The following is a 144179-nucleotide window of genomic DNA, read 5'->3' as shown; positions in this document are numbered from 1 at the left end:
GTGCCATATGCTATTCCAAAGGGAAGGAGTACATCTCAGAATACATCACATGGCTGTACAATAGGAACAGACAGTGAAAATGACGATGATAGTGTTGCACATGGGATGGAAAATGTGCATGGTGGTGGTTTTGGTGGTGCCGGCGGTGAGGCACCAGCAGTGGGCCATGCTGCCACTCATGCTGCCACCCACGCTGCTGCCTCAGCTGATCTACAACAAAGGCCACCATCCCCCACCCACCCACCACACCAGCCTCCATAACCACAACCTCTACAACCACAACGTCCACAACCACAACCACCTGTCACTGTCCAGTACCCATCAGCAGAGCGCACCTGGGATTGGCAGGAAGCTGTCAATTTTGTTCCAAATCCCCACCAGTTTGATGAAAGCCAAAGTGGAATACGGCCATGTTGTACATTGGGAAACAATGCCACTGAACTGGAACGTTTCGAGTTATTCTTTGACGAACCCCTGATGGAAATTATTGTCAGGGAAAGCAACAGATACTATGAGTACACCATGGCAAACGCAATACTACTTTCACCAAGCTCACAGCTACACAGGTGGAAGGAGACAACTGTGGCTGAGATGTATCTTTTCCTTGCCACAATAATGCTTATGCCACATGTGTATAAGCACAGTGTGAAATCATACTGGTCAACAGACCACCTGATTGCAACCCCAGGTTTCAGTGATATAATGGGAGTGAATCGATATGCTTCACTTCTCAAGACAAAACCAGGCCTGACAGAAACAACAGGTTATATAAGATTAGGTATGTGTTTTTATCCCTTCAGGAAGCTTGTAATTAAAGAGTCTTTGATTCTGTTCAAAGGAAGACTCTCAAGCAGTACATATCAAGCAAGAGGAAATGTTTTAGTATAAAGTTGTTTGTGCTTTGTGATTGTTACAGTGGTCTGGTATTGGATATTATTGTGTACACTGGAAGTTATACATTGCAAAATACAGTGGACCCCCGGTTCGCGATGCTATCGGTATCCGATAAATCCAATATGCGATGCATTATACAGTGGACCCCCGGTTTACGATATTATTTCATTCCAGAAGTATGTTCAGGTGCCATTACTGAATGAATTTGTTCCCATAAGGAATATTTATTTATTTATTTATTTATTTATTTACAATTTGAGCATACATATAGAGGTACAAAAAAATACAGATAAGAGCAGCATGCCAAAGCCACTTATACTAAGCATAGCATTTCGGGCTGGCTTAAAATTAACTAAGCAATGATGAAATCAGTGATAATACATTATTGTAAACAGATAACTATAAAGCACAAATGAGTATTACAAAGACAGGTCATATGGTTGCATGCATTGTTGTACATTCAGTCGTATGGAGTATTTTGTTAGGTAGTGTATTTAAAAAATAATTAAGTTAGATTGGGTTTTAGGTTTAACATTTATGTGATATAATTGTGAGAAACATTTAAGATATACAATTTATAAGGTTCAGTTATTCAGTATTTATTTGGTTTTGGGTGAGTAAGTGATCTTTGAGAAGAGACTTGAATTTATAAACAGGTAGTGTTTCTTTTATATTTACAGGTAATGAATTCCAGATTTTAGGGCCTTTTATGTGCATTGAGTTTTTGCATAGTGTGAGATGGACATGAGGAACATCAAAGAGTGATCCATATCTTCGATAGTATGCCTCAGTCTGGGAAATTTTCAGAAATTTTTTTATATGTGTATGAAATTTGAGTCTATTATTTTAAGGGGATTCCCCAAAATTTCCTCTTTATTTTTGATAGGTGATCCCCTTATCATTATTTAACCCTTTCAGGTCCGCCCCGGGGTCTATTTTATCAGGGGCCAAACCGTAGATTACCCCAGGTCGCTACCGATAAACTGTGAGTGGTCATTTGGGCCAGAAAGAGAGAATACATCTTTGGATGTGCACCATAAAACAATCCTAGCACACTGTGTATAATGAGAGAAAAAAAAAAACGGGTTTTTCGATTAAAACACAACTTTGCAGTGTTTTTCATTTTTTTTAGTTTATTTGCGATTTTTTGGTCTCATTTGGGTAGAATGGAAGATATTACAGAAATAGAGATGATTTTGAGGTTTTTAATGGAAATGGCAAAATGAGCTAAAAGTAGCAGAAATTTTAAAATTTTTTTGCCGATATTAAAGAGTAAAAAACGACCTCCACGCTAATACACATCAGCTGGTGGGTCTAATAACTTTCAAAAATATGGTGATGATATTTATAAATTTTTAAGTCTAAAAAAATTTTTCTTTTTTTGTAAAATGGATTTGTTAAAGAGTGTTGCAATGATTGGTGATAGCACTTGTGACAGTTTTTTGTATATAAAGAGTGGTAAGGTATTTAAATCTCCTGCCTTGTTTTTTAGTGTGTTGATAATAAGGGAGACTTCGTATGGGTTAGTCGGAGCTAGGAACAGTGTGTTCGGGTAGTTGCCGGTGAGGTAGTCATTTGGTGGGGTATCTGAGCTTGGGATTTTATTGGCAAGGTTTTGTCCTATAGTGGAGAAGAAATCATTGAGTCTGTTTGCTGTTTCTGTTGGTGGGAGTTGGGGTTCATCTGATTTTGCTAATTTTATTTCGCTATTTCGTGATATCTTTTTTGTTCCCAGAATTTCTGATAGGGTTTTCCAGGTCTTTTTTATATCACCTCGTAAGTTGGATAATCTGTTCTCATAATACAATTTTTTTGCCCTTCTTATCAGGCTGGTTAGGATTGACGAGTAACGTTTTGTTTGGTCTCTGGTTATGTGACCCATTCTGTACTGTTTTTCATATTGGTGTTTTGTATTTATGGATTTGAGAATGCTGGGTGTTAGCCAGGGACTGTTCAGTCTCTTAGCTGTCATCTGTTTAGTTTTTTTAGGGCAGTGCTTGTTATAGAGGTATTGGGTCTTTTTTAGAAAATTATTAATACATTTGTCAATATCTGTATAGATTTCTAGCTCAGTGTGCCAATCAATGTTTGCTACTGCTGTTGTGAAGTTATTAATGGCTGCCTCATTGTGAAGTCTGAAGGTGACTTTAGTAGTGTCTTGGGGTAGTTTACCAAGAGTTGTTATGAGGAAAGTAGGGTAGTGGTCTGTGGTATTATCTGTAATTATGCCTGATTTTAAAGGGGATATGGTGTTGGTCCAGATGTGGTCAAGTAGGGAAACACTAGTCTCTGTAACTCTTGTAGGTTTTGTTACTGTTGGTAGTAACATAGTTACTCATTGTGTTTGTGAATTCAGTAACGTGTGGGTCCTGGTCTTGCAGGAGATTTATATTGAAGTCACCTGAGAGTAGTAAGTGATCTTTGTTCATGCGTGCATCAGTTATCATACTTCCTAGGTTTTGACTAAATTGGCTAATGTTTGACTGTGGAACTCTGTAGATGTTTATCAATGTGAGAGGTTTTTGTAGGTATTTGGATTTGAATTTAGCTATTATATATTCCCCATGTTCATCCCTTGTGCAAGTATTAGTGATACATTCTAGTTGGTCTGAGTAGTATATGGCTGTGCCACCCCCTTGTTGGTCTGGCCTACAGTTGTGTATGGCTGTGTAACCAGGAATGGCATAGACATCTGTACTATCAGGCTTTAGCCAGGTTTCAGTTAGTGTAATGATGGACATATTGGCATGTAAGGAATTTAGTAATGCTATGAGGTCATCGTAATGCTTGCTTAAAGATCTGATATTGTAGTTAAATATAGTTTTGTTGGCACTGAGAAGTGCCTTTGATTGTTCTGCAGTGTAGTAATTACAGTAACTGTTTGATTCATTTAAGTCATTAAATAAGAGGTTGGTATCAGGATCAATGCTTGTAATCATAAGATTTGTAGTGAATCTATAGTTAGAATTAAGTATAAAACAAAGTAAATAGTCTTAAGCTAAAAAATAGCACCTGAATTATTTAACAAATGTAAAATAATGAGCTAAGGTAGTTTTTTTTTTTTTAAGCTAAAATAAAGGAGACAATATAAAAGGGACTAATACAAATAAAGTGGTGATCAAATAATGGAGCTTCGGAATATGATAGTAGGTAGTACTATAAAGGTAATTTTTTAAAGTTAGAATTATAGTATAAAATTATAATATAAAAGGGACTAATATAGGTTGTGGTGAACAATAAAGTGGTAATCAAATAAATGAGCTTTGGAATATAATGGCAAAATTGTGAACTTATTCTACTTTAGCACCTGAGAATAGCACCTTGATTATTTTAACAATTGTGAATATATAAACTAGGGTAGTTATATAAAGCTAAAATAAAGGAGAAAATATACAAGGGACTAAAATTAAGTAATGGTAAACAAAGTTAAATGGACAGATGGTAGGAATTATAATATAAACTTATAATATAAAAAAACAATTTGAAATGGTACTTGCAATTGCACTAGAGTCTGGTATAGGTTGTTGACAAGATCAAGAGTATAACTAGATTTAAATTGACAAAATAAAATTCACAATTAAAGTACCAAAAGAATAATAGTAAAAAAATAACAATGGTAATGTCTTGGTTATAATATGATAGTAAGATGGTAGACAGGTACACAGGTACAATGGATAATATAAAGGTTGGGGTTGAATATACAAACTTGAAAATTTGGCAACAAAATGTTATGGAAAGTATAAGATAATGTTTAATGTACAAAAGTAAAATTGACTGGTAGTAAATATGGTGTTTAATAAAATTTTAGTAAGTAATAATGATTACAAAAAAAGTGAAAAAGTAATGTTTATTTCATTCAATATTGCACTGGTAGTTATACTTGAGGTTATATGGCAGTACAAGGTAATTAAGAGTAATCTAAGATAGTAAATGTGGTATTAAAACAGGTAAAGGTAATTAGACAAGTAATGGTTATTAAATGTCAAAAATGTTAAGAGTAAATTGAAATTTTAGTGAAAATGATAATTATTAATTTTAGTAAGTAATATCAATTGATAGTATTTAAAAAAATATGAGGTAGTAATATGGACAGAGAAAGTATCAATTCAGCTAATGTTTAAGTGAACAATAGTAAATAACAAAATCACATAAGGTGACTTATGCTTACTAGTAAAATCACAAAATGAGGTAGTTGATTATTTAATTACTAAGAGATTGCACAATGAAATTTGAACAATAATGGAGCAAAACATACACTACACTACGTAGGCTTTTAAGTTGGACATTGTTTAGTTATTCTCTAAGATTAGTATCCCTGAGAAATGGTGATAGATCATTCTCGTTCGTGATTGTGTACAGTTGACCTACATTTGTTTTCCTAACAAGAATTTTCCCATCCCGTGTGAAGCATTGGTGTATTGTGTCGTTATTTTCCCCGCTTAAGTTTCCTGACTCTATACAGGAGGTTCTGACGTTTTTTGGTAAGACACTCGTTTATGTATACCTCTTTCTTTACTTTAATAGATGCAATAATTAAGTCTTTTTTCCTGTCATGTGAGTGGAATCTAAGCATAACACTTTTTCTACCATGGGATCCTAGTAACCTGGCTTCTTTTATTTCAGACTCTGGTACAATAACACTTGTTTGGTCCTTTATGATCTGCAGAGTAATTTCTTTACTGTTTGTTTGGTTCATATCACTGGGAAAAAGTGGACTGTTAACTATTACTGCGTCCGATAGTTTATCTTCAGTTTTATCTTCTTGGAGAGCAAAGTAATCACTGAATTGGTTATCTAAGTTGTTCTTCCATTCTTTTACTGCTTCTTCAACCTTTGTATTAAGAGATATTATTTGTTGGGTATGGCTATCTATGACTGTTTGGATGGTCTTGTCACAGTTAGTCATTCCTGGTGTTGTTAACTTTTGTTCAAGACTGAGGATTTTGTTAGCGTCTCTCGAAGATTCATATTTTCAATAGCTAAGTTGGAGATGCATGTTTTTAGGGTATCTGGATCGTTGGTCATACCTGAGAGACTACTTGGTAGGTTGAATCCTGGGAAGAGAGGGAAGGATGGGCTGGTGGCAGCCATGTTTGTTGTTATTGTTGTGGTGTCGCCTTGAGCAGTGGTGAGTGGGGTGGTTGCTGAGCCGGCGTCCTCCTGGCTACACTTGTTGAATAGTTGATTTTTCGGTGTTTTCTTGCTGGCCTTGGTGCTGTTTCCTCTTAGATTGCGCCTCATAATACTACAGGAATTGTTGTAGTTAAGAAGAAGTTGTAGTATACAAAGCTTAGGGTTACGTTGTTCGGCTGGCAGCGGGGTGTTGCTTTCGGTTTGTGTGCAGTCTTCCTTTGATCTCTATTATTTTCGATTTGTAGGTTTCACTGTTGGTAATCTTTGGTCATTCTGGGTGCTATGTTGGGTAGTGCAGTTTTGCTTGTAACTAGGTCATCATAGGAGCATTGGTGGCTCTGGTAGTTGGAGAAAAGTACGGAGCTTGGAAGTCACTGCTGCCGCTGCCGCTGCTGTTGTGTATGGTGGTTTGTTTCTGGTCCTCATCTTATACATATTATAAGCATTGAGCATGGAAATGTCCAGAAGATAGAAAAAGAGTTTTATGTACCAATTACAACTCTTGCGAACACAATCAGCAAACCCAATCTGCATGTCACATTTGTCCACTGAGCGCATATTGAGGGTGTAATCAATCACCGCTGCAGGTTTTAGAATGGGTTCATTGCTGTCTCTATGCTGCCTGCCAGTGTTTGTCATTTCGTTAGGGTAAACTGATGACAACAGTGTGACATCTCGTTTGTCATGCCCCCGAAATGCCATGATGTCACTGGCAGCAAACGCCTGCACCTCACCTCTACGAGTGCCAGTGTCAAACCTGGGCATATGTTTACGATTTGCATGCACTGTGCCACACACATCTGTCATGTTCACTCGCAAAAAATCACTGAGTGAGGGGCTTGTGTACCAGTTATCAGTATATATGCTCCTTACCAAGGTATGGTTCTATCATTGTTCTAACTACATCACCAGAGATGCCCAATAACTTTCTAGTATTTTGCAATGTATAACTTCCAGTGTACACAATAATATCCAATACAAGACCACTGTAGCAATCACAAAACACAAAACTTTATACCAAAGTGTTTCCTCTTGCTTGGTATGTACTGCTTGAAAGAAAGTCTTCCTTTGAACAGAATCAGAGACCCGTCAATACAAGCTTCCTGAAGGGATAAAAATAAATATTGAATTTCTCTTTCAGATACACAAACACATTCTTAATCTTGTATAACCTGTCACTTCTGTTAGGCCTGGTTTTGTCTGAGAAGTGAAGCATACGTAATAGCACAAATCGATTCACTCCCATTATATCACTGAAACCTGGGTTTGCAATCGGTTTGTTGACCAGTATAATTTCACACTGTGCTTATACACATGTGGCATAAGCATTATTGTGGCAAAGAAAAGATACATCTCAGCCATAGTTGTCTCCTACTTGTGTAGACGTGATTTTGGTGAAAGTATTGTGTTTGCCATGGTGTACTCGTAGTATCTGTTGCTTTCCCTGACGATAATTTCCATCAGGGGTTCGTCAAAGAATAACTCGAAACCTTCCAGTTCACTGGCATTGTTCCCCAGTGTACAACATGGCTGTATTCCACTTTGGCTTTCATCAAACTGATGGGGATTTGGAACAAAATTGGCAGCTTCCTGCCAATCCCAGGTGCGTCTGCTGGTGGGTACTGGACATTGACAGGTGGTTGTGGAGTTTGTGGTTGTGGAGGCTGGTGTGGTGGGTGGGTGGGGGATGGTGGCCTTTGTTGTAGATCAGCTGAGGCAACGGCGTGGGTGGCAACATGGCCCACTGCCGGTGCCTCACGGCCGGCACCACCACTACCACCACCATGCACATTTTCCATCACAATTGCAACACTATCATCTTCATTTTCACTATCTGTTCCTGTTCTACAGCCACTGGATGTACTCCTTCCCCTTGGAATAGCATATGGCACACTACCAAAGAGCATATATTGTCGTATATGCTGACGCTTCAATGGAGAATTCCACTTCACTATCACTATTGGAACTGTTTTCAAGAGCTTGTAGTTCATATTCACTATCACTATCATCACCAATGCTCACATCTGAGTCCGGGATTTGGGAAAATAGGAGTTTCCTCTTTGATTCTCGTACAAGTGAACATGAACAAGACGGCCCAGCAGCAGAGGAAAACCCAGAGGGTCGTCTGGGTTTTCCTCACTACTACCGGTATTATGGTCATTAGTTTAGGTCACAACCTCTCCAAAACCTTGAAACTCATCTTCACTGGCACTTCCATATGTATTAGAACTGTCACTGAGGAACAAAAGTGTCCCAATTCGCCGAGGACTGAGGAGCTTCTTACCGCGAGGCATGGTGAATAAGGTCTACTAAAATGGCGTTCCCACAATACACCACTGGGTCCCAGCTTCTTTTTCTACTGCGCACACCGACCACACACCCATTCTCTCACATCTAGGCCTACCAGCATTTTCTTGCGAGATTTGAAGGCGCTAGAATTTATGCTAACTAGTACGTCAAAAACCCTGGCGCGTAAGCCGTACAAGTACATAGGAAACCCTGAAAGGGCTAATATGTTTATAGATGGGGTTGTAAAAGAAGTAAATGCTAGGGTGTTGGGGAGAGGGGTAGGATTAAATTATGGGGAATCAAATACAAAATGGGAAGTGACACAGTTTTTGCTGATACTGTGCTTATGGGTGATTCTAAAGAAAAATTGCAGAGGTTAGTGGACGAATTTGGGAGTATGTGTAAAGGTAGAAAGTTGAAAAATGAACACAGAAAAGAGTAAGGTGATGAGGGTATCAAATGATTTAGATAAAGAAAAATTGGATATCAAATTGGGGAGGAGGAGTATAGAAGTGAATGTTTTCAGATATTTGGGAGTTGACATATCAGCGAATGGCTTTATGAAGGATGAGGTTAACCATAGAATTGATGAGGGAAAAAAGGTGAGTGGTGCATTGAGGTATGTGGAGGCAAAGAACGTTATCTATGGAGGCAAAGAAGGGAATGTATGAAAGTATAAGTGGTACTAATACTTATATGGGTGTGAAACCTGGGTTGTAAATGCTGCAGGGAGGAGGCGGTTGGAGGCAGTGGAGATGTCCTGTCTAAGGACAGTGTGTGGTGTAAATATTATGCAGAAAATTCTGAGTGTGGAAATTAGGAGAAGGTGTGGAGTTAATAAAAGTATTAGTCAGAGGGCTGAAGAGGGGTTGTTGAGGTGGTTTGGTCCTTTAGAGAGAATGGATCAAAGTAGAATGACATGGAGAGCATATAAATCTGTAGGGGAAGGAAGGCAGGGTAGGGGTCGTCCTCAAAAGGGTTGGAGGGAGGGGGTAAAGGAGGTTTTGGAGGAGGTGGGGCTTGGACTTCCAGCAAGCATGTGTGAGCGTGTTAGATAGGAGTGAATGGAGACGAATGGTATTTGGGAACTGACGAGCTGTTGGAGTGTGAGCAGGGTAATATTTAGTGAAGGGATTCAGGGAAACTGGTTATTTTATATAGCCGGACTTGAGTCCTGGAAATTGGAGGTACAATGCCTGCACTTTAAAGGATGGGTTTGGGATATTGGCAGTTTGGAGGGATATGTTGTATATCTTTATACGTATATGCTTCTAAACTGTTGTATTCTGAGCACCTTTGCAAAAATAGTGATTATGTGTGAGGTGAAAGTGTTGAATGATGAAAGTATTTTCTTTTCGGGGATTTTTTCTTTTTGGGTCACCCTGCCACGGTGGGAGACGGCCGATTTGTTAAAAAAAAAAAAAAATTCTAGTGAATTTCGGCTCCTGAGCACAGAGAGATTGGATCGTTATCCCTCCCTTTACACTGAGAACCTTGGTGGTAGTGCTGTTTACCATGAAAATTTAATTATCTGGTAATGTGCTGAGTGGCCCTTTGGGCCCTGGTGGGTGGCCATTCATGTTCTTAGGTGATGAAAGTTTTTCTGGAGCTGCCTTTCGGTACTGGGAGGTGACTGCCAAAAGGGTAAGACTTGGCATTTCTGATCGCCTGCTTCTTGTTGGCTGAGCCTGACATGGTTGATTCTAGAGGTACCATCCTGACAAAATTGGGCTTCTGTTATACCAGGTAGGGTAGGCATTGGTTTCCAGGTAACATCAGCACTATTTGCCACACCAAGGGTACTATTGAATCTGGAGGGGGTATAGTTTCTCCTTGTTTCTCCTTGGAGCTGCCCCTCTTCCCGTACCAGTTTTTAATAAAAAAAAAAAAAAAAAAGAACATAGTCGATCAGGAATATTAGTGTCTGTTTTCCTTCCTCCTGGGGCTGTACTTTACCTTGGCATGCCCACAAACTTTCTTTCACACCCAGTATCACATTTAGGCAACATCGCATTGCCTGAGTCAAGTACCAGCGTTCATGCTGGCCCTGTTTACGCACCTGACCTTTGCACTGCTTTGACCTTGATCCCATCTACAACACAGCATTGATTTCTGGGTCATTCACTTCGTTATAGAGCTTATCACTAATACTGAATTGCTCACGTAACTGCTGCAGTGTTGGCTGTTTCTCTGCATATTCTTCATCCTTGTCTGTTATCCACCTACATCTTCCTGCATATCTTCAAAGCCTTCACCTGGCAATAGCCTTGCCAGTTGAACAGGTTTCTGGACCTGGCTCTCAACTGAGGGAAACCTGGGCTGACATTTAAAATCGCCTGACACATTACTGCAAAGTAACAAGCTGAAGCGATCCTTTGTTGCCTTGAATTCCAGTGCTGTTTTCTCTTGCTGGCTGATATAAGTTCTCAGTGGCATCTTCCAGTAAAGATTTATTGTGCCATCATTAAAGGGACCCTACACCTTTAAAAACACAATCATAGTAAATGTGCAAAACAAGCACCTTTTTTCGTACACAAATCCCGGCTAAATTTTACACAGTCTTTTAAAACCATCAGATTATCCCCGTAGCTGAAGATCGTGATGGTTGGTAACTCATCAGCTGGACCTGAAATACTTAATATTTACCCTACTTTCCAGGGCCTGAGGGAGGGAGGGTAGAAAAGGAGAGGAGGTAGGGAAGGAGGGGAGAAAGGGAGAGGAGGTAGGGAAGGAGGGGACAAAGGGAGAGGAGGTAGGGAAGGAGGGTAGAAAGGGAGAGGAGGTAGGGAAGGAGGAGACAAAAGAGAGATAGGGAAGGAGGGGACAAAAAGAGAGGAGGTAGGGGAGGAGGGGACAAAGGGAGAGGAGGTAGGGAAGGAGGGGACAAAGGGAGAGGAGGTAGGGAAGGAGGGGACAAAGGGAGAGGAGGTAGGGAAGGAGGGTAGAAAGGGAGAGGAGATAGGGAAGGAGGGGAAAAAGGGAGAGGAGGTAGGGAAGGAGGAGAATAAGGAAGGGAGGAAGGAGGAACGGGAGGGAGGGAAGGGTAGTGAAGGAAGAGAGGAAGGGAAGAAACGGTGGGAAGAAAGAAGGTGAAGAGAGACAGTGAAGAACAAGAGAAAAGAGTGTGAAAGAGAGGTTGAAAAGTTGGAGAGCCCTTGATCCAAGGCCTCGGAGCTACCCTTCCATTTCCTGGAATCAAATTTGATTGCCTACCTTCCCAAGGACTATCTATAACCCCTAAGTATTTAGCGCTTCTCCCCGAATATATTAATGATCATCCTTCAAACTCATAACAGCTTCAAGAATAGGTATGACAGGAACCAAGAGATCACAGGTCGGGGTCAGGAGCCGAGTCTCAACTCCTGCAAACACAGTTCAGGTGGAGAGACTGAGCACCTCACCTAAACTCACTCTATTAGTCACCTCAGTATTCGACTGAAGAAGCCTGCGGTGCAGACGAAACGTTTCGGCAATAAAGATACCCAAGTATACACAGATAACCCGCACATAGGAGAAACAAACTAAAGACAACGTTTCGGTCCTACTTGGAACATTAACTAGTGGCGCCAACACACCAAGGTGAGGGTTGTGTGTGTATTGTTCCAATCACTGTATTGTTCCAGTCACGGTATTGTTCCAGTCACTGTATTCCAGTCACGGTATTGTTCCAGTCGCTGTATTGTTCCAGTCACGGTATTGTTCCAGTCACGGTATTGTTCCAGTCACTGCATTGTTCCAGTCACGGTATTGTTCCAGTCACTGTATTGTTCCAGTTACGGTATTGTTCCAGTCACTGTATTGTTCCAGTCACGGTATTTTTGCTCCAGTCACTATTGTTCCAGTCACGGTATTCGTCACTGTATTGTTCCAGTCACGGTATTGTTCCAGTCATGGTATTGTTCCAGTCACTGCATTGTTCCAGTCACTATTGTTCCAGTCACGGTATTGTTCCAGTCACGGTATTGTTCCAGTCACTGTATTGTTCCAGTCACGTTGCGTTTCGATATTTATTGTTGAGGCGTGGTTGTTGTTGAATTGTGGTTGTTGAATTGTGGTAGTTGTTGAATTGTGGTTGTTATTGAATTGTGGTGGTTGTTGAATTGTGGTTGTTGTAGAATTGTGGTAGTTGTTGAATTGTGGTTGTTGTAGAATTGTGGGTGTTGTTCAGTTGTGGTTGTTGTTGAATTGTGGTTGTTGCTGAATTGCGGTAGTTGTTGAATTGTGGTTGTTGTTGAATTGTGGTAGTTGTTGAATTGTGGTGGTTGTAGAATTGTGGTTGTTGTAGAATTGTGGTTGTTGTTGAATTGTGGTTGTTGTTGAATTGTAGTTGTTGTTGAATTGTGGTTGTTGTTGAATTGTGGCTGTTTTTGAATTGTGGTAGTTGTTGAATTGTGGTAGTTGTTGAATTGTGGTTGTTGTTGAATTGTGGTTGTTGGTAAATTGTGGTTGTTGTTGAATTGTGATTGTTGGTAAATTGTGGTTGTTGAATTGTGGTTGTTGTTGAATTGTGATTGTTGTTGAATTGTGGTTGTTAAATTGTGGTTGCTGTTGAATTGTGGTTGTTAAATTGTGGTTGTTGAATTGTGGTTGTAGTTGAATGGTTGTTGAACTGTGGCTGTTGTAGAATTGTGATTGTAGTTGAATTGTGGTTATTGTTGAATTGTGGTTGTTGTAGAATTGTGGTTGTTGAATTGTTGTTGTTAAATTGTGGTTGTTAAATTGTGGTTATTGTTAAATTGTGGTTGTTGAATTGTGGTTGCTGTTAAATTGTGGTTGTTGAATTGTGGTTGTTACTGAATTGTGGTTGTTGTTGAATTGTGGTTGTTATGGAAAATTTTCTAGGGTGTTTACCTGTATGTACCTCAACATTATATACATACCAGTAATCTCATTGGGAGACAATCATATTGTTTACCGTAGTCACCCCGTGTAGACATGTGAGAAAACTTAACCACCCCTGGTCGCACCAAGTGGTCCCCTCGACCTCACAATCTTATCCATATCTATCCGAGACCAGTATGGATTGGGTAGCACCCACAAGTACGGTGCTACTAATTAATTGTGGACTGTATAGATTATATTAGTTTAACTGAATGAAGGGGGGGGGTAGGACACACATGGATACATCCGTCAAGGAAAACATTTGTACATAATCCCACTACTTACCAGATGTTCTCTGGTGGTCACTTGATGTAGCTGGATCACTCGTAACCTATCTAATTACAACATACCACTACTGGCCAGTCTAAGGTTGCTATAACTAGAAGGGTTACTTAACTGTGGGTGATTGATATTCCTCATTTCTTGATTCACCATCTCATTTTCGATGTCCTGCTACACCGACACGATTCTCATTCCAGCAGGACGAGGTATCCGCTGGTTTGTCCTGCTTTAGACGTCGTGACTCAAGGAGTTTCCCTTTCCTCGTCTCGTTAACAACGAGGTCTAGCGTGTTCACTCGGAGCAAACGACTTATTTCACTTCACATATTCTCTTAACTTAGCGTTATTATCATTAATTACATTACAATTCACAAGCCGATTTAACGTCTCATAACTATTATACAAACTAGAGGTCACTCCATTAAGATCTGAGACCGATGAGTGATGATTAATCCAAGGGTAATTTTCCCCAGGACACAGTCCATTGTGACGCGTCAGTCACCCGGTCCTTCTCTTATCACACTTTTACCACTCTATTACTGTGGTCCCGTAAATCCCGTTCCCTCACTCTCCACCAGGAACAATTACGACACTTCTTATTATGAAATGAGGCCTATATTAATCCTTAGGCCACCGTGAACGTCAATTTCGTGGTTCCATGTTTTCTCAGCTTCCTCACCACCATTCAAAACCATACGCGCTCTCCCCCCCGCACATCCGCGCATGCGCAAAGGGAACCCTTGGTTCTACTCTTATTTTCAAATACATTTTTGACCCATATAGACACATTAAACACCTATTAGGCACTATAGTTTCGGAAAATCAAAAAATTTTCCACACTGCGGCCGGGCGGAGGTCGTTGCTAGACGACTTACATAATGTGGAGTACAATTTTCCCATCTTCACTGGCCACCCATATTTATTGAACCCTCAAAATGGACTAATTAGTGTTCCATTCTCTCAGGGGCATAAGCCTATGCTCCCTGGATTAATTTATTGGGCATACTGGAATTTTGAGACTTTAACAATAACAAGTCTCTCAGTATCCCAAGTCAGCCCCAGCACATTACTGCAGCAGGCACCACCATACCCATGAGCAACCTCAAAATGACCATTAGTGTTCCATTGCTCAGGCATAAGCTCATGCTCTCGACATTTATTAAGCAAGCTGGAATTTTGAGACTTTAATAACAAGTTCTTCTCAGCATCTCAGTCAGTCTTCAGCATTACTGTATTAATCTCCATGGCTATCTATATTTGCTGATCTCAAAATGGACCACTCAGTGTTCCATTTCAGGCATGGCCTATGCTCTCGGACATTTATTACATACTGAATTTTTTGAGACACAATAAGTCTTCTCAGTATTCAATAGTCTCACACATTTTCATTATTACTAACTTTTCATATACTGTTAGTTCTTTCACACCACTGTTCACATAAGACATTTACTCAATATTTCGGCCAGTGATTAGCTGGGTGCATTTAAGGTGATTTATCGTCGCTCGAAGCAAGAACAATTATTTAATCAGCTTATTAATTATATCATTATAGCAGTCGTCACTCTTGCGCCTTGTCAGCAGAGCTGCCTTTAACTGGCCTGATACGCCATCCTATATTGTGGCATTTAACAATAAAGCCGAAAAATGCACCTGTGTAATGCTCCAGACACCAGCTTAATATTCTTTCGTGTAGTTACCTTGAGTAAAGAATATTGTTTTCTCATTTACATATCTCAGTGCAACGAAGCCTGCTATTAGACTGTTTGTCATTACCTGATAGAAGAATACGTAGCTGCCGACCTTTCACACAAGGAATGCGCTCACATTTCTCTTCAGTTACATATAAGTGGTCTTTCATATATATGGTTGCATGTTGAGACATCGCATGGTTTTGTTTATGCTTCTTTATCTCTGAATTTTTATTCAACAGCCGGTGTTGAGTTATTAGCTGCAATACCAGCACAAATAGTACTATTAATACACATTATTGTCACTATTATTATAAGAATACATACAAACCTCGCATTATACTGGCGGAAGCTTCGTTGAGCTGATATAATCAGCTGGTTTGCCAAAACCTCCATAGTACGGTCTGGAGGAAATCAGACTAGGTCGGCAGGAATTAATTGTTCAATTGCAGACCAGCCAGCCAAACAGTTCTAAGGATATAACACATAATGACGCTGAAGTATCTGTCAAGTCTCAAAAGGGAAAATTAATCCCAGTGGTAATAATCATAGTTAAGAGTTAAATAGGCACATATCAAGTCAGGAATCAGTAATAGTGGTTCCTCACATCAAGGTAAGAGGAATAAGTACCTCAGTAAGTGTAACCCAGTTAATAAGAGGTCAGGCAAGGAAAAGAGAGACTGCCTCTTCTGCCAGGGTACTCATTTCACTAAAAATTGTAATGCCTGTAATTCATGGGACATTAAAGTGGAAAGAATGAAAGAACTTGACAGATTTATCAGATGTCTAGACAATCATAATGTAAAGGATTGTCATACCAAATTGAACAGTTGCTATCAATGCAACAAGGGAAAGCACCATACAGTTATGTGCAGGGTTGTATGTGATTCTTATAATAATGGTGACAATAATGATAATGTTAATAACCCTGACACTACAGTGACTGATGTAAAGGTTGCAGCTAATGGCAATAATGATGGCCTAGCTGAGGTAGCCTTGCCGGTGTTGGATGTAAAAATTCAGGATAAAGGGCATAAACCCAAAACCATACGGTGTCACTCTCCTCAACACTGGTACGGGCCATGTAATATATGGCAGACTACCGCCTAGTAATAATGACTAGAGGAAGTAGTGAATACGGTCACGGTGTCTTACTCATGAAAGGTCAACCCAGTACAAGTATTCTTCTATCGAGAATGATGTTGAACCAGTCTAATTTGTGGGAGCTGGACAGCATAGGGATTAATGTAAATGAGGAAAGTCCAAATGATTCCTTTACTCAGGAACAATACCTGAAGGATGTTAAATGTGAATCTGGACATTACTGGGTGCGACTTCCGTGGAAGCTTGACCGTCCAGAATTACCTACTAATTATAGGATGGCGTATGGACAGTTAAAGGGCCCAGCTCTGCGAACTGAGCAAGACACCAAAATTGTTGACTGCTTATAATGATATAATTAATAAGCAGTTAAATAATAAATTGTTCTTACTTCAGGCGACGATAAATGCACACCTTAAATGCACAGGCGGTCCACTGAGCGAAGTAATTGGGTAAATAATCTTATGTGGACAATTTCCGGGTGTGACGTCAACTGAAGAGGAACTAATGAGGATATGTGAAGGGGTTAATGAAATAATGAAGAAATGTGCTGGGACTGACTTGGGATACTGAGAGACTTGTTATTGTTAAAGTCTCAAAATTCCAGTATGCCCAATAAATTAATCCAGGGAGCATAGGCTTATGCCCCTGAGAGAATGGAACACTAATTAGTCCATTTTGAGGGATCAATAAATATAGATGGCCATGGAGTTGGTGCCTATATGCAGTAATGTGCTGGGGCTGACTTGGGATACTGAGAGACTTGTTATTGTTAAAGTCTCAAAATTCCAGTATGCCCAATAAATTAATCCAGGGAGCATAGGCTTATGCCCCTGAGAGAATGGAACACTAATTAGTCCATTTTGAGGGTTCAATAAATATGGATGGCCATGGAGTTGGTGCCTATATGCAGTAATGTGCTGGGGCTGACTTGGGATACTGAGAGACTTGTTATTGTTAAAGTCTCAAAATTCCAGTATGCCCAATAAATTAATCCAGGGAGCATAGGCTTATGCCCCTGAGAGAATGGAACACTAATTAGTCCATTTTGAGGGTTCAATAAATATGGGTGGCCAGTGAAGATGGGAAAATTGTACTCCACATTATGTAAGTCGTCTAGCAACGACCTCCGCCCGGCCGCAGTGTGGAAAATTTTTTGATTTTCCGAAACTATAGTGCCTAATAGGTGTTTAATGTGTCTATATGGGTCAAAAATGTATTTGAAAATAAGAGTAGAACCAAGGGTTCCCTTTGCGCATGCGCGGATGTGCGGGGGGGAGAGCGCGTATGGTTTTGAATGGTGGTGAGGAAGCTGAGAAAACATGGAACCACGAAATTGACGTTCACGGTGGCCTAAGGATTAATATAGGCCTCATTTCATAATAAGAAGTGTCGTAATTGTTCCTGGTGGAGAGTGAGGGAACGGGATTTACGGGACCACAGTAATAGAGTGGTAAAAGTGTGATAAGAGAAGGACCGGGTGACTGACGCGTCACAATGGACTGTGTCCTGGGGAAAATTACCCTTGGATTAATCATCACTCATCGGTCTCAGATCTTAATGGAGTGACCTCTAGTTTGTATAATAGTTATGAGACGTTAAATCGGCTTGTGAATTGTAATGTAATTAATGATAATAACGCTAAGTTAAGAGAATATGTGAAGTGAAATAAGTCGTTTGCTCCGAGTGAACACGCTAGACCTCGTTGTTAACGAGACGAGGAAAGGGAAACTCCTTGAGTCACGACGTCTAAAGCAGGACAAACCAGCGGATACCTCGTCCTGCTGGAATGAGAATCGTGTCGGTGTAGCAGGACATCGAAAATGAGATGGTGAATCAAGAAATGAGGAATATCAATCACCCACAGTTAAGTAACCCTTCTAGTTATAGCAACCTTAGACTGGCCAGTAGTGGTATGTTGTAATTAGATAGGTTACGAGTGATCCAGCTACATCAAGTGACCACCAGAGAACATCTGGTAAGTAGTGGGATTATGTACAAATGTTTTCCTTGACGGATGTATCCATGTGTGTCCTACCCCCCCCCCCCTTCATTCAGTTAAACTAATATAATCTATACAGTCCACAATTAATTAGTAGCACCGTACTTGTGGGTGCTACCCAATCCATACTGGTCTCGGATAGATATGGATAAGATTGTGAGGTCGAGGGGACCACTTGGTGCGACCAGGGGTGGTTAAGTTTTCTCACATGTCTACACGGGGTGACTACGGTAAACAATATGATTGTCTCCCAATGAGATTACTGGTATGTATATAATGTTGAGGTACATACAGGTAAACACCCTAGAAAATTTTCCATATCTGCCCGTTGACCAGTATGGATTGGGTAGCACCCACAAGTACGGTGCTACTAATTAATTGTGGACTGTATAGATTATATTAGTTTAACTGAATGAAGGGGGGGGGGGGTAGGACACACATGGATACATCCGTCAAGGAAAACATTTGTACATAATCCCACTACTTACCAGATGTTCTCTGGTGGTCACTTGATGTAGCTGGATCACTCGTAACCTATCTAATTACAACATACCACTACTGGCCAGTCTAAGGTTGCTATAACTAGAAGGGTTACTTAACTGTGGGTGATTGATATTCCTCATTTCTTGATTCACCATCTCATTTTCGATGTCCTGCTACACCGACACGATTCTCATTCCAGCAGGACGAGGTATCCGCTGGTTTGTCCTGCTTTAGACGTCGTGACTCAAGGAGTTTCCCTTTCCTCGTCTCGTTAACAACGAGGTCTAGCGTGTTCACTCGGAGCAAACGACTTATTTCACTTCACATATTCTCTTAACTTAGCGTTATTATCATTAATTACATTACAATTCACAAGCCGATTTAACGTCTCATAACTATTATACAAACTAGAGGTCACTCCATTAAGATCTGAGACCGATGAGTGATGATTAATCCAAGGGTAATTTTCCCCAGGACACAGTCCATTGTGACGCGTCAGTCACCCGGTCCTTCTCTTATCACACTTTTACCACTCTATTACTGTGGTCCCGTAAATCCCGTTCCCTCACTCTCCACCAGGAACAATTACGACACTTCTTATTATGAAATGAGGCCTATATTAATCCTTAGGCCACCGTGAACGTCAATTTCGTGGTTCCATGTTTTCTCAGCTTCCTCACCACCATTCAAAACCATACGCGCTCTCCCCCCCGCACATCCGCGCATGCGCAAAGGGAACCCTTGGTTCTACTCTTATTTTCAAATACATTTTTGACCCATATAGACACATTAAACACCTATTAGGCACTATAGTTTCGGAAAATCAAAAAATTTTCCACAGTTGTTGTTGAATTGTGGTTGTTACTGAATTGTGGTTGTTGCTGAACTGTGGTTGTTATTGAATTGTGGTTACTGAATTGTGGTTGTTGAATTGTGGATGTTACTGAATTGTGGTTGTTGCTGAACTGTGGTTGTTGAATTGTGGTTACTGAATTGTGGTTGTTACTGAATTTTGGTTGTTGTTGAACTGTGGTTGTTGTTGAATTGTGTTGTTGAATTTTGGTTGTTGAATTGTGGTTGCTGGTAAATTGTGGTTGTTGTTGAATTGTGGTTGTTGAAATGTGGTTGTTGTTGAATTGTGGTTGTTGTTAAATTGTTGTTGTTGAATTGTGGTTGTTGTAGAATAATGGTTGTTGAATGGTTGTTGTTGAACTGTGGCTGTTGTAGAATTGTGGTTGTAGTTGAATTGTGGTTGTTAAATTGTGATTATTGTTGAATTGTGGTTGTTGTAGAATTGTGGTTGTTGTTGAATTATTGTTGTAAAGTAAAAGGACACAAGTGCAACTAATGTGACATTTATTGTGGCAACGTTTCGCTCTCCAGGAGCTTTATCAAGCCATTACAAACAATACATGGACACAGAGGGTATATAAAGGCTCAGAGTGAGGTGAATACTAGTGAGGTACCATTTCGATGTTCACTAGTGGTAGTAGTAGTAGTAGTAGTAGTGGTAGTGACAAAAGTAATACAATATGGTAGAGCAATTAATTCGTACATGAGTAAAAGGATATAAAAGCTATTACTTGGGTAACATAAAAATAGGTTGGACAAATATAAACTGGAATGAGGCAGCTTGTTTCAGTGTTCACTCTCTGTGCTTTGTGTAGTATAACAGGAGAGACTATGTGATGGCAGGGTTTACTGTTTTCAGGAGGATTCTTGCTAAGACTTCGGAGATGGTGAAGCTGCCGTTGTTTTGTTTAATTGTATTCGAAACAGCGATCAGTGCTGATTCAAGGCACTTGCGTGTGCGGAAATTAGTTTCTTTTATCACTAATTGGGCGTCTCTGAATTTCATAAGATGATTGGTGGAATTTCGGTGTTGTACACAGGCGTTGTTTAAGTTGTCGTTCCTACACGCGTATATGTGTTCATTGAGGCGGGTGTCGAGGTTTCTTGCTGTTTCACCTACGTAGATCTTGTCACAGCCTCCACAGGGTACAGTGTAAACTCCTGCATTGACTGGTTCGTGGTGATTGGGTTTTGTCCTGGTTAGATCCTTTATTGAAGTGGTAGAAGCGATGGCGACTCTGGTGTTAGCTTGTGAAAGTACTTTTGAGACGTTTAGTGCAACCTGGCTGTTGGGAAGAATTATAACTTTGTTGGGAGCGGTGTTGATGCGTGGAGAATTGAAAAAAAGCACAGAGAGTGAACACTGAAACAAGCTGCCTCATTCCAGTTTATATTTGTCCAACCTATTTTTATGTTACCCAAGTAATAGCTTTTATATCCTTTTACTCATGTACGAATTAATTGCTCTACCATATTGTATTACTTTTGTCACTACCACTACTACTACTACTACTACTACCACTAGTGAACATCGAAATGGTACCTCACTAGTATTCACCTCACTCTGAGCCTTTATATACCCTCTGTGTCCATGTATTGTTTGTAATGGCTTGATAAAACTCCTGGAGAGCGAAACGTTGCCACAATAAATGTCACATTAGTTGCACTTGTGTCCTTTTACTTTACATATTGTCGGTAATTCTACCAACTTTATTGAATTATTGTTGTTGTGTCATGTGGGTTTCGATAACGTGGATGGGGTAAAAATACTCACGTAGGCTGGTAGTATGTATAATATATAACGGGAAGTATGGGAAGCGCCAACAGCTGACCTGCCTCTCTCTGCTCCCTATCTTCGACTGACCCACAAGTGCCTACAGGGTGAGGGGTGTTTGAAATCCTGCTATGGTCAGCAGCAATATGAATAAGTCAATATTCACGCAGACGGTTGGTAGTGAGTCATCTACTGGTTACTGGTAACTGGTTACTAGGAACTGGTACTACTACTGAGAGCTTGGGGACGCTAACGTATGTCGTCCCAACATACAGCTACTACAAACTAGAGACGGCAGGTGTACGGCTTGGGCTGATTCTATACAATGTCAAAGTACACAACAATTGAACATTATAACATACATAAGTAGAATATTGGAATGGAAGCTTATGTAATTGAAACTGTAATAAAACTGTAACACATTACAAGGTATGATATAGCACAACTCATCGGAAACTCAACATTGGGATTACACAATAGAAGTGATAAAAAAATTTGATCAATCGATCTGTATTCATGTGATCTACAGATTCTGAGGAAGGAATATATACAAAGAAAGAAGTGTTTAACAGAAAGGCAGAGTCGGTGCACTCAAATCTAGACTGTTAACTCTCAGAATTCGGAGAGAACGTGAACACAAAAAAAAATTCTTGAATACTGATAAGTTGATACTGTAATTATTCATCTATACAGGTTATTTACATTTAACCCCAACTCTGCTAGGGTGAGATTGTTATATGCAGAATGGGTGTCATCTCTGGGAGGATCAAACTCTGTTGCACTGGCTAACTCATGCTGTATTTGAGGCAAATCTGAATTGGTAGTTACAAATGATACTTGAGGATTTCTCAATACCTGTCGTGTCCGTAGGGAATAACGACATTCAGGTTGATCGTCTGACTGAGTATCAGAGGTAGAGTACAGGATCAGGAGGATTGTCAGAGTCTGTCACATTAGTCTGGGTTGGAACATCATTATCATCACATACTAACTTCATATGATCTAAATGCGATTCTTTATACTGACCAGTACTAATTTCTCTAACCTTATACTTATTACCAGTGATATGTTCAACTACTCGATAAGGACCAACAAACTTTTGATCAAGCTTAGGCATTGCAGACGTTTTGTTAAAGTTAGTCAGCATAACTCTCGAACCTACTTTGATTTTGGACAGCTTTGCTCGAGTGTTAGCAACTCTTGTAAATTCTGCTGTTGATTTATGAAGTGTTTCATGGATTCTTCTAAAGACACTTTGAGCTAAGCTGGTACAAGTTGCTATGAAATCATCAAGGTTGTAATTTGGTTTCAGATTAGAATATAGCAACTCATAAGGCAAACGTTTATCTACACCGTACAATGCATAATGTGGAGTGTCACCTATGGAAACACTGTAAGCAAAATTTATAGCACACTGCACATCAGGTATAACTTCATCCCAAGTTTCACTGTTGGGATTGATAGTGGCTCTCAAGACATCAAGTACTTTCTTATTGGTACGTTCCACAGGATGATGAGGAACAATGGTGGATTTAGAGATCTTGTACAAGGTACACAAATTTTCAAGAATCTCATTACAGAATTCACCTCCATTATCTGTTACTAGGGACTTAGGGGTGGTATGCCTGCAGATAATGTGTTCTTTAAACGCTTTAGCTACTGTCTCGGCAGTTTTATCTGCAATAGGAACTAACTCACAATATCTGGTGAAATGGTCTACCATAACACACACATGTTTGTTGCCTTGGAGGGAACATTGGAAATTAGTTAACAAATCTAGCGCAACTCTTTCCCACGGTTCGCTAGTAGTTGGATACACTTGGATTGGATTAGGGCCATTAGCATTACCTTTATGTTGCATTCAGACACTACATTTCTTAACATACTCAGAAATATCAGTTGCCATACGAGGCCAAAAGTATTTCAATCTGGCTTGTTTTACTGAACGATCCATACCAGGGTGCGCAACACCTGGTACATCGTGAACTAGCTGTAAGGCTACATTCACTAGTGACTGTGGAATTACTAACTGGTAAACTCTTCTGCTAGGAGTACCCAACTCGGCTGTTCGATACAGTAATTCTTGGTTCATGACAAAGTCACTGATGGGTGCTGGTGGCTTCACAGTCAGAATAAGATCTTCCTGGAGCAGGAATCGAATCACACCAGACCACATGGGATCTGCTCGTTGAGCATTCTTTACATCTTTGGCAGTAAATGGAAAGTCTGCAGTTACTATACTAACATGTCGTGATAAGGCATCTGCGACCACATTTGACTTGCCAGGTAAGTGTTCAAAGGTGGGATTGAACTCTTGGATAGTCAAGGTCTATCTGGCTAACCTTCCAGTAGGTTGTTTGTTCTGGAATAAAGGTATCAGTGGAGCATGGTCTGTCAAGACATGAACAGAGTACTGATAAATAATGTCTCGGAAGTGCTTTAAAGACCATACTATTGCTAAAGCTTCTTGCTCAGTTACTGTATAATTACGTTCAGCCTTCGTAAGGACTCGGCTAGCAAATGCAACTGCGTTGTACTTGCCATCAGTCTTCTGAGCTAGTATGGCACCTATGCCAATAGAACTAGCATCAGTTGTCAGATAGAAGGGCTTAGAAAATATCTGGAAATTTCAAAATTGGAGCAGATGTTAGCTTTTCTTTTAGAGTTTGGAATGCTCTTTCTTGACGGAAGGTCCAAACGAAAGGAGCATCTTTCTTAAGCAACTCAGTTAGAGGAGCAGCTATGGAAGAAAAATTGACAATGAAAGATCTATAAAAACCTGCTAAGCCCACAAAGGATCTTATGGCATCAGCAGTTTTGGGAGTTGGAAGATTTAGTACTGCAGTTACTTTGGTCAGTCGTAACCCCTCTAGGAGTGACTACGTGACCAAGAAACTTAATTTCTGATCAGAAAAATTGACATTTAGACAGTTTGATCTTTAAATTGGCTTCTTCAAGCTTACCAAGTACTACATCAAGTCTTTTCAAGTGTGTATCCACGTCTTTAGACATGACGATTACGTCATCTAAGTACACCATAAGTGCATTACCTATGAGACCTCTAAAGATATTAGTCATGAGCCTTGAGAACGTGATAGGGGAGGATCGTAATCCAAACGCCATACGGAGGAAGTGATAATGACCTGTAGGAGTGGAGAATGCAGTTAGCTCTTGGCTGTCCTCATGAAGAGGGACTTGCCAAAACCCTTGTAACAAGTCCAGGGTTGAAAAGACTTTGTTATCTCCGATGTTACGTAAAAGATCACCCAGTACAGGGAGTGGGAAGCGATCTGGAATAGTTTTCGCATTTAACTTCCTAAAGTCAATCACTGGGCGCCAAGTACCATCCTTCTTAGGTACTAGGATCAAGGGTGCATTCCATGGTGAATTGCTAGGTGCAATAACTCCATCAAGCATTTGATTGATCAATTCTTCTGCGACAGCAACTTGTGAATGAGGCATTCTGTACGCAGGTATATAGATGGGTCTAGTACCAGGTTCAAGTGGAATACGATGGGACAATAAGTTCGTTATACCCATCTTCTCACCTGGTAAGGCAATGGCTTTACGACGTTTGTTCAACAGAGTCAACAAACACTTGACTTCATCTGGGAAGTCAGTGGAAGCTAAGTCTTTCTCCTCAACTGGTGGAACAGATTGATCCAGTGAAGTGGATGAGGTCTCCCCGGTAGAAATAGCACCGACCCACTGGTCAGGTGACAACTCATCCTCTACCTGAACAGGGTAAGGATAGTGAACAAGGTCAACAAGATTGATATTTGTTCTGAGACGAACACTGTGACCAGAAGTGTTGGCTAGAAAGAAATGGATCTTACTATCTCTTACAACATGTAAGGATGGTTCAACAAATAGACCTTTTACTTTGCAAGAATCACTGTCAACTAGGACGTTATGAAATTTAGCATTTTAACACCGTTATCCAGCTTATGAATAGTTTGAAGCTTTGTGGTACACCGGATTTTCTACTTATTCTGTAGTATGGCAGCCTTCATCGTACTAGTCACGTTTTTAGACCATTTGATTAAAGTGACTGCACATTTTTACCCCTTGGGTGGAACTCGTTTGCTTCCCATTTACAAGCTCTGTATGATTCCCACCCCTTCTGTATAACTTTTTTGGGTTTAGCATTTCACAATTATACTAACTATGAACTCTATGGGTTTAGCGTTTCTCCTAATAATAATAATCCTTGGATCAAAACTATTTGTCTCCCATTTCTAAGGCCCCTGCATGACCTAGAGTTTAGCATTTTTCAATTATAATATGTACCATAATAATGATCCCATGTCGGTGAATACATCTGTGGAAAATTGCATTTATCTGTATGTATCATTATGTACATAACAATAAATGAACATAGATAATTATTATTTATCAGTTAGACAAGTAGGAATTTGGGACACCTAGGTCGCAAAAAATATCCCCCTTCGATACCTACCACTGTCATATCCACAAGTTGCTCTGGACCTATTAATTACAAATGAAAAATACATCACCAGGAATGCTGGTAAATATATAAGTTTGTGGACGGTATATTAAATTAAAAAGCGAGGGTCTTGGCAAGAGGCGTGGAGTTAAAAGATAAAGAATCACACACAAAGTGGGAGTTGTCACAGCTGCTCTTTGCTGATGACACTGTGCTCTTGGGAGATTCTGAAGAGAAGTTGCAGAGATTGGTGGATGAATTTGGTAGGGTGTGCAAAAGAAGAAAATTAAAGGTGAATACAGGAAAGAGTAAGGTTATGAGGATAACAAAAAGATTAGGTGATGAAAGATTGAATATCAGATTGGAGGGAGAGAGTATGGAGGAGGTGAACGTATTCAGATATTTGGGAGTGGACGTGTCAGCGGATGGGTCTATGAAAGATGAGGTGAATCATAGAATTGATGAGGGAAAAAGAGTGAGTGGTGCACTTAGGAGTCTGTGGAGACAAAGAACTTTGTCCTTGGAGGCAAAGAGGGGAATGTATGAGAGTATAGTTTTACCAACGCTCTTATATGGGTGTGAAGCGTGGGTGATGAATGTTGCAGCGAGGAGAAGGCTGGAATGATTATATATAAACACATATACACAACAGAAGAATATCTTAAAATCATAACACTCACCAATTTAACTGGAGATTAAGTTGTATCATACTCAGAAAACCTCACTAACTAAATTTATGAAAATACTGGCCAGAATTATAACATAAATCTAAATAGCTTATCTGAGGTTCCTGGAGCTGTCCTGTCCTGTCGCCTGATATCTTAAGTTATGCAGGAATGCACATCCAACAATTTCACCTCCTATTTGAGAGGTGTCAGCCCAAATTTAACCTCTAGAGCACGAAAAATTCATCCCATTATTAATGTCTGTTACTCAATTCAAAAACAAACAATGGCGACTCTGCCTTCTGCCCAGACGCAGGCTTTCCGTTTTCTATGACATAAATATTATTAAATACAGTATGGCCATCTATTTACATATAACTACTGTATTTCTGGAAAATATATACAGTATTTTCCACAACATCATTTAGTTTAATATGTTTATTATGCACCCCATACCCATCCTGTTGGCGGTAGTCAAAAGATTACAGAGGTACATAATGGGTCCAGGGACTGGGCCCCTAAGTTTTGATAGGTGAGCAAGTTACAAAGGTAATGAACTCCAGGTAGATCTGGTCACAATCATGACAAGTTACAAAGAAAATGCATCGGATGTGACCTTGTGTTTCCCGTTATTCTTGGATGATGTACGTAACGGTGCGTTAAAATTACTCTCACTGCCCTCTTCACCCACTCGCCAACGTGTGGTTATTACTCTCAGCTGTTTGCTGGGAGCAGCGGTGGATGAGTGGAGAATGGGTGGCTCACAGTTCTGCGTGGTCACTCCCAGCCGCCATTAATATACCCCAAAGCAAGTTTATTTAGGCACAGGTACACATAAGTACAATTTTCACAGTGTAAATTACCTAGGATAACCGACAAAGTGACTTATTTCCAGCGGGGTCCTTTTTAAGTAGTATTTTTTAAGATAACGGATAGGAATGTGCAGTGACCGCACAACACCTGCCCAAGGAAAGAAACTAAAAAAAAGTTGATGTAAGAAGTCTGAAAGGCTTGTTTGTGCTTGGGTGCAGTGAAAGCAAATGGATCCATATCTTCAAGAGTTGTAATGAAGAATGCTTCATACGAGAGTGACTACACTCAGTGACGTCAGTCAGTGCTCGCCACAGCTTCGGAGTGAGAGGGTGTACGGCTGAGCTCTGCTGCCCCTCATCAGTGAAACGCCTAAACTAACATTAATTTAGCTCGTTAGCCTTATCTTGGCTTATGATTCTTGAATCAGTTTACCCTATGTGGTTTATATTTGAATAAATACTTTCTAAAAGTTTCCATATATACAAACTCGTGGCGTAGAGAACAGGTGAAGGCACGGAGGCCCTGGCCTTTATATACTGCTTCTACATAGTGTGGCCATAGTCTTAGAGAACTAGGAAGAACATGAACCTGAAACGCTTCAACATGTTCAGCATGGAGAACAAGATGATTGGATGGCTGCGACATGTTCTTACTGCTATCTCAGTCGTCCTCTTCGTGAGTACTCTTAAAGTATTACCTACCCTCTTTCCCCTTAAGTTCCCTGATGCTAATGAGGGGCCTCTTCCTTGGATCAAACCTGATCCCCCCCATTCCCTAGAAACTGCCCCCTTCAGGTTTAGCGCTCAGCCCCATTAATTTAATAATGATAAACTATTCAGTATGTTCAGTGAATATGCTTCTTATGATTATATTTATGGGGAAGCACTCATCCCGTATGGGTCATAGAGCGCCTGGAGAATGAGAGGTAATCAGGGTTGATGCAAGGAAGGGGAAAAAACTCAAGTTACTTGGAGCAGGAGCAGCCCTCGCCACATTAAAGATGTAAAAGATTAGTAGTGTTTGTACGGCATTCACGTCCAACCCATATGGGTTTAACGCACTGCGCAAATGTAGCACATTTCTTGCATTAGTAATTATGAGCACCAAGTATAACAACAGTGCTGTAGTAAACTACCTGTGCAATACAAGTTGTCATCTTAGGCCTTTTAATATTCCTTAAGTGGAGATGTGTATAATCGTGTATATTGTATAATCTGTTTTTAACTAGAAAATCAAAATGAGGATGCACTCGATTATAGCTCAAGATTTAAAAATCAGAGTGATATTCAGGAGGCAGCCTAATAAAAACAATTACGTATATCATCTAAAATATATTATGGATCCTGGCGATCTCAAACGCCGCTGTTACTGTTGTAGGTTTAACTTTTTTTGTGAATATTATAAGTTCTCGAATAAAGTTTGACTGCCGGTGAAGGACTCTTGATCCAGGGAATTTGAACTGCTCTGCTTCCTTGGATGGCACCTAATGTTCCCTAGGTGCTACACAATCCTTACGGATATAGCTCATCTCCATAACTATAATAATCTTAAAGTACATGTTCATGTTCTTCCCATTTATGATTTACGATATTTTTGTTTAAAAAACTTTGAATAAAGTTTAACATTGTTGAATAAAGTTTAACATTGTTAAAACTATTCGGTATTCCCTGTTACTATTACACGAGAAAAATTGAAGGTGTGATCCTCATTTATTAGGTATCTACTGAGAGAGGATACCTGTAGTAGTTGTCGGAATTCTTTCGTCATCCAAGGTTTCCATGTCATAACTTCTTTAATAAGCTGCGTTACCCCTGAAGGAGCGAGGTTAACTTCCCTATATGAACATTTCGTGTGGAAGTCCTAGTGGCTATCAGTGATATTCTCCCCTCTCCCCAAGGAGGTTTTGATGCTGGTGAGGGTTATTGAAACGAGTCTGAATGCTTTCCACATCCCCAGAGACTGTAAAATAAGATTTGTTCGAATTTTTAACCAAGAGGGATAGTCACCCAGGATAACTTAATAAAGTTTATGCGTCATCTGGGATTGTCTGTCGATTAACACTCAGGTACCTACGTATTACTGCTAAGCGAACAGAGACAACAAATGTAGGGAAACATGCCCAGAGTTTCCACTCGTGCCGGAGAGCGAACCATAGACCCTCAGTATGAGCCGAGTGCGCTGTCAACCGAGGCACAGGACACCCTGGTCAAATCTTTGTGCTTGTAACATACTATCTTAATGTGTAGTGTTTAAATAATTTGTGGATAAAATTACACCTATGCAATTATTATATTTATGTTAAGCGCTAAACCCGTGTAGGTCATTCAGAGCAAGACGTGATGGAGGCTTGATCCTCCGTCTGCTGAGGGTGAGACAGACGCGCTTCATAGCTATTCGTACTCGCCTAGTTGTTACACACTCCTACATAGAAACCATTGTTGCAGTTTGATCAGTTCTAGAAGTCTCAGCCATCGATGCCACTGATAGCTACCCGTTGGGACCACCTCAGGGATGCCAGACTGTTGTAGAAGTTCTTGAGGAAACTGAACTGAAAAAGATGTAACAGAGAATGTGATTTTAATTAATGACCATGATGTCTTCTATTGGTCACGGACCGGGCCGCAGGGACGTTGATCCCCAAAACCCTCTCCAGGTATACCGTCTTACAAGGTGCCTGACCTCTCTCCTGAGATGTGCACCTTTGACAGTCCACGAGTGGTCACTATTCAGGAAAGCACTCAGTTTCTCACAGTAAGTGGGAATAGAAGCTCTCATGTGTTGCACCTACCGGACAAGCGGGTGAAATTTTCCCAGAGCGTTTACAATACTTGGCATTCACGATCTCAGGTATAAGTAAGGCATATTCTTTTAAAGTGTTGCAGCAAGGAGGCTGGAGGCAATGGAGATATCTTGAGATCAGTGTGCGGTGTTCCAGTAGCGCACGAAATAGAACGTGAATAAATTAAAAGTCTGTGGTGTAGTATGAAAAGTATATAATTGAGGGAGCTGAACGGATGATTGTTGAGATGTGTTGGTTATTTAGAAAAAAAAATGGAACGATAGTTCTTTAGTGTATAAATCAGGAGCGGATGTACGGTTGTGTAGGGTGAAGGGAAAGCCCAATGGAGGGTGTAACGGGTATTTTGAGAAGTAGGAACAGTGGCGGCGCCAAGGGGTATGGGGGGGAGCTGGGGCTTCAGCTCTCAAAAATTCCCTCAGCCTCCAAACAAGAATAGTAATAATTATGCTGCTGCCTCAAATGAGGTCTCCTATCCCCCCCTAACTCCCTTCAAGGCAGAAAACCATCCCTAAACCTTACCCCCACCCAGTACAGAAATTCTGGCACCACCCCTGAGGAACCTAAGTATCCACTATCCAGCAAGCATTCGTGACCATGTTAGATGAAGTGGAGATATGAAGAGTACGACTTTCTTCGTATTACCAGCCCTGATTTACTCTAGAAAGCCAGACATTGTGGCTTACTTCTATAGGAGTCCTTTGGGATGCGAACCACCCAAGTACCTACGTATTCACTGGTAGGTGAGCCCTCAGGAGGAAGATTTCACCTTAATTCTCGCTTCGCCTGGAAATCGGACCCTTGGCTTTTAATTATGAGTCAGACACTACCACTGATCTACGTCCTTGCATTACTAACTAAACTTAATGCAGCCAACAACTTGGCAAATATTTTTTATAAGCGCACTTCACACAACCAAACTTAACTTATTCTAGCTTATCCGAATAAAATCTAACGTGAACTGGTAAAAACTAGCATAGTTTAATTAGGCTAATATATCCGCATCTAACATTCACGGTTACCAGTTCTGATATGCGGTAGCGAACCTACATTTTTGGGGTCCTGAATCTTTGAACTGTTACGGATGCCCCTTCGCAACCAGCAACGGCTAGCCTACATGATACTTTAATAATCTTTTAATTTTTATTTAAACTTATTTTGTATTGAATTACACTATATTATTTTTTAAAAACCTTTTCTCATACAGTAGACCTAAAAAAAATTTTTAGCAGTGTGGATTAAGTCGCTTCTGGGGCCCCTCCGGGATTGGGGACCCTGAAGATTAAGCTTCAGTAGTTTCATAGTAGATCTGCCCCTGTTGATATGTGATTATTATGCCCCTCCATTTTGCAACGTGAAAGCTCTCAGTCTTCATATATATGGACATGTGGGAGATCATGTTCTCTGAACACGTCCATTGTTTGTTCTTGAGCTGAATATCTGCCAGACACGTTTGCCTCGTATAACGGTAACATTAAAAAACCATTAAAGATTAAAATAAGTGATTTGGTGTTTTTGTGGTCACAAAAGTTAATTTAATATTAAGCTATATTGCGTTCTTAGTCCTAGCTATTCATGAAGAACATACGGCATGCTGTGTAAAAAAGTGAGACCGGTTTCTTGGCTTATCAAAGTTGATCTGGTATACTGTATAATTATGTGCCTTATGTTCTTTTTGTTGATGTCTACTCTGCTTTACCCTTAAAGGGTAAAGAGCTACTGTCTGCTATGGAGGAAACCCGAATACTTAACATTCCCAGGAACTGTATAATCCCCTACGGGTTTAGCCGTTTTCAATGAATATAAAAATATTGTGCTTTAAAGGAAAATCCCCTCAAGGGAGGTTCCTTGATGCTGGTGAGGTGCTCTTGATCTAGGGAATTGGATGTGTGCTCCAGTTCCCTGAATTGAGCCTGAATGCCTCCCATCCCCCACATGCGCTGTATAATCCTACGAGTTTAGCGCTCCCCCATGATTATAATAATAAATTTAAAGGAAAATTAATCTGGCCCGTAACTACATCGTTTACAGGTTATGTTGTTCAGGAAAATTTGGTTTGGAATATTTTACTTTTAAAGCTGGTCTAGCGTGCCGTTTAGCTAGCCTTGTTACACCTTTATTTTAAATTTAGTCTGTTCTGTATTTATGTCAGTTTTATCTATTATATAACGAAAGTAAATCAAAGCCGGAAGTCTTTTGTAAACTGAGTCACCTTTACGGGGGATTCCCTGGATTGTGTCTGGCTGACTGATACGCAAGAATTTGTGAAAAAATCGAAATGGTCCCGGGACCTGTTAAGAGTGATGTGCTTCATGGGTCAGTATCATATAAATGGTATACAATACATGTGCAACACTAGTTATCTTTATTGAAATGTTTTGACGGCGCTGCAGGTTTCATCAGTCAATACAGATATAAATCACTCCTGGAGATATCAGTGTTGGGGAAGGGAAGGGAAGATGAAATAGATGGTAGTGTAAGATGATAGGTTACTGCCTGATTGATGAATCACATTTGCGGTAGGCTTCATTAATCAAATACAGAAGAGAATGATACACATAGGAGAATGTATTGTATTCATACAGGCAGTAGAAATGTAATGATGTAGTAAGTCCATCACCCACGAAGATGTAGTTTTAAGGTGGTCAGTCACTCAGCCTGGAACAAATGTGAAGCTGAAATAACAGAATGGAGACACAGGTGAGGCACAGAATATCTTGGCGACAGATGAGGCGAAACTTAACTGTTGCACATGTGTTTTACTTATCAGAAAGACTAGTGTTTGTAGGAATATGCTGATAAAACTGTAGGAAGTTGATAAATGGACAGTGAAAGCTAATCTTTTATCTAGTTTGTTACTAGACTATTGAAATGTGGTTATGCCTCAGGCTTAGGAGATACAGCCATACGTTTTTTGGTTAGTATATAGAAGCATCCATACACAGTGTATCTGTTGTCATAATCATGGCACATCACAAAAGCTTCCGTCCTGGACGTGGATAAAAACAAGTTGCCCTTCTCTGGGTTGTGCATTGTGGTCATAATATTAAGATTCTGCTGAGTCGCTTTGGAGTTTCTTATAGGTTATAGAATCGACAGTTGTCCTTGGTTACTTGAACAAGGAATTGGAAATCCCTAGTCATGTACTTTTTGCATCCTTTTAGAGCATGTGATCTGGATGAAAATTGGTAAACGATGTTTTGGTTTATGCCTAATCACCACTGATATGCACAGGAAAGGCATTTGAGGTTGAAGGTTTTCTTTTAGTCTGACCTTTGATTCCCCCGACTTTATACAGTTCTATCAGTCATTTGCGTTATGTCTAAATTTTACCGTGGTTAAAACTCGGTACTGTGATAGCATCCGCCAAGTATACATCAGAATTCATTTCCCATATATATAACAGTGATATACCTATTTCTTGGAAAACGCAGGCACAAGATAAAGATGAAGACCATTAAAACAAACATACTTTTACATTTCGCAACACATCCGTTGCATCTTCAGAATCTGTTAGTTAGAAATAGAATATCAATAATAAAGACTAAAATATTTAAGTACAATAGCTCGAGAAATCAAAAACATTAACCAGTATGAACGATTAATCAATGTAGTCTAAATAATCAGCTGTGGATTGACATAAAGGGGGTTATTAGGGAAAACTTCTCGGTTACAACGGGATCTTAAGAGCAATAAAAAGTATAAATAACTAAAATTACTTCAAATGCAATCTAATGAAAATTGACAGATTCTGTAACTACAACAATAAAGAATGCTTGTTTTAACGGTAATAGTTTTCATTACACATACGTCTTTGTGATCTCTCCAATTTTATAACAGGAAATGCATTGCTGCCTCCGTTAACTGTGTTGTTCTTATTGCCTTGGGTCCCCTATGTGTATTCCAGTTATCAGTTTTTTGTAGCAGTAATGGTATATAATGCGGAAAAGATGTTAAATGACACCTAAAGTCGGTACCTGACCAGCTGAGCTGTGGCTCGTACGTTGGATTGCGTGCAGCCAGCAGTAACAGCCTGGTTGATCAGGCTCTGATCCACCATGAGGCCTGGTCACAGACCGGGCCGCGGGGGCGTTGACCCCCGGAACTCACTCCAGGTAAACTCCAGGTATGTGCATCACCTGGGTATCTTTGATGGGAGCGTTTCGACAACCAGTGACTTTATCAGTTCAACAGAGGTTATTTGAAGTTGTTGAAACTGGAGACAGTAGAAATCGAGGTAATCAATCCCTCAGCCTAGATTCATCAAGACTACGGTGGTGAATATCATGGAGCGGGAGGGACTGATGATCTCATCAGTCCTTCAGCTCTCATAGGGGCTGTATGTATCTTATAAGCATTATCAGTTTTTGAAGTCCCTCGGATATAATAAATAGCCATATTCTGGATCTACTCATACAGCTGTATTGTCAGTGATGTTTATTATACTCCGTTGTTGTTGTATTCTTCTCTGGGTCTAATGTTTTTAGTAATATTACCAGCAATATTACCTTGTCCCCCTTCCTCAGTTATGAGCAGTCTTAAAATGTATCTTTAAAATTCTCCACAGTACAGGCTTCTTAACCATTAGTGCCACCGCCCCTCAACCTTCTTGTATTTATTATGTGGTATTCATTTAGGGATATTACATCTGTTTTGCCTTCGTAGTAGTAATTCTGATTTAGCATCAGACGCAGGCCATTTTGTTACCTTGTTTGTGATGCCATCAGAACTCAGGCCCACCTGTCATCCATTTTTTTTCCCCGTTAATGTTCCTGGCTGGGTGGTCTTTTCTGGCCTGAGTGAAGAGGTTGACTTGGGTCTTGTGAGGCATCCCTTCTTCCAGCTTAAACATCTTGAGTAACTAAAATAATTTTTGTTGCGGTTTACATCATGCAAAGAAGCGACTCATTGTAGGACTTGCAGAAATAACATTATGTAGAGGATAAGTGTGAGGAGGGATAATGTTTACTGCTTTACAGGGTACTGGGGTGATTGAGAGAGTGGAGGGTTGATAAGGGATCTGGACTAAAGGCTGGTCTTCGGAGTGTGGGAATCATAAGTGTGCCCACGCTCACTTATGTTACTAGTATGCACGTTTGCACGCAGATGCAACTAGTCTTTCATATTTATATGCATTGATTTGAAATTCTGTAGGTATTATTTTCTTAACACTGGCCATCTACCAAAGTGGGGGATTGAAAAAAAAAATTACCACGCATTCAATAGCTGTCTTGTTAGAAGTGTGAAAACATCATAATTCAAATTATTCTCCGAACTTCGACATCCTTATCCCTCTTCCAGCATGCAGGCACTATACCTCTCACCTGAACTCAAGCCCAACTTAACAGTTTCTCTGAATCCCTTCGCTGTATAGCCCTTGTGGTTTAGTTCTTCTTTTTTTATAATAATAATCTGAATCCCTTCATAAATGTTACCGTGCTTACACTCTAACAGTACTTCAATCATAAAAACCACTTGTTTTCACTCATTCCTATCTAAAACGCTCATACATCTCTACCCCGTTTGATTTCAGTCTAACGTCAGGACCATAAATGTAGGGAAAGGGGCAGATATACTTAAAGTTTGTCCTTAGTCTTTGCAAAATTCATTATTCTTTATCTTGCCTTCGTGGGAGAAGAGGGAAGAGGGCAGTTAGATGAGCATCTCTTGCCATCATCTCGTATACTGACGAGAAGCACAGAAAATAATCCTCGTGCATGGTCTGTCAAAAGAATTTTCCGTAATAAATTTCTCGCTCGATCTCTTCCCCACACTTCGTGAGCCAATTTTTACGTCCGCGGAGTTTCACATACAATTTTCTTTGAATATTCGTAGAAAGGTTTAACCGTTAAGCATTTACCCACATAATGTTCACATGCATTCACTGCAAATATTTCTCATGGACTTGCTGACGGTTTCGCCATGATATGTGGTCTTGTATAATCATGGAATATCTGCCGTTCACACAGCGCTTTGAGTGAGCATCGCTCGGTCAGTTGGTTAAGAGTCACTGGGTCTGGTTATTTTCTCCAAGAGTGATTGCTGGGTTATAACTTTACCCTAGGTTAAATATTTTTGTATTTAATGTTTTAGTATTGAAGGAGTTTCGTGTAGTATTTGTTTTAATCGTTAAGAAGTTATTCGATATATTCTGGCGAATATACTATATAGTGGTAATACTGTTAAGTAACATTAGACATGCTTTGTCAGTAATAATTATGAAGTTAATTTTAAATACATTTATATATTATTAAGAGTGATTGGTGTTTTTAAACTGATTTGATTCAATTCCTTTCCTTCTGATATTGAAGTTGGCTAAAAACTGTCTTGGGCAGAAAAGTTTTCTTCAAGCTTGGTCAGGTGTAAGAGTATGGAGAGTCCACTCAACACTCATTGCTAACTTTATGATGGTAATTCATATAATTATTATATATTCTCGAAATTTCTCCATCAGCTTGTGGAAAGCTGTATATACAAACATTAGCGTCTTTGTGGTCCGTGCAACGACTGGTGTTTGTTGCTGACATATTTGTATATTGTTAAATATATTTAATAGCGGCGTAGTTTAGTGGCAAAAAAAAAAAAGATTTTATGGTGAAGGGCATAGCGATTGGTGGAAAGTTGGAAAGGCGGTGCAGTGACAGGTACAGGGCAGGTATGAGGATTGACACAGTCTAGTGCAACTTTGAGACCAACACCATCTCACTGTTTCAAACCATCTATTTTCTCGTACCTGTTAAAAAAAAAATCTGTACACAGCCGTCTCTATAGCCATAACCAATAGGGTCAGTGGCTACCCCACCCACACATTTATCCTTAGTTAACACCATTTTGATGTGCCATTGCTATAGGTTCGGCACCACTGAGCGGGTACCGATCCTATGGCAGGTGCACCCGTGTCAGGTTGGTTTATTCCCTGACGAATAGATCAACTAACTTGACACAGAATCAAAGTCACGACACGAGTGTACAACAGAAGACTTAGTTTGTTGTGTATGAATCTTGTACACGATAAAAATAAATGAACTAAAAACACAACAAAAGAGAAATCACACACAGATCTCGGAGATAACTCTTAAGTAATGCAGTATTACCAGAGGGGTGCCACATGATGAGAGAAAATGGAGTGGCAGCAATCATGAGGAAGCAATGGAGTTTCAGTGACCTGGAAAACGTGAATTGTATGAGATATCCACGAACATGTGTTAGATACACACGAAAATCACTCTCGCAAAAGACTGGGCAGGAGACGCAACATCCCCCCCCAGTGAAAAGCAGGGGCGCCACGAGTACCCTGAGACAGCACAATAAGTGTCAGGGGCCCAAGACTGTTCAACTGCCTCCCAGCATACGCAAGGGGGGATTACCAATAGACCCCAAGCGGTCTTAAGGAAGGAGCTGGAAAGGCATCTTAATTCAGTACCTGACCAGCAGGACTAGTTCGTACGTCGGTTTACGTGCGGCCAGCAGTAACAGCTTGGTTGATCAGGCCCTGATTCACCGCGGGGCCTGGTCATGGACCGGGCCGCGGGGGCATTGACCCCCGAAACCTTCAGGTATACAGAAACAGTAACACCTGGGGGACCCAATTTAATAAGCATAATCTAAAAGACTTCCCTCCACCTAAATAACAGAAGACAGACAGGATTACTGGGCCAAGGCCACCTGTAATACTTTCTAGAGAAAGTGTCTTAAAAAGCAAGAAGGACCAGCACACAATGTTAATAGGAAATTTATTCAGAAAAACGTCGACTGGGAGAAATAGGATCCGCAGAAGAGCTAGATGAATGGAGATCCATGAAAATTTATTCCTTGGCGTACATAGGTTGTATGTATTGTAAAATGTAAAGTTATACTTGAGTCCCGCCAAGTAGTTGACTGATTTTAGCCAAATTTATTACAGAACATTAAGAACTAGGAACCATACTTGGTACAGTGGAAGTGGAGGAAAGGAAAGGAGGAACAGCCAGAAACCCCGATTACCTGTATAAGAGACTACATAGGGATATGATAAGCCAATGTATCCAATAGTTATAACATAACCATAATTTTTAGAGGTGGACTGGTAAGCCAGCGGAAGGCCTTGGTCAGATGACCAAAAGCTCCAGTGGCTGATCATCATATGACTTATACCCACGTCAGGAAACGCTTGTCCTGTTTCCTGACAAGTCTAACCTAACCTAACCTACATAGGGATGAAAGTTTTCCTAAACGGAGCGTAATGGGATAAAGAAATGAAAGTGCAAACACAAGAGACAATAGACTGATGAGAGCATGCCGGGAGGCCAGAGACACAGCAATCAGGAGGATTGGAATTAATAAAACCCTGGAAGTGCAAAGATGTCAAAGCAAGGAGTAAAATATGATGGGAAAAACAGTGAAACGAGGGAATTAATGGGGAACAGGGATTTTAACAGAAGACCAAAGGATGAAAATGATAGATAAAAAAGGGAGGCGGAATAATTTGAGAACTACTCTGGGTAAAACACAGTAGCACTAAAAGTTTGAAGGTGATTAAAGCACCTTCCTTTAGGAGGCATACTCCCGTTATTTAATGTATAATAATTCTCTACTATTTCGAGATTAAAAGTGGCATAATGGTACCTAACAACCTTCTTCTAAGAAGGTGAGTGTTGAAATTCTGAAGCCAATCGAAAGTTATCACATGGAAACCAATTTCAGTAAGAGTCTAAATATATAAAATTAAGCAGAAGGCACCTGCACTTGTCAATTGCCCCACGAAACGTCACCTAGTAATAGCTCACCGGAGTTGAAAATGTGAAGCTGATCGGATAAGGCATTCTTTAGTCATCAGTGAAAGCCTTGGGGAAAGTTATTGGAAGACAATACTTTTAATTAAGATACACCAGCGTTTAAGTGCTTAAAAGCCGGCCAGTAGAGTTATTCTCTAATTATCACATGGAAACCAATTTACCGGTATATTATTAAATTGGCATTTTAACATTTGAATAGCTCAAAATGCCTGGATTCCGATTCCAAGTTTTATAACTGATTTAGTATATTGACAAATTTGATTGCATACAAACTAAAGTTAGTGCGTACCATCCTGTCCGTAAGATGTATCAACAATTAAATATTGAAGACATTCCAAAGAGGTAGACTCAAAATATTTAACGTGATTTAAAGAGAATAAAAAATTTCACACTTTTACACAAAATTAGCAGATGTGCACCTACACGAATTAGGAGGCACTTTTTTGAACGTTTGAAGCCAAGCAGTAGAGAAGTTTGGAAGTTATCAGTCATTCCAGGAAGCTGGGAATAGGCCATAGGGCACTCGCACATGCAATTACTCCAAGAAGTTAGCTCTAATTAATGTACACCAGTATTGAAAATTTGAGACCGATCGGATGAAACGTCGTGTTATTAGAGAAAAACGAAAAGTTGGAAGGGGAAAATGGAAGAAAAAAAATCAGCTAACTACTTAAAACATTCCTCTTCGGATATACCAAAAAATCTTTACAAATGTAGCGGGTATATATAATGTAAGAAAGATGAAGCAGAAATATACACCAATAGCACGGCTCAGTATTTAACATAATTCTAGCAAAAAACTTGGTGTCCTTGTGGACCAGGAGACGTATGTTAGGGCATGTTAACCAGCGAACACCTGAGAGTCAGATGTTGACCAGATAATATGTTGAATGGCTGCGGCAGTTGAGGGTGAGTGAAGGCGATGGTGTAGCAAGACAAGTCATCGCTTGAGTAACAAGCATAATTATTGCACTATTGGCAGCACGGCTGGAAGAAAGCAATTCATTTTTGGTGCTTGCCAACCGAAAAAAAAAAAGTCTGCGAGAGACTTGCTTTTTCCGGGTCACAAACAATGCACCCCATGCAAAGCAACTTTCATTTTACTCTCGAATTTCCATTTTTCAGAGACAAGTTGACGAGAGCTTTTGTCCACTGTGTCGCAAGGAAGACGAACAAAAGTTGACTTTCACATTATATTGTGTTGTTTTCTCACCCCAGGAAACTGCTTACGCCAAATAGGTTACAATAAGTCTCGAAAGGCAGAATTATCGTGGCGTTACTCGCGGTTTTGAGGTAATAGACATGAAGTTCCCTAGGTGGCTTTGTGCAAAAGTGCTATTATTATTATTATTATTATTATTATTATTATTATTATTATTATTATTATTATTATTATTATTTTATTTATATTCTTGGGGAAGGTCTAAATCCGTAAGTGCTATTCAGCGCCTGAAAAGGAAAGCAAAATGTGGTCCGAATATATATATGTAGAAGTTTATAATATTTGCCCGTTATCTTACGTATTGATGAATCTACCAGCCTACTTTTTTCATAGAGCAGAATGGAGGAAAGCATATCATAGTATGACGCTATAGGCTCACCTACATCCTGGAAGAGCAGGCAGGAGTAACAGGAAAAGTGCTCAAGGGGATAAAGGAATACCTGGTAGAGGATGTTAGTGAAAGAGAAGTTACCAGTGAGGGGAAAAAGGGTGAAGGATGACGAGTGGAAGCCCTTAAATAATCAGCTTGAAATTTTTCTGTTCCTAACCTACATAACGGGAGAGGCACCAAAACGACTTAAATAGGCTGCAAACGTGTTCATACAAGTGGCTACTAGAATTCGGTCCGATTAAGCACAAAATAATGAGAAGGGAGAGATCGAGAGATGACTGGAAACCGAATAACAGCCGCCTAGAAGACGTGCTGTAGGCATAGCACAGATCTGTGGGGGTCACACTGAGCAAATCACCAGAAACGCACATGAATTGTGTAACTTCGGAGGCATATACAAAGTTAACTACTCTAAGAACTGCTTTCGGGTACCTTATAGCTTGAGTCTGCTTCACCAGCACGGACCAGGCATCGATACAACGCGTTTAGAAACGCTAGAACTAAATAGCTAGGGTAGTGATCAAGGAGAATGGAAGTAAGCAGTAGTTATAGTTTTAAGAGTAGGTACGATAGGGTCTTAAAAGCCAGGAATCAGTAAAGCAGACGAGTAAAACTTGGCAAGATATGACATAAAATATCTGGACCACTATATAAACTTCGCTTGTGGTTATCTCTGTAGGACTGAAGTCATTCGTGGCGAAAAGTTTCCCTAATATCCTAATAACGCGCATGTCTTATTTCACATACGTAAAACAGTGAGTGACCATGACACTGGTCCAAGTGAGTGCTGTAGGACTCGGCAGTAGAGCGATAAAAATAAACTTCTTTCTATTTTACTTGAGATTGGAAGTGAGGTGTGGAAGAGTGATGAAAACAGAATAACGAGGTGCTAGAAGATACGGAAAGATGGAGGCAGTGTTTATGAAGTACAATGACGGTGGTAAAATATATTTATAATTGTCAGATGGTGGTTAAATCTATTTATAATTGTCAGATAATTCGCAGGTATGATTTCTCGTGGCGAGATGTGGGTCAGGCTGGCGGGCTGGTGGTGATGCTCACTGCCACCTCACTACGGTACGCATTACAACAACTACACGGCATGTAAAGCGTATATTTGTGTACGCGTTTCTCAACTATGGTATGAGGCGCTTATATCGGGCACAGGAAGTCGGTAGACTATAGGGGTATCCTAGTAGCCAAAGGCGAGTCTGTATTCACGCTGTCATCCATCCAGGGAATGATCAAACATAATAGTGCCGTGCTTATCGTGCGTGCGTGTTAATTACCTATTTCTAGCTACAGAAGCAGAGCTATGCTCGTGGTGTCCCGTCTTCAGTAATCTTTCATCTTTTTTTTTCCAGTTGCACTTACTGTCTCGGAATTCATTCCATTTGAGCTCTCACCCGTCGTAATAGTTTACCTTGTATTCTACCTTTATTTTGCGGTTTCCAGATTAGTCTCATGGGAAACTCTACCATAACTTTCTCAGGTCTTAGTAAATACCATCAGCCCAGCCATTTCTTTCCTGAACAATTAACGTGACTATTGTAAATGTCTTATTAGATTTAATATACACAAATTTGAAGGCGAAAGCGAATTGCTTACTAGTTAGCAGTGTTTTTTTTTTTTTACTCCAAGTATTATGCAGGTGAGAGGCTCTTGATCTAAGGAATTACGTAGACTTGTGATCCCCTTCCTTGGATTGAACTTGAATGCTTCCCATTCCCCCAAGCGCTTCATGACTCATATGGGTTTAACGCTTCCCCATGAATAATGATAGTGCTTCAAATACGTTATACATAATCGGTGTTGCTGGTGCTACTAATCTAATATGTTGCGTACTCAAGAAGAACAGCCTCTTGTCCTTTATAAATCCGTGTTGCTTTAACCTTATATTTTTTTTCTGTCTCACATTGTGATGCTCAGCTCACAGTGGGCCGACACTACATGGTTAACTTCCGGTACTGTAACAACAACGTTGACGTTGTTTCCCTTGCTATCTTTAATCCCATAACACTTGCATCTTCCACTCCTCTGGCATTTCTCGCATCGAATATATCGTCTAATTCTTGGCAGATATTTGTGCTGAATAATCTCTAGCTAGCTTGTTCATATTGTGCTGAATACATTTGTCTGTATTCTTGTTGTATGGTGCTATATAATCTTGCATGATCGATACCATTTCTGTTACTCTTAAATTCTTTCTGAACACTAAAAATACATCTACGAACCCTGTTTTCTGTAACTTTTACTTAGAACTATGACACACACCTCCATACCAAGAGCAGTTTTGTATCATAATTGATCATCTGTGATTACTAAACTCTTTAATCCAGTCTGGTATCATAATATCAGAATCATTTTACAAGATTTTCCAATTGCTGTGGTACTGTGGTTTTCAGATTTTGTAGGAAACTTCAACTTTTTCTTTGGAAAAATGACACATGCTTTTAAGCTCCTGGTAGGTATTAAGTGGTGTAAGTTGCATTTAATGAAATACTCTAGGAAAAATTCCAGGCAGTGAGGAGCACATTTACATGCTTCTACAGAGAACCATCATACCTAGCTGCTATGCTAAGGCTTTTCGGTACAGCCCTAACTTTTGTCATCACACACAAATACAGTCTTGATCCTTATATGAATGCTTTTAGTGTTAACTGGAGGGATTAGTACCAAACCTGCACACGAAAATCACTCCCTATGAAAGCAAAAGACTCGGCAGGAAATGCAACATTCCCTCGATGAAAAGCAGGGGCGCTACGAGTACACTGAGAGACAACACAATAAGTGTCCTGGGCCCAAGACTGTTCAATTGCCTCCCAGCATACATAAGGGGAATTACCAATAGACCCCTGGCTGCCTTCAAGAAGGCACTGGACAGGCACCTAAAGTCATTACCTGACTAACCGGGCTGTGGTTCGTACGTCAGCTTGCGTGCGGCCAGCAGTAACAGCCTGGTTGATCAGACCCTGATCCACCATGAGGCCTGGTCTCAGACCGGGCCGTGGTGGCGTTGACCCCCAAAACCCTCTCCAGGTAAACTCCAGGTAACTCCCACTTCACTTATGCTAATGTTGACCCTCACGACTGCTGTTAATATTCACTTCCATATGACTGCTGTTGATGTTGACCCCAAGGTCAGGTTTCGATTCAGTAACACTGGGAAACATCTGGGCAAGTTTCCATGAACCCCGGCTGCCCCTGTCCACCTAACAGTAAAAATAGTACCCGTGCGTTAACAAACTCTTATGGGTCGTGTCCAGGTTAAAAAAGTGTTAGGAAACTACAGTCCTGCTGGAATGTCATGTATAGGAAAACAGTCTTTTGTGTAAAGGACAACTCCAGTACCACTTGGAAGTATTAGTTGAGTAAAAGGTATCAGAATATACAATGATTAAAATAATGGCGCTGACACTCGCCTGGCAATTGTTTCAGCATCCACAGCCGCACCAGCAACTGTTAAGGGCAGAGGATCTTTTGTTGCTTTCATTGTTTTTCTTCCATATGAATAAAATTCATCACTGGCTATTGTAGGGTCACCGCAAGTAAACGGGTCATTTATATGATTAAGATCCGTGTCAGAAAACACTTGTCCTGTTTCCTGACGAATATTATAACAACTGTAGAGACCAGTGACTTGTCTCAGCTGTTGTCCATACACTTTACAATTAGCAGTTTAGACATTTTAAATCTAGCTGTTATCTGCGGCATGTGTTCTGCCCAGGGTCCAACCCTTAAAACACCATAGTTGTCTTAGTTACAGAGTTTCACGTGCTGTCATTTAGCCATCAACTTTTTCATTACCACCAGTATTATAATCATAGATTAGCGATCACCAACAACCTGACTGGTTAAAGCTAGGTTGAGAATTATCAGAGAATCGAACTTCCATTATTCCTTCAGCTAGTGACCCACACGAGTTTAACGCTTAATAAAATACAGTATTACAGTTATAGAAAGTGCTAAACCCGTATGGGTCATTCAGCACTATTCCAAACAAGAGTAAAGCATTTTTCTTTACCAAATTATTCTTGCTCTGCTTTAACCGTATTGACACCAGTGAGCCCATCTATCATGCAGGAGGAGCCACATGTCTATGGTGCTTTCAACAAAATAAGCAGACTCTTGGATGTCACTGCTGCCCGTCTCCGGCTGGGTTATAAGTATCTTTGGCAGGTTAAATCACCACCACCAGATGTAGACCAAACGAAATGTAAGCTTTGCCAGATGGACTATTGGCACACCCTGCGTCATTATGTACTGGAGTGCGATAAAAATTAATGAATTTAGAGACAACTCACTCAGAAATGTTCAAGATATGTCGAAGTATTTTATCCACAGTGGTATATTACAGACCATTCTGGAAAAATACCCTGACTTTGCTCCCTGTACATGAAGCATTACCACGTGCGTGTATGTGTGTTTGTTTGTTTGCGTGTGTTTGCTTGTCTATTTGTGTACTCATGTGTGAGTGCGTGTGCTCGTGTATGTACGCTCGTGTGTGTGTGTGTGTGTGTGTGTGTGTGTGTGTGTGTGTGTGAGACCCAACAGTTAATATTTGCACCGATAACTCGTTACAATTGTGACCGGGTGTGGACGTGTGAATTGCTCATTACTTTATAATTTGTTCATGATTGTAACCATGTATAAATGTAAGTAAGTAAATTTAATTGCATGATCCATTACCTTTGTAACTTGTGACTTCATTACCTTTGTACCTTGTTCAGCTATCAAAACTTTGGGGCCCAGTCCCTGGACCCATTATGTACCTCTGTACATAAGGGGTCCAGGGACCCATTATGTACCGCCCACAGGATGGGTATGGGGTGCATAATGAACATATTAAACTTAAAACTTGGCGAGTACGTTAGACTTTCGTGATGTATTGAACTTGTACATACATGGCTAGTGTTGCACACGACTGCAGGCTCGGTAGAGCCTTCAATGTGTTAAAATGATACAGCTCTGTCTTCTTCCGATCACTCAACTCCTTCACTTTGCCTTGATGACTGCTATCTAATAATTGTGCACGTGACTCAACGCTTCATGGCACGGCTAGTGGAAAGTTGTCAGAGGAGACACTCGTAAATGATCAGAATTCGTTGATTAAGCAGTCACGGTGACACAAAAGTATGGCCCAATCCTGTTAATGACAGGAGGTCCAAGTTTGTGGATATAGCTGTCCTGAATCCGAGTGTCTGCTCACCTCAGCTTTAGTGAAATTATTACATACGCGCAAGCAAGAGTTCACTCACGGCAAGCAGCTAATTCATGGTGCTCCACTTCTTCCCAACATTAAAATGTATTAATATACTAGTAACATTTTTGTCGTGGTCTGGTGAGAAACACTTTCTTCTGACGTCTGAGGGAACTCTAGGAACATGTCATAACTGATAATAGGGAGAGTCTCCATTGTCTGTCAAGGGAATGTATTACGTTTATTATGCTGGATTTTACGTGCCTAAATCCACATTGTAATGATATACTTTTGATGAGTTCAGAGAGTTTTTCTACTCCCGGAACCCGGCCATGGGCCAGGCTCATCTGGTGTTTGCTTGGTCAGCCAGGCTGTTGCTGCTGGTGGCCCGCTGGTTGATCTGATGAGTCCGAGGGCTCTAAATGATTCAATAGTATACTGTTACGGTCCCCTTAAGGTAGGTTCCTTGAAGCCGGTAAGGGGCTCTTGATCCAAGGAAATGGAGCTGCTCTCCTTTTGGATCGAATTTGAATGGCTCATTCCCTTTGAAGCTGTATGACCCCTACGGGTTTATCGCTCCCCATGACTATAATGATACTACTACTAAAGTCTCTCAATCACTGCATGGTAGCCTTGCTGGGGATAATGGTCAGTGAATTAATCTATCACTTTTTAATATTGGAATTATATTTGTTATTTTCCAAGAATTTGACAGTTCTGTCTCTGTTGTCTTAATGAATATTTATGCCAGTGGTAAGCTTACGGCTTATTAAGGTGATACATGTTTGGTTACATTGCCTTTAACTCTTCTAACCCCCTCCCCCCATCCCGTCTCCATTGCCTATCTTGTTGCTAGGTAGTTCTGTCTAGTTTTTCCTCATGTTGGACATCTCTAGAACCGTTCTCTTGTCTTTCCTGAAATTCGGTGTTGGGTTCCTTTTCAGTTTTTTCTCAAATCTAATTATTTGGTCCCTTAATGTCATAATGTTGCTATATATCAAGATCGGTTCGTTTTTTTCTTAGATATAGTATTATTTTCTGTTTGCCTCTGTTTACTTATTCCTGTATATTCAGTCCGTACTCTTCTGCTTGCTTCTGTTAGTGTGGGGTGTTTTCTGAACTTATTCCTATTCATTTTTTATTCAGTTTTGCTTTCCAGCACTGTTTGTTGAACCATGGGCTCTCCTTTTGTTCTTGCCTTGTTTTATTAATAATAATAATAATAAAGATTCGCAGGTATTCTCCCGGCCCAGGCCTTTTCCAAGTGGTGGCCCGGCCTTGGCTCCCTGTCTAGGGAGTGTCTTGAGACCTAAGTCTCCCATGGTAGGAGGCACAAGTACCCCCTCATCTTTGGGACCAACTGTCCCCAGGCCTAGCCACAATCCTCGCTCTCACAGGGCTCGTAGGGAGAAGCTAGGCCTCTCTGGTCTGCCATCCCCGCCCCAAGGTTTTTTTTTTTGGAATGACAGGCTTGTGAGCTGCAAGCTCTGGCTCAGGCACCTACCCTACCCTACCCTAGAAGGGCTGGGCATGGTGTCGATGTTTTTTTTTTTTTTTCTTGAAAATGACACTTGTTAGCATTCCAAATAGTTTGGTCTCTTTTATAAAGTCTGGATGTTTTTCTTATACTAATGCTTTAAATTCATTACTCTTATTTGTCAAACCATACATCTTTATATACGTAGTCTTTATGACTATTCCTTCCTGACTGCTTGTTTCAGATTTTTTTTGCTTTCAGTTCTTGTTTGTGCCGTGCTTATACTAGTAGTTTCTCTGTTCTTTGTTGGTCTCCTGCCATTGGGATCAGTGTAGAGGGCACCGTCAGGAGAGGTAGGGTGATGCTCTTATCTTGACGTATGGAGGTCTGGCTGGGAAAGTTTTTTTTTTTTTTTACCTTAAATACTGCAATAGTTATTTATGGGAGGTAGTGTAAGGTGGTGGTGCATACATGTTTTGCTGGTGATATGGGGAGGGGGGAGATGTATGGTATGTGTATGCTTTGATGAAAATATGACAAAATCCTTGAAAAACATAGTGAACACATTTATATTTGTCACAAGTTCGTTTTGATTATTTCATATCCAGAACAAAGGGGTGGTTTACAGTGGAAGCTGACTAGTGGTGTTGACAGTGAACTCGTTGTTAGTGAAAGTTACGTTTCAAGTGACGACAAGTTTTGTGAATGACAAGGCACGTATTCTCCGGCAAAATGCGCAATAATTATACAGTAATTGCACACACATTATGGAAACACACTTTAATACCCCGCATTTTTAATATTTCTAAAAAAAAAAAAAGCGAAATGCCATTGGTTAACAATAACAGTCACTTTCCTAAACTGAACGTGACTTACTTTTTTTTTTTTAAGGTGCAGCACTGTACGACCCTTACAGATTTATCATTTTATAGGTTTCGTAAGATTTTTTTTCATCCGGTTACGTGCATTTTTTGTTACGTGCATTTTTGGTCAGTCATGCTAGGCTTTGCTACTGGCGGTTCATGATACATTCACCAGTGGTCGCTCTGTAACCAGTACACCAAATGGAACGTGTGTTTAGCATTCCTTACTGTTGGTTGATTTATGCATGATCTGAGCCTCACAAAAAAAAAAAAGTGTACTTGTTAGGTTAACCAGCAGTAACGAAATAACTTGAACGGCTTAGGTCCAGCAGCACCAGACATACAGTTCCTTAGTAACCTATCCTCCAACTTTTCTAACATTCGGGAATAAAGGCACGCTCTAAGTTAGTATGATACACCCGCGCTGCCAGATGTAAGCCGTCCTTTTTTTTATCTAGTACCTTTTTTATCTAGTGCCTTTTTTATGTTCTCTGCTATTTATACGTAAATATTGGCCTACATACGTCAACCTAACCTAACCTAACCTAACCTAACCTAACTAAAGATAAGTATTAATTTTCGGTACTATGTTAGATAGGCAGAAATGCACGAAATGCAATTTGATAGAAATTGTGTGCCCTACTTAGAGAACAGGTTGACCTTAGAGCGTTGGTATCCCCCACACCCTGCTCGAGACGCTGGATGGGATTTACTTTTTAACCTAAGTCGGCAAAAACTAACCAAGGTGGAGTTAACGTTATTGTAGGCGCGATTAGCTATTTGAAGAATATATGTATGTATGGCTGGGGTAGTGATTATGGCAATGAGTATATTGTTGAATATATTGCTGGATCAGTGAGAACATTGTTGGAGCAGCAAGTACATTTTTGCAGAGTATATTGATGAATAAGTATATTGTTGGAACTGTTATTGGCTAAGCTGTTCTTTGATTGGTAATGCTCTAGTGTGATTGACCGTGCCGTAGTGCGATTGGTCGTACTGTGGTATGATTGGTGGTGTTGAATTATAATGAAGATATGGTGTGATTGACGGAACTGTGGTGTGATTACCGGAGCTGTGGTGTGATTGGCGGAGCTTTGATGTGATTTGACAAAACTGAGGTGTGATTGGTAGAGCTGTATCTGAGGTCTATTACCACCCGTGAGGATGGCTCAAAACAGTAACCTAGTACCCAGGGGAATATTTACTGCATCCGGAACTGAACCACCTAGCTCTAAATCACCTGGCTTGAATCATTTGGGTTTCGTGGCAAATATTGGTTAAATGTAGCAAATTTATCTTAAGCTTAATGAAGCTTTAAAAGTAGTCCATGTTCAAATGTAAACAAGGCGCGATTATGGAGAACTAAATGTCAGCCAATCTTGCTGTTTTGTTTCTCAATGAGTAGCATCATTCGTTAATAATAGTGAACACTAGTAAACTGAACCCGAGTAACATTAATGAACGTTTTTTTTTTTTTGTTCATTCTGATCGTTCGCAAGACAGATTGTTCGCCAGAGATCATTAGTCAGCGAACTAATTTGGGAGCACAGTTGTGCATCAGTAAGATAGTGCGTCGTGTAGTACGGTAGACCACACACATCTGTTGATACAACGGTAAGATATCGCCTCCAGCAGCAGAAGTAAGAGTAAGAAAGCGTGTCGCAGGAGGGAGACGGATGTTGACGCTTATCTTTATTCTTAACTTTACGTATTCGCAATGACCCATTTTTCTTTCTTATTTTAATGTTATTTCCCCCAAGGGAGGTTCCTTGATGCTGGTGAGGGGCTCTTGTTCTAGGGAATTGGATCTGTGCTCCAGTTCCCTGAATTGAGCCTAAACGCCTTCCATCCCCCCACATGCGCTGTATAATCCTATGGATTTAGCGCTCCATCATGATTATAATAATAATTTAATGTCATTGTACCAGTGAAACATGCTGAGCCATTCTTAAATTTTTTTTTTTCCCATTCTTTGCCTTCAAAATTATTTCCCTGCATTGATAGGTAGCATTCAATATTTGTAAGTCATCTTCAGGATACATGCAGTTTTCTTAGAAGCTTCTTCTCCCGAAGATTGTACGAACTGTGGTGTGTTGTAGTGGTGGTTCATTGATGTCTGTTGTTTACTGTCAGTGTTGATCGTTTGCTGTAATCCTAGTCTATATTTTATATTTTCTATCCAAATTTCTGCATACACTTAATTCGTGTATAGATATTACCCATTTTTTTTGTAAGAACTTTAACCCCTGTGATATATTCTACTTTATGTGCTATGGGAAGGTCTCATTTATAAATAACATTGGAGCATTATATTCGTTGCTAACGTTGTGCACAGTAAACTGATTCGCACCTCATCCATTATCTGTGTGTGGAGGTACGTGAATCTCAACACTGATAGCACTCCGTTGTTCAATCCAAACACTGATAGCACTGTTGTTCAATCCAAACACTGATAGCACTGTTGTTCAATCCAAACACTGAGAGCACTGTTGTTCAGTCCAAACACTGATAGCACTCCGTTGTTCAATCCAAATACTGATAATACTTCGTTGTTCACTCCAAACACTGATAATACTTCGTTGTTCACTCCAAATACTGATAATACTTCGTTGTTCACTCCAAACACTGATAATACTTCGTTGTTCACTCCAAATACTGATAATACTTCGTTCACTCCAGACACTGATAATACTTCGTTGTTCACTCCAAACACTGATAATATTTCGTTGTTAACTCCAAACACTGATAATACTTCGTTGTTCACTCCAAACTGATAGCACTGTTGTTCAGTCCAAACACTGATAGCACTCCGTTGTTCACTCCAAACACTGATAATACTTCGTTGTTCATTCCAAATACTGATAATACTTCATTGTTCACTCCAGACACTGATAATACTTCGTTGTTCACTCCAAACACTGATAATACTTCGTTGTTCACTCCAAATACTGATAATACTTCGTTGTTCACTCCAAACAATGATAATACTTCGTTGTTCACTCCAAATACTTATAATACTTCGTTTTTCACTCCAAACACTGATAATACTTCGTTGTTCACTCCAAACACCGATAATACTTCGTTGTTCACTCCAAACACTGATAATACTTCGTTGTTCAATCCAAGCACTGATCACACAGTTCTGTGGTGTAATTGTTAGCATCACTTGTGAATATCGTCACCTAACATGAAAGAAAGCGAACTTAGGCAATACAGTAATGATACAAAGAAATGTGTTTTATTGTTATAATTATTATCACAAGCGCCAGACACGTGGGGGGCCCTACAGAGTCTGGGGAATGAAAGACAATTAGGTTTATTCAGGGGAAAGGTAACCCCAATTCCATGGATGCAAAACTTTTCACCAGTTTTAAGACCCCTACCACCTCTCTTGAAGGAAGGTTTTGCAAGGATAACTAGACATTATGACCACCTTGTATCTCTACATCACATGCATAACATTGGTTTATGGGGATCGGCAACACTAGACCGTCTCAAAACCACCATCGACCAATAAAAGTCGGCCATCAGAACTTTATAAAATCAAGCTTATGCCAACACACACCTTATATTCAAATCTCTAATCTTCATAAGCATACAATCTATTCACGCATTCTATTCACTCTGCATCAAGACACTGAACTTTAATCCAAATCCAGATTCGAGTTTTTTCAACACATTGGGTCACGCAAGAAATTAATATATTTTTGGTATACTATATGTATAATAAATCTTTTAAGATATTTCCTGTAAATAAAGGGTTGAAAAGATGCAGTAGCCTGCATGAAGAAAATAAAAGATGTGTAATCCTTTAAAAAAATTAAAAGATTTATTAAAGAACACTGAATATAAAACAATTTCAGACCATGTAATTCCTCATCATATGCGAACTTTGTTATTACTATGAAAATACTAGTTTTTAGACCTGAGTAATGTGCTAGGTTATAAGGAAGTGTCATGTGTGCACTTAATGTTTTTACTGTTATATAAAATATTATCTTTATTTTGTTAGCTTTACTCTTGCTCGATATACTGCATATTATTTCTTTGATTTTTTTTAAGTTTGAGTTTTGTATTAGTTAAATAAAAAACTTAATGTAATTAAAAGCATCATTAGTGTTAATTTGCTGTTTCCAGCTCCATCTTTACAAAACTTTTTTTTGTAAATCTTGTGCGTCTTGTTAGTTTTATTTGAAGTCCTAGTTATATATAGTCCTAGAAACTGGCTGGTTAGTTAATTGAATTTTAAAGATATACAAGAGTCATTAAGGCTACTTGTAACCTCTTCACCACTAGTAAGTAAACCAGTGTATATACACTGGTGTTTTATGCACTTCTGTGTATATGATCTTGCCTAAAATATCGTGCAACTATGAGTGTAGTAGGCAATAAATTGGTCCAATTTTTTATATAAATTTGTAGTTTTTTTTATTGAAATATAAAAATAATAATTTGACTTATAAGAATGTGATTTTTTATTATTCGCACAGTTGCCAGCTGACGCTTACTTGACAGAGGGAGAGGAAGAACATTATGCAGATTATAGCAACAACAGTGTGGTGCTCAGGAGGGAGATTACAGGGGAGCTCACACACCTGGAGGAGAAACTCAAATGGGAGAAACTCAACGGGGAGAAACTCTTAACCCGGTGCCTGCCAACACCACTGTAAACAAATGGTTCTTTACCAAGCAGTCTATTCAAGAAGATTATAGGAAACAAGAAGATTAGGGAAAATTGTGGCCTTTCAGATTAATACGCGAACTGAAATCAACATACAGGTAGGAAGGTACAGTACTACCCTCGTATTATACGAATATGAAACGGAAGCAGGATAGCCGGTCTTTACTATTCATAAACGCGTGAAATAACTGGTAAACCTCAAAAGCTTCTCTTTATTCCGCATACACTTTACTCTGTTTCTTAATAGTTCTTATCCTTGTGATATTATCCCGTAGCTCGATCACTAGCGCACTCAGCTCACACACACTGAGGTCCGGGGTTCGAATCTCCTCCGGTACGGCTGGAAAACATTAGGGAATTGTTTCCATAAGGCACCTGCTGTCCCCGTCCCTGTCCCTATCAGTTTAAAATGGGTACTTAGGTGTTAGTCGACTGGTGTGGGTCGCATCCTGGGACAAAACTGACCTAATTTGCCCGAAATGCTCAGCATAACAAGCGGCTTTCTATATACTAGTAGTATATCATTGATGTCAGCTAGGCCTGTATACCTTGTACATGCACTTGTGGTAAATTATTATTATTATTATTATTTTTAGTATTAGTAGTAGTAGTAGTAGTAGTAGTATAATTTACGAGGTTGGGTTTAGACCGTGCCGTGGAGCGATGATCCCAGGAACTAATAACAGGTATAGCTAATTAACTATGGATAAATATACATTATAATATTAAGTAAATACTTGTTTTGCGTATGATGTATTTTCATTTCGTAAGCATTAGTATCGTGGTTTTGAATATTAGTATCGTGGTTTTGAATAATTTCCTTCACAGTTACAAAGTTTACTTGAGGCTGACCTAGTCACACTTAAGTGGATCTCTGCATAAATATTTGTAATGAGTGCGAAAACAACCGTCCTGATTGTAGGATATGCTTCAGGAGACGTGACCTTGAAAAGACACTGCATAACACACTGCCTTGTATTAGAGACTTAGTCTTGTGTCAGTGACTGTATTAGTGACAGTCTTGTGTCAGTGACTGCATAACACACTGATCCTTTCATACAGGAGTACTACTGACACGTAGTTGTTACACGGTATTGTCATGTTTATTCGAACCCGGTGAATACACGAAGCGTTGTTTATGCTTTACTTTTCATGAGCCCAAGGTGAATGCTGTTTTATGTGTTATGTACCTGTGATGTTTGCCTCCACCCAATCATACGTAGATCTTAGTTTTTGCTGACCTAACCGTGATCTTACGGAGACCGTTGTGAGTGCATCTGATAGCTGCGGCACCAGACGTGGCAGCTGCCTGCTGTTGTCATGGTTCACTGCGACTGCTGTGCACATTAGGAACCCCACAGGGAGGTGTGCTCAGTCCCACTCTATTCAATATTCTAATTAATGCCTTAATGCTATGCCTAGCCAGCCCCATCAATATATGATTAGTTTTGCTGATGATATAATGATTCACACCACCGGATTCTCCAACACCCAAAACATCCTTAACCATGTACTAGCCTCGTGTCAGGACCTCGGGTTAATAATCTCTACTGATAAAACAGATACTCACCAGGTGTCCTCCTCGACAGAGGCACAGTTCGCCAGATCCAGTTGCATGATGGGTCTCTTCTAGATTATGTAACCAGATACAGATATCTAGGTTTTGAGGTTCCACTACTTGGACCTGTTGTAACGAGACTTAGTCGCCAATACAAAGAAAGGCTGAGAGCACTTAGAGTTGTGGCAGGGCTTCACTCCACCTATGGTGCTAATGTTAAAATTGTGAAAATGATGTATCTTATATTAGATCATTGGTTGATTATGATGCGCCACTACTTGCTCTTGTGTCTGACTGGAAGCTTGGAGAGCTGGAAAAACTGCAGAACGAAGCAATGGGGATCATTTTAGGATGCCCTCGTACTACCAAAATTTTAAATATGCAGAAAGAACTTGATATTCCAAACATCAGAGATCGTGTTAATGAAAGAAATATCCTTATTGGGGTTAATATGCTCAGGCAAGCCCATTCAAACCCCCGCACAGAAGCCCTCCAAACTTTCTTCAGCACTGGTGAACACCCCTTCAGATGGATTGAAAAAACTGGAACCGACCTCCGCATGAATCAGATACATTATCTATGTCAAGTAAGGCAACAACGGCATTTCTCCGCTCCATTGGATATTACCCAATTCCAAACTACCATTCCTTCATTTCCCCCCAAACTACTTAAATCTCAACCAAAGCCTCGCCTTTAAGCCAAACATGTTGCCTTAAGCTGTATTGATAACTTAGTCACACAGCACACTCTCACAAATTATTTACGTTGATGATTCCGAACACCAATCCACTGGTGCAGCTGCTAGTGCTGCTGTTGTCATACAGAGTGATGGCTCTCTTAAAGAAGTTGGAGCACGCATCAATAACTGGGCCTCTACCCTTCAGACAGAACTGTTTGCCATACTTCTTGCACTGAAATGCGTCCATGTATCTAAGATTAACACTTTAATTGTAACCGATTCTCTGTCATCCATAAATGCTCTCAACTCATTAAGTATAAATTGTGGCATGCTTGTGTCAGAAGCCAGACACAGGTATGGTAGGATTGTGGACAGTGGAGTCAGAGTGCACATGCTGTGGATTCCATCTCACATTGGTCTTCAGATGCATGATAGAACTGATAAATTGGCTAAGCTGTATGCTTTCAAAGAGGGAGTAGATTACAATCTTGGGTTGTCAGTTAGCAGTTTGAGAACAATAATACGAAAAGAACTTCAACTGAATTTTACTGACTTTAGATTCAGGGAGATTGACACCAGTCAGTCCATCTATCATCATTCTATCATGCAGGAGGAGCCACATGTCTATGGTGCATCCAACAAAATAAGCCGACTCTTGGATGTCACTACCGCCCGGCTCCGGCTGGGTTACAAGTATCTTTGGCAGGTTAAATCACCACCACCAGATGTAGACCAAACGAAATGTAAACTTTGCCAGATGGACTATTGTCACACCCTGCGTCATTATGTACTGGAATGCAATAAAATTAATGCATTCAGAGACCAGTCACTCAGAAATGTTCAAGATATGTCAAATTATTTTATCCACATTGGTATATTACAGACCCTGACTTTGACCCTGTAAATAAAGCATTACCATGTGTGTGTGTGTACTCACCTAATTGTGGTTGCAGGGGTCGATACTCAGCTCCTGGCCCCGCCTCTTCACTGATTGCTACTAGGTCCTCTCTCTCTCTGCTTCCTGAGCTTTATCATACCTCTTCTTAAAACTATGTATGGTTCCTGCCTCCACTACTTCACTTGCTAGGCTATTCCACTTCCTGACGACTCTATGACTGAAGAAATACTTCCTAACGTCCCTGTGACTCGTCTGAGTCTTCAGCTTCCAGTTGTGACCCCTTGTTCCTGTGTCCCCTCTCTGGAACATCCTATCTCTGTCCACCTTGTCTATTCCCCGCAGTATCTTGTATGTCGTTATCATGTCTCCCCTGACCCTTCTGTCCTCCAGTGTCGTCAGTCCGATTTCCCTTAACCTTTCCTCGTACGACATTCCCCTGAGCTCTGGGACTAGCCTTGTTGCAAACCTTTGTACTTTCTCTAACTTCTTGACGTGCTTGACCAGGTGTGGGTTCCAGACTGGTGCTGCATACTCCAGTATGGGCCTAACATACACAGTGTACAGTGTCTTGAACGATTCCTTATTAAGGTATCGGAACGCTATTCTCAGGTTTGCCAGGCGCCCATATGCTGCAGCAGTTATTTGGTTGATGTGTGCCTCCGGTGACGTGCTCGGTGTTATGGTCACCCCAAGGTCTTTCTCCCTGAGTGAGGTCTGTAGTCTTTGTCCACCTAGCCTATACTTTGTCTGCGGTCTTCTTTGCCCTTCCCCAATCTTCATGACTTTGCATTTGGCAGGATTGAATTCGAGAAGCCAGTTTCTGGACCACATGTCCAGCCTGTCCAGGTCTCTTTGCAGTCCTGCCTCATCCTCATCCGATTTAATTCTTCTCATCAACTTCACATCATCTGCGAACAGGGACACTTCAGAGTCTATTCCTTCCATCATGTCGTTCGCATATATCAAAAATAGCACTGGCCCTAGAACTGACCCCTGTGGGACCCCGCTCGTCACAGTCGCCCACTGTGATACCTCTTCACGTACCATGACTCGTTGCTGCCTCCCTGTCAGGTATTCCCTGATCCATTGCAGTGCCCTCCCTGTTACATGCGCCTGATCCTCCAGCTTCTGCACTAATCTCTTGTGGGGAACTGTGTCAAAGGCCTTCCTGCAGTCTAGGAAAATGCAATCAACCCACCCCTCTCTCTCGTGTCTTACTTCTGTTACCTTGTCATAAAACTCCAGGAGGTTTGTGATACAAGATTTGCCTTCCATGAACCCATGCTGGTTTTCATTTATAATCTTGTTCCGTTCCAGGTGTTCGACCACTCTCCTCCTGATAATCTTCTCCATGACTTTGCACACAATACATGTCAGAGACACAGGTCTGTAGTTTAGTGCCTCGTTTCTGTTTCCTTTCTTAAATATGGGGACTACATTTGCTGTCTTCCATTTCTCAGGTAGTTGCCCAGTTTCAAGGGATGTGTTGAAGATTGTGGTTAGAGGCATGCACAGCATTTCTGCTCCTTCTCTAAGGACCCATGGGGAGATATTGTCCGGTCCCATCGCCTTTGAGGTATCAAGGTCACTTAGCAGCTTCTTCACCTCCTCCTCGGTTGTTCGTATGTCATCCAACACTTGTTGGTATATTCCCTCTTGATGTTCCCTTCTGTGCTGTCTTCCCACAGCCCTTCCTGTCTCTACTGTAAAAACTTCCTTAAATCTCCTGTTCAGCTCCTCACATACCTCTTGATCGTTTCTTGTGAGTTCTCCCACCTTCTGTCCTCAATCTGATCACCTGGTCTTTGACTGTTGTCTTCCTCCTGATGTGGCTATACAACAGTTTCGGGTCAGTCTTGATTTTCGATGCTATGTCATTTTCATACTGTCGCTGGGCCTCCCTCCTTACCTGTGCGTACTCGTTCCTGGCTCTGCGACTGATCTCCCTATTTTCGCGTGTTCTCTGCCTTCTATACTTTTTCCATTCTCTATTGCACTTTGTTTTTGCCTCCTTACACCGTCGGGTAAACCAGGGGTTCGTTCTGGTCTTCCCGTTGTTTCTGTTGCCCATGGGAATAAACCTTTCCACTGCCTCCTTGCATTTTGTTGTTACATATTCCATCATTTCATTTGCTGGCTTTCCTGCCAGTTCTCTGTCCCATGGGACCTCCTGCAGGAAGTTCCTCAACCCTATGTAGTCCCCTCTTTTATAGTCAGGCTTTTCCCATTCAACTCCTGTTACTCTCTGTGTGTGTGTGTGTGTGTGTGTGTGTGTGTGTGTGTGTGTGTGTGTGTGTGTGTGTGTGTGTGTGTGTGTGTGTGTGTATACTCACCTAATTGTGGTTGCAGGGGTCGAGACTCAGCTCCTGGTCCCGCCTCTTCACTGATTGCTACTAGGTCCTCTCCCTCATTGCTTCCTGAGCTTTGTCATACCTCTTCTTAAAGCTATGTATGGTTCCTGCCTCCACTACTTCACCTGTCCTCCATTGTCGTCAGTCCGATTTCCCTCAACCTTTCCTCGTACGACATTCCCCTGAGCTCTGGGACTAGCCTTGTTGCAAACCTTTGTACTTTCTCTAACTTCTTGACATGCTTGACCAGGTGTGGGTTCCAGACTGGTGCTGCATACTCCATGACCAGGCCTCCCGGTGGATCAATGCCTGATCAACTAAGCTATTACTGCTGGCCGCACGTAATCCAACGTACGAGGCACAGCCCTGCCGATCCGGGACCTGATCTGTCCAGCTCCCTCTTGAAGGCAGCCAGGGGTCTACTGTTAATTTTCCTTATGGCTGGTGGGAGGCTGTTGAACAGTCTTGGGCCCCGGACACTTATGGCGTTTTCTCTTAGTGTACTAATGACGCTCCTACTTTTCACTGGGATATGTTGCATCGCCTGCCAAGTATTTTGCTTTCGTAGGGAGTGATTTCTGTGTGTAGATTAGGGACCAGTCACTCCAGGATCTTCCAGTTGTAGATTATTTCTCTCTCTCGCCTGCGTTCCAACGAGAACAAGTCAAGTGCTTCCAAGCGTTCCCAGTAGTTAAGGTGCTTGATGGAGCTTATATGTGCAGTAAAGGTTCTCTGTACCTACACAATCTAGATCTGCAATTTCACCTGCCTTGAATGGAGATGTTAATGTACAGCAATGTTCCAGCCTATATGTGTGTGTATATGTGTGCGTGTGCGTGTGTGTGTGTGTGTGTGTGTGTGTGTGTGTGTGTGTGTGTGTGTGTGTGTGTGTGTGTGTCTGTCTGTCTGTGTGTGTGTGTCTGTGTGTGTGCCTGTGTGTGTGTGCGTTTGCATGTGTATTTCTGCACTCATATGTGTGTCTGTGTGTGTGTGCGTTTGCATGTGTATTTCTGCACTCATATGTGTGTGAGTGCTTGTACTCGTGTGTGTGTGTGTACTCAACTATTTGTGTGTGTGTATGTGTGTGTAAGAGAGACCCAACAATTAATATTTACACCAATAACTCATTACAGTTGTGACCGGGTGTGGACGTGTGAATTGCTCATTACTTTATAATTTGTTCATGATTGTAGCCATGTATAAACGTAAGTAAGTAAATTTACTTGCTTGATTCATTACCTTTGTAACTTGTGAGTTCATTACCTTTGTAACTTGTGAGTTCATAACCTTTGTACCTTGTTCAGCTATCAAAACTTTGGGGCCCAGTCCCTGGACCCATTACGTACCTCTGTAATCTGTAAATACCTTTGTAACTTGTCATGATTGTGACCAGATCTACCTGGAGTTCATTACTTTTGTAACTTGCTCTGCTATCAAAACTTTGGGGTCCAGTCCCTGGACCCATTATGTACCTCTGTAATCTTTTGACTGCCGCCCACTGGATGGGTATGGGGTGCATAATAAACATATTAAATTAACTAACTGCTGTGCACTTTGCCAGGTGATCTTAATCAACAGAACACATTTGTCCAGTGTTTTGGACCAGTGTCACTGTAACACATGCTTCACTATTATCTTCATGTGACTGAAATCACTAACTATATAACAAATCTCATTGCTACGGTAATTTGCTTAGCTAACAAAATGTGGGGTCCCTGTCCCTGGATCCATTGTATCTATATTCATTTGACTACTTTCTACAGGATGGATTTGAGGTGTTAGTTTAATATGTTTATTATGCACCCCATACCCATCCTGTGGGCGGTAGTCAAAAGATTACAGAGGTACATAATTGGTCCAGGGACTGGACTCCAAAGTTTTGATAGCTGAGCAAGTTACAGAGGCAATGAACTCACAATTTACAAAGGTAATGAACTCACAATTTACAAAGGTAATGAACTCACAATTTACAAAGGTAATGAACTCCAGGTAAGTCTGGTCACAATCATGACAAGTTACAAAGGTATTTACAGATTGATTTGAGGTGTAAAATAAAAATGTCAAATTATTTAATAGGTGAACTTTCTTGTTCCGTCAGCAGTTAAAACAATTCAGTTTTTAGTTAATGTAAGACATTTGGCTAGTTCTCTCTTTCTGGTGGCTACCTTGACGATAGCTGGGATGTAAACATCCCATGCTGTTCTTAGCCTGTTCAAATATTATGTTACAAAATATGACAGAAATACAATGTGGTCGAAATCCGGAATGTTTGAAATGTTCCGGATGAAAACATTTGAACATTCTAGCATTCACTACCATTGCATTCACTTGTGGAGTTACCTCTAGAGGCCGTGCTTGTACCCCTGTTGTCGTATCTATCTACACCGCTGTCACTGATCGACAACTATTTGAGTACGACTAGTTAGCAGTCTGTTCCGCGCATAGTAGGCAGAGGCTCAATCCTCCCTAATTAACTGCCCTGAATGACGGCAATAGTTTTACAGCTTTACATAAATATAATAATAGTCACCAGATTTTCGTTTTTGCTAATTATCTTGCCGCTATGCACAGATGGCAAGCCTCGGCAGTAGTTAATTTTAAGTCCGGTAGATTTTAGCAATTTTTTTTTTTCGGTAATACAAGTTACTGTAATCTATCATGCGATTCGAAGGTGTTTCGGAAAAAAAGTGAGAGAAAGCCTGAGAGATGAATACAGTGTGGATACTTGGTAGAGGGATGAAATGAAGTGTGGAAACTTATTAAGAGAACAGAAATGCACACCCGGTAATAGGGAGAAAAGAGTAGCGGTGTCGATAATAGAGACGAGCTTCTAGACTTGGTAATAAGCCACATACCACGTTACAAAGAAGCTATGCATAGTAAGCTATACGACAAAGACCCCTCAAGGAAGGTTCCTTGATGTTGGTGAGGGGCTCTTGATTTAGGGAATTGGATCTGTGCTCCAGTTCCCCGAATTAAGACTAAATGCCTTCCACATCCCCCCCCCTAGGCGCTGTATAATCCTCCGGGTTTAGCGCTTCCCCCTTGATTATAATAATAATAATAATATACGACAAAGGCCAACAGATGCTGAGCGCAGCCTCAGAAGCAACAATATTATTTCTGTCGGATAATAACGGAGTATACTGCTCATAAGGTTTTTCTTACTCCACTTACGGTTTCCATCAACCTCTTATAATTTCAGGTATAAACACATGTAATGCAGAACAAGCATTCTGTTTTAGACGACCTTTCGACTTGCTGTCCCAGTCGCTATTCTCATTTTAATACGTTCATTTCTCTCAGAGATACTCGACGTTGATTTCTGAACGCTTTAACTAAGCTAATAAATATTTTATTTATATAAAGTAACTTTAGGTTGAATTAGGTTATGGAAATAAGAAAATCGGCTCCAGTACTTCTGGCAACGAAGATGGCCAGGAATAGCCATGAAACAAACCACGGTATGGGTGGGGATTGAACTCGCGGAAAGCGAGTGGTAAAACTCCAGACCAGCGCGTGAGCTGGCCTGGAGTTCAATCCCCACCCGTTCCGTGGTTTGTTTGCAATCGTGTCATTACGATTTCGTGAGTCATGAGCCAGGAAACATTCAAATCTGCACGATTCTTACTCGTGGTGCGAGAATGGATTGTTTTTGTTTGGAGTTGTTAATTTCCATGTATTTATTGTTGCTTATTTATGCTTATTTTGTCATTTTACTTTTAATTAGAAAAAAATAATAGTCTTCAGTAGGGTTGGACATGACGTCCAGATGAGCCGAACACCTGGTGGTGAAACATTGCATCTCTTATGAAGTATTTTTTTTTCCTATGTTCATATTAACATACTTCTTGATATTCACTTCTCACACACAATGTAAGGTGAACAAGCTCTAGATTGCAATAACCATTTAGGATATATAAAAACACTGAGTCCATTATAATTGTGTATTATGATTTGCTTTCGCCTCTACACTGTTTTAGTTTTTTCTTCCAATTTAAAGATCTGAAACATAAATATGTAGAGCCCGTTTACCTGCAGGGTGGAATGAACTTCTCTCCTCTTCCATGTCCCTTGGCTTAGTTGGTACCGCACTCAGCTCACATAATGAGGGTCCGTGTTTCGATCCCCAGCATGGGTGAAAATGTTGGGCCTATTTCCATACACCTGCTGCCCCTGTTCACCTAGCATTAAGTAGGTATCTGGGTGTTAGTCGACTGTTGTGGGTTGCATCTCAGGTGGTGGTAGTATACCTTAGATAAGGCTGGACTTCGAAATGAAATGAGGTAAGACAACAGCTCTTAGCCTATAAAATTGTTTTGTGAATAAAAAGGGACATTTTATATTTCTCGGAGTAAGAGGAACAAGAGAGAGAGAGTGAGTTGCGCCTATTTATACTAGCCTACCTGTGGTTGCTGTGGTATCTTAACTCCTGGTCCTTCCTCTCAAACTAGCTGCTGTTGGATTCACACTCTTGACTTCTTGAGCCCTGTCATTCCTATTATTAGAATTATGTATGGATCTTGACTCCTTGGTATCTACTTAATACTGGATATGCTGAGCAGTTGGATATGCTGAATGTTGAAGACAGAGTAAAACAACTGAAGCTAAATCATGTTTATAAAATTGCTCACAGTGTCCAGAATATCTTGCTGTCAATTTTGTCAAGGTTGGGAACCAAAGCAATCATAGTACTAGGGGGAGAGAGCACAACTTTGTAGTACCCACAGTCATTGGCCAGGCTTCAAACCCCTTTTATTGTACAGCAACAAAGGAATGGAACAGACTGCCTGCACATGAATGGAAGGGATAGTATCAGGGTTTAATCCAGTAGCTAATACGATCGTGGGTCAGAGACTGGCGTGGCGAGGAGGACTGATAAGGCAAAACAGATTTGGTGGACGCCAAAACGAACAGTCGCAGGTACCTGTGAGAAAATCCAATAGTGATGTAAGGAGGGGGGGGGTTAAAACGTACATCTTTCAAGGTTCACACCTGTTAGGACAGGCTAAAAGGGCAGTAGGTGTTAGGAGACCTGCTCATAGGTCTCTTCAGTGGTCTCTCTCCCCACCCCGGCGTCGACCGGCGTACTTTCAATTGTGGGTTACCGTGGTTGAAGTAAAAAAGATAATCGAGGCCAGGGTTTAACTGACTCAGCGCTCATCATTAAGTCATGACCACTGATGTGTTGCACAAGTTTGCTGTGCATGCTGTTGGTCTCCTCCAGCAGTGGGGCCACACCTGCCTGCCTCACACTGATATGCTCCGTTCTGGGTGACGCATTTGACAACCTCAAGTGAGGCTGCCCCCCCCCCCTCTCTCTCTCTCTCTCTCTATTTCTCTTCAGGCATATATCAACGATTGGTTCAACCTATAAGAAACACCAAGTGGTTTTGAACGAAAAAATGCATGATTTGTAATGAGTTCCGTAAGGATAGGTCCTTGGGCCAGTTTTTTTAAATTTAAATAAGTAGTCTCAAAACGGGATTAAAAATCGCAAAGTTGCAAATAGAAAAATTAGGGAAACGCATTATCCATGGCTGGATTTCCTGTCGGAGTCGGGAATGATAATTTCACTTTTGAAAATTATAAAATACGTAATGTACTTTGGTTATAACACCGCCAGACATGGTTAAAAACTCGCTAAGCATAACAAAAGAGAAGGATCTTGAAATGATCAGTACCAGTGCCCCAAGTGCAATAGTGTCTATGTACGAGAACTCAAAATTATCAAGAATGCGAAGTTTCATAACTTCAAATTAAGAGTATAAAAGATAAAAACAATGAATATACTCATTCAGACATCACCTTGAAAATGGTGTCCAGTTTGGGTACCCCAAATAAACATAAGACGAAGATAAACTGTATAGGGTGCAGATAAGGGCAACGAAGGTCGAAACTTCTTGCTGGAACAAACCTTATTAAAAAAAGCTACTCGAATGACTGTGGTTGGTGGAGGCTTTATTGCTTATCTTTCACAAAGGGGCTTTCTTTGCAGTATGCCGTTGATGTCAATATTATTATTATTCTTGAATCACTCCCATAGCCCTACAACTCTCCCCAACTTGCGTAACCCGTAAGTAATCGTTCTAGGAGAGTTATTATTATTAGTAGTAGTAGTATAAATCACACTAGTCACGTGTGAGGTAACAGCTCTGTAATTTTGGCTAAATTCTTAGTTTAGTAGCGGTATCTTATAGCGGTCTTACGGGAGTGAGTGGTGCTACTTATATATACGCAGTGAGATATGTTAACAGCCTCTTTTAAATACATATCCGTTTTCTGGAGCTCACATGTGTGCGTGCTGCCTAGTCCATCTAATTTGCTTATAACTAGTCAATCTCAGCTCATCTTCCAACTTAGCGTGGGTGGGGACACCAATGCTCAGGGGGACTAACTAGATGTCCTGCCCTACCAAATGTTAGTTTCACCAGTCACTCTTGACACCTCTGGCGACATCTGTTGGGGAAAGTTTTAACGAAAGTTTTAAAGTTACCTCTAGGGGCATATTCGAACGTAAATTTTCTTGTAACTGTTTTTTATTGTTGTTGGATATAAGAACGAAGAGAAAGTTGTAACATGGAGACTTACTGTTGTGCACTGTTTTGCAAAATTTACCTTTGCACAACAAGAAGCGAATCTGTTAATATTTGACCAACCTAGCTAATGACTTAAGAAAATAGGATCTTTTTAAAACGGTTGGAAAATCATGAGATTATAACAGTCATATAAAATGATCCTGGAGTGACTAGTTACAAATTTTAACTATATATGACACACATATATATATATGTAATTATGTGCGTGTCATATATAGTTAAAATTTGCAATTAGTTTGTCCAGGATCATTTTAAAGAAGCGACTTCTCAATTGTCCAAGATGAGCCGAACCTTCCTCTAATTTTCTGATATAAATTTGTGAATTAGTTATAAAACGATGTGTCAGTAGTGTCACTGACATGGATCACGATAGATAACAATTTCATCAATACTTGACTAGCTTTTCGTCTGTGTAAATTGTCTTGGCAGATTGAGCAATTAGTCCTTGTTACAGTTAAGTAAGTGGGTAGGTGCTTTGTGTGTGCACAAGCGTGTACTAACTTTGAGTATATTTACTCTCGTGTGTTTCTGTACGGATCGATCCTCTAACCGTCAGTCGTCCAGTGTGTATATCTTTACTCATTGAGTGGAGGCGGCGAGGGTCAAATTACAGCTCCTGACCCCTCAGCGCTTTCAGTCAAATTCATAGTTGGTTCTAAGCCATTAAGACCGCATGTCACCTGCACACTACCAGTGATACTTCAGCCCCAAAGATAGGTATTAAAGTAAACTTTCAGGGTACATACATTGAATAATAAACGCTTCGGTGTATATTTTCTTTTCTAGAAGGTTAAAACTTTTTGCGCCTCCTTGTTCTTACCCCAAATTTGTCTTCGCCCTGACTACCCTAAACTCACCTACATGTGTATGCATATGTTGAGTTTCGGCTCCTGAGTTCTCCCTTTCCATCTTTCATCTCAGATGCTGGGTCACTTAACTCTGGTGACGGACTCTTCACCGCCATGCACTGGGTCATCCTACCATAATGGGGGAGGGGAGTGAGAAGGTTATTATGCTTTTCTTTCCCGACGCTGGGCTACCATCTTTGTCGAGGTTTGAGCAGTCTGAGTGTCCTAAAAACTCAACAGTTTTGTTTTTCGGTGTAATATAATAGCAAGAAAATTTACCCTTTAGCCAGAATTTACATTACAGAGTATAACTTACAACGAATTCTGGATATGGTTTGGAGTGTGATTAGTGGAACGAGAACAGTTTAATGGAAGCAACTTTTAGTGTTAAATTTAGGCACATAAAATTCAGCTCCGCAAGAGCTTAATTAAAGGGTTTTCATCTGGTAACACTCGCTCATCCTAATGTATGTATGTTCATCTATGGTTATAAGGGTCGAGTCTCAACTCAGAACCCTGACTTTTGCCACTTGATGGAATTACTCCCTATCCACGTGGACTTTGTCATACTTACTCTTAAACTATGCTACGGCTTCCTTCAGGTCATTCCACTTACTGGTCACCTTCAGGCTTAAGGAATACTTCTGTAATATCACTGTGACTCATCTGTCTAACTTTCACACACACACACACACACAGACACACACACACACACACAGGTCTACAAAGAGACCTGGACAGGCTGGATGCGTGGTCCAGCAACTGGCTCCTAGAATTTAACCCCGCCAAATGCAAAGTCATGAAGATCGGAGAAGGGCAAAGACGACCGCAGACAGAGTATAGGCTAGGAGGCCAAAGGCTGCAAACCTCACTCAAGGAGAAAGACCTAGGAGTGAGTATAATACCGAATACATCGCCAGAAGCACACATTAACCAGATAACTGCTGCGGCATATGGGCGCTTGGCAAACCTGAGAATAGCGTTCCGGTACCTCAGCAAGGAATCGTTCAAGACTTTGTACACTGTGTACGTCGGTCCCATACTGGAGTACGCAGCACCAGTTTGGAACCCACACCTGGTCAAACACGTCAAGAAATTAGAGAAAGTTCAAAGGTTTACAACAAGGCTAGTTCCAGAGCTAAGGGGAATGTCCTAAGAAGAAAGGTTAAGAGAAATCGGTCTGACGACACTGGAGGACAGGAGGGTCAGGGAAGATATGATAACGACATTCAAAATACTGAGTGGAATAGATAAGGTGGACAGACAGGATGTTGCAGAGATGGGACACAGAAACAAGGGGTCACAATTGGAAGCTGAAGACTCAGATGAGTCAAAAGGATGTTAGGAAGTATTTCTTTAGTCATAGAGTTGTTAGGAAGTGGAATAGTCTGGCAAGCGATGTAGTGGAGGCAGGAACTATACATAGTTTTAAGACGAGGTATGATAAAGCTCGTGGAGCAGAGAGAGGGAGGACCCAGTAGCGGTCAGTGAAGAGGCGGGGCCAGGAGCTGAGTCTCGACCCCTGCAACCACAATTAGGTGAGTATACACACAAGCACACACACACACAAGCAAAAGGAGACACGCACGAAGCATTAAACTACAGACCAGTGTCACTGACATGTATACTATGCAAGGTCATGGAGAAGATTAGCAGAAGAGTGGTAGAGCACCTAGAAAGGAATGAGCTTATCAACGACAGCCAGCACGGTTTCAGGGATGGGAAATCCTGGTCGCTAATACGTCACTTTCCTTGCTCCATGAGCTTTATCATACCTCTTCTTAAAGCTATGTATGGATCTTGCCTCCTCTACATCACTTTTCAGACTGTTCCACGTCCTGAAAACTCTGTAACTGAAGAAATACTTCCTAACATCCCTGTGACTCATCTGAGCCCTCATCTTTCAATTGAGACCCATTGTTGTTGTGTTCCATCTCTGGAACATCCTGTCTCTGTCCACCTTGTCGATTTCTCTCAGTATTTTATATGTTATCATATCCTCCCTATCACTCCTGTCTTCCAGTGTCGTCAGGTCGATTTCCTTTAACCTCTCCTCGTAGGACATGCCCCTTAGCTCTGGGACTAGTCTCGTTGTAATCCTTTTCACTTTCTCTAATTTCCTAACCTGCTTGGCCAGTTGTGGGTTCTAAACTGGTGCTGCATACTCCAATATGGGCCTGACGTACACGGTGTACAGGGTCCTGAACGATTCCTTACTGAGATGTCGGAATGCTAGGTGCCCATATGCTGCAGCAGTTATTTGATTGATGTGCGCCTCAGATGTGCTCGATATCATACTCGCCCCAAGGTCCTTTTCCTTGAGTAAGGTTTGAATTCTATGGCCTCCCTTGACTGTACTCCGTTTGCGGTATTCTTTGTTCTTCCCCAGTCTTCACGACTTTGCACCTGGTGGAGTTGAAGTTAAGGAGCCATTTGCTGGACCAAGCCTGCAGCCTGTCCAGATCCCTTTGTAGGTCTGCCTGGTCCTCGTTCGATTGAATTCTTCTCATCAATTTCACATCATCTGCAAACAGGGACACTTCGGAGTCTATTCCTTCCGTCATGTCGTTCACAAATACCAGAAACAGAACCGGTCCTAAGACTGACCTCTGTGGAACCCCGCTCGTCACATGCACCCACTCTGACACCTCGCCACGTACCATGACTCGCTATTGTCTTCCTGACAGGCATTCCCTGATGCACTGCTGTATGTGTGTATGTGTAATCAGTAGTATAATTTGTTAATAGTTTCATTTGAGAGACATTTAATGTATTTTATTTTTTGTTTACATTTCAGCTGGTGGGATGCTTCTTGCTGGGTTACATGGCCTGGGTCCTCGCCACCTCTATCACAGTGACCCGCTTTCTCTCTGGAACGCTGGTAGGTTCTCTACTCCGCTCCCTCACTTCATATTTCCAGTAGTACTTGCAGAATGGATGACGCAACATAGGAAAACGCTATGCTTTAATCCCTTTCCCTTGTTATGTCATTAAGATAAAGTATGTTCGATTCTTAAGAAGTGTATCGTGACGTATCTTCTTGGCATATTATCCTCAAAGTACTTTCTCCTTCAAAGGGAGTGTCTTGATGCTAGTGAAGTGCTTTTGATCCAAGGAATTGAAGCTACCCTTCCCCTCCTTGGATCAAGCCTTATTTCCTCCCGTATGTGTTATTTACCCACTGTAAATAACTCATAACTAGTTTTTTTTTACAAGCATACCTCGCTAAAGTATAAGGTAATATTTTTGTAACATTTTGTGACCTTATTCATGTCTGCATAACTAACTACAATTGTAACAAGATATAAACATGTAAATAGTTAATTACGATTAACTCGTTTAATTATGAAAACTTTGCGGCCCAGTCCCTGGACCTATTATGTGCTTCTGCAATCTTTTGATTACCGCCCATAGAATGGGTATGGGGTGCATAATAAAGATATTCAACTAACCATTCCCCAATTATTATTATTATAATCAAGGGGAAGCGCTAAACCCGGAGGATTATACAGCGCCTGGGTGGGGGGATGTGGAAGGCATTCAGGCTTAATTCGGGGAACTGGAGCACAGATCCAATTCCCTAAATCAAGAGCCCCTCACCAACATCAAGGAACCTTCCTTGAGGGGACCATTCCCCAAGCGTTGTATGACCCTTATGCCATAACATTCCTGACGGGACTTTTTTTTCACGAACGTAAATTAAACAGTTTGCTCAAGGTATCTGATTACAAATAAGAACGACGCCACCTATTAATATTTGTATTTAATTCAAGAAGAGACAGAAAATGTGTTTCCTCGATCGTCAGTGCCAAAGGAACGCAAGATAAACGAATAGTTACGCGCTTTGGTCATGGGGTTATGTAGACTTGAGTTAGCACACACAATGGAGGAAACAAGATACGGAAGAGATTATCTCTAAGAATACTGTAAAAAAAAGTTTCCGACCTAAGATAAGATTTCGTTCGGATTTTTAACCCCGGAGGGTTAGCCACCCAGGATAACCCAAGGAAGTCGGTGCGTCATCGAGGACTGTCTAACTTATTTCCATTGGGGTCCTTAATCTTGTCCTCCAGGATGCGACCCACACCAGTCGACTAACACCCAGGTACCTATTTGCTGCTAGGTGAACAGGACAACAGGTGTAAGGAAACGTGTCGAATGTTTCCACCCGCCGGGAATCGAACCCGGGCCCTCCGTGTGTGAAGCGGGAGCTTTAGCCACCAGTCCACCTAAATAATAATATGCTTTTTAAATCATGTATTGTAACTGTTTTGTACTTTGAGCTAAACATAAACTGAAGATAATCAAGAGTCGTAAAAGAAAATGCAGTTTATATCATATTTACCACTCCGAGGTTATGCTGTAGGAAGATACACTGACTTTCAAAAATTTGTGTAGTATAATTTTAAAATCACAGCTCTTAATTATCACAAACATAGAATTGTCATAATTGTACTCACTAATTCGTGTACATATAATCAGTAACATGCGGCACAATAATGTTTTTCAAACATTCGTTTTAAAAATTCGGTACAAGAAACATGCATGGTAGTTCCTGATACTTCGAGTGTAAATTAAGTCAAACGTCTCGAACTCCGGCAAGATTACTGATCTTTACTTCTTAGTAAATATGTAATATAGCAGAAAAATGTTACAAACTTCGTACATTTAGAATGCACTTTTCCTTTCGTCCCGTGCGTTGCTTAATAGCTTTTATACCTGAACTGTTTCTTCAGTTTAGACCAGACCATGGAGTGATGCAGCGGTGTATGCCTACCCCATACCTGTTTCCCATGACTACCACTAGGGAAGTTGTGTCCGTAGACCTGTGGCCGCCAGGCGCCAGCCACAGGTCTACAGACAGCTACCCTAGCGGTAGTCATGAGAAACAGGTATGGGGTAGGCATACCTAGCTACATCAATACATCAGTACTTCCGGAATTATATACAAATATAACATATGTGATATATAACATAAATAACATTGCTGCTTGAGGACGTAATTAGTTAGTTTAATATGTTTATTATGCAACCCATACCCATCCTGTGGGCGGTAGTCAAAAGATTACAGAGGTACATAATGGGTCCAGGGACTGGGCCCCCAAAGTTTTGATAGCTGAACTATGTACAAAGGTAATGAACTCACGAGTTACAAAGGTAATGAATCCTATAAGTAAAGTTACTTACGCTTGTACATGGCTACAGTCATGAACAAATTATAGAGTAATGAACAATTCACACGACTCACGAAATCGTAATGACACGAATTCAAACAAACCATACTAGTTTTGAGGCTCTCTGATCGCGGGTTCTATCCCCCCCCCCCCCGAGGTATGGTTAGCAATTCACACGTCTACTCCCGCTCACAACTATGAGTTATTGGTGCAAATATTAATTGTAGGGTCACACACACACACACACACAAATAGGTGAGTACACACACACACACACACACACACACACACACACACACACACACACACACACACACACACACACACACACACACTCACACACTCACACTCACACACACACACGTTCCGATACCTTAAGGAATCGTTCAAGACACTGTACACTGTGTATGTTAGGCCCATACTGGAGTATGCAGCACCAGTCTGGAACCCACACCTGGTCAAGCACGTCAAGAAGTTAGAGAAAGTACAAAGGTTTGCAACAAGGCTAGTCCCAGAGCTCAGGGGAATGTCGCACGAGGAAAGGTTGAGGGAAATTGTACTGACGACACTGGAGGACAGACGGGTCAGGGGAGACATGATAACGACATACAAAATACTGCGGGGAATAGACAAGGTGGACAGAGATAGGATGTTCCAGAGAGGGGACACAGAAACAAGGGGTCACAGCTAGAAGCTGAAGACTCAGACGAGTCACAGGGACGTTAGGAAGCATTTCTTCAGTCATAGAGTCGTCAGGAAGTGGAATAGCCTAGCAAGTGAAGTAGTGGAGGCAGGAACCATACATAGTTTTAAGAAGAGGTATGACAAAGCTCAGGAAGCAGAGGGAGAGGACCTAGTAGCGATCAGTGAAGAGGCGGGGCCAGGATCTGAGTCTCGACCCCTGCAACCACAATTACGTGAGTACAGGAAAATTCTGTGTCACAAACCTACTGAAGTTTTATGACAAGGTGACAGAAGTAAGACAAGAGAGAGAGGGGTGGATAGACTGCATTTTCTTGGACTACAAGAAGGCCTTCGACACAGTTCCTCACAAGAGGTTACTGTAAACGCTAGAGGATCAGGCACACATAACAGGAAAGGCACTGCAATGGATCAGAGAATGCCTGACTCCTTGAGGTCGTAGAAAACCAAATCAGTATTTCTTTTCATCAAGTGAGCGTTCAGTAGTGATGCGTGAATATCAATGAACAAATCATCCGTAAATTAGTAAAAGAGAAAGGTACGTCACTAATTAATGCAAAGCTGAATAGATGTAATTAATTGTGCTTCGTAACTAGTTATCAACCAGATTACATAACGATGCGATAAATGTTAGTGTTACCTCAGTGAGAAGCAAATTAGAGTGCAGTAGGTGTGAACGTGTTGACTTCTCTGGTGTGGTGTGAACGTTCTGACTCCTCTAGTGTGTGGTGTGAACATGTTGACTTCTCTGGTGTGTGGTATGAACGTTCTGATTCCTCTAGTGTATGGTGTGAACGTTCTGATTCCTCTATTGTGTGGTGTGAGCGTTCTGAGTCCTCTAGTGTGTAGTGTGAACATGTTGACTTCTCTGGTGTGTGGTGTGAACATTCTGACTCCTCTAGTGTGTGGTATGAACGTTCTGACTCCTCCAGTGTGTGGTGTGAACGTTCTGATTCTTCTAGTGTTTGGTGTGAACGTGCTGACTTCTCTAGTATGTGGTGTGAATGTTACACTATTGTGGGTTGCCACACACCGCCACTCCCGCCATTATTACCTCCACCACATCTACCATTACCACCACCACAACTACCATCAACATCACCACCACCACAACTACCATCAACACCACCACCACCACAGCTACCATCAACTCCACCACAACTACCATCAACACCACCACCACAACTACCATCAACACCACCACCACCACAGCTACCATCAACTCCACCACAACTATCATCAACACCACCTCCACCACAACTATCATCAACACCACCTCCACCACAACTACCATCAACACCACCACCACAACTACCATCAACACCACCACCACCACAGCTACCATCAACTCCACCACAACTACCATCAACACCACCACCACCACAACTACCATCAACACCACCACAACTACCATCAACACCACCACCACCACAACTACCATCAACACCACCACCACCACAATTACCATCAACACCACTTTCACAGTTACTACTGCCACCACCACCACTACAACTGTCATTACCACCACCACTACTACAACTATCGTTACCACCACCACCCCAATTACAATTACCACCACCACCACCACAACTACCATTACCACTACCATTTCCATTACTGCCATTACCATATTCCCCACTAGTATCACCACTATTATTACCGGTATTACCACGCCATTATTACCATCACTACAACCCCTACCCCCACTACTCCAACCACCCACTCCACTACCATTTTCCCACTCCTATCACCGGTACAATTACCACCACCTATAGTGCCTGTACCACCATGACGTTACAGCCACCACCGCCACCATTACTGCCGCCACGTCTACACCATTACTACCAGAATTACTGCCATCACCGCTACTACTTCTACCACCACCACAACCATCATCACTACTACCAAATTGTGATTCAAAAATGATCCAGGAGGGGTCCTTTCCCAAGCGCGGATTTTTTGGTCTACCACCACCACTACTACAACATTCACTGCCACCATTACTACTACATTCACTGCCACCATTACTATTACATTCACTGCCATCATTACTACTACATTCACTGCCACCACTACTACCACTACCATAGTCCCGTCAGTTTCTCCACAATAAAAGCTTTCACTTTTACTAAGAAGACCATCACTTGCTAAGATGCAGTCACTCTCCGGCCTATGCAACCATTCATCAGGTTTAATGTAGACTGTTCCTGTGAGTGCCCTGCTGAGATGACTGTCACGCCTCATTATATCCAGAGATCACACCAACTAATCATTGACTAATTGGCACTAATTTCAGCGACGAAGTCACATGACTCATTCTGGTAGTTTTTAGTTATAATTTATAATATATAATTATAGTTTAATATATATATATATATATATATATATATATATATATATATATATATATATATATATATATATATATATATATATATATATATATATATGTCGTGCCGAATATGTAAAACTGGTCAATTAGCAAAAACTCATTTAAAATTAAGTCCTTTCTAAAATTTTCTCCTATACGTTTAAAGGTATATTTTTTTCATTAATGTTAATATAAAAAAAATTAATTTTGCACCAGAAGAATCTTAGAAAACTTACCTAACCTTATTATAACAAGCGCAATTTATTTTAGCCTAACCCAACTAAATATATTTTAGATTTGTTTACAATAATTTAATACTAAACAGACACAGCGAAATAAATTATTTTCCTTAGGTTCAGAATGATTTTGGCGAAATTATTGCATACACAAATTTTCGCTTGTCCTATATGGCAAGATGAGCGTTGCTATTTAAGCCAAGATCGCAAGTTCTGCCTATTCGGCATGACATATATATATATATATATATACATTATATATATATATATATTTTTTTTTTTTATTATCACACCGGCCGATTCCCACCAAGGCAGGGTGGCCCGAAAAAGAAAAACTTTCACCATCATTCACTCCATCACTGTCTTGCCAGAAGGGTGCTTTACACTACAGTTTTTAAACTGCAACATTAACACCCCTCCTTCAGAGTGCAGGCACTGTACTTCCCATCTCCAGGACTCAAGTCCGGCCTGCCGGTTTCCCTGAATCCCTTCATAAATGTTACTTTGCTCACACTCCAACAGCACGTCAAGTATTAAAAACCATTTGTCTCCATTCACTCCTATCAAACACGCTCAAGCATGCCTGCTGGAAGTCCAAGCCCCTCGCACACAAAACCTCCTTTACCCCCTCCCTCCAACCCTTCCTAGGCCGACCCCTACCCCGCCTTCCTTCCACTACAGACTGATACACTCTTGAAGTCATTCTGTTTCGCTCCATTCTCTCTACATGTCCGAACCACCTCAACAACCCTTCCTCAGCCCTCTGGACAACAGTTTTGGTAATCCCGCACCTCCTCCTAACTTCCAAACTACGAATTCTCTGCATTATATTCACACCACACATTGCCCTCAGACATGACATCTCCACTGCCTCCAGCCTTCTCCTCGCTGCAACATTCATCACCCACGCTTCACACCCATATAAGAGCGTTGGTAAAACTATACTCTCATACATTCCCCTCTTTGCCTCCAAGGACAAAGTTCTTTGTCTCCACAGACTCCTAAGTGCACCACTCACTCTTTTTCCCTCATCAATTCTATGATTCACCTCATCTTTCATAGACCCATCCGCTGACACGTCCACTCCCAAATATCTGAATACGTTCACCTCCTCCATACTCTCTCCCTCCAATCTGATATTCAATCTTTCATCACCTAATCTTTTTGTTATCCTCATAACCTTACTCTTTCCTGTATTCACCTTTAATTTTCTTCTTTTGCACACCCTACCAAATTCATCCACCAATCTCTGCAACTTCTCTTCAGAATCTCCCAAGAGCACAGTGTCATCAGCAAAGAGCAGCTGTGACAACTCCCACTTTGTGTGTGATTCTTTATCTTTTAACTCCACGCCTCTTGCCAAGACCCTCGCATTTACTTCTCTTACAACCCCATCTATAAATATATTAAACAACCACGGTGACATCACACATCCTTGTCTAAGGCCTACTTTTACTGGGAAAAAATTTCCCTCTTTCCTACATACTCTAACTTGAGCCTCACTATCCTCGTAAAAACTCTTCACTGCTTTCAGTAACCTACCTCCTACACCATACACTTGCAACATCTGCCACATTGCCCCCCTATCCACCCTGTCATACGCCTTTTCCAAATCCATAAATGCCACAAAGACCTCTTTAGCCTTATCTAAATACTGTTCACTTATATGTTTCACTGTAAACACCTGGTCCACACACCCCCTACCTTTCCTAAAGCCTCCTTGTTCATCTGCTATCCTATTCTCCGTCTTACTCTTAATTCTTTCAATTATAACTCTACCATACACTTTACCAGGTACACTCAACAGACTTATCCCCCTATAATTTTTGCACTCTCTTTTATCCCCTTTGCCTTTATACAAAGGAACTATGCATGCTCTCTGCCAATCCCTAGGTACCTTACCCTCTTCCATACATTTATTAAACAATTGCACCAACCACTCCAAAACTATATCCCCACCTGCTTTTAACATTTCTATCTTTATCCCATCAATCCCGGCTGCCTTACCCCCTTTCATTTTACCTACTGCCTCACGAACTTCCCCCACACTCACAACTGGCTCTTCCTCACTCCTACAAGATGTTATTCCTCCTTGCCCTATACACGAAATCACAGCTTCCCTATCTTCATCAACATTTAACAATTCCTCAAAATATTCCTTCCATCTTCCCAATACCTCTAACTCTCCATTTAATAACTCTCCTCTCCTATTTTTAACTGACAAATCCATTTGTTCTCTAGGCTTTCTTAACTTGTTAATCTCACTCCAAAACTTTTTCTTATTTTCAACAAAATTTGTTGATAACATCTCACCCACTCTCTCATTTGCTCTCTTTTTACATTGCTTCACCACTCTCTTAACCTCTCTCTTTTTCTCCATATACTCTTCCCTCCTTGCATCACTTCTACTTTGTAAAAACTTCTCATATGCTAACTTTTTCTCCCTTACTACTCTCTTTACATCATCATTCCACCAATCGCTCCTCTTCCCTCCTGCACCCACTTTCCTGTAACCACAAACTTCTGCTGAACACTCTAACACTACATTTTTAAACCTACCCCATACCTCTTCGACCCCATTGCCTATGCTCTCATTAGCCCATCTATCCTCCAATAGCTGTTTATATCTTACCCTAACTGCCTCCTCTTTTAGTTTATAAACCTTCACCTCTCTCTTCCCTGATGCTTCTATTCTCCTTGTATCCCATCTACCTTTTACTCTCAGTGTAGCTACAACTAGAAAGTGATCTGATATATCTGTGGCCCCTCTATAAACATGTACATCCTGAAGTCTACTCAACAGTCTTTTATCTACCAATACATAATCCAACAAACTACTGTCATTTCGCCCTACATCATATCGTGTATACTTATTTATCCTCTTTTTCTTAAAATATGTATTACCTATAACTAAACCCCTTTCTATACAAAGTTCAATCAAAGGGCTCCCATTATCATTTACACCTGGCACCCCAAACTTACCTACCACACCCTCTCTAAAAGTTTCTCCTACTTTAGCATTCAAGTCCCCTACCACAATTACTCTCTCACTTGGTTCAAAGGCTCCTATACATTCACTTAACATCTCCCAAAATCTCTCTCTCTCCTCTGCATTCCTCTCTTCTCCAGGTGCATACACGCTTATTATGACCCACTTCTCGCATCCAACCTTTACTTTAATCCACATAATTCTTGAATTTACACATTCATATTCTCTTTTCTCCTTCCATAACTGATCATTTAACATTACTGCTACCCCTTCCTTTGCTCTAACTCTCTCAGATACTCCAGATTTAATCCCATTTATTTCCCCCCACTGAAACTCTCCTACCCCCTTCAGCTTTGTTTCGCTTAGGGCCAGGACATCCAACTTCTTTTCATTCATAACATCAGCAATCATCTGTTTCTTGTCATCCGCACTACATCCACGCACATTTAAGCAACCCAGTTTTATAAAGTTTTTCTTCTTCTCTTTTTTAGTAATTGTATACAGGAGAAGGGGTTACTAGCCCATTGCTCCCGGCATTTTAGTCGCCTCATACGACACGCATGGCTTACGGAGGAAAGATTCTTTTCCACTTCCCCATGGACAATAGAAGAAATAAAAAAGAACAAGAGCTATTTAGAAAAAGGAGAAAAACCTAGATGTATGTATATATATATATGCATGTGCGTGTCTGTGAAGTGTGACCAAAGTGTTAGTAGGAGTAGCAAGATATCCCTGTTATCTTAGCGTGTTTATGAGACAGAAAAAGAAACCAGCAATCCTACCATCATGCAAAACAATTACAGGTTTTTGTTTCACAGTCATCTGGCAGGACGGTAGTACTTCCCTGGGTGGTTGCTGTCTACCAACCTACTACCTATATATATATATATATATATATATATATATATATATATATATATATATATATATATATATATATAATATATATATATATGGAACGCAGGAGGGAGAGATATATCATAATATACACTTGGAAAATCTTGGAAGGAATGGTCCCAAATCTGCACACAGAAATCACTCCCTACGAAAGTAAAAGACTGGGCAGGCGATGCAAAATGCCCCCAAGAAAAAGTAGGGGCGCCATTGGTACACTAAGAGAAAACACCATAAGTGTCCGGGGCCCAAAACTGTTCAACAGCCTCCCATCAAGCATTAGGGGAATTGCCAATAAACCCCTGGCTGCCTTCAAGAGAGAGCTGGACAGATAGCTAAAGTCAGTGCCGGATCAGCCGGGCTGTGGCTCGTACGTTGGACTGCGTGCGGCCAGCAGTAACAGCCTAGTTGATCAGGCCCTGATCCATCGGGAGGCCTGGTCATGGACCGGGCCGCGGGGGCGTTGATCCCCGGAATAACCTCCAGGTATATATATATATATATATATATATATATATATATATATATATATATATATATATATATATATATATATATAGTCGTGTTTTTTAAGCCGTATTGGTTTATAGAACAGCTAAAATACTGCCCAATCGAGCGTATATTTGTTTTTGTCATAACTTCGAAAATCAGTATGAACATCACAGAAGGCAAGCTGAGAGATCTGAGTGAGTCTCCTTACACCTGATGCTCCTGTTCCATCCAGCATTAAATAGGTAGCATCCATGGAGTGGTGGTGTAATTAACATAGAACTGGGCTTTGAATTGAGCTAATGAAAGGAAAGTATATATTTAGTTGATTCAAATATTAACATTAGTTATAGAGAAATAATACTCTCGACTTCTTTGACAAATCCATCGTTGTTTTATAAGCTAAGTTGACAAGTTCTAGATGAAAAGCACTATGTAATATTGAAATACATATTCCCTGACTGGTTAAAACTGGCACAACGTTGGCTTTATGCCATATGGATCCTATTCCAGTTATCTATACATGTTCTTAAGCTAGCTTGGCTTTTTAATGTAAATTAACCATAACTAATTAGTTCCATCACAACGCAACAAAAAATGTACAAATGCCCACCCGGGATTATTTTCTCTGCAACTGCAGCCGGAAGATAGACTTTAATTGCCTTACAAAACCAACGTTCTCCTAATAGGAATGGTTACAGTGTTCAAGCAAGACGAGACTGTCAGCCGTTAACGACCTTCTCTAATTACTATCTCATCTTGTCTTTCGTAATCATTATCATCTTTACACATGCTTGATACAGGCATGACTTGCACTGAAGTTTACACGGTAGTTAAGCATAGAAATGAACTACTGCTAGTTATAGGGGAATAGAGTGGTTCGTGGAAGGTCGAGTCTTGGCTTCAACACTGTACCACGTCATCAGATATATATATATATATATATATATATATATATATATATATATATATATATATATATATATATATATATATATATATATATACATGTATGTATACATATATATATATATATATATATATATATATATATATATATATATATATATATATATATATATATATATATATATATATATATACGTATATATGTTGTGCCATATAGGTAAAACTTGTGATTTTGGCTTAAACAGCAACGCCCTTCTTGCCGTATCAGACAAGCGAAAAGTTGTGTATGCAATAATTTCGTAAAAATCATTCTGAACCTAACGAAAAAAAATGTTTCATTGTGTTTGTTTATTATTCAGTTATTGTTAACTTGTCTAAAGTATGTTTAGTTGGATTAAGCTAAATTAAATTGCGCTTGTTATAATAAGGTTAGGTAAGTTTTCTAAGGTGCTTTTGGTACAAAATTACAATATTAATTTTTATATTAACATAATTGAAAAAATATATCTTTAAACGTATAAGAGAAAATTTTAGAAACAGGTCAATTTTAAGCGAGTTCATGCTAAGTGACCAGTTTTACCTATACGGCACGACATTTTTATATATATATATATATATATATATATATATATATATATATATATATATATATATATATATATATATATACTATATATATATATATACTATATATATATATACTATATATATATATACTATATATATATATACTATATATATATATATATATATATATATATATATATATATATATATATATATATATATATATATATATATATATATATATATATATATATATATATATATATATATATATGTCGTGCCGAATAGGCAGAACTTGCGATCTTGGCTTAAATAGCAACGTTCATCTTGACATATAGGACAAGTGAAAATTTGTTTATGCAATAATTTCGCCAAAATCATTCTGAACCTAACGAAAAAAATATATTTCACTGTGTTTGTTTAGTATTAAATTATTGTAAACAAATCTAAAATATATATAGTTTGGTTAGCCTAAAATAAATTACTCTTATTATAATAAGGTTAGGTAAGTTTTCTAAGATTCTTTTGGTGCAAAATTAAAAATTTTTACATTAACATTAATGAAAAAAATATATCTTTAAACGTATAAGGGAAAATTTTAGAAAGGACTTAATTTTAAAAGAGTTCTTGCTAAATAACCAGTTTTACATATTCGGCACGACATATATATATATATATATATATATATATATATATATATATATATATATATATATATATATATATATATATATATATATATATATAATTAGTAAATGTTTTAGAGGTAGAATGCAATCTGTCTTGACTCCTTATCTTCTCTTTTTTTTTGAGCTAGCCAGTTATACTTACATTTCCAGTTTGAGTTAAAAGATTTGTAAAGGAAGACCACGTCCATGTAAGTAACCATGTTGTTGGTGTTGCAGATGTTCACTTACAGCGTGCTGGGAGTGGGCTTCCTCTTCTTCCTCTCTGGTCTGGTCGGCTGGGTGGCTGGCGCCTCAGAGGTCCTCTGTGTCCTCAGACTGGTAAGTTATAACTTTTATTCGTATCTTTTGGCTCTATTATCCCTTACGCAAAATGTCTAGAGGTGGATTAACTTTTAGGCACAACAATAAAAATGCATATTAGTTGACTCAGGAATGATAAATAATACTTCGTAATTTGCATTGATTGGCTTGCCTTCAAAAACTCGCTTGTATGTACTCATCTATATGTGGTTGCAGGGGCCGAGTCTCAGATCCTAGCCCCACCTTGTTTTACTCCTGGCTCCGAGAGCCTTATCGTACCTCTTGTTAAAGCTATATACGGATCCTATCTCTATCATAAGAACACAAGAGAGAAGGAACACTGCTGCAGGCTTACTGGCCCATGCGAGGCAGGTCAGCATTAACAGCCTCGTTGATCAGGCCCTGATCCACCAGGAGACCTGGTCATGGACCAGGCAGCTGGGGCGTTGATCCCTGGAATACTCTTCAGATTTCCCTTCAGAAGCTAGCCAGGTCCAACTCACTCCCACCCACACCCACTCATGTATTTATCCAACCTATTTTTTAAACTACACAACGTCTTTGCTTCTATGACGGTACTTGGGAGTTTGTTCCACTCATCCACAACTCTATTACTAAACCAGGGCTTTCCTATATCCTTCCTGAATCTGAATTTTTACAACTTAAAACTATTGCTGCGAGTCCTGTCTTGGCTAGATATTTTTAGCACGCTATTTATATTCCTTTTATTCCTGTTTTCCATTTATACACCTCAAACATATCCCCCCTAATTCCACGCCTTTCTATATAGTGCAGATTCAGGGCCTTCGGTCTATCCTCATAGGGAAGATTTCTGATACATAGGATCAACTTTGTCATCCTCCTTTGTACATTTTCCAGTGTATTAATATCCATTCTGTAGAGTTGAAGAACAACCTGAGGACTCCTATTATTATTAATGCTCCTTGATATGAAGCCAAGGGTTCTCTTCGCTTTATTGCGAACACTTGTGCACTTGTCTTGGTTTCAGATTACTGCTAACCAGAACTCCCAAATCCTTTTCGCAATCAGTAATATTAAGGCCTACATTATATAGTTTATATGTCGCATGTTTTTTTTTTTTGTCCAATGTTTAGAACTTTGCATTTGTATATAAACTGCATCTGCCACTTCTCCGACCACTGTATCAGACTATTCAAAATCTTCCTGGAGTGCTCTAATGTCGTCATTAGAATGAATTAGACGACCTATTTTAGTGTCATCAGCAAACTTACTTATGTCGGTATTTATTCCCTCATGAATGTCATTTACATAAATTGTGAACAACAAAGACCCAGTACTGACCTCTGTGAAACACCACTGTTGACGCGCCCCCACTCTGATTTCTCCCTATTGATGCAAACTCTCTGCTGCCTATATGTCAACCATGCCTCTACCCAGGAAAACATTTCTCCTCCTATTCCGTGTACCTTAATTTTCCTCAATAGCCTCTGATGTGAAACTATCAGAAGCCTTACTAAGGTCCATATACACAATATCGTATTCATTACCATGATCTACCTCCTCAAATACCTTGGTGAAAAAAAAAGTTAATAAATTCGTAAGACAGGAACGCCACTTTGTAAAACCATGCTGAGATTCATTAATCAATTTATGCCTTTCAAGATGGCTACGAATTGCCCCCCTTCAATTATTGATTCCATAAATTTTCCCACTGTGGAGGTAAGGCTTATTGGTCTATAGTTCGAAGCTGAGACCTGTCACCAGCTTTGTAAATAGGTATTACATTTACCATTTTCCACTTATCTGGCATTATGCCAGTTTGTAGTGATATGTTGAAAAGACTAGCCAAAGGTTTGCTAAGCTCCTGTTTACATTCCTTTAATTAAAACCCTTGCAAACAGTTCAATCATGGCCTGGGGATCTCTTCAGTTTAAATTTCTCTAGTTGTCTGAGGACCTTGTCACTAGTTACCCTAATCGTGCATAGTTTATTATCATCGTGTTCTTCATAATTTATAACTTCTGGAATTTCTCTGGTATCTTCCTGCGTAAAAACTGAGAGGAAATAAGAGTTAAAAATTTCACACATTTCCTTATCACTGTCAGTGATTTGACCCGAGTTATTTTTGAGTGGCCCAGTCTTGTCCCTAATCTTGCTTCTATATACCTGAAAGAAACCTTTTGGGTTAGTCTTCGAATCCCTTGCCACTTTAGCCTCATAATATCTTTTAGCTTTTCTTATAACCTTTTTATTTCTCTTTAATTGAATATATTTATTTCTTAACTGCCCATCCCCTCTTTGATACGGCTATATATGCCTCTCTTTTGACCAATGAGGTGCTTTAATCTATTGTTTATCCATTTGGGATAATTTTTGGTTGATCTAATTTCCCTACTTGGAAAATAAGTTGTCTGGGCAGCTAGAACTATGCTCTGAAAAACGTCATATTGGCAACAATACCACCTACCTGACCCATAATCAGGTCGTTCAATTTAGCTCACCCAGGTATTTTCTCAGTCCCATGAAATCGGCCAAGCGCAAGTCTGGGACAGAGACTTGATTGCTGTTATTTGAGTAATTCCATGATATATTGAAACTAAGTGATTTGTGATCCCTTTCCCCAAGCTCATCATTAACCTCAAGATTATTAATTAGTGATTCCTTGTTGGCAAGAACCAAGTCAAGCAGATTGTTTCCTCTAGTTGGTTCTGTCACAAACTGTTTTAAAAAGCAATCTTGAGTCGTATCAAGAAAGTCACTAGACTCAAGATTTCCTGTCACATTGTTCCAATCAGTTTGTCTAAACTTAAAATCTCCCATTAACACAACATTATCATATCTAGATGCCTTATGTCTTTCGTCCCATAGCAGCTTACTGTACTTCTTATCAAGATTTGAGGGCCTATAAATCACACCCAGAATTAATTTGTCACAACCCTCGAGAAACTAGCAAAGCAAATTATGTGTCCGATGCTTCTAATCTTATATCTTGTCTAACACAATGAATTAAATTATCTCTGGAATAGTTTATAGCCTTGTATGTGGCATTCAGAAGGAATTTCTCTGTCTTTCAGGTTGAACCAGTTTCCGTTATAGCAATAATATCTATATTACATGCACATGCAAGTAATCTTAGCTCATCTATCTTATTTCTTAGACTCCTACTATTAGTATAGTAAACCTTAAGGAAGCTACTGTCACTCTTTGTTTGTTGACTAATTGCTTTGCCTTTACAAGCAACTTTCTGAATAATGTCTATGAAACATATCCCTGAGGTATCCTGGTAATATCTGCTGTTTTCAGTCCCAGTACTTCATCTTGATTGTTTCCCACACACACTCATACCTCTATAATCTATCAATCCTGACCACTCTAAGACTGAATAAATACTTCCTAACAGCTCTGTGACTTGTCTGTCTTCAGCTTGCAGCTGTTCCCTCGCGTTCCTGCGCCCCAGCTCTCGAATAATCTGTCCCTGTCCACCCTCTCAGTATTTTGTATATTATATCTTCTATAGTCCTTCTTTACTCTAACGCCATCAGGTTTAGCTCCCCTAATCTCTCCTCATAGCACATACTCAGCTCTGACACTAGTCTCAGTGTAAACGTCTGCATTTTCTCCAGTTTCTTTACATGTTTGATCAGGTGTGGGTTGCATACTGGAGCCGCATGCTTCAGTATGGTCCTAACATGTTTACAGTGTCGTCAACGACTCCTTACTCATTTTCCTGAAAGTTAATCTTAGATTTACCAGACACACGTTTGTTACAACAGTTTTTTCCAGTTGATGTTCGCCGCAAGTTATATCCTCGTTACAGTGCTCACACTAAAGTTATTGGGTGAGTTTGCAGCCTTTGCGACCCAACTCTTCCACCGAGCCTGTACTCTTTGCCCATCTTTGATCTTCATAACTTTTCACTTGCTGTGACTGAATTCTAGCAGCCACTTCATTTGAAGTCTTTCCTGGTCTTCACTGGTTTCTTTTCTCCTCGTTAGTTTCATATCTGGGAAGTTGGATACCTCTGACTCTCTCCCTTCTCCCATTTCATTCACGTATACAAGAAATAGTACCGGTCCTAGTACTGATCCTTGTGGAACTCCAGTCGTCACATGCGTCCTTTCCAACTACCTCTTCTCGGACAATCACTCATTGTTTCCTTCCTTTTAAATATTTCTTGATCCATTGTAGTGTCTTTCCTGTTATTCCTACCTGCTATTCTAACTTTTGTCCTAGTCTCTGATGCAGTACTGTATCGAAAGCCTTTTTACAGTCCAAATTATGCAGTCTTCCCTGTAAGGAAGGATTTACCATCTCTAAAATCGTGCTGATTGTCATTATGAACCCACTCCTTTCAACCACTCTTCTCGTGTGTGCGTGTGTACCGGCACGTGCGTGTATCTAACTAACTATCTATATTATGGATTTTCACACGTTTTAAGCATTCATTTCTTTTATGCATTTGTGTGTGTATTTTATGTTCTAAACTGAAGAAGCTTGTTCTGAATTTGTACGGACATAATCCCTAATGGGAAAGCACGGTACAAATTGAAAAAAAAATACCCCAAAGAAAAGAAAAGCTAATTGAACATAAACTTTGTTCAGTATTGTTCTGCTGCCTAGGAGGCAGCAGAACAAGGGTTTTGTAAATTGTTTATGATGCTCGTGGGGTTGATTATATATATTCTGCTCTCAAAATAATGGCCTACATCCGAGTTCTAAATGTGGAAGATGCAAAATTTTGCTTTAGTTCTTTTTTGCTGGATATTCGGACTTGGATGACAAGTAGAAAAATTAAGCTAAATGAAGGTAAAGCAGAGTGAACCTCAGGGAAGCACAGACTTAGAGATTTTGGTGCCTTTGATTATCTGTTTGCATCCTGTGAGATCAGTGAAAGATCTGGGTGTTAACCTAGATTCTTCATTGTCATTTGTTAGACACATCACTCAAATTGCTAAAATCTTGTCATTTTCGCATTCGTAATCAGTATGTAGTCAAAATATTTTGATAAGCATAGTAGTTTGGTCCTTATCCATGCATTTTTCTCTCAACTTGATTTTTGTAATCGTTTGTGGGTTTGCCTAAGTACTTGTTAAAAAGACTTTAGTCTGTACTGAATCTTGGGTTTCCACTTGTCCCTACTGAGCTGCATTGGCTCACTTTTGAGGCAAGAATTGAATTTAGACTTTTTATTAACATTTAAAGTTAGTTGAATGAACCCTTTACATCGCACTCGGCGATGTTCTGCGTATTGTGGCTGGCCCTTTTAAACTGATTAAACCTCCTGTTGTTGGAGAAATCATTTGAAGAAAGACCCTTTCCTTATTTAACTCCTGGATTGTTCAGTAGGTTAGGTGAGGTTTGTCAGGAAACAGGACAAGTGTTTACTGACACGGGTCTTAGTCATATGATACCCGCAGCTGGAGCTTTTGGTTATCTGACCGATTTCAGTAGGTTGAATGCGTCTGTTAAGTCATGAATCTGGTCATGCTCTAAAATTTCAGTTAAGAGAACATCTCTTTGCTAGTGCTAATGATCTTAATGATCATACTCTTACTCTTGCATTACACTAACATTTGTTTCCCATGTGTTGATGTTCCATTTATGGCTTGGTGTGCAAGCGATTGTGAATTTGTTGAAAGAGCAGGCGCTCATGAATAAAATATTATTATTATTATTATTATTATTATTATTATTATTATTATTATTGTTATTATTATTATTACCTGGGCTATGGTGCCTACGTTGAATTGTGTTGCAAGCACTAAAAGCCTGACTTGACTAGACTAGCTACCAAGGACATCTAGTCTAAGTCGATGGGTCGATCAACCTTGAAGCCATCAGTGGGTAGAATATGAAGGAATATTTAAGTATATGCAAATGTCAGATCACACGTAAATACGTCAGTTTAGAAAGATGGCTGCGGTGAAAACCTTTAAGCTGACTACTTGTAGTTGCTCAACCTATCCTCATAATACGGCTTTCCTTTTCTAAATCATTTCATTTCTTCTGTTTCTTAAACATTTACGTTGCTTCACATTCCCGATGAACTACGACGTGAGAATTCATTTATCTGTCTCCTTCAAGGTTAGTTTCTTGACTTTGGTGAGGAACTTTAATTAAAGGGATTGGATTTACTTTCCATTTCCTTAGATTGAATCTGATTGCCTCTCATTTCCCCAGTGCTTTATAGCCCATGCAGGTGTAGCGCTCCCCCTCCTGTCGCATCGCTGAATAAACCATACTGGTTTAGTAATTTTTTGTAATTATACTAATCATCGTTCTGCCCTGCCCACCGCCACCATCACATGTCATTTTAGCGAGCACAAAAACTACTTTTCCTTTCCCCTCTCCACTGGTGAGAGCATCGCCCTCCGCAACCCAGTTGTAGGCAGCCTACTGCAAGTTAGCCTTATTTGACTTCGTTAATTTGCTATCGCGATTCCCAACATTAATTTCTAAACATTCCCAGTAAACTTGATGATATTTTCGCTATTTTAAGGCTTGATTGGATAAGTTACGTTAACCTTGTTAAAAAAAAAAGTGAATTGAACAACAAATTTAAAAATGACCGCGACACATTGACAAGAGGGTGACTGAGCTGCATCAGGAAACGTTTAATTCTGCACGTGTATCACTAGTGGTGCGAAAATGGGTTGCCCACTAGCCTACACCAGACACAGTGATGTGGGTGGTCACGCCCATCCCGGTAGCGCGCCTCATGCACTCTGAATATAATAGCTCGAGCTATCACCTGACGTGATTTGTGCTGTGTTGTTATGCAGAGGCACGTTCACCACACACAAACTCATTGCAATAGTTGGCGTAACGTTGCGTGATGGTGTTTGCTCATTGTTTAAAAAGTTTTTTTTCGCGATATGAGACAGGTTCGTGTGACGGTGGGAGTGCCAGGTTTAGGTGGTGATCTGGGGTCACATATGTGATGTGCCACGAATGGTTGACACGGGGCCATATATAGGTGATATTGGTTTACATGCAGTGATACAGGAGCACGTATGAGAAATGGACAACGCATAGGTGATACACATTTGGCCTGGTGGCTAACGCTCTCGCTTCATATGGCGAGGGCCTGGGTTAGATTCCCAGCCAGAGTAGAAACATTGGGCGTGTTTCTTTACACCTGTTGTCTATGTTCCCCATTAGTAAAATAGGGACCTGGGTGTTAGTCGACTGGTGTGGGTCGCATCCTGGGACACTGATCTAATTTGCCCGAAATGCTGAGCATAACAAAGGGCTTTCTATACAGTAGTATGTTATTGATGTCAGCTAGGCCTGTATACCATGTACATGTACTTGTAGTAAATAAAGATATTATTATTATTATTATTATATGGGACCACGTATGGGTGATGTGTCACGCATGAGAAGTGGCGTCACCTGTGGGTCATCTGCGGCCGCGTGTGAATGATATGGAACTACGTACGAAAGATGCGGTGCCACGTATTGGTGATGTGTTACGGGTATGGGGTGTGGTGCCTCGAATATAGGATGTGGTGATACATATGAGGATGTAGTGTCATGAATGGGTGATGTGTCATGTATGGTTGATACGTGCCATGTTCTCTCCTATCAGTACGATAGTTATTGTTAGTTGTTTTTAAAGCCAATCATTGTCACGAAGTTATAAAAGTGCAGGTAACCTGTGCACTAACTTCAAGACAACTTTAATATCTAAAATCGATATTAAAATAAATTCATTGTATAAAAATAGAGTTGTACACCTTGGTATATGTAATATTTAATTGTGCCTCATCACCAAAATAATCTTTACCATCTCCTTTCCCTCCAGATATTGTAATGGCAAAGCTTAGAACTTAATGCATTGCTTCATCCCTATTATGAGTTGCCTATAAGATTACTGTGCACTGGGTATCGAGGTAGCAACAATACCATATTCCGTGTTTTTTTCTCCAAAACTCATTGTGACGATTTCTAATGTTATGTGCTACAAGTTATTTTAATAGATTTATTATTCACCCCATATCCATCCTGTAGGTCGTAGTGGTAGTCAAAATATTACGAAGCACATAATGGTTACAAAAACTCATTACATTTGTAATGAGTTTTTGATGTAGACGTGAAATCTTTCGCACAAACATTACAGTGTAGCTTCTGTGTAGTTTTGAATTTATAATACCATATATTTAACAATTTATGGTTGAATTTAGAAAAGTTTGTGGTTAAGTTATTTACATCATGTAAAGCCAGATATTTTTTTTTCAGAATGGCTTGTAATATGCCATTATGGATAAAATTCTTTGCCATTTTTTTTTAATATTTTTGACGCAGAATGTGACTAGTTCATTTAACAAAATTTACATTTAGTTATGGTTACATCAGCTGGCGGTGCACACACCGAGAGTAGCTGGAGCCTTGCCGAAACCAAACAGTAGTAGTAACATCCAAGTCTACTGATATTGCTGGATGCATCAAAGATGTATCCAGCATGATAGATGGACTAAGTGTCACTCTCCTTCAGTCTCTAGCTAATGAAATTATTCTAGCATTAATTTTCTCAGCTCTTCGTTCTGTAATTTTGCTTCAAGTATTTGAAATTACAAACAGCTGTTCAGCGGAAAACTGTTCCAGTATTTTTTTCAACAGTTCTTACCTGGAGTATACCTGGAGAAGGTTTCAGGGGTCAACGCCCCTGTGGCCTCGCAAGAATCAGGGCCCGATCAACCAGGCTGTTACTTCTGGCCGCACGGAAGCTGACGTAAGAAGCACAGCCCGGCTGGTCAGGTGCCTGTCCAGCGCCTTCTTGAAAACAGCCAGGGGTCTATTGGTAATCCCCCTTACGTATGTTGGGAGGCAGTTAAACAGTCTTGGGCCCCTGACACTTATTATGTTCATTTAGCGTACTTGTGGCGCCCCTGCTTTTCATTAGAGAATGTTGCATCTCCTGCCGAGTCTTCTGCTTTCGTAGGGAGTGATTTTCATGTGCAAATTTGGGACTAGTCCCTCTCGGATTTTCCAGGTGTTCTTGGGTTTGTCTTGTCTACCGGTTGTTTCAGTACGGTTAAAAATGTTGGTATATGCGTGAAACATTAATGGAAGCGTGTCTTCGGTAGGTAATTTTTAGATAGTTTTATTATGCACCCCCAAACCAGTCATATGGGTGGTAATCAAAAGATTACTGAGGTACATCAAGGGTTCCAATAACTGAGCCACAACATTGTTAGCTAAGAAACTTGGTAATAATGACCTTATTACATTATCAGTGAATTTGTTTAAAAAAAAAAATTACCCCTGGCTTCTACCGGAAGGGTGTCTCCTACATATTCCGTGTTGCGTGCTTCCCCAAGTACTTTATTATAGTTAAGTGGGTATCGAGGTAGCAACAATACCATATTCCGTGTTTTTTTTCTCCAATACTCATTGTGACGATATGGATATCTCAAAAGCATTTTCTTGATGTTAGTCTGCATACATACAATGAAGTCATTGAGACTTCAAACGTGCTAGTGCACGTTTTACTAGGCAGCCTAGTATGCGTTGCGGGTTAAGGGCGCTTAGATAAAATCTATTTTTTAAGAAATTAGACGCCTTTAAAGAATAAATCTTAGTACAATGGTTGAAAATTTTCATAACTAACCCGCAAATTAAAACTAAAATATATATTTTTTGTCCGTCCTGGACCATTATTAAGCCGTTGACTCGCTAGCGTTTTGACAAACATGATAATACTCTGTTGATGTGATAAACGTTGAAGAAAACACGCACGGTATGAGGACGGCTGTCGTGTGTTATTGAAAGTTGTGTTGTTGCTCTAGTGTTATCAGGGACTTTAAAAATGTTTATGCGAGTTTATTACTGTTAGGTATTGGCCTTTTTTATAACTGTATGTTATGGTCATGTTTTGCTATGGTGCTTTGTCAGTATACTTACGCCACCCTTGAGGCTATTATCAGTTATCACGTACTATCTTATATATGCTATATTGTATTCTCACGTCGCTAGCTGTTATATATTAACTTGTCAGTCATATTTTACCAGGTGTTATACAACTTGTGATTATCTTGCGCTGCCAGTTAACATATATTGTATTTGTACTGCCATATTTATCATATGTTTCATGTGTTGTATATAAAATAAAAATCAAAGCACAATTCACATAAACGCGTTTAAATTGCAAAGCAGATCAGCTGACAACACTATGTAACCCTGTCTTGTAACATTTTTTACCTTATTCTATACGAGTATTTCTTCAGGATCTTAAAGAAACTTTGAAATAATGACCTTACTATGGTACACAAGCTTACCCAGGACACCACAAAACTGAGTTTTAGTCTCTGGAGGAGACTGTTGGAGGCATTGGGCAGAGTACTGGCTTGGCGCATTACTCGTGCTGTATAGGTCTTGGGACCTGTGGCTTAGTTCCTGTAGTGAACTGTCCTCTGTGCTATATTGTAAGTTATATTCATTTTCGTCAAGTTGATTGTATTTCCCTGTCTCACTGCCTATGTGTACCACCCCATTTATCTAAACCCCAATGATATACTCCTGTTCCCAAATATATTATTGTACAAGGACTTAATAATAAACTGTGTTTGAGTAGAATAGTAATATTCACTGTCCCCGTCATTTATTCTTTTTTCTTATATTTTATTATGTTTATATATGAGTGAAGAGTGGGCGAGGCATATGTTAGTGAGTAGTGTAGAGTTAATGAGAGTGTCGTGGTGGTCACCACTGACCTGTCATTACCTACCTACCTCCGCTAATCATCTCACTCCTACCACCTCGCCTGCCTCTCCCCTGCCTATACATAATCCCTTACTCCCATATTCCCACTTATATCCTATTCAATCATTATCCCCCTACATGACAACCATACGGTGGGAAGAGAATGTTTGGATATTGTCTCCGTTAGTTGGTTACACTATATTCTTGCAGTACTTTCAAATTTAATATTATAATTCCTAGTAATGCACATTACATTAGTGACACATTCATAATACAGAGTATTATGAATGTGTCACTATCATTTATGGATATTGCCATTTTTTTATGCTACCCTGGTACATTTTATTTCTCAGACGTATCCGTGTGCTATATAAAATGTGACTCCTTCCCTAAACCGCCTACAGTATTTAAAAATATGATTCTGTTATTGCACGACCCATGTTATTTTTAAGCACGGGAAATGCAGTCAAGCAAGAAATTCAGCTGTTTGCGATATGCGTTTTCTCTTCATTATAAAATGGCTCTCTCATGTGAGGATTGTACGTTTGGGTGAATGTAGTGAAGTGAGGCAGCATATTCAGTAATGGGAGATAAATTTCCACGTTGGCAAGATTCAGCATTGCGAACTGAATGGTTAAAACAAGCATATCATTCTTGCGAGCGTGTGCGCGCGTATGTGTACGTGGGTGTGTGTGCGCGCATGGGTGCGTGCGTGTACTTACCTTTATGTGTGGTTGCAGGGGTCGAGTCACAGTGTGTGAGAGAGAGCGAGAGCAACCATGCAAGCGGCATGGCGGGCGGACCTGAAGGCAGCCAGAAACATCCGCATTGTCACCATACTACCATGAACAGATTATTTACATCCACTGTGGACAACATTTGCTTGCGATATAATGAAGCTGAAGGTGGTGGTGCCGACAACTTAAAAGACGTAGCAGTAAAAGATAAGCAATCCAAATAATTTTTTCATGAATGAGCCTCAACACCCTGTCAATGTATGCCAAATTTCTGACATAACCCTAACTCCACTAGACTTTGAGAAAGCCATTGACAACATGCCCATGCATTCAGCCCCAGGCCCAGACTCGTGGAACTCTGTGTTCAATAAGAACTGCAAGAAATCCCTCTCACGGGCCCAAAGTATGCTGTGGAGAAGGAGCATAGACACAGGTGAGATTCCGCAGTCACTAAAAACAACGGATATAGCCCCATTCCATCAAGGTGGCACCAAAGCAGTAGCTAAGAACTATAGACCAATAGCTTTAACGTCCTACATCATAAAAATCTTTGAAAGAGTTCTAAGAAGCAGGATTGCAAACCACTTGGACTCCCAACAATTGCACAATCCAGGGCAACATGGGTTCAGAGCAGGTCAATTCTGCCTCTCGCAGCTACTGGACTACTATGATATGGTTTTGGATGCACTGGAAAACAAACAGAATGCAGATGTAATTTATACAGATTTTGCAAAAGCCTTTGACAAGTGCGATCATGGTGTAATAGCACACAAAATGCGTTCTAAAGGGATAACTGGCAAAGTAGGCAGAAGGATCTTCAATTTTCTAACAAATCGAACACAGAGAGTAGTGGTAAACAGAGTTAAATCGGAAGCTGCCATAGTGAAGACCTCTGACCCATAAGGCACAGTACTCGCCACTATCCTGTTCCTCATCCTCATGTCAGACATAGATAGAGATGTAAACCATAGCACCGTATCATCCTTTGCAGACGATACTAGGATCTGCATGAGAGTGTCATCTATTAAGGACACGGCAAATCTCCAAGATATAAACCAAGGTATCCAATGGGCAACGGAGAACAATATGATGTTCAATGAAGACAAAGTCCAACTACTCCGTTTTGGAAAACTGGAGGAAATAATAACTAGGACTGAGTGTACTGCAAACTCTAATCACACAATAGAGCAGAAAAGTAATGTGAAGGACCTGGGAGTGGTAATGCCTAAGGATCTCGCCTTCAAGGATCACAATAGTATCACTATCACATCTGCGAGGAAACTGATAGGATGGACAATGAGAACATTCAAGACAAGAGATGTAAAGCCGCTGATGATCCTTTTTAAATCACTTGTTCTCTCTAGGCTGGAATACTGCAGTACATTAACATCTCCATTCAAGGCAGGTGAAATTGCAGATCTAGAGAATGTACAGAGAACCTTTACTGAACATATAAGCTCCATCAATCACCTTAACTACTGGGAACGCCTGGAAGCACTTGACTTGTACTCACTGGAGTACAGGCGAGAGAGATACATCATCATCTACATCTGGAAGATCCTGGAGGGACTGGTCGTTAATCTGCACACAGAAATCACTCCCTACGAAAGCAAAAGACTTGGCAGGCGAGACAATATACCCCCAGTGAAAGTAGGGGTGCCATTAGTAGACTAAGAGAAAATACAGTAAGTGCCCGGGGCCCAATAGCCTCCCACCAGCCATAAGGGGAATTACCAGTAGACCCTTGGTTGCCTTCAAGAGGGAGCTGAACAGATACCTAAAGTCAGTGCCGGATCAGCCGGGCTGTGGTTCGTACGTTGGACTACGTGCGGCCAACAGTAGCAGCCTGGTTGATCAGACCCTGATCCACCGGGAGGCCTGGTCATGGACCGGGCCGCGGGGGCGTTGATCCCCGGAATGCTCTTCAGGTAGCAGACCCCCTCAGAGATTTCGCGACATGTTATAACTTCTCTTCAGTAGAAATATTTGGTCACCCTTGGATCACGAGGAGAGTGTATACTGAAGTTCCTAAAATAATTCGGTGATAAACTTGTCAAAAAGACCAAATACTCTACAGCAACCAATTTTCTTTCATTAGACTCGATGTAGCGATCCAGAGAGGAAATGCCTGCTTCTTCCTGACACATGGTCTTCCTCATTTAAGTTGGAGGGAGCTATCGAAGTCATTCATGTTAACCTCATTTCTAGCATATTAAGATAAATTCTTTGAAAAAAAAAGGTGGTAGAAAAAAAATCAGCAGCTTCATGAAGAAACCCCAATTTTTTTTAGTGAGGCCATTTCATTCTCGTTTCTGAGGTTATGAAACACCCAGTTAGTATCAGAGGTGGTCCCTCCCATATAAAAGAATGTTATGGCTATTTTAAAAAATCTTTGTATGGTATTTGACATATGAATGTATATGTTAACGTGTATATGTATTTTTTAACAGTTGTGAACGTTTGATATTGAAGCAAAAATGGTTTAGTCCTGCGAGCATCATCGCATTGGTAACCAATGATGATGCAGCAGCTTCCTCGACAGTGAGACACTTAACTTTTTCCAAAATATTGAGAGTGAAAGTGCAAGTTAATCACTGTTGAATTACATATGAGTGAGAACTACTGTAAAAACCTGTGACTGCCGTCATGGTAAATTATGGACAGCCTCGCAATAATGTTTTATCTTTACTCATGAGTGACTACTATACCCAGCTTCACTAGTTAATATTATATACCAGTAGTAAAATATAGTTATTAGGGTACACGATTAATTAAAACAAAATCGTAATCCTACACAGTATGTTTAATGGAACAGACTGGCATAAACACGCTACCTCTCCTCTGAGAAAACTTGCCCACACTCTGTTTCTGCTTTTGCAACATTGCATAGCTCTTGATGACGCGTTAAATATCCTGAGCTGAAGATTTCCATCTCTCACAGCTTGTTTTCCATTAAGCTCACTTGTCTAATGTTTATATATATATATATATATATATATATATATATATATATATATATATATATAATATATATATATTATATTATATATATATATATAATATATTTAACATTTATATAATATATAATATTTATATATATATATATATATATATATATATATATATATATATATATATATATATAATATATATTTATATATATATATATATATATATATATATATATATATATATATATATATATATATATATATATATATATATATGTATATATGTCGTGCCGAATATGTAAAACTGGTCAATTAGCAAAAACTCATTTAAAATTAAGTCCTTTCTGAAATTTTCTTTTATACGTTTAAAGATATATTTTTTTCATTAATGTTAATGTAAAAAAATTTAATTTTGCACCAAAAGAATCTTAGAAATCTTACCTAACCTTATTATAACAAGAACAATTTATTTTAGCCTAACCCAACTAAATATATTTTAGATTTGTTTACAGTAATTTAATACTAAACAAACACAGTGAAATATATTTTTTTCGTTAGGTTCAGAATGATTTTGGCGAAAGTATTGCATACACAAATTTTCACTTGTCCTATATGGCAAGATGAGCGTTGCTATTTAAACAAAGATCGAAAGTTCTGCCTATTCGGCACGACATATATATATATATATATATATATATATATATATATATATATATATATATATATATATATTATATATATATATATATATTTCGCCTGCTCTTGCGAATTCCTTGCATTGTTAAAATGTCTAGTAAGGCTGATGCATGCAGGGAATGAGATGAAAAGCTGTAAGCCTTCTCCCTGAAAGCTGGCTGCCTTGGATCAACGTCTAGCGCAAGCTGGACGCGAAGGTATTGGTCCAGTGTGGTGAGATTGGTATAGTACTGCGTACCTTGCTCCAAGGTTCGTAGGTTCGAGTCTCCTTCAGCCAGAGATCAGTGTTTGTGTATATTTCGCCTGCTCTTACGAATTCATTGCATGTATATATATATATATATATATATATATATATATATATATATATATATATATATATATATATTTATTTAATGAATAAACAGAAATATGGAAGGGGGGGGGGGTCGAACCGTGACCTGTAAATTGACATCTGTAACCCAACTGAACTCCTTCCTACAGGACTCAAGAAATCGTAATAACACGATTGCAAACAAACCATACCCCCGGCCGGGATTGAACCCGCGGTCATAGAGTCTCAAAACTCCAGCCCGTCGCGTTAGCCACTAGACCAGCTAGCCACAATAAGATTCATCCAACTAGGTATATTTCTACACCATAGGAAGGTTAGCACAGGCACCACTGTGACCACAAATGCAAGTTTTTACAGACGAATCTCCAGCTAGCTGGAGATTCGATTCCTACAGTCCAGAAGCTTTAACGGCAGATTGGGTTACAGATGGTGACTGACGGAATTTAGTGCAGAAAGTACTAGTTCCAACTTCTTTCTCTTGTAAGCCTGGTGAAGACGGTAGTGTGTCGAACTGCCAAGTTACAAGCCACGGTTAGCGTCCCCCGTCCATTTTTCCGTTTTTTCATTGATAATTGTTTATTACAACTTAATCTGTGTTCATATATATATATATATATATATATATATATATATATATATATATATATATATATATATATATATATATATATATATGCAATAAGATCACAGTAAACAGGTGATTTCAGAATATGCAAAACAACCACTGTGAATGAATAGAGAAATTCCAAGCGCTTTCGTGACTACTCACATTATAATGTGAGTAGTCACGAAAGCGCTTGGAATTTCACTACTCTTTTTACAGTGGTTGTTTTGCATATATATATATATATATATATATATATATATATATATATATATATATATATATATATATATATATATATATATATATATATATATATATTACGTAAACAAATTGGTTTTCCCAGAAATATTTGAAGTACAGTGTTTACATTATTTTTATTTATGTTTTTACCCCTCAGTACTTGGCGATGCTGATATTGGCAGTTTCTGCGGAAATTGGTGGTATCATCGCCATCAACCTCCTGCACCTGAGAGTAAGTGAGGGTGTGGTGGGAAGTACTGGAAATTAGCCAGACGTGTTGGTTTCATCAGGTTAATATTCTAAATAAAATAAACTTTTTCTCGTATGTATGACTTTGCCACGGTATTTCAAAAAAATGCTGTGAATTGTGTTTGGAAGTATATAGAGGTAGTGATATAGAATTGCAGCCCAGCGAGGGAAAATGATAGGATGGATAACGAGAACCTTCAAAACAACTGCAGTGGCGGCTCGTCAAAAATTAGAATGGGGGGACTGCGTGACTGCAAGCCTCATGATGCGGTACTATAAATAACAAAAAGGCACAATACCGTGACTGGAACGATACACAAATAACCCGCACATAAAAGAGAGAAGCTTACGACGACGTTTCGGTCCGACTTGGACTTTGTCAATGGTCCAAGTCGGACCGAAACGTCGTCGTAAGCTTCTCTCTTTTATGTGCCGGTTATTTGTGTATGCGGTACTATCTACTGCATCAAACCTCTATTTTTAATATTTTTTATCTCGTTTCAGCAACAACAAAAATAAAATCGCATATAAATACATGGAAAACAACATACAACAGATTTTTCCTGTAATGTATTTGTCAGTTGCAAATTATTTTAGCATAAGGTTGATGAAGTCATGCGTCTGGCAGTGAGCATCTGGGGAGACCAACTCCTGTAGACGAGCGCCACCACAGGGGATGCCAAGCCAATGATGGTATTCTTCAAGTCACTTGTTCTCTCTAGGCTCTACACTAACAGCCCCATTCACGGCAGGCGAAATTGCAGATCTGAAGAATGTACAGAGAACCTTCACTGCACGTGTAAGTTCAGTCAAACACCTTAATTACTAGGAATGTTTTAAGGCTCTTGACCTGTACTCCCTGGAATACAGGAACATCTGGAAAATCCTAGATGGAATGGCCCTAAATCTGCACACAAAAATCACTCCCTATGAAAGGAAAAGACTAGGCAGGCGGTGTAATATACGTACCCACAATGAAAAGCACGGGTGCCGTGAATACACTAAGAGAAAACATAAATGTACAAGGCCTCAACAACCTCCCACCATGCATAAGGGGAATTACCAATAGAACCCAGCCTGCCTTCAAGAGGGAGCCGGAATCTTTTTTTCACTGTAACTTGTCCATTTTTATCACATAAATTTTAAATGTGTAATTAGTGGCACAGTTTACGCTTAGACTACCGTGATTAGAAGGTGCTGTACTCTACATGCATTCTCTGTGTTAGCTAAATTATTATTATTATTATTACAATCAAAACTATGCGCTAAACCCACAAGGGTCATACAGCACTGTAGGGCAGGATGTTCTAAAGGTGAAATATGCGAAGATAGAACAAGTGACCTGAAGAGTGTCATCATGGGCTTGGCCTCCCTAGTTTTGAAGGTTCTCATTATCCATCCTGTCATTTTTCTTGCAGATGCGATTGATACAATGTTATGGTCCTTGAAGGTGAGATCCTCCGACATGATCACTCCCAGGTCTTTGACGTTGGTGTTTCGCTCTATTTTGTGGCCAGAATTTGTTTTGTACTCTGATGAAGATTTAATTTCCTCATGTTTACCATATCTGAGTAATTTAAATTTCTCATCGTTGAACTTCATATTGTTTTCTGCAGCCCACTGAAAGATTTGGTTGATGTCCGCCTGGAGCTTTGCAGTGTCTGCAATGGAAGACACTGTCATGCAGATTCGGGTGTCATCTGCAAAGGAAGACACGGTGCTGTGGCTGACATCCTTGTCTATGTTGGATATGAGGATGAGGAACAAGATGGGAGCGAGTACTGTGCCTTGTGGAACAGAGCTTTTCACCGTAGCTGCCTCGGACTTTACTCTGTTGACGACTACTCTCTGTGTTCTGTTAGTGAGGAAATTATAGATCCATCGACCGACTTTTCCTGTTATTCCTTTAGCACGCATTTTGTGCGCTATTACGCCATGGTCACACTTGTCGAAGGCTTTTGCAAAGTCTGTATATATTACATCTGCATTCTTTTTGTCTTCTAGTGCATTTAGGACCTTGTCGTAGTGATCCAATAGTTGAGACAGACAGGAGCGACCTGTTCTAAACCCATGTTGCCCTGGGTTGTGTAACTGATGGGTTTCTAGATGGGTGGTGATCTTGCTTCTTAGGACCCTTTCAAAGATTTTTATGATATGGGATGTTAGTGCTATTGGTCTGTAGTTCTTTGCTATTGCTTTACTGCCCCCTTTGTGGAGTGGGGCTATGTCTGTTGTTTTTAGTAACTGAGGGACGACCCCCGTGTCCATGCTCCCTCTCCATAGGATGGAAAAGGCTCGTGATAGGGGCTTCTTGCAGTTCTTGATGAACACAGAGTTCCATGAGTCTGGCCCTGGGGCAGAGTGCATGGCCATGTCATTTATCGCCTGTTCGAAGTCATTTGGCGTCAGGATAACATCGGATAGGCTTGTGTTAATCAAATTTTGTGGCTCTCTCATAAAAAATTCATTTTGATCTTCGACTCTCAGTCTTGTTAGCGACTTGCTAAAAACTGAGTCATATTGGGTGGCCCGGTGGCCTGGTGGCTAAAGCTCCCGCTTCACACACGGAAGGCCCGGGTTCGATTCCCGGCGGGTGGAAACATTTCGACACGTTTCCTTACACTTGTTGTCCTGTTCACCTAGCAACAAATAGGTACCTGGGTATTAGTCGACTGGTGTGGGTCGCATCCTGGGGGACAAGATTAAGGACCCCAATGGAAATAAGTTAGACAGTCCTCGGTGACGCACTGACTTTCTTGGGTTATCCTGGGTGGCTAACCCTCCGGGGTTAAAAATCCGAACGAAATCTTATCTTATCTTATCTCTTGGGACTTGAGTAGCTCACTCATTTCCTTGCTGTCATCTGTGTAGGACCCATCTTGTTTAAGTAGGAGCCCAATACTGGACGTTGTTCTCGATTTTGATTTGGCATAGGAGAAGAAATACTTTGGGTTTCTTTCGATTTCATTTATGGCTTTTAGTTCTTCCCGCGATTCCTGACTCCTAAAGGATTCTTTTAGCTTAAGTTCGATGCTTGCTATTTCTCTGACCAGTGTCTCCCTACGCATTTCAGATATATTGACCTCTTTTAGCCGCTCTGTTATTCTTTTCCGTCGCCTGTAAAGGGAGCGCCTGTCTCTTTCTATTTTACATCTACTCCTCCTTTTTCTTAGAGGAATAAGCCTTGTGCATACATCGAGTGCCACCGAGTTAATCTGTTCTAGGCATAAGTTGGGGTCTGTGTTGCTTAGTATATCTTCCCGGCTTATATCGGTTAGGACTTGGTTTACTTGGTCCCACTTTATGTTTTTGTTATTGAAGTTGAATTTGGTGAATGCTCCCTCGTGACTAATCTCATTTTGTCGGTCTGGGGCTCCTCGCATACATGTCTGAACCTCAATTATGTTGTGATCTGAGTATATTGTTTTTGATATGGTGACATTTCTTATCAGATCATCATTGTTAGTGAAGATGAGGTCTAGTGTATTCTCCAGTCTAGTAGGCTCTATTATTTGCTTGTTTAAATTGAATTTTGTGCAGAGATTTAAAAGCTCGCGTGAGTGTGAGTTTTCATCAGAGCTGCCTCCTGGTGTTATTACTGCAACAATATTATTTGCTATATTCCTCCATTTTAGGTGCCTTAAGTTGAAATCCCCCAGGAGCAAGATGTTGGGTGCAGGAGCTGGAAGATTTTCCAGACATTGGTCAATTTTTAACAGCTGTTCTTGGAATTGCTGGGATGTTGCATCCGGAGGCTTGTAGACTACCACAATGACTAGGTTTTGGTTCTCGACCTTTACTGCTAAAACTTCCACTACATCATTTGAGGCATTTAGCAGTTCTGTGCAAACAAGTGACTCTGCAATGTACAGGCCAAACCCCCCCCCCCTTCCTTTTGCCTGTTCACTCTGTCACATCTGTATAGGTTGTAACCTGGGATCCATATTTCGTTGTCCAAGTGATCCTTTATGTGGGTTTCAGTGAAAGCCGCGAACATTGCCTTTGCCTCTGCAAGCAGTCCACGGATGAAAGGTATTTTGTTGTTTGTTGCTGGCTTTAGACCCTGTATATTTGCAAAGAAGAATGTTTATCGGACTGGTGGTATTGTTGGTACTGGGGGGGGATTTTTTTTCCGGCATTAGTATCTGTATCTGTTGGTTTGGAGTGGAGGCCATCGACTGTGGTTCCACTCCAGGAATGACTGGATTTGGTGTACGATTTCTGCCATTTCCTGCCAGTTTTTTTTTCCTTCCTGGCACTAAAAAACCTCTCCCTCTTGAGTGGCTGTGGCTACCCAGGTTTTCCCATGGCCTGGATGTTTTGTATCTTTTTGTCCCTTTTAGATGGTATGCCTGGCAATTCAAGTTATAGCACAGACTTTCCTGTACTGAAGAGGTACACAGTTCAGGGTGAAAAAGCTTACAGGAAGGGAGTTTGCATTTTCCTGTTGTCATATGGGCATGGCATTTTCTAGGGTGGTCATAGTTGCACGTCCCATCTGTTTTTCCAGATTTCCCATGCCAGCAGATACCGAGTGCATAGTATGTGCACAGGCTTGGTTTCCGTTTGCCTTGGGTTTCTGTGACTGTATTCCCTGTTGGTACATGTTTCCCTGTCTTACTTCTATCCTCCCTAGCACCAACAATGGAGCTCCCACCAGTTGTTTTTGGTAATATATCCTCACTATTGCTAGTGGAGTCCTCTTGTTTGCTATTTCCTGCGGTATTTCTAGTTTGTAATATTGGTTTTATCTTATCTTTGACTACACTTGTTTCCCTACTATGGCTCCTGTCCCCTATGAGGTCATTTATATGTATTCCTTCCTGCGTATAATTCCCGACTACCTGGACGAAAACTCCAGCCTCACCATTACTGTCTCCCAGGACAGCATCTCCAGCTTCACCATTACTGTCTCCCAGGACAGCATCTCCAGCTTCACCATTACTGTCTCCCAGGACACACAAGAATATTCAAGCATAGATCTTATCTTATGTAGGTACTTCTTGATATGAGAGGGGGGCCTGACTGAGGTGGGCTTTTGCGAAGTTTACCTCTTTGGTGACATGTAATGTGGAGTGGAGTAATCTGTCGATCTCGTAGCCCAGGATCTTATTTGGGTTTTTGGTGGTGATCGATGTACCTCTGATGTAGATACCCACTTTGTTTTCAGTTGTTGTGGCTTAACATCCAGAGGCCAGGATGGCATTATAGATATTTACCAGAGACATCGTGCAGTCTTGGGGTAGGTACTTTATTTGCTTTACTATTATGCCTGAGAGGCCAGGAGTTTTATTTCTCATTCTGCCTATGACTTGGCACAATCGCTCTTAGGGTAATTGGTCTAGTAAGGGGGTGGTCATCTTCGAGAGTTGTGTCATCAAATGGTATTGGTTTGAAGTTTACCAAATTGTCATCCATCCATTGGTTGACCCACTGGTAATGGTCAATTTTGAAACTGCTGCTGTTGTGCGAGAGAATTTTCTCCCATCAAATTGGCTTGGTCTTGTGGGTCATCCAGGTTGATAGACACTTCCTCATCATCTTCGTCAGTGAAGATGTATGTTAGGTACTGTGTAGGCATGGGCTTTGCCCCCCAAGAGCTGGCGAATCTTACTCCAGAACTGTTTTCAATTCAAATTCAAAGTTTATTCTCTATAAGGATTACAATGCTGAGTTTACAGAAATTTGGTTATTGTGTGGTTTACATGTGGTAAAATAATGATTACAGAGTGTACCACTAGAACGCTTAGCATGGCTAGGCATTTCGGGCAGACTTAGTTTTATTCTTAATTGTAAAATATTACAAATTATGAGGCAAGTTGGTATTATGGCTAAGTGACTAAATACTAGTTTGTGAGTTTAGCAATGTGAATGTTTTTGTTTTGGCACAGTACATAGTTTCAGTATTGGAGTATCACAGGATTCATTATTTTAAGATTGAGATTAATATTTCTGTTTATGGTCAAATGAGTGAGTGAAAGTGTGAACCACCAGGTGGTATTCATGTAGTTAGTTGACGGGGTGTATCAGGGAGATAAGATGTTTTCTAATGGTAGTTTTGAAGGTGATGAATGTGTCTGCAGTTCTAGAGTTCTCAGGTAGGGTATTCCAGATTTTAGGGCCTTTGACATACATTGAATTTTTGTAAAGGTTTAGTCGGACACGGGGAATGTCGTAGAGATGTTTGTGTCTGGTGTTGTGCCTGTGGGTTCTGTCACAACTATCAAGAAAGCATTTTAGGTCAAGGTTGTTATTAGAGTTTAAGGCCCTGTAGATGTAGATTGCACAGCAGTAATAAGTGTGGATGTACTGAACTGGGAGTAAGTTTAGGTCTATGAAGAGTGGGGGGGGGGGGTGGTGCCAGGGATGGGATTTAGTGATTATTCTTACTGCAGCTTTTTGTTGGGTTATTATTGGCTTTAGGTTTGGGTCAATGTTTGTATTGGTTACCCTGGAGAACAAGATATTTCCATATCTCACTTGTGCTGTGATTAGGTTAATTAATTCCAGCTCCATCCCCTGCAGTAGAGCAAATGTGATACCTTTGATGAGTCTTGAGAGTCTTCCTTTGTTTGGTGCTAGCCTGGTGAACCAGGTTACTACTGGAGGCCCGCTGCCTCGCATATCCATCACAGCCTGGTTGATCTGGCACTTGGTGAACATACTTGTCTAGCTTACTTCTACATTTATTCCAGATGTGTTTCCGATATCTACTGGTAAGATGTTGAATAATCTGGGGCCATGGATGTTGATACAGTATTTCCTTATTGTGGGTGTGATGGGCAGGGGTTTTAAGGTGGTTAGTCGGCTCTGGCAAGTTGCTTTGAGAAGTAATGTAAGGTTTCCAGGACATCTGTTGATCAAAGAGAAGGCCAAGTACCTAACTGCATATCGTTTAGGGATACAGGTATAACGCAGCATTAAATACAACAGAGCATCTAGGAAAAGTAATCTGGTATGTTTTAGTAACAAAATTTAAACCTATGAGTAGTGGGGCAGTAAGAAACAGTCGACAGCATTGTGGAGAGGCTGCTACGTACTAGGTGATGGTCAGCGCCTGTGCAAGCTATAGCAAAATCATCATAAAGTGACAGCCAAATATTAGAAGGGAGAACAGAGGCAAGGTCACTGATAGCGAGTAGAAAAAAAGAGTGGTACTAAGAACACAACCCTGAGGGACACCTTCAGTCTTTACGTAGTTGGGGAAAACATTAATGTGAACATAAAAATGTCTCAAGCAAGATGTGTAAGCTAATGATACATTAATGCAGGTTTGTACATGTTTTTTAATTATCATTAGGTACATAGAATTGTATGAATACATTTATCTGACACCTGAATACTTCTAGCACAACTGTTTTCTTACACAGAGTGCTGGCTGATTTAGTAGGTAATTTCTTAAATACTTTGTTACTGTATTTAATTTAAAATTTTATTGCAGCTGGATGACATCCTAATTAATGGGTGGGCAGAGGTCAACCAGGGAACTCGCAATATTATCCAGAATAATGTGAGTGTTGAATGGTGTAAGAAATATAGTAATATTGTGTAATAATATTTAGCCGCATAAATGAAAAACTGTGCTGTATTTGATAGACTATTGCACTCCAATATAAGAAAAATTTTAATATTTGTCTTAAAAGCAGTTTTAGTGCCTTTTTTATATAAAAATATATATCACACTTGTATTATTTGATAATGTAGTACTATATCTGTTACTAATTAAACCTCAAAGGAAGATTATGTAACTACATATCATTGGAGACCTTAATGTTAATCATATTATTGGCCTTGTTCATTTATCTAAGTTATTTCTTAATATAACACCACTGTATACATATAATAATGTATATTAACACCAGCTATTCCTTAATGGTGAATGGCTATTGTTTCAGGGAAGTGGACTGGATATAAATTTCCTTGGATCAAACCTGATTGCCTCTCATTCCTCAGGTGCTGTATGACCCATATGGGTTGAGTGCTTCCTCACAAATATAATGATAATAAACCTATCTGTAAAAATATTTGCATTAAACTTCAACAAAGTTTATTTTGTTACATTTCAGTTCAACTGTTGTGGATTTTATGGACCCAAGGAGTTTGCCTACACTAACTACCCAATAAGCAACTCTTGTTATGACACCATTCAGGAGGTCAACCAGGAAACCTTTACTAATGCCCAGCAGCTCAAGCAGGTGATTGACAGCCATCATTCTTATGAATTTTTTTTTGTGCAATTCTTATACAAGCCCCTCCATTTAAGAGGTCAGGGTCAAGCCTCCAGGGTTTCACACAATTACACTCTAGAAACAGAAAACTTGAAAGCAATGTAAGGTGGTACTCTTAAAAGTGATCAACAGTACATTGGAGAGTGTTTTTATGAACTGAAACAACTATACTATACTGGGAACTAGCAACTTGAGACAGGTCACAGCTTGACTATAGGATATAACCTTTTCCTTCAAGCAACAGATTTTGCACTCCCAAGTGAAAACAGGACACTGGTGGGCATACAGAGGTGGTGCTCTTTTTTGCAGTTAAGGTGAGCTGTTTTGCAGTAAGGGTCACCATGATCTGCAACTCCAGACTGGGCACTTCCTTGTAATCTACAATGTTTTGTTGGGTATGACAAAAGCATTAGCAGTTGCGATATTGCGGAGGTATTGGCTTTTCTCTTCTTGCAAAGCAGTGTACAGTTATGTAGTCTGAGGGGAGTTCACAGCATTTGAAAGATAGGTTGGGTACTAGCACCATCAACAGGTAGGATAGACACAATTTTAAACTTTGATGGGTAGATGCTGAAATTTGAGTTGCACCTCAAATTTCCACAAAGAGTTCCTGTGTGTGGAAGAACAGTCTTGCAGCAAGAATTTATGGAGTGATGGTTGACCATGATATTAGTGTTGGCAGTAGCATGGAGTTGTGGCAGCTTATTAGTCTGGGCAGCATCCTTCATGCTGAAGTGTATCCCACTCTTCAAAGAATGGCATAAGCCCTTCATAACAAATGGGTTACATTCCTGAAAATCTGCACGTAAATTAAAATACTGTACCATTGCGTGAACCTAGTTGGGAAAATCAGCTTAAATTATGGTTACCTTGAATTTTGCTAGTTGATTTTAGTAAAAATTATTAATTATAGTATAACTTGCCTTAAGTTCTGGTAGTAGTGACTCACTGAAATGGAAGTGTGTGGAGGGTTGATGTTGGACCATTGGGCTGAAGTGTATGGCTGTGGTTCTTGTGTTGTGGATGCAGAGTTGTCAGTAGTTGGTTGTGGTGACATACATATGTACTTTATAATACATCTCTGGTCTTTTGTTTTTAACCATGCAGTACTTTATACAGAGCTGATAAGACATTGTCAGGCATACCAAATGTTTCTAGATTTGTCAGAGTTCTTTTCATTGAAAAATATCTGCATCTTACCATTAACATGGAAATGTTTACAAAATTCATACATATGTTAACTTTTTATCTTAAAGTTCTTCCTTATCCTCTTCCTGTATCTGCCTCTTTCTCTCTCAACTGGAAATTTAGCTCCACCACCAATTTTGTGGTTATTCTTCAGCTTCCTGGTCTAACAGTTTATTTACATCATCATACATATCTTCCCAACCACCCTACCTGCCCCCTTGCCAAGAGATGCCCAGCACCTGCCTGACAGCCTCTTTCCTTCTTGCTCTTCAATTCCCCTCTCCCTCCTTCATATCACACACCCAGGTACCCTGCCAGCCTGACCTCCCTTGCCACACACCAGGCACCCCACCTATCTGTCTATTAGCATCAACACACCCATGAGGGAGGCAGGTGGCTTTAAAAGATAAAGAGTTTATTTCTTTGTAAAGGTTACAATGTGTAATTACAATTTTGGTTTAAGTACAAAGAAAGCTACTATCATGCCGGGGCATTTTGAGCAGATCAATCCTAGTACATAATAACTACTCAAATCTAAACAAGATAAGAGTGGTTAACTTGTATTAAAAGCTTTATTTAACCTTAATACTAATGTGAGGTAGTCAAGGAAGAGGTTTATAAAAATAATAATCTTGAAGTTGCACATAATAAAAATATTACAAATAATGGTTCAAACAGTATCTGGGGCTGATGCATTCACTGCTGCATGCCCTACTTGTGTTTAAAAACTTTTTTTTTTTTCACAGTCAGAATTGCTGTTTTTTCTTTCATTGGCAAAAATCTTAGAAAACCCAAGTCTAGCCTTTGGCTTTCCAAGGGTTTATTTGAGATTGACCTATTTCTTTGTGATAATGTGTGAATACTGATAATGAAACTTTTTTTTTTTCCTCAACAAGTCGGCCATCTCCCACCAAGGCAGGGGGGCCCAAAAAGAAAGAAAATCCCCAAAAAGAAAATACTTTCATCATCATTCAACACTTTCACCTCACTCACACATAATCAGTCTTTGTAGAGCCACCTAGATGCAACAGTTTAGAAGCATATATAACATACCTCTCCAAACTGCCAATATCCCAAACCCCTCCTTTAAAGTGCAGGCATTGTACTTCCCACTTCCAATACTCAAGTTCAGCTATGTAAAAATAACCGGTTTCCCTGAATCCCTTCACTAAATATTAACCTGCTCGCACTCCAACAGCTCATCAGATCCCAAAAACTATTTGTCTCCATTCACTCCTATCTAACACGCTCACACGTGCTTGCTGGAAGTCCCAGCCCCTCACCCACAAAACCTCCTTTAACCCCTCCCTCCAAGCTTTTTGAGGACGACCCCTACCCCACCTTCCTTCCCCTACAGATTTATATGCTCTCCAAGTCATTCTACTTTGATCCATTCTCTCTAAATGACCAAACCACCTCAACAACCCCTCTTCAACCCTCTGACTAATACTTTTTGTAACTCCACACCTCCTAATTTCCACACTCTGAATTCTCTGCATAATATTTACACCACACATTGCCCTTTACTGCTGCCAGCCGCCTTCTCGCTGCAACATTTTCAACCCAAGCTTCACACCCATACAAGAGTGTTGGTACCACTATACTTTTGTACATTACCTTCTTTGCCTCCTTGGATAATGTAAATGAAACTTATCTGGTAAATAATTGGTCAAAGAGAAGCTAGGTCAACTCTTAACTCTTGGTAGACCTGAAGTTAATATTACCTGCATAACTACCTCAGATTTTCCACTTAAAAAGCTCACCGGATAACAGAGTAAGTGAAAGGCATCCTCACTTATGCTATTTATTGTACCAGGGGTGTTCACTAGGAGCAGCAGCTCCACATGTCTATCTCGCCTAAGCACCAAATTTGAACTGAAATAGGCCACTGGCCTGAGGTGTCATAGGCCTACCACACATGTATCAGCAGAGCATTTCTGCTATAAGAGCGAGAATGCTATATTCGCTTTTAACAGATTCTGCCAGGCCAACTATTTACACACCAAGTATTACATGGAGCTATGCAGGTGCCAAATTCCTACGGGTTTAGCGTTCCCCCATTATAATAATTTGCAGGTGCCAGTACCAACATATAAAGAAATGTGTTTGGTATTCAAGAACTAATACAAAGAAATAATAGTTTTAATTTAGAAAATGTTTTTATATAATAAAAAAATTAAATTATGTAGTAAATTCTTTGTTCTTTACAGGGTGGATGTGGAGCGCCACTCAAATATTGGTTGGATGACAACAAAGCCACTTGGTGCTCCATCCTTGCTGCTTTGGGTGGACTCCAGCTCATGTGCATTGTTCTGTGCATTCACATCATCCACAAACTTAAAGATAAAGCTGGGTACAAACGTGCCTCTGATAAGCGACGTCTTCATGATGAAAAAGGAGCATATTCTTTATGAGCCGTATACCACCATGAGCTTATATGGTGACCTAGGGGATTTACACATGCCATGTTATCCTCATCATATCTGACTAGTTGAGCTGCCTTTACAGCATACCTATAGCTTCCAGACTTAGCAGAAATAAAATTAATTAGGATTGCATAAATCATTTGTTAGGTACTGATATTCTTTCCTTTTGAATGTTAACTGATCAAGAAATTATCTTGATGCTGATGTTTTTGGGGGGAGGGGGGATCATTGACAAGCTCATCTCTTGTTTTGCACCAGTTTGCTCCTAGGGATATGCCTGTATGCCAGTGATGAGCTCCTGATCCAAGGAATTAGACTTCTCTCCTTGGATTGAACCTGGTTGCCTCTCATTTCCTAAATGATGTGACCCCTATGAGTTTAGTGCTCTCCCATTATTAGAATTAGAATACACTAAGTTGCTCAAGATTTATTTTTGTATATAACAAATATAAAACAGAGACTGTGCCATATTAGTATTTTTTTTTTTTTTAAATCAACCACAGTTTCAGTCATTTATATCACCATATCCCTCTCACAAGAAGTTCCTTGATACAAGGAATTGAACTTGAATCAAACCTGAGGTGCTGTATGACCCCTACCTCTCAAGCCTTGATGCCAATGAGGGGGCTCTTGATTCTTCTTTTCCTTGGATCAACTCTGCCTCATTCTCCTGGTGCTGTATGACCTATAGATCTAGAGTTCCTCCCCTCCCTCCCCATAAATGTAATATTAGATCACCATATAAAATCATGGTAGGCCAATGATGGTTGGTCTTTCACAGATTTTAACTGGCAGTTAACTTTAACAGCAAGTTACTGACACTGAATTGTTCAAACACTTTTTCTGCATTGATGATTGTTTTTCATTGTTACTTTCATGCAGCAAACACATTTTGTTACTATTATACAATACAGTACAGTATTGATAGAAATGCATAACCACAAATACAGACATTAATACTTTATAACTTTAGGTTAAAAAACTAAGTAAATGTATTACAAACAGTTAACCATGTAATGTTAATATAATGTGACAGTATCAGTGTGGTACATGTGCCTTGAACTATTTAAAAAAAACGTTTTTATCCAGTACATTATCTACTACAGGCAGGTATGTACAAAATTATGCACATACTTCAACTACTCTTTATCTCTGCACATTCTTGTGTAGCAGAGTCAACAGCAAAATGATATAAATGCCATGAAGAACTGATTTAGATTAAAATAAAAATATTTTTAACTCTGCTGAAGAAATTACTCCAACTATATAACGATTAATAATGAGACATTGACCATAATTTTCTTGTGGTATTTACAATGCATTGCTCCAGTCACCAAAATATAGAAGACAAATGTCATATTCACAGATGTGTGATTCAGGCTGAGTCCCACATGTATAGCTGATACTGATAGGTTCAGTAATGGTTGTTGTGTAAATAAAAGCTCCTACTAACCCTACTTGCTACTTAAACATTTACTCCTAACATAGTATGACTTCACTAGTGTATGTTCATCTTTTATTTTACCTTTCCAGAACTCAAGAACAAGAAGCCCATGCCATGAGAATTTAAATATCCAGTATACTTTGTCAAGTTTTATATTAATTGTATTTTGAGTATGTACAGTATTGGTTTTTCAAATTGAAATAAACTTGTTTGAACTAACATTCTTGCATGCTAGTAAGATGCAATATTTTAAGTATATATGTATTAGGTAATGACAAGTACTATACTTAAGTATCAGATTGTAGTTTTGCATTTTTATTATACATTATTAATTTTAAAAATGCAGTATTAGAATGTGGGGCAGAAGTTTGTGGTTATAGGAGGGTGGGTGCAGGAGGAAAGAGGAGTGATTGGTGGAATGATGAAGTAAAGGGTGTGATAAGAGAGAAATAGGTAGCTTATGAGAGGTTTTTACAAAGCAGAAGTGTTATAAGAAGAGCAGAGTATATGGAGAGTAAAAGAAAGGTGAAGACAGTGGTGAGAGAGTGTAAAAGGAGAGCAGATGATAGAGTGGGAGAGGCACTGTCAAGAAATTTTAATGAAAATAAGAAAAAATTTTGGAGTGAGTTAAACAAGTTAAGAAAGCCTAGGGAAAGTATGGATTTGTCAGTTAAAAACAGAGTAGGGGAGTTAGTAGATGGGGAGATGGAGGTACAGTATTAGGTAGATGGCGAGAATATTTTGAGGAACTTTTAAATGTTGAGGAAGAAAGAGAGGCAGTAATTTCATGCACTGGCCAGGGAGGTATACCATCTTTTAGGAGTGTAGAAGAGCAGAATGTAAGTGTGGGGGAGGTACGTGAGGCATTACGTAGAATGAAAGGGGGTAAAGCAGCTGGAACTGATGGGATCATGACAGAAATGTTAAAAGCAGGGGGGGATATAGTGTTGGAGTGGTTGGTACTTTTGTTTAATAAATGTATGAAAGAGGGGAAGGTACCTAGGGATTGGCAGAGAGCATGTATAGTCCCTTTATATAAAGGGAAAGGGGACAAAAGAGATTGTAAAAAATATAGAGGAATAAGTTTACTGAGTATACCAGGAAAAGTGTATGGTAGGGTTATAATTGAAAGAATTAGAGGTAAGACAGAATGTAGGATTGTGGATGAGCAAGGAGGTTTCAGAGTGGGTAGGGGATGTGTAGATCAAGTGTTTACATTGAAGCATATATGTGAACAGTATTTAGATAAAGGTAGGGAAGTTTTTATTGCATTTATGGATTTAGAAAAGGCATATGATAGAGTGGATACAGGAGCAATGTGGCAGATGTTGCAAGTATATGGAATAGGTGGTAAGTTATTAAATGCTGTAAAGAGTTTTTATGAGGATAGTGAGGCTCAGGTTAGGGTGTGTAGAATAGAGGGAGACTACTTCCCGGTAAAAGTAGGTCTTAGACAGGGATGTGTAATGTCACCATGGTTGTTTAATATATTTATAGATGGGGTTGTAAAGGAAGTAAATGCTAGGGTGTTCGGGAGAGGGGTGGGATTAAATTTTGGGGAATCAAATTCAAAATGGGAATTGACACAGTTAATTTTTGCTGATGATACTGTGCTTATGGGAGATTCTAAAGAAAAATTGCAAAGGTTAGTGGATGAGTTTGGGAATGTGTGTAAAGGTAGAAAGTTGAAAGTGAACATAGAAAAGAGTAAGGTGATGAGGGTATCAAATGACTTAGATAAAGAAAAATTGGATATCAAATTGGGGAGGAGGAGTATGGAAGAAGTGAATGTTTTCAGATACTTGGGAGTTGATGTGTCGGCGGATGAATTTATGAAGGATGAGGTTAATCATAGAATTGATGAGGGAAAAAAGGTGAATTTACCTGGAGAGAGTTCCGGGGGTCAATGCCCCCATGGCCTGGTCTGTGACCAGGCCTCCTGGTGGATCAGAGCCTGATCAACCAGGCTGTTACTGCTGGCTGCACGCAAACCAACGTACGAGCCACAGCCCAGCTGGTCAGGAACCGACTTTAGGTGCTTGTCCAGTGCCAGCTTGAAGACTGCCAGGGGTCTGTTGGTAATCCCCCTTATGTATGCTGGGAGGCAGTTGAACAGTCTCGGGCCCCTGACACTTATTGTATGGTCTCTTAACGTGCTGGTGACACCCCTGCTTTTCATTGGGGGGATGTTGCTTCGTCTGCCAAGTCTTTTGCTTTCGTAGTGAGTGATTTTCGTGGTGGTGCGAGTGGTGCGTTGAGGTATATGTGGAGTCAAAAAACATTATCTATGGAGGCAAAGAAGGGAATGTATGAAAGTATAGTAGTACCAACACTCTTATATGGATGTGAAGCTTGGGTGGTAAATGCAGCAGCGAGGAGACGGTTGGAGGCAGTGGAGATGTCCTATCTAAGGGCAATGTGTGGTGTAAATACTATGCAGAAAATTCGGAGTGTTGAAATTAGGAAAAGGTGTGGAGTTAATAAAAGTATTAGTCAGAGGGCAGAAGAGGGGTTATTGAGGTGGTTTGGTCATTTAGAGAGAATAGATCAAAGTAGAATGACATGGAAAGCATATAAATCTATAGGGAAAGGAAGGCGGGGTAGGGGTTGTCCTCGAAAGGGTTGGAGAGAGGGGGTGAAGGAGGTTTTGTGGGCGAGGGGCTTGGACTTCCAGCAAGTGTGCGTGAACGTGTTAGATAGGAGTGAATGGAGACAAATGGTACTTGGGACCTGACGCAGCGAGGAGACGGTTGGAGGCAGTGGAGATGTCCTATCTAAGGGCAATGTGTGGTGTAAATACTATGCAGAAAATTCGGAGTGTTGAAATTAGGAAAAGGTGTGGAGTTAATAAAAGTATTAGTCAGAGGGCAGAAGAGGGGTTATTGAGGTGGTTTGGTCATTTAGAGAGAATAGATCAAAGTAGAATGACATGGAAAGCATATAAATCTATAGGGAAAGGAAGGCGGGTTTTCAGATAGGGGTCGTCCTCGAAAGGGTTGGAGAGAGGGGGTGAAGGAGGTTTTGTGGGCGAGGGGCTTGGACTTCCAGCAAGTGTGCGTGAACGTGTTAGATAGGAGTGAATGGAGACAAATGGTACTTGGGACCTGACGATCTGTTGGAGTGTGAGCAGAGTAATATTTAGTGAAGGGATTCAGGGAAACCGGTTATTTTCATATAGTCAGACTTGAGTCCTGGAAATGGGAAGTACAATGCCTGCACTTTAAAGGAGGGGTTTGGGATATTGGCAGTTTGGAGGGATATGTTGTGTATCTTTATATGTTTATGCTTCTAGACTGTTGTATTCTGAGCACCTCTGCAAAAACAGTGATAATGTGCGAGTGTGGTGAAAGTGTTGAATGATGATGAAAGTATTTTCTTTTTGGGGATTTTCTTTCTTTTTTGGGTCACCCTGCCTCGGTGGGAGACGGCCGACTTGGATTCAGGGAAACCGGTTATTTTCATATAGTCGGACTTGAGTCCTGGAAATGGGAAGTACAATGCCTGCACTTTAAATTAGGGGTTTGGGATATTTGCAGTTTGGAGGGATATGTTGTGTATCTTTATATGTATATGCTTCTAAACTGTTGTATTCTGAGCACCTCTGCAAAAACAGTGATAATGTGTGAGTGTGGTGAAAGTGTTAAATGATGATGAAAGTATTTTCTTTTTGGGGATTTTCTTTCTTTTTTGGGTCACCCTGCCTCGGTGGGAGACGGCCGACTTGTTGAAAAAAAAAAAAAATATTAATTTTATGTGAGAAACTTTCACAGTTCAACAAGAAATTTCCATGCATTTTTACTTTTACTTTGGTCATTTTTTTTATAGTGTGAAGTGATATATTTGTACATATTTGTAAGATATTTGTGTATCATAGAATGTAGCTACTTTTGTCATTGAATACTGCTATATATTGGAATACTGATTTTTTTATTTTTCAGTTGTATTATTTCATCCATTTTTGAAGGAAGTAATTTTAATTCTATTTTAAAACATTATGCCAAAGAGTGTTGCCATTTAGAATTATTTTAGTTTATATATCTTTTGGACATGATATTGCAAAATTTGGTAGGAGGCTCTAGATAGTGCAAAATTTGGTGAGGGGGCTCTTGATCCAAGGAATTGGACATCCACCCAAATCCTTGGATCAGACCTAAATGCCTCCCATTCCCTAATCATTATATGACCCCTGTAAGTTTAGTGCTTTCCCCCGATTAAAATGGGTATGAAGCGAGATGCCTTTCTTGTGCAGAAATTAGTAAAACAGTACCTCATTGTGTACACAGAAGAGCCTTTCTAACATAATTATGAACAAACACAGTAAACCTATACTGGTGCATTAACTGTGCATGTTCTAGTTTCAGAAACATGTTCTGTGCAGAGAAGACTGTACAGGAGTGAAAAGTTCTGAGCCTGAATTTGAGTAAAATAAGGTTTTATAAATGAACTACAATAGAGCACCTGGGAACACTAGTAATTATAGAAAAAATTCCACATTCTCTCTAAATGACCAAACCACCTCAACAGCCCCTCTTCAACCCTCAAAATAACTGCATTTTTATTATTATTATTATTATTATTATTATTATTATTATTATTATTATTATTATTATTATTATTATATACTCTTGCATATCCAAAAACATTGCTGGAACCTATAAATACTATGTACAGTATATATTTCTAGACAATAGTATGTGACTAAGGTAGGTAAAAATGTTCACCTGTCACTGTGTGACTACTTGAGTACTATTTCATTACATAATATTAGTATCAGAACAAAGATTAACTATGAAATCACAAGAACTACTACAAATTGTAATTATCAGAAAATAAAAACTATACAAATTAAAAAAATGAGAAAAAGGTATATCGGCAACACTTCTGCAAGCGGCAGCTCTTCATGTTGCCGTCGAGTGAACGACAAGTACCAAATTTGTGGCCTTATATCCCCATAAGTATCGAGTCTAGATTTTTTTTTTTTTTTCAAAATATTTGGAGCGCTGTATACAGTCCACACGACCAAATAATTATACCAGAATTACTGGTTTTATTAAATCTTAATGGCTAATTTTAGGTCTAGCTCAGTGTGAGTGAGGGTTTGAGGTGTGTGGATGCCGCAGGAGTCACATTCCTGTGATCTAATGTGACTAGAGTCCCACTTGCCTCAGAGGTGCAACAAAAATTGGTAAATAATAATTGCCTTAGTTGCATCTTAACCCAAATTACCTGTATGTAAATGAATTTCGTACATGTAATTTCTCACAATCTAGGTTTCTTATATTTCCTTGACCACTTGTGGCCACATCCATCTCAAAGCCACTAAACTTTGGGTCAACACCACTTTCCTTGAAAAAGGGGTGTTAATATGACATGACATTAGTGAATCCCTGGGGTTTGGCATTGTTTGCTCCAACTGGTGCTCCCACAAGGTACAGTACTAAGTGGTTCCAGATTTTTTTAATATTGTGCACACTGAATGCTAAGACCCATTCTATACTGCCTAGGCCTATCAGGCCTCTGGAGCCAAACTTGAATATAGGAAAAATAGTTCATTGATATACATCTGGAGCGCTAGCAATTTATTTATTTAATGTCTTTGCAAGCAGTACATTGAGATTGTGTATATACAATAGTGGGTTGCAATGCAAAGAGAGCCTCTATTATGCCTTGGCATTATGAACCAACTTAAAATTATTGGCTTACATTCTACTTAATACTAAGGAGTAGTATATCATAGTTGTACAGTAGGAAAGTAATTATTCCATAGTTGTACAGTAGAATATTAATTATAAATGAATCAAAATTTGTATAAGACAAAGATATATTTATATTCGAAAATGCTTTTTGTGAAAACAATGATTCAGTTATACTCCTGTCAACAATAGGTAAAAGGTTCAAAATGATTGTTTCAGTTATGATGTGGGAGTACATAGGTGAGTAAGTGTGTACTGAGTATTTAGCATTTAGTTTAGGGTGATTAAGTGGCTTTTGAGAAGAGTCTTAAATTGATTTTCAGACTGGGTTACTTTAATATCTTCTGGTAATGAATTCCATATTTTGGGGCCCTTTATGTGCATAGAGTTTTTACACAGTGTGATATGGACACGAGGTATATCAAAAAGAGATCTGTGTCTTGTGTTGTGGTCATTTGTCCTGTTTAGGTTGGTGAGGAGAAGTTTGAGTGGGGGTTTATATTTGCGTGTATTCTGTGTATGTAGTAGGCACATGAATAAGTATGGATGTTCTTAATGGTAAGCAGATTCAGACTTTTGAAAATTGGTGGAGTATGCTGGCGGGAGTGGGAATTTGTTATCATTCTTACTGCTGCCTTTTGCTGGGTTATTAGGGGTTTTAGGTGATTGGATGTTGTTGATCCCCATGCACAAAGTCCATATGTAAGATAAGGGTATATGAGTGAATGGTACAGTGCCAGGAGAGCTGATTGTGGAACATAGTACCTTATATTTGATAGTATACCTACAGTCTTGGAGAGTTTCTTGGTGATTTGTTGTATGTGTGTCCGGAACTTAAGGCTACTGTCAAGGTGGATACCTAGGAATTTTCCCTCTGTGAGTCATGTGACTGATGATCCATTTAGCATAATGTTAATTGGATCATTTGCAGCTTTGTTTCCAAACTGAATGAAATAGGTTTTATCAGTGTTCAGGGTAAGTTTGTTAGTCATCATCCAGGCAGATATTTTCTATAATTCAGCATTGACTGTGTTTGCTAGTATGACTGCGTTTGGGTGGGAAAATACATATGTAGTGTCATCTGCAAATAATATGGGTTTGAGTAGCTGTGATGCATTCGGTAGATCATTGATGTAGATGAGAAAGAGGAGTGGTCCAAGGACGCTTCCTTGTGGGACTCCTACTGTGATTTGTTGGGTGGAGGAGTTTGCATCATTTGCATACACATACTGAGTTCTGTTACTAAGGTATGACTTTAGGTAGTTGAGGGAGTGGCCTCTGATACCATAGTGCATTAATTTGGAATACAGTAGTTCATGGTCAACTGTATTGAAAGCTTTACGTAAATCAATGAAAATGCCTAGCGGGACTTTTCTTTTCAAGTGCGGTATATATTAGTTCTAGCATGTGTATGATAGCGTCATTTGTGCTTTTATTATTCCTGAATTCAAACTGACAAGGGTTTAATATGTTGTGTGAAACGAGGTAGGAATAGATCTGTATGAATTAATTTTTCAAAGATTTTAGAGAGCAGTGGTAAGTTGGATATTGGTCTATAGTTATTAAAGTCAGCTTGGTCACCTCTATGGATCGGAGTGACTCTTGCTATTTTGAGGATTGTTGGGAAGGTAGATGATTCAATGGATTTGTTAAAGAGTGTTGCAATAATTGGTGACATTACTTGAGAAACTTTTTTGTACATAAAAGCAGGCAAGTTGTTTATATCTCCTGCCTTGTTTTTAAGGGTGTTTGTGATGAGCATAACTTCAGTGGGGTTGGTTGGAGCTAGGAATAGCGCATTTGGGTAGGTTCCTATGAGGTAGTCTGATGGATGGGCATTTGTGCTTGGTATTTTGTTTGCTAGATTTTTTCCTATGGTGGAGAAGAAGACATTAAGTCTGTTTGCTGTTTCGGTTGGAGTGAGTAGGGGTTCATCTGATTTTGTTAGTTTGATTGCTTTGTTTTTGGATAACTTTTTAGTTCCAAGAATTTCAGATAGAGTTTTCCAGTTTTTTTTCATATCACCTTTGATGTTATGTGTATGTGTTATATGTAAATGCAACTGAAAAAGTTACTCCAAAATAGAATAGATCATGTGAAAAATATGGGTACTACACACAATGAAATATTTCTCCCTCCAACCTAAGTTGGACCTAAGGGTAAAGTATAGTGCTGTATGACCTTTATGGATTTAGTGCTTAATTATGATTATAATAATAATAAGGGTAAAGTATTTAAAGAAGCACAACTCCTCCATTTCCCCACTGCCACTCACACCACCTACAGTTGCTTTCTGGGAGCAATGCTTACCTAACTTACTGTATTTATAAAGCAATTATGGATCTTCACCACCCCAACCCCACCTTGTTTCTGGATATTAACTATGGCACCCATGAGGAATACTAATGTTGCTGAAGGTGCCAAGTAGTAGTAGTGTGCCATTCTGAGAGTAATGAATATAGTGGAAATTTTAAACGTGCAAGGTGGTGGTATACGTGTAATGCAGACTGCCCGCACTTTTTATCTGAGAGAATCCATCATTTGTACAATTAAAGACAATGAGAATAATATAAGAGCTTATACAGGAGTACAGCACTGTATGAACCTGGTGGGTTTAGCACTTAAGTTTTGATTATAATAATTATACAGGAGTACTGCAGATTGTGGCTTGGTGACAAGAATGTCAAAAAGGTCAATAAAGCTATATAAGACAAAAAAATGTTATGGAATGTATGGAATTAGGAGGAAACAAAGAAAGGGACCCTGCCTAGTGCTCAGATAAGGCATAGAGTGAACAAGCAAAAATAAGCTAGAATGTGAGGTAGGATAAACAGCAGCAATTTATACTTAGTAAAATATTAAAAAAAATTAACTGGTAAATCTGGAGGTGTGTGAAACATAACCCTATTTTCAAGAACTTACTCTGCTCTTGAGACAGTTTACTGTACCACCATTACTATTTTTATACAAAAATTTAAATCAAGAAGTGTTAATAAAAAAATTAGTTTAATCTTTTGGGCACTTATTCTGTAAATTATTTTTTATGTTTTGGGCACCTATTTTGTTTGAAAATTTTAAGATAAAAAATATTTATTTTTATGCCTAAAGTAAGATATGTAATATAAGAACACATGTGATATTTTGTTAGATGCTAAACTGTAACTAATAACACTAATTGTAACTACAAGAAGATACAGTGACAGGAATACTCATCATTACCCCATTTCCCAACTATGAACTGGAAAGGCATTTCATTAATAGTAAGAAAGATGGACCTCTAGCCTAATCTCTTACCTTTATTGAAGAGGTCAGGACTGTTTGCACCAATAATGGGATAGGAAACTGTTGCTACTTCACCATGCCCATACATAAAACAAATCACCCAAATAAAAATCTACATAGCCTCTTATTCAGATATAATAATTAAAATTATAACTCTGAATCTCAAATATTACTAGGATAGGAATAAGCAGCAAACAACAGTACAGAAAGTATATTAACATCAAAACTCCTTGTCTAACATTCACTGAACTGATATCTGTGGAGAAGATTTACTATTTCCTTCACTAGATTGTTTTAAAATTTAACAATAGCCTTGAAAGGTTTGTCTAGTGTCTCCCGACCTTTCAAGTCCTCAAGTTCAATGCAGACAAGACAGAGTGATACAGTTCCACCCATGGATGTAACCAAATCACAAGCAGCTTTCATACTACCTAAAAAAAAAAAATTAGGGTTCTTTGAAAATTTACACATTAATATGTTCAAACATGTAGGTCAATTAACAATGCATGGCAGAGCTGAGAGAGATGGTGAAAAAAAAGAGGGAGGGAGAGAGGGGGGGGTGTAGATGTGTTAAAGCAGTGACAGCCAAAACATCAACTGCTATCTGCCAGTTGAAGGCAAAGCAATGTCTAGTAAATCACAGATTATGTGTTTTCTTCTTTGTGTCACTCTGATTTTGTGGGAAACTGCCACTGAAGTACTTTCTATACCTGTTTACCTGGAGTTTACCTGGAGAGAGTTCCGGGGGTCAACACCCCCGCGGCCCGGTCTGTGACCAGGCCTCCTGGTGGATCAGAGCCTGATCAACCAGGCTGTTACTGCTGGCTGCATACAATCCAACGTACGAGCCACAGCCCGGCTGGTCAGGTACCGACTTTAGGTGCTTGTCCAGTGCCTGCTTGAAGACAGCCAGGGGTCTATTGGTAATTCCCCTTATGTATGCTGTGTGTATATAACAGGCATCATAAACTTATCACACATGTGAGAATGCTCACCATAAGTTATTATTTAAAAAATAATTTTTTTTAAATATGCATGGATTACCGTATTTTATGGCGGACAAGATGATCCGGTGTCAAGGATGACTCCCCCCCCCCCTAGTCTGACTGGCTATATTTTGGGAAAACATAAATGGTATCCATGGTAATAATAGTTGTGGAAAATACTGTATATATTTTCCAGAAATTCATTATTTATATGTAAATAGATGGCCATACTGTATTTAATAATATTTGTCATAGAAAACGGAAAGCCTGCGTGTGCGCAGACGAGACTCGCCATCTTGGTTTTGAATTTTGTACAAACGTTGGTATAATGGGAAGAATTTTTCGTGCTCTAGAGGTTAAAATTGTGCTGACATCTCTCAAATAGGAGGCGAAATTGGTGGATGTGCATTCCTGCATAACTTGAGTTATCAGACGACTGGACAAGACAGCTCCAGGAACCTCAGATAAGCTCTCTAGATTTGTGTGTAATTCTGGCCAGCATTATTTTCATAGATTTAGTTAGAGTGAGGTTTTCTGAGTATGATAAACATTAATCTCCAGTCAAATTGGTGAGTGATATTAAGATATATTTCCTTCTGTTATGTAATTGTGTATATATATAACCATTTATTATTTTTAATATACAGTCCATAAATTTATATATTTACCAGCATTCCTGGTGATGTATTTTTCATTTGATAATTAATAGGTCCAGAGCAACTTGTGGATATGACAGTGGTAGGTATCAAAGGGGGACATTTTTGTGACCTAGGTGTCCCAAATTCCTACTTGTCTATGTAACTCTGATAAATAATAATTATCTTTATCATTTACTGTTATGTACATAATGAGTTACATTCAGATAAATGCAATTTTCCACAATTAATTTGCCCGTTGGTCCTTCGAACCAGATGTACTTAGTGAAGTCATTAATTAGTTAATTACTTAATAATTATATGTGACATGACAGAAGGAGGTGGATGTTAAGTTCACAAATTTACTTAATGTGTAGTGGATTATAATAATTACAATATTAATTTTGATAAGCTAAGCTCAAGTCTGGCTAAGTTTATATTAATTTGTATAATACTAATTTGATAAGACAATTCTGGCCAAGATTTATATCAGTGTATGTGTAATTGATAAGATAAATGTGGATAAAGATTATATTGTGTATAATATTAATTTTGCTATGCCAAATTCTGGCAAGGATTTATATTTGTATAATATTAATTTGATAAGCCAATTTTGGCCAAGATTTATATTAGTGTATGTGTAATTGATAAGCCATGTGTAGCTACTTATTAATGTGTATATTAATTTTGCTATGCCAAATTCTGGCAAGGATTTATTAATTTGTATATTTTGATGAGCCAAGTTTGTATTAATGTACATTTAAAATTTATATTATACATGTAATTGCTAAGCTCAAGTGTAGCTAACATTATTAATGTGTATTTAAAATTTATATTACAATTTTTTACATGTAATTGCTAAGCTCAAGTAGCTAGAATTTATTTAAAGGTGAGTTGTACTATTTACCTCCATAAAGTGCATAATTTGGTACATAATCAGTGTTATTAAGTTGAATTTAATACATTGCATCATGGCTGAAAATGAGGAAATTAATGTAGAAGACAAACATATGGAATATAGAGCAAAGAAAGCATCTCTGCAAGCTAGAAAGGGGCATGTAACAAAAGCATACAATAAATGTTTGGAATTAATGGCTCAAGAAACTGTGAATACTGATGATTTAAAATTGTATTTAGATGCTTTAGGTAATAGAATTCTGGCCACAAAATAGAGCGAAACACCAATGTCAAAGACCTGGGAGTGATCATGTCGGAGGATCTCGCCTTCAAGGACCATAACATTGTATCAATCGCATCTGCTAGAAAAATGACAGTATGGATAATGAGAACCTTCAAAACTAGGGATGCCAAGCCCATGATGACACTCTTCAGGTCACTTGTTCTATCTAGGCTGGAATATTGCTGCACACTAACACACCTTTCAAGGCAGGTGAAATTGCTGACCTAGAAGATGTACAGAGAACCTTCACGGCGCGCATAACGGAGATAAAACACCTCAATTACTGGGAGCGCTTGAGGTTCCTGAACCTTTATTCCCTGGAACGCAGGCGGGAGAGATACATGATTATATACACCTGGAAAATCCTAGAGGGACTAGTACCGAACTTTTACACGAAAATCACTCACTACGAAAGCAAAAGACTTGGCAGACGATGCAACATCCCCCCAATGAAAAGCAGGGGTGTCACTAGCACGTTAAGAGACCATACAATAAGTGTCAGGAGCCCGAGACTGTTCAACTGCCTCCCAGCATACATAAGGGGGATTACCAACAGACCCCTGGCAGTCTTCAAGCTGGCACTGGACAAGCACCTAAAGTTGGTTCCTGACCAGCCGGGCTGTGGCTTGTACGTTGGTGTGCGTGCAGCCAACAGTAACAGCCTGGTTGATCAGGCTCTGATCCACCAGGCAGCCTGGTCACAGACCGGGCCGTGGTAAACTCCAGGTAAACTACAGAAGTGCAGCTACGTGCTCTACAGTAGTGCAGCTACGTGCACATTTGGGGCCTGGGGAGCTTATTTGGCGCCTGGGTAGCTTGAGGCCTGGGGAGCTTATTTGGGGCCCGGGAGCTTATTTGGGGCCTGGGGAGCTTATTTTGGTCCTGTTGAGCTTATTTGTGGCCTGGTGAGATTATTTGGGGCCTGGTGAGATTATTTGGGGCCTGCGAAGTTTATTTGGGGGCGTGGGGAGCGTATCCGAGGCCTGGGGAGCTTATTTAGTGCCTGGGGAGCTTATTTGGGGCCTGGGGAGCTTATTTGGGGCCTGGGAAGATTATCTGAGGCCTGGGAAGCTTATTTGGGGCCTGGAGAGCTTATTTGGGGCCTGCAGAGCTTATTTGGGGCCTGCAGAGCTTCTTTGGGACGTGAGGAGCTTATATGGGGCCTGGGGAGCTTATCCGGAGCCTGGGGAGCGCTTACTTAGTGCATGGGGAGCTTAGTTGGGGCCTGGGGAGCTTATTTGGGGCCTGGTGAGATTATTTGGGGCCTGCGAAGTTTATTTGGGGGCGTGGGGAGCGTATCCGAGGCCTGGGGAGCCTATTTAGTGCCTGGGGAGCTTATTTGGAGCCTGGGGAGCTTATTTGGGGCCTGGGGAACTTGTCGGGGGCCTGAGGAACTAATTTGGGGCCTGGGGAGCTTATTTGGGGCCTGCAAAACTTATCTGGGGCCAGGGAGCTTATTTGTAGCCTGGGGAGCTTATCCGGAGCCTGGGGAGCGCTTACTTAGTGCATGGGGATCTTAGGTGGGGCCTGGGACGATTATTTGGGGCGTGGGGAGCTTATTTGGGGCCTTTGGAGCTTTTTTGGGGCCTGGGGAGCTTATCCGGGGCCTGGGAGCTTATTTAGGGCCTAAAGAGCTTATTTGGGGCGTGGGAGCTCATTTGGGGTGTGGTGAGCTTATTTGGGGCCTGGGGAGCTTATTTTGGGCCTGGGGAGCTTATCCGAGGCCTGGGGACCTTATTTGGGGCCTGTGGAGCTTATCTGGGGCCTGGGGAGCGTTTTTGGGGCCTGTGGAGCTTATCCGAGGCCTAGGGAACGTATTTGGGGCATGAGGAGCTTATCCGGGGTCTGGGGAGCTTATTTAGGGCCTGGGGAGCTTGTTTGGGGCCTTGGGAGCTTATTTGGTGCCTGGGGAGCTTATTTGGGGCCTGGAGAGCTTACTTGGGGCCTAGGGAGTTTATTTGGGGCCTGGGGAGCTTATCCGGGGATTGGTGAGCTAATTTAAAAACTGGGGAGCTTATTTGGGGCATGGGGAGATTATTTAGAGCCTAGGGAGCTTATTTGGGGTCTGGGAAGCTTATCCGAGGCCTAGGGAGCTTATCTGGGGCCTGGTGAGCTTATCTCGGTCCTGGAGAGCTTATTTGGGACCTGGGAAGCTTATCCGGTGCCTGGGGAGCTTATTTAGGACCTGGGGTGCTTATTTCTGGCCTGGGAAGCTTATTTGGGGCCTTGGAGGAAGGTTATTTGGGGCCTGGGGAGCTTATTTGGGGCTGGGGAGCTTACTTGGTGGCTGGGGAGCTTATTTGGGGCCTGCAGAGCTTATTTGGGTCTTGGGGAGCTTATCCAAGGCCTGGGGAGCTTATTTAGTGCCTGGGGAACTTATTTGGGGCCTGGGGAGCTTATTTGGGGCCTGGGAAGATTATTTGGGGCCTGGGATGCTTATTTGGGGCCTGGGGAGCTTATTTGGGGCCGGCAGAACTTATTCAAATTCAAAGTTTATTCTCTATAAGGATTAGAATGCTGAGTTTACAGAATTTGGTTATTGTGTGGTTTACATGTAGTAAAATAATGATTACAGAGTGTACCACTAGAACACCTAGCATGCCTAGGCATTTCGGGCAGACTTAATTCTTAATTTTAAAATATTACAAATTATGAGGTAAGTTGGTATTATGGCTAAGTGACTAAATACTAGTTTGTGAGTTTAGCAATGTGAATGCTTTTGTTTTGGCACAGTACATAGTTTCAGTATTGGAGTATCACAGGATTCATTATTTTAAGATTGAGATTAATATTTCTGTTTATGGTCAAATGGGTGAGTGTAAGTGTGAACCACCAGGTGGTATTCGTATAGTATATTCGTGTAGTTAGTTGACGGGGTGTATCAGGGAGATGTTTTCTAATGGTAGTTTTGAAGGTGATGAATGTGTCTGCAGTTCTAGAGTTCTCAGGTAGGGTGTTCCAGATTTTAGGGCCTTTGACATACATTGAATTTTTTTAAAGGTTTAATCGGACACGGGGAATGTCGTAGAGATGTTTGTGTCTGGTGTTATGCCTGTGGGTTCTGTCACAACTGTCAAGAAAGCATTTTAGGTCAAGGTTGATATTGGAGTTTAAGGTCCTGTAGATGTAGATTGCACAGTAGTAAGTGTGGATGTACTGAACAGGGAGTAAGTTTAGATCTATGAAGAGTGGGGGGGGGGTGTTGCCAGGGATGGGATTTAGTGATTATTCTTACTGCAGCTTTTTGTTGGGTTATTGGCTTTAGGTGTGTTGCTGCGGTTGATCCCCAAGCACAAATAGCATAGGTGAGGTATGGATAAATGAGTGGTATAGTGTGAGAAGGGCATTTTGCGGCACGTAGTATCGTATCTTGGAGAGGATCCCAACCGTTTTGGATACTTTTTTGGTTATGTGTTGGATATGGGTGCTGAAATTCAGGTTGTTGTCAAGGTATAGGCCTAGGAATTTGCCCTCATTATGTCTGGTAATTGGAGTGTTGTCGATCTTAATGTTAATTTGTGCATCTCCTGCTCTGCTACCAAACATAATATAGTAGGCTTTGTCAGTGTTAAGTGTAAGTTTATTGGCTGTCATCCAAGTCGATATTTTGATCAGCTTCTCGTTAACAATGGTGTTGAGGGTGGCAAGATTAGGGTGAGAGATGACATAAATCGTGTCGTCAGCAAAGATAACGGGTTTCAGGTGTTGGGATACGTTTGGAAGATCATTGATGTATATGAGGAAGAGCAGGGGACTAAGGACACTTCCCTGCGGAACTCCAGTATCAAGTGGCCGTGTTGTTGATGCTGTGTCTTTAATGGTGATATACTGATACCTATTAGTAAGGTAAGATTTGAAATAAGCAAGTGCATGGCCTCTTATACCGTAATGGTCAAGTTTGTGGAGTAGGATGTCGTGGTCTACTGTGTCAAAATCTTTTCTTAGGTCAATAAAAATTCCTAGTGGATATTCCTTATTTTCCAATGCTGTGTAAAGCAGATCTAGCATTTTTATGATTGCATCATTAGTGCTTTTATTTTTCCTGAATCCAAATTGGCAGGGGTTGAGTATGTTTTGTGCCGTTATAAATGAATATAGTCTCCTGTGCACGAGTTTCTCAAAGATTTTGGATAGCAATGGTAAGTTTGATATTGGCCTATAGTTGTTTAAGTCTGCAGGGTCACCACCTTTATGTATTGGTGTAACCCTTGCCATCTTGAGTAGTTTCGGGAAGGTGCTAGTTTCTAGTGACTTGTTAAAAAGTAATGAAATAGCATGCGAAAGGACATGGGCCGCTCGCTTGTACAGTAATGGTGGGACATGAGACAGATTCCCTGAGTTATTTTTAAGTGACTTTAAAATCTCGGTGACTTCCATGGGCTCAGTTGGTGCAAGATAGAAGGAATTTGGAAAATTCCCATCTAGGTAGTCCCCGGCATGGGCATTGGTATGTGGGATTTTATTGGCGAGATTAGATCCTATGGTTGAGAAGAAGTCGTTTATCTTGTTAACTGTGTCAGTGGGATGTAGTGGTGTTTCATTAAGTTAGGACAATATTCTTGTTTTTTTCAGTTTGTGGGTCCCTAGAATCTGAGAGTGTTTTCCAGGTCTTTTTTATATCTCCCTAGTGTCTGTGAATCTACTGGAGTAGTATAGTTGTTTGGCTTTCTTTATTACTTTGGTGAGAACTGATGAATAGTGTTTAAGAATATCTTTGTGTATTAAGCCCTGTCTATATTGCTTTTCATATTGGTGTTTCTTGTCATTGGATTTCAGAATGGTGCTGGTTAGCCATGGGCAACCAAGCCGTTTGTTTGTGATCTGTTTCGTTTTTATAGGACAATGTTTGTTGTGTAGTCTAAGTAATTTGTTAAGAAAAATGTCTGTCCCGTCGTCAATACCATTGGCCTTGGAGAATTCTGTAGGCCAGTCAACAGTCTCTAGGTCAGCTGTGAACTTCCTTATTGAGGCCTCGTCATGGAGTCTAAATGAGACTTTGTTGTATTCAAGTGGTGGTTTACTAATGTTTGTCAGGAGGAAGGTAGGGTAGTAGTCTGTAGTGCTATCTGTGATTATCCCTAATTTAAGGGGGGCTAGTATATTGGTCCATATGTGGTCTATTATGGTTGCACTTGTCTCAGTGAGCCTGGTTGGTTTAATTATTCTTGGTATGAGAAGTGTGTTGTTCGTATTGTTGATGAAATCAGTTACAGGCTGATCATCTAGTATGCCAAGGTTGATGTTGAAGTCTCCAGCTAAGAGAATGTGGTGTTTATTCATTTGTCTGTTTGTTATTAGTGACTTTAATTTCTCACTGAAATTTGGGATGTTTGTGTGAGGTATCCGGTAAATGGCACCGATTGTTATAGGTGTCTTAAGTTTTTTTTACAGTAAAATTAGCAAAAATGTATTCCCCATATTCATCACTAAAGCAAGTGGTGCTAATACAAAGATTTAGATTTTGCCACCGAAGTGGCTAGTTTATTGTGCACCCCATATCCATCCTGTGGACGGTAGCGCGAGAGCATATGGATACACAAAAGGCCTAGGAACTAGACCCCAAAGGGTTAACAGGAATACATATGGATTTATATCTACATATCTATAGTTCACTTATCTGTTACAAGCAAATTTAGGAAATTTGCTTAGTATATCTGGTATCTTATTTTCATTAATAAGATATCTTGACATGTCACATAGATTATTATACTGTCTGTCTCTGTATTCCTCAATAAGTGGACAATTAAGCACATAGTGTTCAAGAGAGTGACCATATGCCTGATCACATAATTTACATTTAGTTTGATCATCATCTGTGTGTCTCCCAAACTGGCAGACAAGGACGTCCACCGGATGAGTGTGGGCGTCCCTCTGTGCTGGGGCTTGACAAAGGCGTCCACCGGATGAGTGTGGGCGTCCCTCTGTGCCGGGGCTTGACAAGGGCGTCCACCGGATGAGAGTGGGCGTCCCTCTGTGCTGGGACTTGACAAGGGCGTCCCTCTGTGCTGGGGCTTGACAAAGACGTCCACCGGATAAGAGTGTGGGCGTCCCTCTGTGCTGGGGCTTGACAAGGACGTCTACCGGATAAGAGTGTGGGCGTCCCTCTGTGCTGGGGCTTGACAAGGACGTCCACCGGATAAGAGTGTGGGCGTCCCTCTGTGCTGGGGCTTGACAAGGATGTCCACCGGATCTAATTGGAAACTTCAAGTTTCTATATTTACAAAGGAACTTTTGTTCCTTTTCTGTCATCGCTCAGCCTTGGGCAACAATTTTTCCTCATACCATCGAGAAGCCCATACGGCTTATGCTGTCAGTGGCTCTCATAAACCTAACAAAGCAAAGAAGAAAACAGTATTTAGATAAAGGTAGGGAAGTTTTTATTGCATTTATGGATTTAGAAAAGGCATATGATAGAGTGGATAGAGGAGCAATGTAGCAGATGTTGCAAGTATATGGAATAGGTGGTAAGTTACTAAATGCTGTAAAGAGTTTTTATGAGGACAGTGAGGCTCAGGTTAGGGTGTGTAGAAGAGAGGGAGAATACTTCCCGGTAAAAGTAGGTCTTAGACAGGGATGTGTAATGTCACCATGGTTGTTTAATATATTTATAGATGGGGTTGTAAAAGAAGTAAATGCTAGGGTGTTCGGGAGAGGGGTGGGATTAAATTATATGGAATTAAATACAAAATGGGAAGTGACACAGTTACTTTTTGCTGATGATACTGTGTTTATGGGAGATTCTAAAGTTGCAAAGGTTGGTGGACGAATTTGGGAATGTTTGTAAAGGTAGAAAGTTGAAAGTGAACATAAAAAAAGAGTAAGGTGATGAGGGTATCAAATGATTTAGATAAAGAAAAATTGGATATCAAATTGGGGAGGAGGAGTATTGAAGAAGTGAATGTTTTCAGATATTTGGGAGTTGACGTGTCAGCGGATGAATTTATGAAGGATGAGGTTAACTATAGAATTAAAGAAGGAAAAAGGGTTAGTGGCCGGTGACACCTACGCTACTTTGAGACTTCTCTCCCTGCTTTGGTTGCTCCCTTGCAACATTGAACAGCTCCTGATGATGCGCTGAGAAGTGTGAAAGTACTTGAGCTAAAGATTTCCACCCCCTGTGGCTTGTCCTGCACACACACACACACATACACACACATATATTTCTTCTTTCTTTCAACACACCGGCCGTATCCCAGAGGCGGGGTGATCCAAAAGAAAAAAAAAGAAAAGTTTCTCTTTTTAAATTTAGTAATATATACAGGAGAAGGAGTTACTAGTCCCTTGCTCCCGGCATTTTAGTCGCCTTTTACGACATGCATGGCATGCTGAGGAAGAATTCTGTTCCACTTCCCCATGGAAATATATATATATATATATATATATATATATATATATATATATATATATATATATTATATGCAATAATATCACAGTAAACAGGTGATTTTAAATTATGCAAAACAACCACTGTGAAAGAGTAGTTAAATTCTAAGCGCTTTCGTGACTACTCACATTGTCAAGGAACTATGTGAGTAGTCACGAAAGCGCTTGGAATTTCACTACTCTTTCACAGTGGTTGTTTTGCATTATATATATATATATATATATATATATATATATATATATATATATATATATATATATATATATATATATATATATGCAAAACAACCACTCTGAAAGAATAGAGAAATTCCAAGCGCTTTCGTGACTAACATTATCAAGGAACTATGAAAGTAAAGCATCCAAGAAGGTATATAAGGGGGTCTGGCCAACACCTCACTATCAGATCCCACAACGGTTAAACACCTGACGTGCGCCGGCCCAACTGGACAGGTCCTTTGCACAACCACCAACAAACTATTCTACCCAAGAAAATTTTCAAAATTATTATTTGTCCACTGTATTATTAAAGTCTTCCCAAATTCTATTAATTATAAATGGATCAAATTTATATAAACCAAAGGAAATATTCATATTATTGTCAAAACTGCTTTTTATGAAACAAGATTCAATTATGTTCCTGTCGACCATGGACTTGCTTGATACTACTTTCTCAACTTTTTGTAAATCAATTGGATGGTTAAAATCTCTTACATGAATAAATAGAGCATTGGAATCTTGTCCAGTTCTAATGCTATATTTATGTTGTTTTAATCTTAGTTCGAGATTTTTACCAGTTTGACCGTAATAAACTTTATCACAAATTTTACAAGGAATCTTATAGACACATCCATCAGCATTTTGGGGGGAATTCTTTATCAAAAGTTTTTTTTAATGTATCAAGATTTTTGAATACAACTTTAATATTAAAAGTCTTAAGAAGAGAAGGCATATCAACCAAGTTTTCATGGTAAGGGAGAACCAACATATTTTTAGTTGAATAAGGCTGGTTGTCCCTTTTTGGATTGTAAAAAGTATTTCTAGCAACTTTAAAAGATTATCAATTACATTTCTTGGGTATTTTAAATCATTACCTATTTCATAAATTTTGGATATTTCCTCATCTATGAACTCAGGACTACAAATTCGTAAAGCTCTCAAAAACATTGATGAGAAAACAGACAGTTTGACTCTATCTTGATGCGAAGAATAATAGTGGACATAGGAACAGTTATTTGTAGGTTTTCTGTAAATTTTAAATTTGAATTCATTATTACCCTTAATAATTAAAACATCTAGAAAAGGTAATGAGTTATTTTCTTCAAACTCAACAGTAAAGTTTATGGAATGCGCTAAGCTATTTAATTTTCCAAGGAAATGGTGTATATCTACATTTTTGGGCATAAGACACAAAATATCAACATATCTGAACCATTTAGCTCTATTAGGGAGGATTGTGTTAAGCAATCTTGTTTCAAAAATTCCATGTATAGGTTATTAAGAACAGGTGAAAGAGGATTTCCCATTGCCATACCAAACTTCTGAGTGTAAAACTTATCATTAAATACAAATTTTGCATCAACAATGCAAAGTTTAATAAGTTTAATGATAGTAGGAACTGGCAATGGTAAATCATAGTTAACGAGTTCTTCAGACAAGAAACTTAATAAATCATCAACAGGAACTTTCGTAAACAAGGAAGTAACATCAAAACTAACCATGTTAAAATCATTTAAGTCTGTCAAGGAGCTTAATTTATCAACTAAGTCTATGTTTTTTTTAACATTAAAGTTAGAAATTTTGCCAACAATAGGGCTCAAAATATCAACAAGCCATTTGGATCATTTATATGAAACTGACATTATGGAGCTAATAATTGGTCTGACTGGATTCCCTGGTTTGTGTGTTTTTATTAGTCCATACATGTAAGGTAAAGATGGATTAGTGGAAGTAAATTGTTTGACTAATTCATCTTTGCCTTTCAGTAGAAGTTTTATTGTTTTATTGAAATTGCTGTTAACAGTTTCTGAAATCACCTGTTTACTGTGATCTTATTGCATATTTATATATATATATTATATATATATATATATATATATATATATATATATATATATATATATATATATATATATATATATATATATATATATATATATATACACACAGGAGGGCCCCACTTATATGGCTGGTTAGGTTCCAGGCTACTGCCATAAAGCGGAAACCGCCGTAAAGTGGAACACTCTTTTCTTCCCACTTACAAATGCATACAAACACTAGATAACAAGTTTACACTAACATATATTAAGTTAGCAATAGAACCAGGCATCAAAAAACAATAAAAAAGTACAATGCACACATAGTGCACTCATTACTTACCTTAAAATATTTATAGTCTTAATCTAGGGTGAGACAAGTAGTATTTATTGTAAGAAATCAAGTGTGGTATGTAAGTAAGTAAGTAAGTTTATTCAGGTATACACAAATACAGTTACATAGAATTATCATACATAGCAGCATATGTGTAGAGAACCTAGGATAACCCAAAAAAGTCAGACAGAGTGACTTATTTCCATTGGGGTCCTTTTACCTTATTATTATAGTATAAAGGTTATAATATTTTCTTATTATTCTACAATGAAGATAACATCTTATTATCATACTAAAAAGACTATCTGCTACACCAAGGTCATTAAGACTATCTACAATACGAGGGTCATTACAAGGAATAAGGTAAAATTTACACGTATGTTAGCTAAAAAATAGAAAATCATTCCCCTCCCTTTCTGTAGCTACATTCATCAGACACGTTTTGGCACTCTTCTTGAACTGATTCACGCTATGACTGGCTTTGACATGTGCGGGTAGTCTGTTCCATTCCTTTATTGCTGTACAATAAAAGGTGTTTGAAGCCTGGCCACTGACTGTGGGTACTACAAAGTTGTGCTCTCTCCCCCCCACCATACCAGGCCACCCCACCCACACATACAATTCTATGATATTTAAGCATCCCAGAGCGATAAAATGTATATACAGTTCACTCATTACTTACCTTAAAATATAGGGTGAGATGAGTAGTATTTATTGTAAAAAATCAAGTGTGGTATGTATGGTAGTCAGCCGGGCTACCATACCAGGCCAACCCACCTACACATAATATTCTATTACATTTAAGCATCCCAGAGCGATAAAATGTATATAGATTTCACTCATTACTTACCTTAAAATATTTGTAGTCTTAATGTAGGGTCAGGAGTAAGTAAATGAGATAAAACGAATAAACGAGAGAGAGAAAGAATGAGTGCATGAGAGAGGACAGGCGCAGAGTTATGTAAACAAACCAGGCGAAGGTAAGTTTTGTAAACGAAGTGTACACGTCTGGTTTGTGTACAAGTTACATTGTGTACAGGTTGTCTCTACATTGATACGGTAGAATAAATAAAGAAGAACACTCCCATTCTCATGTAACATCATTTTGAGAAGAAATGATGCTCTGAGTGAAGGCAATGGAAATAAGTCACTCTGACTTTTTTGGGTTATCCTAGGTTCTCTACACATATGTTGTTATGTATGATAATCTATGTAACTGTATTTGTGTATACCTGAATAAACTTACTTACATACATACGAAAGGAATAATTTTCTACAGTTAACCCCAGTAACACATTTTCTCTTATGTTAGATTAGAGAAAATGTTATTCTTGGCGTCACTTGTACAAGTTATCTGGCTACCACATCTCATATTTATGTTTATTTATTCTATTGTGGGGTGTATTTATCATCTTTTTATGTTATGTATCGTGTTTATTATATAATTTTGAAAAAAATATAATGGATGGATTAATGAAAATGTGTATATTAACGTAATATACAACATTTAATGAGACTCGGTGATTATTATTATTATCATTTCTAATATGGCGTCACTTGTGCAAGTCGTCTGCTACCACATCTCATATTTATGTTTATTTATTCTAGTGTGGGGTGTATTTATCATCTTTTTATGTTATGTATCGTGTTTATTATATAATTTTGAAAAAATATCATAGATGGATTAATGAAAATGTGTAAAGTAATATACGACATTTAAATGAGACTCGATAAGATAACATAAGATAAGATAAGATTTCGTTCGGATTTTTAACCCCGGAGGGTTAGCCACCCAGGATAACCCAAGAAAGTCAGTGCGTCATCGAGGACTGTCTAACTTATTTCCATTGGGGTCCTTAATCTTGTCCCCCAGGATGCGACCCACACCAGTCGACTAACACCCAGGTACCTATTTGCTGCTAGGTGAACAGGACAACAGGTGTAAGGAAACGTGTCGAAATGTTTCCACCCGCCGGGAATCGAACCCGGGCCCTCCGTGTGTGAAGCTGGAGCTTTAGCCACCAGGCATAAGACACTCTTACTGATTTTAATGTGTACCTGCATGCCAGCACAGTATGTAAGTTTATTTAAGTACAGGTATACGTAAGTATAATTATCAGAGTATATATAAAATATGAAATAACTTTTAAAAACATTTGAAATTTTGGAGTTTCCAGACAAAATGGAGAGACTTAGTGCTTACTGAGCTCACGAAGAATGTAAACAAACAGGGTGGGGCGCGGTGACCGTATTAGAAAGTCAGGTGGGGGAGCCGCATAGCGAGTTTTGGTCATAATTTGAAATGACCGTATTAGCGGAACACCGTAAAGTGAAACGCCGTAAAGCGGGGTCCTCCTGTAGTTTGGACGTAACTTCTCTCTGCACTTAAGTACCTACCACACAAGCCATTGACGTTTAATCTTCCTCTACCTCCCGGAGATTTTGTCGACTTGATGGAACTCTGCATTAATTTCAATTGCTTTTCTTTCAATAATAGACTCTACAAACAAACCTATGGTATGGGAATGGGGTCCCCCATCAGCGTCGTTTTTGCCAACTTAGCCAACATCATTCCCACCAGCATCACTTATTTACGTTACCTGGAGTTTACCTGGAGAGAGTTCCGGGGGTCAACGCCCCCGCGGCCCGGTCTGAGACCAGGCCTCCTGGTGGATCAGAGCCTGATCAACCAGGCTGTTGCTGCTGGCTGCACGCAAACCAACATACGAGCCACAGCCCGGCTGATCCGGAACTGACTTTAGGTGCTTGTCCAGTGGAAGACGTCCTCAAAATAACTCCCAAACGTTATTAATGTGAGGAATATTCAGGCAAGTCTCAACGCAGTCGAATCGGCTATCCAGTTTACACTAGAAGAGTCCAATGACAAAATAATAATAATAATAATAATAATAATAATAATAGCCGCTTTAGGGCGCTTTAAATGTCATATAATACGTTATTATAGACATTATCATTAATCCATCTATGACATTTTCTCAAAATATAAGAAACTCGCTCGTAGGCAACGCTCTAGTCTCACACACGTGTCCGTGGTTCGATCAAACGTGTCGTGGTTAGAAGGTTGGAAACATGGGGCATGTTTCCTTACACCTACTGTCCCCGTTCACCTAGCAAATAAGTAGGTACCTGGGCATTAGTCGATTGGTGTGAATTGCATCCTGAGGGACAAGACTGAAGGACCCTAATGGAAATGAAAGAGTCCCTCGATATCATGTATCTGATTCATGCGGAGGTCGGTTCCAGTCTTTTCGATCCATCTGGAGGAGTGTTCACCAGTGCTGAGGAAAGTTTGGAGGGCTTCTGTGCAGGGGTTTGAATGAGCTTGCCTGAGCATATTAACCCCAATTAGGATATTTCTTTCAGTAACACGATCTCTGATGCTTGGAATATCAAGTTCTTTTTGCATATTTAAAATTTTGGCAGTACGAGGGCATCCTAGGATGATCCTCATTGCTTCGTTCTGCAGTTTTCCCAGCCCTCCAAGCTTCCAGTCAGACACAAGAGCAAGTAGTGGCGCAGCATAATCAACCAATGATCTAATATAAGCAAGATACATCATTTTCACAATTTTAACATTAGCACCATACCTGGGGTGAAGCCCTGCCACAACTCTAAGTGCTCTTAGTCGTTCTTTGTATTGGCGACAAAGTCTTGTTACAACAGGTCCAAGTAGTGGAACCTCAAAGCCTAGATACCTGTATCTGCTTACATATTCTAGAAGAGACCCATCATGCAATTGGATCTGACGAACTGTGCCTCTCTGTCGAGGACGCCTATTGAGTATCTTTGTTTTATCAGTAGAGATTATCAACCCCAGGTCCTGACACGAGGCTAGTACATGATTAAGAATGTTTTGGGTGTTGGAGAATCCGGTGGTGTGAATCATTATATCATCAGCAAAACTAATCACATAATTATGGGGCTGACTAGGCATAGCATTAAGTAATGCATTAATTAGAATATTGAACAGTGTGGGACTGAGCACACCTCCCTGTGGGGTTCCTAATTCAAAGTCTTTAGTTACACTTCTATGTCCCTGGAACAACACAGACGATTTTCTGTTGGACAGGTAGCCTTTAATCCAGCGGAGAAGCCATCCTCCAACATCCATTCTGGCAAGTTCACTAATTATTACATGTCGGTTGGCTACATCGAAAGCGGATTTAAGGTCAAGGAAGGTAGTGTAGGAGCTGTCAGTGTGCAGGGTGAGAAAGGTGGCTATGCAATGATGCACGCTCCTTCCATGCATGAAACCATGTAACCGGGGAGACAAAAATTGTTTGATTCTGTACATGAGACGATTAAGAATCATTCTCTCAAATGTTTTACACAAGCAGCTGGTAAGAGATATTGGGCGAAATGCATTTTGTTGATTGGGCTTAGGAATTGAAATGATGAGGCTGTTGGTCCAAGATTGAGGGAGCTCCCCAGTTACATAGCTCATGTTATATAATTCAAGTAATGGATTACCTGGTACTCGACACAGCAATCTGAGTATGTTGTAAGTAATACCATCCTCACCAGGCGACGTGGAGTTGCCCTTAGTTAGCGCTGCATCAAGTTCATAATTAGTGAAAGGAATGTTGCAATCATCTACCTTACTGAGCATAAAGCAAACAAGTCTCTCCCTTGCATCATATTTGTCATTTAATTTTGCCTGTGTGGTACTGGGAAGATTGTCATAGCTAGATGTAGCAGCCCAAGCACTGACTAACTCATTCGCCCTATGCAAGGGATGAGGGTGCGCGATCTGCCCAGTTCGGTTACCCTTAATTCTATTTATGTCCCTCCATGCCCGGCTAAGTGGGGTGTGAGCATTAAGACCGTTGACAAATTTTTCCCAGTCGGTTTGCCGCAGCTCTGTCATACGCTCTCTGGCAGCAGCAAGGGCAGTTTGGAAGAGCCTCAGCATTCCAGGGGTACGATGTTTTCTATAGGCTAGGCCTAGTCTGCGAGCAGTATGTTTCAGTGTACGAAGTTTAGAATCATTGTAATAAGTATGGTTTTTGAAGGAGGCATGATTATTATGGAAGTTTGTTGGGTTTAGAGTACCAAGAGGTTGCAGTGGCGGCTCTAAGTAGTTCTGAATACTGCTCACAAGATCATTGTTAAAGGTCTCTACAGAGGAACACTCATAGGAATTATACCAGTCAGTCACATGTGCAACAAAGTCATCATGCTGATCTATGGGAACATTAAAACGTTTCCGTTTGAATATCCCACCAGGAAGGATAGTATTACCAATATCTAGAGAGGTTAGCCTAGGGAAATGATCAGACGCTATATCTGTTACAATGGAAGGCTCACAGCTGGCAGAAGTAATGTTGAAGCCCAGGCACAGATCAAGGACGCCTCCATAGATATGTGTGGGTTCAAGGTCACCTACAATTTGGACATTATCATGACTGTTTAAGAGTGACAACAGTTGATTGCCATTACGATTACCAAACTGTGAGTTTCCAATGCTTTTGTGTCTCGCATTGTAATCGCCAATAATAAGAGTAGGCTCAGAATGAGCACAAGTTGGGAGCTCCAAGTAATTAAATTTATCAGCAGGAGCATACAAGTTAAATATGTTGAGAGCAGAGTTCCCTATATAAATCCTAACACCGTGATATTGTAGCCCCTCTGTTTTCTTGTGTGCAAGAAGTTGATGGGGAAGTGATTTTTTAATATATAGAACACAAGAGTTTGTAGATTTGAGGTTATATGCAACAAATGATGGTAATTTAGGGGGTTGGGATTTTTCAGGGACTCTGCACTCTTGTAGACACACAACATCAATGGGGGGATGGAAGGATGGTAGTTTGGAATGGGGTAATATCCCATGAAGCAGGGAAATGCCGCTATTGCTTTACATGGTATAGATCATATATCTGGTTTATGTGGAGGTCAGTTCCAATTTTTTCGATTCGTCTGACTCTGAAGGAGTGGTCACCAGTGCAGAGGAAAGTTTGGAGGGTTTCTGTGCAAGGGTTTGAATGGGCTTGTAGGATTGATGGCAACAAAGAGTTCTCTCTAGTACAACACCACCAGAGAAACTGTGTATAGTATTACAGGCGGGTAACTGTAGAAAAACATTCCTTTTGTATCCCTTAACTCTAACAGCGTTACTCGCTCTCAAAAGGACGTGTTGCATGATAATGGGAGTGTTGCTGTTATGTATTCTACTGCACCAACGTGAAGATAACTTGTACACAATACAAGATGTTTGTATTGTAGAGAAAACCCTGCATAATGCCAGACACGGTGCTTTTCTCTAGGTGTTTGAACAGTGTCAGCATCCGTAGCGGCAACTGTATCTTCACTGGTGACTATCCTGATTGCCCACACTGTGTTGCCCTTTTCAGTTTTCTTCACCTGGACACTGATTCTTTCACCGTCAGTGGAACGATTAGGGGGTCTGCCTCTCCCAATTTTATATTGATGGGGAAGTTGTCATCATTTTTGCTCTCAAAGCTCTTGCTGGCTGCAACCCCAACTATGGTGCTAATGTGAGAATCGTGAGAATGATGTACATAGCCTATGTTAGGTCCTTAATTGATTATGCTGCTCCCATGTTGATATTAGCTAGAGAAAGTTTTCTCCTACCCTTGGAGTTAATGCAAAACAAAGCTCTCAGAATTATTCTTGGTTTTCCCAAATCTACAAAGGTTCTTAATATGAGGAAGGAGCTTGGTATTTCTAGTATCAGTGATAGGATTGAGATGAACACTGTACTCGATATTAAAATGTTAAGAAATGAACCAGACACAGACACTGTCACTGACTTTTTTGGGTTATCCTAGGTTCTCTACACATATGCTGCTATGTATGATAATTCTATGTAACTGTATTTGTGTATTCCTGAATAAACTTACTTACTTACTTACACAATGAACCTTACTAAGTGTCTAGAAGTAAATACACACAGATCTAAATGGATTGTGAAAACGTCCAATTGCATTAAGTTTTATAACCTGCATGAACTGTATCACTGTAGACAACAAGAGCATTTCACCCCTTCATAATATAATAATAATAATAATAATAATAATAATAATAATATCTTTATTTACTACAAGTACATGTACATGGTATCCAGGCCTAGCTCACAACAATGCCATACTACTATATAGAAAGCCCATTGTTATGCTCCGCATGTCAGGCAAATTAGGTCAGTGTCCCAGGATGCGACCCACACCAGTCGACTAACACCCAGGTACCCATTTTACTGATGGGGAACATGGACAACAGGTGGAATGAAACACCCTCATTGTTTCTACTCTGGCTGAGAATCGAACACAGGCCCTCGCCGTGTGAAGAGAAAGCGTTAGCCACCAGGCCACCAGAGCCATGGAAGATGTGTTCATTTAATATCATATAAGATGAGATAAGATAATATTTCGTTCGGATTTTTAACCCCGGAGGGTTAGCCACCCAGGATAACCCAAGAAAGTCAGTGCGTCATCGAGGACTGTCTAACTTATTTCCATTGGGGTCCTTAATCTTGTCCCCCAGGATGCGACCCACACCAGTCGACTAACACCCAGGTACCTATTTGCTGCTAGGTGAACAGGACAATAGGTGTAAGGAAACGTGTCGAAATGTTTCCACCCGCCGGGAATCGAACCCGGGCCCTCCGTGTGTGAAGCGGGAGCTTTAGCCACCAAGAAGCTCATTGCTAGTAATCCCTTCCTTAAATCACTTGTTAAAGCAATTGCTCAAGAAGAAATTTCTCGCCTAGCTGGTAGTAATAAGTTATCACAAGTAATATACACTGGTGGTTCTAAACGGGAGTCTTCTGGCAGGGCTGCATCTGCTCTTGTTGCCACCTCCCTAGTTAAGAACGATAATAAACTTGTTGAACTACGCATAAGAATTAACAACTGGGCGTCTACATTGCAAACTGAACTATTTGCAATCCTAATGGCACTAAAGCTAACTTATTTATTTATTTATTTATTTATTACAATTTGAGCACACATACAGAGGTACAAAAAAAAAATACAGATAAGAGCAGCATGCCAAAGCCACTTATACTATGCATAGCATTACGGGCTGGCTTAAAATTAACTTAAGATTAACTAAGCAATGATGAAATCAGTGATAAAACATTAATGTAAACAGATTACTATAAAGTACAAGTGAGTATTACAAAGACAGGTCATATGGTTGCATGTATTATTGTACATTCAGTCGTATGGAGAATTCTGTTAGGTAGTTTATTTAAAAAAATAGTAAAGTTAGATTGGGTTTTAGGTTTAACATTTATGTGATATAATTGTGAGAAACATTTAAGATATACAATTTATAAGGTTGAGTTATTCAGTATTTATTTGGTTTTGGGTGAGTAAGTGATCTTTGAGAAGAGACTTGAATTTATAAACAGGTAGTGTTTCTTTTATATTTACAGGTAATGAATTCCAGATTTTAGGGCCTTTTATGTGCATTGAGTTTTTGCATGTGTTCTGTTGAGGTTGGCAAGGAGATGTTTGAGGGGAAGGTTAATATCAGAGTTAAGTGTTCTATGTATGTAATAGGTGCAGTAATAAGTATGGATGTTTTGTATGGCGAGTAGGTTTAGTGTATTGAATATTGGTGGAGTGTGCTGCCTGTAGTGAGAATTTGTTATCATTCTAACTGCAGCCTTCTGAGGTTGACTGTATCATCATTACTGATTCTACGTCATCACTGAATGCTCTTAACTCATATAATGACTCCAACAACATGCTCATTGGAGAAGCCAGGTATAGATACTCAAAAATCAGTGACAAAGGAATTAATGTACAATTGCTATGGATCCCATCACACACTGGATTTTTCCTTCATGATAAAGTTGATATGTTAGTCAAGAAGAGTACCCAGAAGGAGAATGTAGAATATAACTTTGGTATGTGTGTGTCTAGCATTAGGAATAATATTAGGAGAGAAGTAAATAATGAAAATGATTGTTATAGGAATGCAGTTAGAAGCCTGAGTAGATCTATAACCCACTATGATAACATGAACGTAGATAAGTATGTTTATGGAGCAACGTGCAATGTGAACAGACTGACTGATGTTGTAGTGGCCAGGCTTAGGCTTGGTTACAAGTACTGACTGATGTTGTAGTGGCCAGGTTTAGGCTTGGTTACAAGTACTGACTGATGTTGTAGTGGCCAGGCTTATGCTTGGTTACAAGTACTTCTGGCAGTTTGGGAGACACAGATGATCAAACTAAATGTAAATTATGTGATCAGGCATATGATCACTGTCTTGAACACTATGTGCTTAATTGTCCACTTTTTGAGGAATACACAGATAGACAATATAATAACCTATGTGACATTTCAAGATATCTTATTAATGAAAATAAGATATCAGATATACTAAGCAAATTTTCTAAATTTGCAAATTTCTTAAATTTGCTTGTATTAGATAAGTGAACTATAGATATGTAGATATCAATCCATATGTATTCCTGTTAACCCTTTGGGGCCTAGTTCCTGGGCCTTTTGTGTATCCATATGCTCTTGCTCTACCGTCCACAGGATGGATATGGAGTGCACAATAAACTAGTCACTTCGGTGGCAAAATCTAAAAATCTAATCTCATTTTTTGTAGTGTTTTAATGGTGTTTTATATTGTTTATGCGATTTTTGTAGTGTTTTTATAAAGTTTTTTGCATTTTTGGTTTTATATTGTTTATTACTTTTTTGTAGTTTTTATAGTGTTTTTGCACCTTTTGTTGTTTTTAGCTTTTTTTGTAGTGTTTTTAGTATTTTGTAGTGTTTTTAGTGTTTTGTAGTGTTTTGTATTTTGTAGTGATTTAATAGAGTTTTTGCAGTTTTTGTGTTTTTGTAGTGTTATTACAGAGCTTTTCTGGTGTTTCTTGCAGCTTTTCTGTTGATTTTAGTGCTTTTACAATGCTTTTGTAGTTTTTAATATTATAATAAAAAAGAAGCGCTAAGCCGTAGTTTTTAATATTGTTGTAGTTTTTTATAGTGCTTTTGTAGTGTTTTTGCTGTGTTGTATTTTTGAATAGTTTTTGTAGTGTTTTTGGAGTTTCATAGTGTTTTGTAGTGTTTTTTTTAATTTTTGTTTATTTTTTGTAGTGTTTCTGTAGCTTGTGAAGTGTTTTATAAGCTTTATAATGTTGTTGTAGTATTGTGTTTTTATACTTTATAAAACAGTAAAAAAATATTGTAGTGTTTGTGTACTACTGTTCTAGTGTTTTGCAGTGATTTTTTTGCAATGACTTTGAAGTATTTTTATAGTGTTATTGTAGTGTATTATTTTTTTTTTTTTGTGTGTGTGTGTGTGTGTTTTATAGTGTTTTCGTACTACCTTATGGGATGGGCTTCAGTATGACTCACAAGCCCCACCACTCACTTGATCACTTAAAGTATGAATAACTGACTTCCCACGTCTCTTGTCACTCCTGTTGAATTGTCACCCTAAATGTAGAGACGATTTCAGAATACATCAAGATGTCGTTGTTATTAAGCCTTTGATTGGGAAGAGTTTATATTTCATCAGGTTATCAGTATTATTGAACTTATGATCGAGGAGAGTTCAAATTCCATGAATGAGGAGTAATTCATTATAAGAACACTCTCCATGAGTGTTAATAATTAGGGATTCTAATCTTTGCAATTTATATTTGCAAAGTTTGTAAAACAAGGAGAAACTATTCACTTTGTACTAAAATCGAAAGTAATACTGAAAGGACTGAATTTGATTAAAAATACTGACTAAAAAGTCGAGTAAGACTTATAAAATTACGTGTCCAGAGGATGTATATGATGAAAATGTTGATAATTTTTCCAAGAACAACTTCTCTTCTATCATACATATCTCACGAATAGCTGTTCCAATTGCCACAACAAAATGTGTTGCACTTCTACATACGAGCAGGTTTTCCCCACGAGAACTCACACTGAACTCAACGTGTTAATGTAATGCAAAACTCAGCAAAACACACCAAACTGACCCTTCAATACAATTGGTTTTCATAACGGCATGACGAGCACCATTCGTAATCCGTCGGCCAACATTAACTGAAAGCAGATCGTGGAAGCATTATAACCAGTCTGATTTATTGCAAGGCTAATGGGTTTCCCCACACTTCTGATTGCTCGATTCTGTCCCTTGCATATTGCATGCTGCTGTGACCAGTAATGTCAATCACATACTTTATATTGAGCAAGTAGCGCTATGTTGCTTGTGTTTATACGTGTCCAGGTGATTGCTGTTAGTTGTGTATTTTAAAATGGATAAATCAAAATAATGAACCCTTGCATTATTATTAAAATTCACGAGAAAGAGTAAAACCCATAAGTGTTATACAGTGCATGAGTTACTAACTCTAGACAATCAGATCATAGAACAATTGGGCTCGAATCCAATGCAGGCGAACCCTAAAACTCGAAGGTTAGTGTGTTAACCATTGATTCACGCCAGCATAGACTAGTGGTTGGCACACTGGCCTGCGAGTTTTAATACGCATAAGCATGCACAGAAATATACATATATTTATATTTTGTTGCAGGGGAATTTTGTGACCACTCTCCACTGTTCCTTTTGTGTGCACTGAGGTAGAGGGGGCGGTGTCTGGGGAAAAAAAAAGTCACAATTTTGGCTAAGAAAAAGAAGTCACTGGAAAAAAGCCACATTTTATTTAATAACAAACAGTTAAGGTAATAAAACAATAATACTTTAAATCAGTTATTAACTGACAGTACATGACTTGTACATGACATGATTGTAATCATAAGAATAATTTTGAAAGGGGTGGAGGGGTAAACCAGTGGAAGGCCTCTGTCAAATGACCGAAAGCTCCATTTGTGGGTCATAAAATGATTAAGACCCGCGTCAGGAAACACTTATCCTGTTTCCTGACAAACCTTATACTCACC

The 144179-nt window shown here is 39.7% G+C and overlaps 1 protein-coding gene across 1 annotated transcript; it reads left to right on the top strand.

The window, feature by feature from the left end:
• The first annotated feature begins 27509 nt into the window (after positions 1 to 27509).
• Positions 27510 to 112434, top strand: LOC128702837 (tetraspanin-18B). The gene is made up of 7 exons (XM_053797263.2): positions 27510 to 27978; positions 68442 to 68525; positions 80881 to 80982; positions 97373 to 97447; positions 104906 to 104974; positions 105531 to 105659; positions 109091 to 112434. Exons 1-7 carry the CDS (start codon positions 27886 to 27888, stop codon positions 109292 to 109294), a joined length of 756 nt encoding a protein of 251 aa, XP_053653238.2. The 5' UTR covers positions 27510 to 27885; the 3' UTR covers positions 109295 to 112434.
• Positions 112435 to 144179: the final 31745 nt, after the last annotated feature.

The sequence above is a fragment of the Cherax quadricarinatus genome, chromosome 82 (assembly GCF_038502225.1).
Source record: "Cherax quadricarinatus isolate ZL_2023a chromosome 82, ASM3850222v1, whole genome shotgun sequence".
NCBI classification, from domain to species: Eukaryota; Metazoa; Arthropoda; class Malacostraca; order Decapoda; family Parastacidae; genus Cherax; species Cherax quadricarinatus.
Note: the sequence above shows the minus strand (reverse complement) of the source record. Positions and strands in the feature narration are given on the sequence as shown.

Excerpts from the sequence above, each read along its gene's own strand:
- LOC128702837 (XM_053797263.2), top strand. The coding sequence starts at position 27,886 with ATGAACCTGAAACGCTTCAACATGTTCAGCATGGAGAACAAGATGATT. Across the intron at positions 97,448-104,905 it reads TCAACCTCCTGCACCTGAGA|CTGGATGACATCCTAATTAA; the intron begins GTAAGTGAGGGT and ends ATTTTATTGCAG. Across the intron at positions 105,660-109,090 it reads ATGCCCAGCAGCTCAAGCAG|GGTGGATGTGGAGCGCCACT; the intron begins GTGATTGACAGC and ends TGTTCTTTACAG.